The sequence below is a fragment of the Equus asinus genome, chromosome 2 (genome assembly GCF_041296235.1).
Source record: "Equus asinus isolate D_3611 breed Donkey chromosome 2, EquAss-T2T_v2, whole genome shotgun sequence".
NCBI lineage: Eukaryota > Metazoa > Chordata > Mammalia > Perissodactyla > Equidae > Equus > Equus asinus.
In genome coordinates, this window is record NC_091791.1 from 21733912 (window position 1) to 21878090 (window position 144179).

The 144179-nt window shown below is 40.4% G+C and overlaps 1 long non-coding RNA gene across 3 annotated transcripts; it reads right to left on the reverse strand.

Annotated features, from left to right (window-relative positions):
- Positions 1-49678: 49678 nt before the first annotated feature.
- On the reverse strand, positions 49679-113431 carry LOC139044590 (uncharacterized). 3 transcript variants are annotated; one of them, XR_011501655.1, is made up of 6 exons: positions 110736-113431; positions 110517-110640; positions 91747-91876; positions 90829-90908; positions 90015-90074; positions 49679-52662 (listed from the first exon to the last, which is right to left on the reverse strand). It is a non-coding gene; the product is annotated as an uncharacterized lncRNA (long non-coding RNA). The 3 variants fall into 3 exon arrangements; XR_011501657.1 differs by having other exon boundaries at positions 110517-113431; XR_011501656.1 differs by lacking the exons at positions 90829-90908; positions 91747-91876 and having other exon boundaries at positions 110517-113431.
- Positions 113432-144179: the final 30748 nt, after the last annotated feature.

The window sequence follows — 144179 nt, forward strand, 5'->3', positions numbered from 1 at the left end:
CCCTGTAAAAGTAAGTGTGAATCAACTCAGCTACATTTCTACATGGAGTCTGAAAAATTGGATATTGCAAAAGCCACTTCCACAAACCCCACAGGCCTTTCTTTCTCTGTGAACAATATTGAAGTGAACAAGAGCATTTGGAGTGAAACAGATTGAACATTTTTTCATGTTGGAAGTGCAGGAAGATTTATAAACACATGTCCAAGCCTCTCCACGGACACATTATGGTTTAATGTTTTGAATTTTACTTTCCCAATAGACTTCTTTGAACTTTTCATTGGGATGGGTGAAGATAACACATTTATTGATGGAATTTTAAGAGGATGGAGGTCAATGAGATGTGGCTTTGGAACCATATAGCGTCATGCAGATGCTCGCTATTTGTAAGACCAGGTCTGATGTCTTTACGGAGGTTACACTTTAATTGAAAAGATAGGACAAATATATATTTCAATATATATACACACATAAAATGACAACAATACAAGGCAATTTATGATGTGTTTGAAGACATTATTTATTCTTTAAGAAATAAGAAAGGCGCAATTCCTGTGAAATGAGGTATGCAGGGGAATCTACATGGAACAGGTGTGCCTTGAAGAACAGGTAGGACTCAAGCTGACGGAGAGGAGGCTGCCTGTGTTTGGTCGGGAGGCTCATCATATTGCAGTGCAATCCTAATTTACAGTGCACCTGGTTTACAGTCTCAAAAGGGGTCTTGACCAATTTATGTAAAGAGATGGAGATAGAAATGCAAAATAAAAACAGAGCTCCTTGCAGAAAATTATAGTTGATCTGTATCATTAAGGAAGCCAAAATGCAGTTGAGATCTTTTGCATGAAGATGGGAGATGGGAAGAGGTGAGGGCTGAGAAATGGAGATCTGAGATGGAACCAAGTTTGTCCACTGGGTACCAACCCCTGCACTCTGGCTGCAAGGAGCTCCCCTCCCCACCTACACTTTCACTTAAAGGCATTTCTGACTCTTCCACAGGGTGTGAAACAGTGATTCTGCTCTCTCTGCCTCTCTCAGGAGTGCCCCCACCCATTCCGAATAGTGATGGGTTTGCTGAACAATTCAGCCCACGTTTGCATGCACATAGCAAGCCAAAAATGCCTTGACAGAACTCTCAGTGTTGAAGTGAGTTTCCTTACCACCAAATGTAATAAAAATAAATTAGGGGCTAGAACCAGGTCTCATGACTAGGAACTGAGAGAGATTTTTGCTAGGTGGTTTTAATAAAAATGTGGACTTCCTCTTAGTCTCCTTCTGCAGCAACTGACTGATTCACATTAAGATTGAATTCACATCCCTCTGGTTCACCATTCTCCAATTACAGACATGAAGGTGCTTTTCTATTGCTGGTTTATTGGTGTTGACATCGCAATCTTTCACTTAGAAAATCCACGATCTGTATACCTAACAAGCATATCCAAAACTCCTTGGATTTTCCTTCCACGCACAGTAATGTTCTTCCTTGCAGAGCCCTTGGCCTTGGCAATCACCTGCTCAGAGGCCTGAATAAATGAGTAAATATGTATTTTAAAAAGAAAGCAGTATCTTGAAGAAAAACCACAAACTAAATCACTACTCAGAAATAGTTAGGATCATACATCATAAGTTTATATATTTCTCTTCTTGACGGAATTCAATAAAATTGGCATAAAACAAATTCACCAAAAAGTTAAACTCTAAACTCCAGGCAGTGGGCTTCTCAGGGACTGAGAGTCCAGAACTTGCACGGGTTGTACTTCTGAGAATCTTCAAGAGAGTGGCCATTCTTTCTGAACGTTGGTTGACAAGAGACTAAGATGTTATCTGTACATATCACAGCCAGGGATGGGACTGGCTTGACTAACTTTCCTGGGTGTCCTTTGTATGTAAATCAACTTTCTTTTCCCAGAATTCCTAATCTGTGTCTAGAAAGCCTGGACTTAAAACCAAATGATATATTCCATGCACTTAACTGATGACGTTCAAGGAAAAAAGTATATAAACAAGGGGGGCCGGCCCAGTGGTTGAGTTCGTGCTCCGCTTCAGCCACCCAGGCTTTCGCTGGTTCAGATCCTGGGCGCAGACATGTCACCGCTCATCAGGCCATGCTGAGGGAGCGTCCCACATGCCACAACCAGAGGCACTCACAACTAGAATATACAACTATGTATTGGGGAGCTTTGGGGAGGAGGAGGAGAAGAAGGAAGTGGAGGAAGAGGGGGAGGGGGAGGAGTAAAAGAAGACTGGTAACAGTTGTTAGCTCAGGTGCCGATCTTTAGGGGAAAAAAAGGACAAACAAGATATTAGCAAGCGCTCCTTGACTATGAATATCTAGGCCAATGACTCTAAACAAGTGCCCTCTCCTAAAAAGCACATATTATGAGAATAAGAAGACAAGCTGCAGACTGAGAGATGTTATTTGCAGAAGACACATCTGATGAAGGACGTTATTCAAAGTATACAAAGAACACTTAAAACTCAACAGTAAGAAAACAAACAACCTGATTAAAAAATGAGGCAAAGATTTTGACAGACACCTCAACAAAGAAGATATACAGATAGCAAACAAGTATATGAAAAGATGTCCCATATCATATGTCATAAAGGAAATGCAAATTAGAACATTGAGGTATCTCCACACACCTATTAGGGTGGCCAAAATCCAGAACACTGACAACAAAAATGCTGGTGAGGATGTGGAGCAACAGGAACTCTCATTCACTGCTGGTGGGAATGCAAAATGGTACAGCCACTTTGGAAGATGGTTTGGTGGTTTCTTAGAAAACTAACACACCCTTCCCATGTGATCCAGCAATCACACTCCTTGGTATTTGCCCAAAGTAGTTGAAAACTTATGTCCACACCAAAACCTGCACATGGGTGTTTGTAGCAGCTTTATCCATAATGGCTACAACTTGGTAGCAACCAAGATATTCTGCAGCAGGCGAACGGATAAATAAACTGTGGCGTATCTAGACAATGGACTACTATTCAGCACTAAAAAGAAATGATCTATAAAGCCATGAAAAGACGGGGGGGATCTTAAATGCATATTGCTAAGCGAAGGAAGCCAATCTTAAAAGGCTACATACTGCAGGGTTCCAAATATATGACATTCTGGAAAATGTCATACTGCAGACAGTAAAAAGATCAGTGGTAGTCAAGAGTTGGGGGAGAGGGAAGGATGAATAGGCAGAGAACAGAGGATGTTTGGGGCAGCGAAAATACTCTGCATGATACATAATGGTGGATACATGTCATTAAAAGTTTGTCCAAACCCATAGAATATACAGCACCAAGAATGAATACAATGTAAAGTACGGATTTTGAGTGATTATAATGTGTCAGTGAAGGTTCATCAACCGTAACAAATGCACCACTCTAGTGGGAGATGTTGATAATGGGGGAGGCTGTGCACCTGTCGGAGCAGGGAGTATATGGGAAATTTCTGGACCTTCCCCTCAGTTTTGCTGTGAACCTAAAATTGCTCTAAAAATAGTCTCAATAAAAAATAAACACCACATATAAAATTCCAAGGCTTGTGTGGGTCCAAAGCCATCCCCAATGTTTCCGTGAGTGTCTAGGGGACTGGTGTTCTTGAAGCTCCTGTGCCTCTTGGGCTCCTGATTTGTCACCTGAGATTCCTGTTGTTCTTCACACTGACCCAGACTTAAACTCAGTCCCTTCATTCATTTCTCATCAACTTCCCACCCACACTCCCAACTCACGTGAAACACGCATGACTTCACAGAGTGGGCGTCACATCACACACCACAGAGCAAACAAAGTGGTCTGTCCCTTCTCTCCAAAGCACTTTTCGTAACCGCAGCACACAGGACCCAGCCTCAAATCCACTTTCCCTTTAATCACTCCCAATTCTTCTGTTGTTCATCCTCTTCCTGCCTAGAACCACAAATTCCTCTCTGTGTTCAAGCAGAGGCATATAGACCTCTTCGCTGAAGTTCTTGAGTCGACCTTGCACCAAACAGTTGATTTTCCACCCAGGTGTTCTCTCCCTAAAAGGAATCCTGGTGCCTGCTGTTAGAATAAAACGTGTGCCCCAGTGTTTTTACACCAGTACTGCTGCAGAGAGGGGGCGAGGAGCTGCCTTACACGCCCTTGTGGTCATTCCAACCTGGATTTACCATCTTGCCTCACCCCTGATTGAAGGAAGGACCCGCCACAGCAGAAGCACAGCAAGTCCCCAGTTGCCTCGTCACACACCAGCGGGGACTTGATCTTAGTCCAGGATGAATCACAACGTCAGAGTCTCATAAGTCACTGACAGCACTATCCTTCGTTCAAAGAGTCACCAGCATGATTTGTGGTAAGTGGCCACACACTGCAGTAACTGGCTGCTTTTCTTCAAACACTGAGAGACAATGGGGATATGTGAACACAGGCGACCCACAGACAGAGTAGTACAGAGATTTCCTGGAGCAGACACAAATGAGTGGAAAGCCGTAGTCAAGCAATTGAAATCTGGAGATTTGATCACTCAAACACCCTACCAAGGTTTGGAGTCAAGGTCTAGTCGGTCACTTACTTGCCAGTTGATCTCAGGTAAATGGCTGAATTCTCCTTGTTTGTTCAATGATGCCAATTACCTGTCCCACCTTCATTGGAAGTCCTGTGCTTAGCACATAGTAAGTGCTCAATAAAAGGTGTTCACAAAGACAGTTCACACTGAAAAGGAGCCAGTGCAAAGCTGAGCCCCTGATTTTGCTAAAGTATTGTTAGTGGATGTTCCTTTTGTTCCTCATTGAAAGTACTGTGCTTAGCACATAGTAGTGCTCAATAAAAGGTGTTCACAAAGATAATTCACACTGAAAAGGAGCCAGGGCAAAGCTGAGCCCCTGATTTTGCTAAAGTATTGTTAGTGGATGTTAGAAGGCTTGTCTTTCACACGCAGCAGCCCATCCTTAAGCTCATTTACAAGCAAAGCAAATTTTAGTGCAACACCCCAACACCTATCATTCCATTCCACTAACCCTTTTTTCTGCTTTCTTCTTTGAAACGTGTTGAAAGCAAAACAGGACCAGCTCTGATTTTCTATTCTTAATTCGATATCTGTGGCCAGTCCCATTTTCTTTCCTTTTTGTTTTGCTCACAAATAGCACCTTCTTTTTTCTGGACTCTTTACCAGATGGCCAGCATGAAACCTTCTGAGAAGGGATCATGGCAACCACAATATCATCATGTCCCAACTGAAAATCCTGGATTTGGGAGTGTTGATGCAGGAAACTCTCCATCTACAGCAGACTGACAATTGTCCTCAAAAATCACAGAACGGTTGCTGAATTCCAAGATGCTGGTGTTCAAACCACATCCCCTAGATTGCTTCTTATTCCTAGAAATGACACCAAAATCCTTTTTCACACCGTAAGTCTTTATGCCTGGTGCAAAGAACACTGTCACCAAATTTGCCTATTACCTAATCCTACCAACACCGTTGTGAAAATTGATAAAGGGAAACCTTATTTAAAATGGATTTGGGAGGCCAGAAGGGGGAGCCCTCACTCACAACCAACACTAGACCTCAATTACATGGAGGATTGTCAATTACAGATGCAACAGAAAGAAGTCAACAGGAAAAATCCTCAATTACAGACCACCACAGCAAGAGATGTATATTGCATCACCAATAAGAAATCAATTACCCCAGCAACTCAGCCAATGAGAAACTGTAACCACTCTGAACTCTTGCTTTTCACCAATGGACTTTTGCTCAAAATTATCCCTCCCAGCTTCCTCCTTTTTCTCTGTGAAATAACGTTCCTCTCCTTTGTTTGACAGCCTTGCCTTTGGCTTTTGCTATAGCTTGCTTGTCCTGAATTGCTTTTTTTTTGTTACTTTATTCCAAATAACCCATTTTGCTGGTAAAGTAACTGGCTGTTTATTTTTAGGTGGACACCATTCATAGAAGCCTGAGTCCCCATAAAACAGTAACTGACATCTGTGCCTCCCTGTCATCAAGCCATGTAGGAATCTAAAGGAGCCGAACTCATGCTTCACTGGAGAAATGTGTGTCATGAACATGTTGGTCCTTTTCCCACACACAGAGCATGCGTGCAAATGGCCTGCTCTAAGGAAACCTTCTGCCCAAACTACCAAAACTATGGCACTGAGAAAATAGACAGTTTATTCAGGTGACATAAAATTTTTTCTCTCTAAAAAAGAATTTGCTGCTTATTCCTCAAAATAAAATTTTCTTACATTTATTAAAGATCATAATAATGTATAATACAACTATTTGATTTTATAGCCATGTAACATTAATATAACTTGAAAATAATAATGTGTTTCATTTACTATCACCATCCTATGTGATAGGGACTCTTATTAGCCTCATATTTCAGATGTAGAAACTGATTCCTGGGTAGTTTAGATTAATTGTCCAACACCAGGCAGATAAAGACCTGGGATTTGAACCTACATCTGTCTAAGGCCAGAATCCCAGTCCTTAGCAGTGCTTAAAATTCAGTTTACTATGGATTTTTCAAGGATAGAGTTTTTGAATAAAGGAGACCATTGGACAGATAGGGAGGCACGCAATAGCCTAGAGTATGGTGGTGGGGGGAGCAGACATGAGATATAGAGATGCTGTTTGTCCTCTCTATAAATCCTTGTCAGGACGGCTTACTTAAGATGGGATGGAAGGGCTGGTCCCGTGGCCGAGTGGTTAAGTTTGCGTGCTTTGCTTCGGCGGCCCAGGGTTTCGCCAGTTCGGATCCTGGGTGTGGACATGGCACCACTCATCAGGCCATGCTGAGGCGGCATCCCACATGCCACAACTAGAAGGACCTGCAACTAAGATATACAACTATGTACTGGGGGGATTTGGGGAGATAAAGCAGAAAAAAACAAAAAAGGTTGGCAACAGTTGTTAGCTGAGGTGCCAATCTTAAAAAAAGGATAGGATGGATTCTTAAGATTTAGCTGAGATAATAGTTGGCAGTCAACAAATATGTGCTATTTGATGAATTGATTCAGTCTGTCCCCCCCTCCCCTCACCCCGCCCCACTCTAACAGGGGGAACCAATGAGAATTTATAACAGTCCAGCTTTTACTTGAGAATAAAGACCACTTATAATTCAGTGAGGAAAGATTTTCAAACTTTAAACACACACAAGGACACACACACACACACACAAAGAAAAACTGGGGAAATCTGAGTAAGATCAGTCAATAAATAATTGAATAGCATCAATGTTAATATCCTGGTTGTGATATTACACTACAGTTTTGTACAATGTCACCATTGGGGAAACTAGACTGAGTATACACATATCTCAGGATTGTTCTTTACAACAGAGTGTGAATCTACAGTTATTTCAATAAAAATTTCAATTAAAAAAACTTTAATAACATTACTGGAGGTTGGCTCCGATCTCTCTCCTTCCGTTCTATGGCACTGTGAGTTGCACAGAAAGTCTAAAATGGGCATAATAAGCTTGATTATACATCAGCAACATGGATGATAGTTTACCATAGATATTTTTTTACAGGGAAACACACTGATTATCAAGCCTGGCTTCAACTATCTGAGAAAGAACACTTCCCAACCATTAACAGCCACTGTCTAAAGGCAACTGACTGCCAGTGGCTGTGCCCGCCTCCTGGTGCCTACAACCTCCCCCAACACAGGCCCACTCCACAGCTGCCCTCGGAGGGGCCAAGCTTCTTCTCTCCTGGGGTTCCATTCAGGGCACAAACGTTGTGTGTGGGTATGCCTTTATTGTTTGGTTGTTATAAAACACTGCCCTAATGAAACAATTCATTTATGATAAGAAACATAGCTGTAAAATGGACAGACGGATGACTTGCAGATTTTTGTACCCAATATGTCACCTGCAATTGAGAAATAATTATATGATCCATCTGCTTCCTGTCAGCCACGCCTCAATTTTCTTCTCTATCCATGGTATTTAAGAATAATTGGCATTTTTTTAATACTAATTACTCACTAACAAAAACTCTGTAGAGAAATTGATTGACCTTGCAATACAATCTTGCCAACACTGAATATCCTGTTGTTCTTTTTAATATAACTTGTCTGACTAGAATGAACTCTTTTCTTATTAACAGTTTTCATTTTATCATGCCAATACTATTGAGATTTCTCTTTATTTGTATTTTATAGGCAATGCCAAAAATAACATCCCAGAAAGGTGGAATAGTAATCTGACCTGTTATCCCTGTAGTAATTCTTGATAAAAAGACAAAAAGTCACTCAGGTTACATCTCGCTGCTGACATTATTCAGAGGTGAAGGTTGAAATAGAAAATAACCTTTGGAACCAATTAAATATAATTGTATCAATTTCCCCCCATGACTTGTTGTAGCTATCCCACCATAAGATAGCACATGTCATTGCAAAAAAAAAAGCTGGGTTTTTCTTCATTTTTCAAGAATTTTTATTTTAACCTTTTCCTGCTCAGGAATCTTCAGCTGTTCTTCAGTCCCTCAGTCCAGGACAATATTTGCACCTCTTTGGGAGGGGAAATGACATCTTTTAAAAATATTCTTGATTGCACTTTTTTTAAAAAAAAGGTTACACAAGAAACCTATTTTTACTGTTAAAAATATAAGATATAAACTAAAAAATGGAAATCACTACACTCATCACATAGAGATAAACATCACTAACACTTTGTTGTTTTCCAAACCAAGCTTTTAAAAATACACATTATAGGGGCTGGCCCAGTGGTGTAGCAGTTAAGTTCACATGCTCTGCTTCTGCAGCCTGGGGCTCACAGGTTTGGACCTGGGCATTGACCTACACACCACTTATGAAGTCATGCTATGGCAGCATCCCACATACGAAGCAGAGGAAGATTGCCACAGATGTTAGCTCAGGGCCAATCTTCCTCACCAAAAAAAAAAGCATTACATATTTCAAACCAATATGATGCCATAATACTGTTTTATTTTTTATCTATTGTTTTCTCAATTAGCAACAGGTGGAGTGAGCATCTCTCCATTTGGTAAACACAGATCATCATTTTCATTTCTCATTGCTGCATGTCCATTTGTTATTTAACCTCTCCATATTGTTGACATCTAAGTTATTCTAGCATTGCCAGAACATTTGATTCCTGTTGAGTTTATTTCTGATAGCTTTGCTGAAGCCTAGAGGGCACATATGTATGAGCAGGTCATCTTCACCTGTAATGGTGAGGTTCTAGAAGTTGCTTTATTTTATATATAAAAAGAAAGCCTGAGGTTTAGCTAAGGATTAAGATTTTCTAGCTTGAGCTCGTTCTCTTTCTTTGCCATGATTACATATGCAGACCTTGGTGCCCTGGCTGGTCCTGAGCCTCCCATCTCATAGGGGCCCTTGTGATGGCAGCAGCTAGTTCAGGAACTGAAGCAACTCTCCTTTCCTGGTACAGCTTCTGCTATTTGTGGCTGACTCAGCAGTTGGTGGAAAGTTTTATGTATTCTGTTGTTTCAAGGCTCAGGGGAAAAACAAATAAATAAACAAAACTTTATAACAAAATGAATTTGACTTTCTTTTTTTGTTGTTGTAGTAAGAACATTTAGCATGAGATCTACCCTCTTAAAACTTTAAGTGTACAACAGAGTGTTGTTAACTATAGGCAGCAGGCTGTACAGCAGATCTTTAGAATTTATTCACCTTGCATAAGTGAAACTTTACACCTGTGGATCAACAATTTCCCATTTCCCCCTCTCCCAAAGGATGAATTGATAAAGAAAATGTGATATATACACACAATGGCCTATTATTCAGCCTTGAAAAAGAAAGAAATTCTGCCATATGTGAGAATATGGATGCATCTTGAGGACATTATGCTGAGTGAGATAAGATAGTCACAGAAGGACAAACACTGCATGATTCCCCTTATATGAGGTATCTAAAATAGCTCACTAGTTTCTTGAGAATATGATAGAAAGCCACACTGAAAGTTTAAATCTCTCACCTCTGTCTTCTCTCTCTCTCTTTAAGAATTCTTGCAAAGGGAAAAAAAGGCACGACTAGGTAGTTGGATTAAATTTCCCCACATTGAATGGTCGTCTTGCAATTAAAGGGTTGAACAGACACCCCTGCTCCCCATTTCCCCCGCTGATGCCCTCAAAATCAGCCTGGAGCCTCCCCATCTGTAAGGATGTGATGGGCTCCCCACGGTTCCTCCACCCCTGCTGTCACTGCTTCATTGGTCCAGTATGGCAGCCGGCTTCCTGGACTAACACTGACCTTCCTCAGAAAGAATTTGAGAGTCTCAAATTCAATAGCTCACCTGGGAACGTGAACTTAGGTCTGACCTCCAACTTTGACAACGAACTTTCCTCCTGGAACTGGCAACTTGGCTGTGTTTTTAACCAGGCCCTTACCTTGTAGCTCAATTCTGAGAATATGCTTTCTTGAGACCTGGCAGTCACCACAGGTTCCCTAAGAGCGAGATTCTGTCTTCTTTTTGCTTGTCCAGCCTAGAATTTTCATCTTCTCCAGCCCGGGAGTACCCTGGCCTGTGTCTCTGACTCCTGATCCACACACCTGGACTTATGTCCGTCGCAAAACCCTTTAGACTTTCCCAATGGCAACTGAAATGCAGCCTCTTGCCTTTCTCAAACTTTCTGGACATCAGGCTTCGCTTGTCTCCTACCATGGAGTCCCTTCTTCTCTGAGGTCTCATCTACCAATAATGGAATAGAATAAACTGAGATTCCAGAGCCTTAGTGTGAACCACCAGGGGCTAAGCACCTCCGCTCTAATGGTGTCTGTCTGGAGTACATTTAACTCAACAACTCTCGTTTGTTGGCTCAATCCTGTTCTCCATGTCACTTTCCCGCCACCCTCCCACTGCCTCCCGGGGTTGCCTGCTAAACAAACTCTTTGGATTCAAATTCTCCTCTCAGTGTCCGCTTCTGGGGAAACCCAACCAAGACAACTCCCCAGCTCAAATACATTTTCCGGATCTCCATTGTCTGCAGAGTCAAGCCCAAACTTCTTATCTCTCACAACCCCGTTGTGAAGGGCCCTAACCTTCATTTCTAATGTCCCCTTTCACTACCTGCCTCAAGTGGCTATTGGTTACAGCCAGACAGAGCACCTGCCATTCTCCATTCGTGCCATCCATTGTTTCCGCCCTGCCCAAGCTCTCCTGTTTTACTTTGCCTGGAATGCCCTCTAGCAGGGCGTTAGGAGCACAGGAGTTGGAGGCAAAGAGAGCAATAGAAAACCCTGAGTTTAGAACCATATTTTACTTACAGGAAGTAAGACACAAGTTAGTGCAGTGGAAGTTAAATAATGGTTCCGTCCCATCTGCCCTCTCTAAAGGTCAGGATGCATTCCATGGTGGAGCTTCATAGAGAACACAAGAAAAATGAGACATAAACGAGAAGACAAGGCCTCACTTTGTACTTTAAGAAAAAAGCTTCCACAAATGCCTGAGTCAGAGTGTCTGCCAATTCTGTGTGATGTTTATAAAAAATGTAACAGCTCAAAGGAATTCAACCTCTCACAAAGAAGCATTTTTGTCATCCAAACACATGTTTCTCCCGAGTTCCTTCTCTGCTTCCAGACTTAAGAATCTGTTCAGGGAAGACATACAAAGAAAATAATAATCACCACGTTAAGATGGTAATTTGGAAGGAGTTCCATGAAACAGCTTTGGCTTTATAATTGAAGATGCTTCTCATCCATTCACATGGGGCCTCTGAACGCCAAGTGCAAGTCATTGCCAGTTTCTGAGATGAGGCCTGGTAATGTTTCAAAGCAAAAACTAGGATGAATTTTTCACAACAGAAATGAAGTGGGGTTACATTTTCCTCTCACTCCTGACGTTTCCCTTCTCGCCTCTACTTCTGGGGATTGTGTTCCCTGGAAGCACATTACTCAGAGTTACCTGATCAGTCAGTCAATACGTTTATGTTGCGTGAGGACCTACTGTGCACCCAGCACAGCTGAGATAAAGAACAGAATGGCCTGCTATGACATACAGTATCAGGCTGGCAGGTCACATCTCAGGGCTCTGGGCAGACTTAAATTTCCTTGAGCGGGTGAATGATGCTTTGAATCTTGTTCTATGCTGCACGGACTTCACGGAGAACAGTGTGCCCTCTGCAAGCTTTAAAATAAAGACAAAGACTGACCAGGCGACCAATGTGCTCTGTGAGCTTAGGTCAGACCAAAAACCTGTGACTCACTTTGCTCCAGGCAAAGGCTTTTCTCCCTAAGTGTCTGTGGTCTCTTGGAACGGCTTGGGGTTAGGGCTGCTCTTGGCTGCAAAAAAATTGCCTGGCTTTCGCAATGAGCCCATTTAATGTCTTACATAGCAAGAAGTGCAGAGGTGGCTGGATTGAAGGTTGTTAAGCCACAACTGCTCTCCATCATCCCAGCCAACATGCTTTCCTGCTTTCCATTGCCTGGCATGTTGGCCTTGTCCATCAGGCTCTTCCCCTCACAGTCACATACTGATGTGACAACATCTTTCCAAAGAAGTCAGATTCTCTCTTCTTATGTGTTTCTTTTTAACAGCAGTCTCATTTCTCAGGAGATCCCTCCTCACTATGCCTCTTTGGTCCACACATAAACCAGTTCCTGGAAAGAAGAATTATGGTTATGTATTGGGCTGAAGGTAACCGGTATGTGTTCCCTAAATCACGTGTGGAGGAGGTAAACACTCAGGACTGATTGATTCCTGGGTAAGCAAACACCCCAGGAGTGCTGATGATTCTTTTGGGGCTCAGTTTTCTTACTTTTTGTATTTAAAGGCATAATATTTTTCCTCTAAATATGGGTGGTTTGGAAATCTAGTTCAATAAGTACTTATTATGACCTTGCTGGTTATTGAGCACTGTGCTAGACCCCATAAAGTATCAAGAGATGACTAAGACACTCTCTTAGCCATTAAGTTGCTTAGACTCTCATGAGGAGGCTAAGACAATTCGTATTATATAAGACAAATCATATGTTTAAGCTACTCTGGGAACTGGACTGAGTCAGGGTTAGGACCTGTTCATCCTGGACCGGCCTTTTAAGTAAATCCTTGCTTCTCAGGGAAAGTTTAAATCTGGGCTGTAGTTGAGGGCCTGGAGCTGAGCTTAGGATAAAGAGGTTGGCTGATCACTGGTCTGGCCACCAGCTCTCCTCAGTGGATTATCCTAAGGCAGCTGTCTACTGGAGGCATAGCAGTACAGCTTCAAGAAGAGAAATGAACCAGGATTTATTGAGAACCAGTTATAGGCCAGAACTTTTTATATGCTTTACCTTATTTGATCAAATCAGTGAGTATCTAACAAGGTTTGAGGTAGTTATTATTATTCTCATATTTGCAAATAAGGCAACTGACATCCAGAACAATTAAGTAGTGCCCCCAAATTGCCATGAGACCATATCAGACTATCTGGAGCCAAGATCAGAATCTCTCTTTTGGAGGCCTTGAGTTTTTTAGCTCCTAGAGACAGAGTTTTCTAGGTCCCTACCAGGGTCCTAGAAATCTATAGACAAGAAGCATACTGGTGATCAGCAGGAATGTCCTAAAACAATCAGCCAGAATGCTGGAAAGAACAGAGTGCATATGCTGATGCCTGTGGATGTGAATCATTCTGCCTTAAGACAACTATTGGACCCCAAGAAGTGAATGAAGAACTGGTGAGAGGGGTTCTAATTTGTGCCCATTTCTCTGAAGAGTTTGTTCTTTAATTTTTACATTAAACCACTGCAATCTTTGTTCATTTTACTAGTCCCTTCCTTTAAAAAACTTACTTTCTAGTTGTGATTTCATAATAAAAGGAAGTGTCATGAGAGAGGAAGGCTATGTTGAAACCAGTACCTATACTGTAGTACACAGCTGCTATGTCTAAGCTAATTCAGGTGATTGTCAAAGAAGACTTCTTAAAAGAAAAGAATGAACACATTCCACCTTGGAGAAGCGGAGGGAAATGCCAGGGAAATAAGGATATGAAAGGAAAAAAGGAGACTTTGGGGAGCATCCACTGCTCTAAAGACTTCTCTGCTTTACCTGTCTTCTCTTTCTTTGCCTATGGAGGCTGGATGCCAAACCTGAAATTCTGAAAGACTGTATAATCCAGGACTGAAGTGTTCACACTCAGTGATCAGGAAAGCTGAGGGATACTGCAGATACAAAAGGAGAAGCCTAGTTAGCCCTCGGAAAAGCAATGTCTGAATCAACCACTTCCATTCCCTATTCATTTTCCATCTATTCTAGATAATTGATTTTTTTTTTTGAGGAAGATTAACCCTGAGCCAACATCTGCTGCCAATCCTCCTCTTTTTGCTGAGGAAGATTGGCCCTGAGCTAACATCTGTGCCCATCTTCCTCTATTTTATATGAGGGATGCCTGCCACAGCACGGCTTGATAAGCCATGTGTAGGTCCATACCTGGGATCCAAACCAGCCAATCCCAGGCCAAGGAGCGGAGTGCACAAACTTAACTCTTATGTCACTGGGCCAGCACCCTAGATAACTGATTTTTGTTGTTGTCTATAAGTTGTGCTTTTCACATTTACATTTGTTGTAAGCACCTTACTGAAAATATGAGAATCATGAAAATACAGAAAGAAAAGTTAAAAACAGAGAGTAATAGCTAACCTAGAAGTAATTGAAAAAACTATAAAGATTTTACCATGTAAACTTTAAAATCTTATTTCATTCAATAACCAAGAAGACTGGAAAAAATACTTCTAATAATATGCCAAAGATTACTATACTTTTTGTTATAATAAACAATCACAACAACCTTTGTAGGAGAGAAAGAAATATTTATCTACCCTTCTAGGTTCTTCTGATTGGTCTAAGAATTAAACTGACATGATAAAAAAATAACACGAGAATATCAAACAAGTCTAATAACATTATATATGGCAGAATCCCAGGAAAACTGAGTAACTTGCCAAAATGGCCAAAGCCACCACCTTAAATATCATCTTCAGCTAAAGACAAAAGAGGATGTTGGGGGTAGTGACTTGGGACTTCAAAAGGGAGGAACGAAATTCACATGGAGATGGAAAAATAAATGTTTGGTAAACAAATGTTTGCTATGCCTTGCAAAGACAATGGGATGTGAAGAAGACTTTGATCAAGTGGGCCTCGCTCGATTCCTCCCTGTCTACCACACCTAGTTCATATCATACTATAGTTATCTATGGTGATAGCTCCTTTCTGAAACAGGCCTTCTATCTTAATTTATTTTAGGCAGTTAGGAGACAGTTCAAAGTTTCCTCCTGAGTCTTTTGTTCTTAAAAATAATTCAGCCAAAGAGACACATTTTGGGGTAGCAAATTCTGCCCTCCTACACCTTGATAAGAGGACATAAAATTCTAAAACAAACATGTGAAAGAGTGTTCAATTTTTAAAGAAATGCTAATTAAAGCAATCAGGAGATATCATTTTTACCTGTCAAATTGGGCAAGATTTTTAAAAAATGAAAATAACTGATGTTGGCAAGGATGGTGCTCATACATTGCTGAGAGTGTACCCTTCTTTAGAGAAACTCTTAACAGATTTGGGGGCAGGCCTGGTGGCTCAGTGCTTAAGTGTGCACCTTCCCCTTTGGTGACCCGGGGTCCACTGATTCCGATCCCGGGTGTGCATGTATGCACCGCTTGTCAAGCCATGCTGTGGTAGGCATCCCACATATAAAGTAGAGGAAGATGGGCATGGATGTTAGCTCAGGGCCAGTCTTCCTCAGCAAAAAGAGGAGGATTGGCTGTGGATGTTAGCTCAGGGCTAATCTTCCTCAAAAAAAAAAAAGAAAGAAAAAAAAAAGATTTGGATCTTGGAGCTGGCCCTGTGGTCAAGTGGTTAAGCTTGTGCTCCACTTTGGCAGCTCAGGGTTTCACTGTTTTGGATCCTGGGCAAGGGCATGGCCCCGCTCGTCAGGCCATGCTGAGGTAGCATCCCACATAGCACAACCAGAAGGACCTGCAACTAGAATATACAACTATGTAGTGGGGGGCTTTGGGGAGAAGAAGAAGAAAGAAAAAATCAATTTAGATCCAAGTGTTAAAAGTGTCCAAAACCTTTGACGTGATAGTATGCTAAGTAAGGGATCTATCCTAAAAAAGAAGCCCTAAGTGTAGAATATAGTCTTTAAACACAAAGATATTTTCAGCCCAAATTTTCAAATTTAGAAATTGGTTTAAGTAAAGGAAATATAATAAATAATTCTAAAGATGTTCGTATGGAGCATATATTATTTTTGTAATGTTAAAATTGTAACAATTTAACAGGAGATATGAAGATATAAGCCATCATACTTTGTCTTCAAGGAGCTTGGCAATCAATTGACTGGGCCAGAATACACAGAGACGCGACAATGAGAATAACAAAAAGGCAAAGGATTAACTGGGGAGGTGTTATAGAGGGGAACATGTCACCTCTGGGGACAAGGCAGGGAGGCAAATTAGAATAATTGGGATTAATCATGCATCTTCCTTTCTTGATTTACTTATATTTTTAAATTGGAGACTAAAGCAAGTTTCTTGCAGAAAAATTGAAAAATACAAAGTAAAAGTTGCTTGAAATTCTCTAGATGACAATTAACTGCTCGAGAAGTTTCCTTGTTTTTGCCTTCAGCAAGGATGTCTAGGATTAGGAAGAATTGGAGCTGAGAAAGAACTGCTGCGTATTCATGGGAGTAGAAGCAAGCAGATCTTTAAAAATGCTGCCCTCACTGAGACATTGTCAGTGACATTGAAGGTCCTGTGAGCCCCAGTTTTCGCATCTGTGAAGGTGAATGATAACAGTAATGCTGCCCTCATCACAGTGATATTGTGGGGATTAAATGACATCATAACTTGTATTAATTCGCTAGGGTTCACATAATAAGATACCACAGATTGATGGCTTAAAAGACAGAAATTTATTTTCTCTCAGTTCTGGAGCCTAGAAGTCCAGGATCAAGGTGTCAGTAGATTTGTTTCTTCTGAGGCCTCTCTCCTTGGCTTGCATATGGCCACCTTCTTGCTGTGTCCTCACATGGTCATCCCTTGGTCTGTGTCTATGACCTAATCTGTTTTTAGGACATCAGTCATATTGGATTAAGGTCTACTTCATTTTACCTTTATGACCTCTTTACAGGCCCCATCTCCAAATGCAGTCACGTTTCAGGGTACTGGGGATGATGACTTCGACATACGAATTTTGAGGGGACATACCCAGCCCCTAACAGATGTATATGTGTTTAGCCCACTGGCTGGCTTACAATAGGACTTTTTAATTGGCTATTATTTTTATTAGATAGAACCATGCTTTTCCACCATATGACATTTTATAGCACTTGTAGAGGTTCATTTTTCTTTTTATAAGCAGCAGCATTCCTGCTGGGTGACACAGCCCTTTACGTTTGGGAGACCCTAGATCGAACAAATTTATTTAATGCTAGAAACCGCTTTTCAATTAACATCTAAAGAATTTGTACATGGCAGAAAATTCCTGAGAAGTGCTGAACTGTACTAATAATAAAGATTGAAAGCTTTAGATTAAAAAAATGCATCTGTACTTGGTTATGATGAATGTTTAATTTCAACTTGGTTGCAGTTGGAGAAAACTCGCTCTAACAGAAAGAAAGTATTTCCTACCCTATTCCACTCCACCCGCCCAGCTCATCTACTTCCTCCCTCCCCCTTCCATTTGAAGGAGCTGATCATCCATAAAATGGATGTTGAATGGACTCCCTAAAGAAGAGTTAGTGTCTCGCTCTAAATCTACTTGCATATACATTTCTTGCATAAAGTATAAATCTTCATTTTAATATCCTTCCTCTCTAGTGCCTGCTGATTGAGATTCCATCTCAGAGAGGTAGGAGGGGGCATTACTAATCAGACTGTTTGCAAATTTCAATCGTGTTTAAAAATCCAACTCATTTTATACACAAACAATAGAAATTACTGAATCCATCTCTTCAACCAATGCCCTCAGTGTCAGTTTATCAGAACGGTAAAGTGGAATCCTGATATTCTCTCTCTTTCAATATACAAGTAATCATAGGGACATAAGGTAATTCACTGTGGGCTGTGTTTAATAGCCATTAATTGTTAAAAGCTCAGTATTTAGTTGGTTTGAGTTTAAGGTCTAATTTTTTTGTTTTTCTCTATTGTTTTGGGCCACGTTAATTAGTTTGAGATTACATTGGCATTAGCTATCTAAAATGAGTTCAAGTCAGGTGGGACTGTAACAGGCACAAAGTCTATGACTTTGAGGAACACTGGGTCGCTGGTGGGGATGCACACTGGCCCGTGTGGGTGGTCCCTATTTTGATGACACCTACCCACTTGTCAGAGTAGTTTCTGTTTATAGTGTTTGAATGGTTGCCTGTTGCCTTCAGTGAATGTGTTGATATTTGTTCACTGTCTGTAATGCCTGATAAAAGAAATATAAGCCTTACTCTTATCCCTGGCACACTCCCCATTAAAGAGAGTTCAATTCTTGAAGTAGGCATGACCTTACTCTTGTTTGTAAGCATAGTTATTTTAAACACAGCTGATAGCCATGTCTCTCATATCACCATCATCTTTCATCCTAGTGAAGTCTTTCTCTCCACTTAAGTAAAGACAAACATCTTTTAACCTTACACCTGGCAGCTACCCAACATTAAAAACCAATTGCCTGTGGCTGATAAGCCAGTGGGGTGTTATCTTAGATGCTGAAATATTACATTAAAATTTATGGAAAGGAGAGAGAGAGACTGACCGATGCCACTTGCATCCCATATTGTAGCACAGACTAAGATTAAAGCCACCCCCCTAGTGAGGGCTTCTGGACTGAGTTGGGCAGAGACTGTGCCCTTAGCTAGTGGGATGCACGGGCCAAGGGAGGACAGAGCACTTGCAACATTAAGACAACTTTCTGCCCAAAGTGTTTGACACTATGGATTGTCAACCCTCACATCATTCATTCAGTGAATATATTTGAGAGTCTACATTGTGGCAGTGTTGGGGTAAGGCGGTAAATAAGCCAGATGAGAATGCCACTGCCATAAAGCTGATGTTCCAGAGAGACAGGCAGAAAACAGACACAAGGTAGACTAAACCTGAGGATCTCAAATCCAAAGAGGCTGAATGCACCTAAAATGACCATTCCTAACTCCTCCATCCCACCAAGCAAGGAGGGTGTTCTTCAGGAAAGAGCAGATCAGATTATTTTTTTAATTCTCTGTACTCCTGAGCACTTTCTTTCTCTCTCTGTCCTTCTTTCCCCTTATATACTACAACAATAATTCCTAGACATTTGCATTTCACATAGTAAAATTAAAAAATAATTTCAGGAGTCTATATAGAACTGCCAACTTTTTTGCCATGGTTTTATGTGTATGTGTATATATATTATATATATGTGTGTGTATTGCCATCTATTGTAGATAGTGATATATGTTACCATCTGCTCTTAATATTAGCTAACATTTGAGGGTTTACTATTTGGCTGACTCTTTACATTCAATCTGCACAGCACTTATGATGTAAGTACTGTTAATATCTCCATTTTACAGACAATGAATGAAGTGGAAGCTTAAAGAAGCTAAGTACCCTGCCCAATCTAACCCAACTAGGGGTGGTCAAGCCAGAGATTGGACTCCTGGGCCATTTAACTCTTAAACTTTCAACACCACCATTCCCTTTAAAACAGAAAAAAAAACCCTATGAAACTATTTATCACCAAAAATATGAGAAAGATATAATTTCAGAAATCCTAAAGTTACCTATATGAAAAACTCACTGGTTCTTATTTTTCTTATTGCACTGTGAACTGGAGAGAGCTTTGCCAAGGCCCTGCTCTGGCCCACCGACCTGCACTTCAGAATCCTGGGTCCAAGTCTTAGCAATAAATAGGCTTTTAATTGACACATTTTAGGTGACTTTCTAGAGAGTTCAGATCAACAGCATAAGCATGTTAGCCATTTTAAGGACATTCATGATTCAATTTGTGAATGACCTTCAAATGCATTTACAAAATAGCTCAATTTTAGTCCCCTCACTGGGTGCCAGAAATGACATGGACTTAGGAGACTGGGAAATGATTCTCAGGTGAGGAAAGGTCCTTACCACAGAGTCCAAGGCCTTCAGATGTCTGGGAATCTCTGGAAATTAATCACAAAATTTGCCTGCTTGGGCAATGCTACACCTTCTCCACGCCTTGGAGAGAAGACTTCCCAAGAATTCTTAATCACTTCCATAAGCCCAAAGAGCTTGAAAATCAATGTTGTAGGTTCACTTACTAGGTTCTGATATTGAGCAAGTTGCTCGACTACTTAGTACGTCAGTTTCTCCATTTGTCAAATCAGAATAATTTCATTCCTGTCTGACATATCTTTAAAAGTGTAAATACCAGAGGAGATGAAGTGCGTATATTCCCTTCCCTTTTTGCCCTTCGGAGAGAGCTTGTGCAAGTCAGTCTGCAGTTACATGAGCATTCGTTTCGACTAGCTCCGTTCCTACACCAAAATATTTCTACTTCTCAGAAATTCCAAATGGTGTGATTTTTGTCCCTCAAAGAGGAAGATCTGTGAAGCCAGCAGGCACTGAGGGTACTTGCTGTCTTTTTCTTCCTCTTGACTCTGCTGATCCATGCAAGGTGCAGCTCACACACTGCAGCATCATCCAGCACTCAGATGGCACTTAGGAGCAACACACAAGGAACACTCAACAACATGATCCTGTGGACTATGGCCCAATTTCCATGGTGAATTTCCTGTGGAAGCCGCATAATTAGGTATCATTTAGAAAGAATATTAACCCCCCAGGGAGTGAGGGTTCTTTCACTGGCTTCAGTAACCTGTACCTTCTGAAATACAGGTACCAGGGGAAGGTTTAGTCAAGAAGAAGGCAATGGGTGAAAGGAAGAAAGGAGAGAGTCATCAGTTTCTTGAAACACAAGAAAAAACACACAGCTCCCCATTCTCACTATGGGCTGTGGAATTACAACTCATTTCTCGATGAATGTTTTGTAGATGGGGAGGGAAATTTTGCTAAACACTGCGTAAAAAGGCACAGTTACACAGAGACAAAACAGACATGCTAAATCAATGGAATCCTGGGGGATCAGAATTAGATCAGGTGTCACGTGCTATTTAGTTCAACCCCTCCATCATACTTGCATTTCTGCTACAATCCCACGTGTCAGCAACGCTGGAGCATCCCTGGTGATGGAGAGCTCACTGCTTCCATGACTGGACAGCTCTCCCCATTGTTTATTATGCCTCTCTTAAACATTTATTAAAGCCTACGGTACTAGGCAGTAGATTCACAGCAGTGAATAAGAGACATGTGACCCCAACTTCAGGGACCTGAGAATTGAGTGGAGGATAAAATGAAACTAGCAACTGCAATATTGTATTTTTCCTTATTGAAGTCTCATGTCTGTAAATATCACTATTTAAACACACACAGTAATCCATCTCTCATAGGACAAATTCATCTGATATTTGAAGACAATGATATTTCCTTTTAAATCTAAAAATACTCATCTTCCTCCCTCTCTCCCTTTCTCCCTCCCTGATGTGAATTAGATGCACCTCGTCAGTTAGGATGAGAAACAAACTATTCCCTTCAATGTATGCACTGCCAGGATATCATAGATTGTATAAATAAAGACAAGCAAGCGAATACTTAGTTTCCCTTTCTGCCTTCTGGAAGTAAAACAAAACTGAATTCATGAAGAAAAGAGGGCAGTTACTTCTTGTAGAAAGATTTCTTACTTTACCTAGTCTTATTGGAAAATTTGGCTTCCTTTTCCACACCTCTGCTCAAATATTTATTATACTTTTTGTATCCTCAAACTTTTCAATAAGAAACATAAAAGCTAACAAAGGAAGAAATTAAACAAATTAAATGGAACCTATTTTTTTCCACATGCAAAATGGATTTCAGTTTTGCCTTATAGAGGTTTTATGCTTCATCCTTTGTAAAAATGTCATGGGTGTTTTGCCTGCTTGGAGTGTAGATTTTCCTCCTATTTTTCAGTCTTACTCAAAACCCCTTATTGTATATTTTATGAGTTATAGCAGCTTTTAATTGTTGCTTTTTAAAATTACAAACTGCAAAGCTCGTGTTGGCATTTTGCTAAATAGTTTTTGCACATGTAGTGTTGCTGAGCATTTACAGATGGAAATGTAATAAGAGAAATATTTGTGGGATGGATATATGCCATGAGAACTTTAGAAAAAGAAATAGGGATGTATTGAGGGAGCTAGCTGAGGTCCTCCACATACTAATTTCATGAGATTTTTGTTCCAGCTTGAGTGGCTTAGGTCATAGGTAATTTTGGGAAATCTGATTAGAACGACGTACAGAGCTGAAAGCTGGGTTGAGTGCTTTGAGGCCTCTTGTTTTCTCCTTTGCTTTGCCTGCTAGGGTACTGAGAGCTTCTTGAACTTACAAGGTGTGTCTGCAGAGTGAACTATTCCTCTTGCAGTTGGGAAGAACTCAGGGTGTTCATGGAAAATGGAGCAAAGTAGTTATGAGAAGTAGTGAGTTGGGAAGCAATGGGATTTTAGGAAAGTATTTTTAAAGAGTTGGGTTTTTTTCCCCAAAAAGATATTTCCAGAAAGACTGGAAAGTGTGATTGTGAAAATTAAATGGGATAAAGCCTGGGAAGTGCTTAGTATAGGGCCTGGCACCTGAAAAGTGCTTAGTAAATATTAATTATTATAATTAAGCTGCAGACACATTTATCTTGTAAATGATTTGCTGTAAACCCCTCAAAGGGATTTGGGAAACAACTTTTTAAAGAGCACCTTAATTGCATTAGGAAATTTTCAGGAAAGAACATCCTGTATGGCCTGTGTCTAGGATCTGGGACCAGTGACAAATATTTGTTTGCCCAAGAACAAATAATGGTGGCCCCACGTGAGCTGGTGACACTGTAGGTGGTAAAAAGGAACGTGGATTTGATGAGGATTTGGCCACTCTCCGTCTCTCATATTTTGAGACAGCCTTGCTCAAAAGTGAGCTTTGGTGGCCTGTAAATCTCAGGACCCCTCCAAATCAATTTGGATTTGGTCTCTCTCAAACAGATCACCATGGGGAAACTGATGCAGCCTTCTACGGGGTTCAGAATAGTGGACCTCCAGGGTCAAGAGAGAGAGCCACCACTTAGTTCCAACAGTGTCTATATCTTCTTTTTTCCTTACTCCTCAGGATGACATCCCAGTGCCATGCTCTGTCTGCAGAAAGGGGTTCCCTCTCTTACCTCCCCCACCACTCACCAAATTTGCATTCGTGTAGTGCTATATTCAACCGTATCCTGGCTCTTTCTAGCAAAGTTGATGGAGGAAGGATTCCTTTTGCTTTTACCCCTCACTCCTCCCATTGCCCTCTGCATTCCCCTGGGTGCCACTTTGTGAGAGCCTTAAACCTATTCTTTTACATTGCCTAGGACCCCTCACTAGGGAGAACCACTTGGGCAACTCAACTTAACCACTGTATATTTTACTCCATTAGGAACAATCCCTCAGCCAAGACAATGTAGCCTCAAATTCAGGAATTGAAGGTGATTTTATTTGATACAAAGATACACACCATAATAAAAGTAAGCATAAAAGCAAATATTCAATGAGAATTTCTTTAGAACCAGACATGGTTCTAGATGTTTTGTATGTGTTCATCTCATTTAATTTTCATACAAACCCTAACATTTTGATTCAAGGAGTTTATTTATTAATAGTCCACCTCATTGTAGGAAGGATTGACATAAAGGCTGTTCTTACTCATGAGAGGTGGGTTATAAGTTTAATTTTCAGCTTTCTTCTAACTAATGTAAAGAAGTACTGAGCCGCTTTATTGATGTAGGGTACTAAACCATTGTGATGTTGGCTCTCCTCTCTAACCTTTTTTCTGAAATGCCTACAGTGCATCGGTATGCTCTATGGTTGATGGACTCATTACATTTCTATATAAACAGCTGAAGGATGAGCAGTAATCAAAAGTATAGCAATGCCTTAAAGATATCCCCTTGCCTATAACATGGAGGCCATGCTGGAGATAAGTGGGAAATCAAAGCAATAACCAGGCCAGTATAATATGAAAATAGGAGGTATGGGGCAGCTGAGTCTGAACACGTGTCTGGTCCACCAGGAGTCCAAATACCAAAGTTGGTTACAACTAAGCCTCTTTAGCAGCAACTCTGGCTACAGAGAATTATATGAAAAGAACAGGTGAATGCCCACCAGACGTCACAGCTATATCTGCTGACACAGCTGGTAACACCATCAACACCATCATCCTCAAACATCAAGGGCAGCAACAAGTGCATCCCAAATGAGTATTACAACCAGAAACCAATGGTTTTCTTAAACCCAGAGCAGAGAAAAATAATGAGCAAATTCACTAGTCATAAGCTTATTGGCCAAAACCAATTTTTGTAATCAGTGATTATCCTTTAATTAAAGCTGTGTGTCTATTATTAAATTAAAATGTGAGGATGTTCCCACATTTGTGTATTAACATTATGCATTTTATCATTTCACAGCAGGAGTTGACTTAGGTTATGTTTGTATAATTAACCCAAACATAAGATGAATGAATTACCCTTCACAACACAAGGCAAAGCAGACCCATTCTTCATTAATTTACTCATTGTTTTCACTTCCTCAATTTATCAGTAATTTACTCACTGTTTTCTCTTGCTCAGTTTATCAGTTTACAGAACGTCCTACCCTTTTATAGATAGTAACCACTATTTCCTCTTTAGCTACAACATTTTTGTGATTTATCAGACCAATGTTGAACAGGATAATCTATCTTTGAATCAAACTATTGAAAGAAACTCAAATTGTTCAGCCCTAGAATATAAAAGCTAAGTAAATCTGGTGGAGATGCTTGGATCTATTCTATACTTTTATTAAGTAGCATTTTAAGCTCTTCAGGCAATATTCATGGCCAAGCACAGCTGGTGCTTCTCTTTGTATATTTTCAAAAGCAAAGGCTCCCGTCGCAATAGTGGCTGGATCTGCTTTGAAGCACAATCAGTGCATTTACCATCTCCTGTACAGTTGCTGTCCTCTCTGCTCTTTCCAGAGATGTGTTCCTTCTCAGGGGCAAAGAAAGGTAAATCTCCTTAGCTGAGTATTAGCAGTCCTCAAAGTGCAGAGGATCACAGAGATCTTGACAAGCGCAGAGCCTTGATCCTGAGGACCCTGTGGACTGGTCCCTCACCACGCTTTCCCATTAGCTTTGTTGGCACATCTGTGGGTGAATCTTCTCATCTTCTTTCATTCCCATCAGGCAAGCATTGTTTAGTTGTAGTGCTGATGATTGAATTCTGGCTTATATGCAAATGCAAGGAACCAATGTCATTGGATAGCGAGGCTGTGCTGAGGTTAACTTCACCCGTCATCCTTAAGGCCTCTTTACTCCTGCCCTCACTGAGTTCACCACCAGCAGAATCCCCAGTGCTTTGCATATAAATATAATACTGCACTATTTCTGTGAGATGGGAATCCCAGAGAGATATGGGGTAATTTGTGTATAACTTTCCCACTGGACGACCCAAAATTAAGTAAAATTATATTTCTATGTCTTCGCCCTTCCATTTTAGAGGTGAAATTTATATTCACCATCAGAGAGAAGAAAAACTTCCAGAACAAAAAAAAAATTGCCCTTTTCTTCTTTTATCTGTCTTTGGGGCATACATAAAAACTAAGCCCTAGGTTATAATATAACTTCCCTGCTTTCACTGTCCTTAAGATTTTTTCAGAATTTACACTTCTTAATACACTAAGATGGTAGCACTATCCCCTGATGGATACTAACCTGGCATACTGAGCCATTAGGAAGTTTGTTCTCCCCTCTAATTTTCTGAAATGCTACAGTTCATTTTCATGGCCATATTTGGCAGTGAATGAGAGTTTCAATTCCTCCAGATCCTTCCATATTGTTGTGGTCAGTCTTTTTAACTTTAGCCATTTTAATAAATATGAAATAAGATTGCACTGTCATTGTAATTTGCATTTCCCTGGTGGTTACTGATGTTGAGTATCGTTTCATGTGCATATTTGCCATCTGTTTGTCTTCTGCAGGAAAGCATCTGTTCAAAACTTTTGCCCATTTAAAATATTAGGTTGTTGGCTTTCTAAATATTGAATTTTGAAAGTTCTTTATAAATTCTAGATACAAATCCTTTATCAGACATAAACTTTGCAAATATTTTCTTCCTGTCTGTGGCTTGTCATTTCACGAATCAAAAGAAAGTTGGAACAGCTATGTTAATATCAGACAAAATAGATTTCAGAGCAAAGAATATTACCAGGATAAAGAAGTTCATTTCATAATGATAATAGGGCCAATTTATCAAGAGGACATAGCAATTCTAAACATTTATGTAGCTAATAACAGAGATTTAAAATACATGAGGCAAAAATTGTTAGAATAGCAAGGAGAAATAGCACAATGATGGTTGAAGATTTTAGCATCCCTCTCTCAATAATTCATAGAAAAAGTGGGCATAAAATCAGGAAGGATATAGTATCTACCAACTTCACCTGACTGGTAGTTATAGAACACTGCACTCAACAATGTGTAGCAGAGTACACATTTTTTTCAAGTATACTTAGAACATTTGCCAAGACAGACCATATTCTGGCCCGTAAAATAAATGTCAATAAATTTCAAAGTATTTGAATTATACAATGCCTTTTTCTTTGCCCGCATAAAGTGGTAAATCACAGAACATGACTTAGACTAATCACCTACTCTCAGAGCTTGTGTCCTCTGGGGACCTGGTCTACATAGGTCTCCTGTGTGCCCAACTCACGGGAGAATCATAGGCATGTAGCTGCATGTTCCCAGGTCATGTCCAGCTTAAACTACTCTCAGCAAATAATCACACTCAGAAACTTCCACAGCCCGAAGAGGTGCTACCTCACCTAATAGAATCATGCTTCTCAGAAGTTGAGGGAAGCCTATCCCCTCTCTCTTTTTTCTGTGCATACCAGTATATGAAAAAATATGGAGAAATTCCCAAGAGAGGTCAGAAGATTATAGCATATTTTAAATTTTCAAATTTTAAAAATTGATGTTTTTAAGATAAGTGGCTAATAAAAATAATATTTAATGTAGTATAGGCCATGTGGCTCATAAATGTAAAGTTATTTAACAAACACTTTCTTTCATTTATTTCAAGACATCTCTATAACTACATGCATTGGCTCATTCTGATTTTGCATCAGAAATAAATTTGAATCTTTCAGAATCTCTCTCCCCTTCATGATAGGCACTGGATCATGCCTTCTGATTTCTTGAAGAAACTTATGCTACTACCTTGACCAGTTGTTGCCCCAGCCCATCCCTGCCCCAGTACTGAGTCAATATGCTCATTATAAATCACTCATATCACTTTCATAAAGCAAGTCTGGTAATATGCAAAACAGTAATATTTTGCATGGAAAACCAGATTGTCTCACTGCTCCCATGATGAAATTGAGGCATATAGATTCTAGGTTGGGCCAGACAAGCTTGAATTCCCATTATGACCATGAAGGATCATGATTGGAGGGTAATCCTTTTATCTTCAACCTAAGGTATGTCATTAATGGAGGAAACATAGTATGCAGTAAAGGGTGTAGGCTCTGAAGACCAGCCGACCTGAATTAACTCCGACAATTATTAGGAAAGAGGCCTCGAGCAGTCACTACACCTCCCTGCACCTGAGCTTTCTCACTTGAAAGTAGTGATTAATAACCCCTGAATCATGATATTGCTCTAAAACTTGTATATAGTATAACGCATCAACCTGGAACACAATATACACTCAATAAATAGTGGTGATTACAGTCAAATCTTGATTATCTAAGGATATGTTAATAATGATAAATAATGAGGAGAGATATTGCATATTCAAAAAATATATACTATATGTATTTACATATATATTTTTCTCCAAAAAAAATTAAGTTCTTAATTTATAAATTAGTAGGCATCACTCATTTGAAAATGGGACTACTCAGCCTCCTGAATCGACTGCTTGCAACGTCAGCACATGCAGGCTGTTTTACTCTTGGAAACAAACGTGTTAATGGAAATCATATAGTCTAATAACTAAACCAGGAAATTTATAAACTAGAGTTTCAGATACTGGGTACTGAGACACTGTCATGTCCTTTGGAGAAGAGGAGGGAAACCATTGAGAGAGTGAGGGGGAAGCATTCATAGGCAAAATCAGGTGGTCCTGTGGCTGACTGCTGGTTGCTCAGCAAAGCCAGTGTCCTCTGCTTCCTGGGCACACAGCTAGGCATCATTTCTGGCTTCCTGGGTTGTTAGGCTTGGTTATGTGACTGAGTTCTTGCCCATGGACTCTGAGCAGTAGAGCAGTGTCTCAATTGTAGGCCTGGCCCATAAAATCCTTCAACATGGTCCTCATGTTCTTTTCCTTTTAAAAGGTGGGTCACAGCGGGACCATGGAGGTGGATGGCAGAAGCATAGGATGGAAGGGTTTTGAGTCCCTGCGTCATCAGTCATGAAAGTCACCCACCAACCATGAACACAGTCTTTGAGTTGTTACTTAAGCAAGAAATAGTCTGTTATTGTGTTTGACCATTTACACTTTGGGGTTTATTTATTTCGGCAGGTGGCTGCACTATGACAGCTTAGTATTGTGTTTGGTCACTTGGTCTGCCTAGTAGATCATGTAGAAAATGAAGATAAGTTGCTCTGTAATGGATAAATGTGTTTTTCTAGATAGCAGTTGCAATCACAACTAAATACATTTTCTTTAAATCCATTTTGTAATAGATTTTAGCAGTTTTGTTTGAGCCATATTTTGTGTTTATCCATGACCTCATCCAGCTTCATCCTCGGAGTAATTGAGAATTATCTGATTTAGAATTTTTGAGAAATACCTATGTAGATGGCTACATTCCTGTCACTTAGAGGATCCTTGGCCCTTCCCTAACTAACCCATCCTTCAAGGCCCAGTTCAAGTTTCCCCTTCATGCAGGAAGCTTTCCTGATGCTCGAGCACACACAGGTCTCTCCCTCTGAGCCTGCATAGCACTGAGTGCCTGGACTATCTGTTAAGCTTTAAGGCATACACTGCCCTTTCTTGATAGCTATCTTTTAAATATGGCTCACTTACCTGCTTCTTTTTCATCATCCATCCATCCATCCACACACCCATCTACCCATTCAACACATATTCAAGCACTTATGCTGTTCCTGGGATTGTGTAGGGCATGAAGTCTACAGAGATGAATACAACATGGGACCCTGCATTCACACAGATACGTGCCCACACAGAAACAGATCTGTGATCAAGTAGTCCTCTAAAATTTAATAAATATCTTGATAATGTTTATAAAGAGGGCTTTGGGAGCACAGAGAAAAGATCAAGGCTTTAATTTCAAGTTTGCTCACTTACTTGTATCAGATTCTGTGCTGAGTCCCTGTGCTAAGTTTAATCCTTATAACTATGCTGTAGGGGCATTGTTTTAGTCCGTTTGGGCAGCTCCAACAAAATAGAACAGACTAGATAGCTTATAAACAATAGAAATTTATTTCCCATGGTTCTAGAGGCTGGGCAGTCCGAGATCAAGGTGCTCGCAGATTCTGTGTCTGGTGAGGGTCTGCTTCCTTTTTCCCAGATGATGTCTTTTCACTGTGTCCTCATGTGGTGGAAGGGGAAAGGGAGCTCTCTGGGGCTACTTTTGTAAAGACACTAATCTTGTTTATAAGGGCTCCACCCTCATGACCTAATCACCTCCTAAAGGCTCCATCTCTTGACATGATCACCTTGGGGGTTAGGTTTCAACATATGAATTTGTGGGGGAGAAATTCAAACCATAGCAGGCATTAAGCTCACTTTACATATGAGGAAACCAAGGCACAGAAAATTAGCTTAGTTTACCTAAGATTACCTAGTGGATGAATATTAGAATCAAGATTAAAACTTTGGCCAGTCAATTCGCAAGACTTCTAACCACTAAACTCTCAAGGCCTCCTCTTGAAGGATAAGTAACTGATAACTGAGTGTAGAGGAGAAGGAGTTACAGACAGAGGGAGCAGTGTATGCAGGGCTCAGAGGAAAGAGAGTATGTGACAAGTTAAGGAAATGGAGTTCTGAGGGCCTGGTGAGAATCAGGGTGAGGATGGCAGGAGACGAGGGGGAGAAGGAGGCTGAATCCCGATTTTGAGGGGCCTTGGCATCACTGTCAGGAATTTGGACTAAACTGGTGAGCCAGTGGGAGGCCACTGGAGTGTTTTAACCCGGGGAATGACTTCATAATAACGTTTAGTAATTATTGATTGTTTACCAGGTGTCCGGCACCATTCTACATATACTACCTGCCCATACCACTGGAACTCCATGAGAGCATCGTTACCCAGAGGTCAGGAAAGGGAAACTCAAGTACAAAAAGTTAATCAGCATGCCCAAGGTCATCCTGTAAGAAAGTGACAGAGGCAGGATTTGAACCCTGGCAGCAGCAATCTAACTGTGAATCCAAGTTCTTAACCATCCTCCTCTAGAAGGCTTCTCATCGTCTGTAATTGAGAACAACGCCTCTGACTGGTAGAGCCCAGGAAGGCAAGATTAAGATCAAGGACACATTTAGGAGGCTATTGTAATACATAGGATAAGAAACAATGAAGATCAGAACAATGACTATGGGGATGCAAAGAGATGGCACTCAGTGGGGAGCAGGCCTGGTTTCTTAAATGTCTGCATTTCCTACCTCCTGACATAAAAATGGCCATTGACTGACTGAAGAATTCTCTCCTCCCAGTCCCGCCCCTCCACCGCCACCCCTTATGAGACTGGTTTCTATATCTTTAAATCTGAAAAGGACGGACAGCTTCTATTTTCCAGGAAAGCCTCTTCTTCCCCTCCCCGTGTTTCCAAGTGTAGCTTGCAGACCAGGTACCTCCTCTGTAAGTAAATGTATTCCTCCTTCCCTGGGCTGAACTCCGAATTATATTTTTCTTCTGGAAAGGCTTATCAAGATTTATAAGGTTTATAAAGATGGGCAATTATTTATGCTGAAGATCTTGCCCACCATCACTCCTCCTGGGAGAAAACGCCTGGCCTTTCTCCAAGTCTCAGAGAAAAACAGCTACTTAGTTTGGATAATTTTCTGGTCGTCTGGAGTGAGTTACAATTATCCTGTTTCGGGCTTCCAGAAACTATGCCTGGCCTTGGGGAGGCATCATCTATTTGTAGAGGCCCTGAAGCACCACCAGACCTGCCCAGGCATAACTTCCACGGCTGCTGTGGTCTGATTGCATTATGACTTCCTCGGTGTTCACAGTACCATGTGTAAATACCAATTTGCAGCACCTCTGGGAACATTACTTGGTGTCCAGTTGTAGGGTGGTCAAAAAATATATTCCTAATTCCGTCACCAATTCATTTTTTCTTGCTCTGATGATTTGAGTCACAGGACCAGAGATAAACAGGCAGCTTTCTCTTCTTAGCACATACTATTTTACTCCTACACACGCCCCACATCCACTGTCACCTCACCCCCTAAAAGTTCTGTATATTGTTATAGAGATCAGGAGGGGCGGCTTTTCTTGGTGAGCCTCCCAGGATGCATTGGGTAGTGACAAAGCCATAGTAAAATTATGATGTTTGGGAAATAGAAGGGAAGTGTTCAGCCAAAGTAGAGCTTATGCTTCAGGCTGAGGATCCAGCATCTCTGTAGGATGCCCATGTGTGCCTCTGCACATTTACTGTAAAGTGCACTTACCAGGGGCTGACATCCAGCCCTGTTCCTCTTACCAGCCCCTGAGACTAATGAGGCAGCATCAGGCTGGAACAGGAGCCTTTTTCTACTTTGCAAAAAGCGCCACATAGGCCAGCAAAGGCCTTAGATCCCTCTGTCCATGTTGTAGATGGGATATTTGTCTCCTTCCCAAGTTCATATGTTGAAGCCCTAACCCCCAATGCGACGGTATTTGGAGGTAGGGCCTTTGGGAGGTAAGTAGGTTTACATGAGGTCATGAGAGTGGGGCTTCCATGATGGGATCCATGTCCTTATAAAAGAAGGAAGAGAAGCCGGAGCACTTTCTCTCTCTCTGCCATGTAAGGACACAATAACAAGGCAGCGGTCTGCAAACCAGAAAGAAGACCCTCACCAGGAAGTGAATCTGCAAGCACCTTGATCTTGGTCTTCCCAGAACCGTGAGAAATAAATGTGTTTTGTTTAAGCCACCCAGTCTATGGTATTTTTTATAGCAGCCCAAGAAGACAAAGGCAGCCTAGTTCCCAATTCAGCTGTGAATTTGCTAAAGTATGACTACGACTCTCTTGCTTGTAGGTGGAAAAAAAAAGCCTTGAATTATCTTAAGAAGAAAGGGAAACACTTACAGAAAATACTAGTTATCTGAATAGAGACTTGAGTTGTACAGATGTATGCCTTTGTCAAAACTCATTGAATGCTACACTTAAAATCTATGCATCTTACTATGTGTAAATTTTACCTCAATAAAATTAAACAATAATTGCACTCTACTTAATGGTATGTCTGCTAAAGTGTTTAAGGGTTTAGTGTAGTGATGGTTACAACTTAAGTTAAAATGTATAAAAAATAAGATGACTTTATAGATAAGGGATGAATAGATAGATATGTGATAAGGCAAATGTAGCAAAATGTTAATTGTAGAATCTAGGTGGTGGATATGAATGTTCACTGTACCATTATTTCAACCTTTATATATATGTGAAAATTTTCATCAGAAAATGTTGGATCAAGAACCAGGAATGAGGCTAAGATTGGACCTCCATAATAATAGAAGCATCAGGAAGTTCTCATTCTCCCTTGTTTACTTCCCTCTATGTGTCATGTCAGCCTCCTTTCTCTCTACTGCAGAGTAGCTTTCTCCATGTGACCAAAAACATGACTGCTGAGATCTCCCCCGGTTTACAGCTTATGGCTTCAGCACCAGAGGGAGACTGGACTAATATTCTTCTTGCCTCCGAGTCCAAAAACGCAGGAAGAAAAATTCATTGGCCCAGCTTGGGTCAGGCACCCATTTTTGGACCAATCAAATGTGGCCAGGAGGGCAGGGCCATATGAACAAATGGTATCTGCTTAGAAAACGTTAAGATAAAGGACCAAGTTGGAGAGGTGTGAAGAGAGAAAGGCTTCAAGAACAGGAATGCTTTTCCCGGAAGAAGGTGACCCGGAATCAGACCCAACAATAAGTGCCTATTATAACTATGTAAAAAAGGGAAAGATCCACATCATTTACATAATAAATCCAAATCATTTACATAAAGCAAAGAAAATGTAAAAAAGAATAGCAGACTATACATACTCAGCCAAAGTCATCAACAAAATTTGTTCCTGTAGCTACATCTCTCAAGCCCAATCTGAATAGTGTTCTATGTTTTATTCTATTTAAACCCTACTCCTCCCATAGGGCTTAATTCATGTCTTCCAAAGGGTCATGTTCTTCACTCATCTATTTCTTTCTCCCACTGCATTTCCTGATCATACTCTGTTTTTTACTTATTAATGGTTTTGTATGTGGAGCTCACCTCAACTTCTAGAATCTAAGCTCTATAAATATCTTTATAATAATTGTTATGGTTAGCATGAATTTAACAATTATCTTTCTTCTATCCCCTGCAGCTTGTAGCCCAGTCCCACATGCACTCTAAATAATTACACGTTTGGGAAGCGATTTGGGGAAGATGAGATTTCACATTGCTTGTACAGAGTATGTTGAATATTGATACAACAAGCAGAGCAGAGAAGTGGCAGAGCTACCAATTTTTTCTTGACACATAAATGGGGTTCTAGGTATTGAGTAATGTGTTAATGAAATATCTCAAGATGAAAGCTCAAACCCAAAGTGTTTGTAAAATACATGACAGTGCTTTTTGCTGTGAGAAGCATGGAACCAATAATGAGGGAGGACACAATTACCCCACCTTCTCTACTTGGGAAAGTCTCAAAAAAAAAAAAGAAAAAATTCAGGGGATGTATAGAGAGGGGCATTCTTTCCAGAATGTGATGGAAGTATGTGCTCAACATAAATTTCCAAATCTGAGGCTTGAGAGCTAAGGCTTATTAGCATACAGCAACTGAATAATAATCAATTTGAATTTGTGAAAAGTAAGAATTATGCGGTATGTGAATTATGTGGTATAATCAAAGGGCAAAACACCAATTAACCAAGTGTTATCAGAAAATGTTCCACAGAGAACACCTTCTTTAGTGAATGAATCTTGAAACCTTTTTGTTTGAGGAGGTAAACAATGGTCCTGGACTGACTGAAAACAGCTTGTTTCAAGTAACTCTCCTTTTTCTATGTGTTTTCTATGTGTCTGTGTCATTGTTGAATCAAATCGTCATATGAGTTCCTAACATTTCAGCACTACTTTACAGTTTAAAAGTCCGTTCTCATGCAACCTGGGCTTGACCTCATGAGGTAAACAGGTTTTGAGGCTTGCCAGAGGTTGGGAGCCCACTGAGCGGTGGGAGGGACTAAAAGTCAACATACTCAATTTCTAACACATCAGGCAACAAATAAAAACTGATTTGAATTGGACCAGTTCTAAATCACTCAATTTTAAGGTGTTTCTGCTTTTTTGACAGAGATACTTGTGCCCATAGGACAAAAAATTACAAGAGGGAAAACCCTCCTAGAGTATTTAGACTCTTAAGGACAAGGTTTATGAGGGGTTAGGGACAGGGAACACAGCACCACCTGCTGATGTTGGCTGAATTCAACTCCATTGTAAAAATGTATGATTTCTTTATTTTTGACTGTTTCAATTGGAAAGGTGTATATCTGTCTATTTATCTTACAAACATATGCACATATACATACACAAATAGATATATTTAAACAAATTATTATTTTTTTCTTTGTTGGTCTAGCAAGAGCAAGGAACTAAATTGATGTTTTGAAGTTCCACCCAGGATCCTCCCTCCATCTGCACTGCTTCTGCAGAAGAATGTTTTCAGAGGAAATTTGAGTCACTCTTTCTTTAGACCAACATGTTTAGCTGGTGCCTACGCTGGTCCAATTAACTCCTCTAACATTTTGGTTGAAAAGAGGTTGTTATATTATGTTTCTGGCCAATTATGGTTGTTTTGGTTGAATACTCCCTTTTACAAACTTAGTTCAAGTGAGTAAAATGTGGGACTGAAATATATTTCATGGGAACAGATGTCTGGAGGGGAAATAGAAAAAAATATTGGGCACAAAGCATTTGGAGGGTATTTTACCATTACCTTTGCCAATATTATCATTATTACACACTGGAATGAAGTATCTTTAATGGGTCCTAATATGGTAAAGTTAAGGAATTGGGAACTTGCATTGGGAACACAGCTTTGGGAACTAGTAGGCTCAAGTCCTAATGTCAGTTCTGTGGCTGCTGAGTCACAAACTCTGGAACTTTCTTTTCCTAATCTGGAAAGTGGAAACAATAATTCTATTGCCCCAAGGATCCAATGATACAGTAAATATGATGTACTTTGAAAAGCATGACTCATAAGTTAGAGATTAAAAAATAGAGTTGGAATACTAGGTGGTCTTTCTGAAAGTATTTAAAAATACGCAAGGAAATTTACTCTTCTCAACACAAATGTTCCCAGGGAAGTATTTACAAGCAGAAATTTTGTAAACAAAACCTGAGTTTAATTGAGCTAAAGACATATAATCAGCCTTCTCCCTCTCCTGGTCTAATTATACTGCAAGAGAAAACCAGTTTATAAAAAGCAAAGGCAAAGCAAAATCATTTCTGCAGAAGCAAATGTCTCTTGTAGTGATCGAGCTGGATCGTCAGGACAACTAGAGAGGGCCCTTTGAGAAAACTGCAGCCAAATGAGACAGGTCTGCTTTAAGCCACTCTCTGCACAAGGTTCCGCGATCCAGTAACTTTGAGCACCAGGACCAATCAAGAAGCCCCAGACCTTGACCAACAGTCCCAGGGCCAATGATGGTGAAGGACAATCCTCCCAACAATACTTCAAAATAGATACTATGATTCACAACTCACAGATAAGGGGGCTGAGGCTCAGGAAGATTTCAGTACATGCCAAGGATGCCCAGCTGGTAAGTAAAGAAAACGAACTTTGAGCCAGGTTCTACCTGGGGAACCCATAGTCCATGTTCTTTTTAACCCAAAGGTGGGCGTTTTTCCTTTAGAGAAGAGTCAGCCCTCCTCTAGGGAGCTTGCTCTCCCTTTCCCACCCAGGCCTAACCCAAAGGCTGCTTCTTTGCCTGGCCTCTTGCTTTTGGAAAAGCATCCACAAGTTCTTGATCACACGCTGAGAAGATCAAAACGTTCCAGGAAGGCCCCTAGAAACCTAACAAAATAATAGAAGTCAAGATGTAAATCATTATGTAAATTACTATTATTATTTACTGAATCGTGATTTTTTTCCCCTAAAGTAATTACATGTTTACGAAGGAAATTCTTATGCTGTAATTTGGCACAAAGAAAATCCAAAGAGTGTAATCAGTGTACCAAATGCTTGACGACTCTTCAAGTGATCTAGGGACACTGCTCTAAATAATTCCCCAGATTGCGGTTGTCAAGAACACGTGCAAAACCCCCCTGATGATCTTTCCTAAATGCTCTCCTCATCAGCGCGGCCGTGGAACTCTGGCATTTGTGTGAGTCCCAGCTCGGGCTTCTTGCCGGGTAGTCTCTCAGTTAAAGATCCAGCAACAGATAAATCAAGTGTAACTTTCGTTTTTTAAAGAAGTTAGTCATTTCTATTACGTCTGCCTAGGGTGGGAGGATGTGGATTTCAACAACATTTGACAGCTGGCCATTTTTTCCTTTGCAGACGTTTCACCTGGATTTTCGTTTTCTCTTCTGGGGCTTAGGATGTCATCGCCTGGTGGTATGGCACCATGCTTTGGTGGAACCAAATAGAAAAGAGGTTCATTGTATTTTGTCGCTGTGAGTTTCCCTCTTCAGGTGAAATTAGTCCCGCCTTCCCTAAGGAAAGGCCTCAGAAACAAAAGTCGTTTCAACATGTTTCATGAAATTAGGGTGGTGGATGATGGGGATGTTGTTTGATCTCACAATTATGAATGAGCTGTTGATTGGAGGAAATCAGACGGGTCCTCTCTTAGAAGGTCAGCCAGGCAGTGTCTCTGCAGGAACAGGCTTTCTGAGTTATTTCATGATCAGATTTGCCTTGCTGCTCCAGGCTCTGATCCAATGCTGCCACAATCCCCTGGGCTCATTGAGAAGGAGAGCTCCCCACAGAGCAGGTCTTGACTCTGGGGAAATCTTGGCTAGATTTTGGTGGCTCTACTTAAATTAAGTTCAGCATCCAGGGAGAAAATAAGCAGGGCAAACAAGGGTCAGGATGGGAGCTAGCCAGCTATCCTGGACAGATACCTATTTTTAACTGTTTTAAATAACATTAAGTAATACTAATGGATTAGTAATAATGCTATATATTAGCCAGAGTTTGGGTTACATAGTCTGTGATAAGTGTGCTGTTTCTCATGTAATCCTCACAATAACCTTGTGAGGTAGATATTAATACCATCCTCATTTTCCTTTCTTTCTTTCTTTTTATTTTTTTGCATGAAGAAGCTGAGGGTTAGAATTGTTAAGTGATTTGACCAAAGCCATAGGACAAGGTGTTAAGATTTAAGCCCGTCTGTCTTATTCTAAGTAGACAGAGTTAGAAAACATATACACAAACCACTTACACTTATTTATGTCTCTGTCTGTCCCTCTCTCTGTTAAATATCACGACTTCATATTGATGCCACCAATTCCAACCCCCCAGAGAGGTACATCCTGCTCTTCCATCTTTCCATGTTCATAGCTTCACCTTGTACAGCATTTGTGCAGACTAATTATGATGGTGCATACAAACCACTCAGCATGTGTGCCTCATGTGAATGGGAAAAAGATGCCCCTTCCTCAAGGTGGACAACTTAGCAAGTGGAGTGTGATGGATTCTAGCACCTCTCACTTCCTCAGCTGGGCATCTTTTTTTTTTTTTTTTGATAGCTAACTGCTTTATTTATTTATTTATTTATTTATTTGAGGAAGATTAGCCCTGAGCTAACTGCTGCCAATCCTCCTCTTTTTGCTGAGGAAGACTGGCCCTGAGCTAACATCCATGCCCATCTTCCTCTATATGTGGGACGCCTACCACAGCATGGCTTGCCAAGCGGTGCCTTGTCCGCACCCGGGATCCGAACCTGTGAACCCCGGGCTGCTGAAGCGGAACATGTGCACTTAACTGCTGCGTCACCAGGCCAGCCCCTCAGCTGGGCATCTTTGTTGCATTGCACAACCAGAATAAGATGGCATGGAGGCCCTGCGGGGTCAGCATGCAATAAGTGGTAAATTATTTACACTCAAGGTCAAGTCTTTCAGGAAACAGCCCAGATACATACAAAGAACTTATAACTAATGTAATTTTTCCTTGAAGAATTTTTCGTAACTAATAGGGCAGTGGAATGAAAGAGACAATTGTCACCAAGGTTTTCTGCCAAGATGGAAAAATCAATGCCATCCAGTGTGTTGTCAATATCACCAATTACATCCTGTTGAGCATAACCGAAAGTAGGTTGACTGACCTATTACAGATTATTTTTTTAACCTGATGCCTGGCTATATGTCACCATAAACTCTAAATCAGAAGCAGATTGATATGAAAATAAAACCTATCCCTGTCTTCCAAGAGTCTGGCTAGCAGCTGAGAAGAAGCTGATCTATCCATAAGGCAGGGTACATAATTCAAAATGACATTGGAGGTAAGGAAAAAAAAAAAAAGCCTTGCCTAATTTCATGTACACGGTCAGTAAAGTTTGCTGACAGATTTATGAGCTTTAACCTGCTAAACACTCCTCTGCTGAATTTTTTCACTGACTTGTCTTTGAATAGAGAAAATGAGCTCATCTTCAGGCTCTTCGGATAATCTTTCCCCAGGACCTGATGGACTTTAAATCTGTCAGAGAGAAACCGATGAAATTTGACTCAATGCTGCAATGTCTGAGGCCCAGAGATGGAGGTTGTAAAAGGGACACAGACCTCCCCACTGGCACTTTCCATGGAGGACAGCAAGGTGATTATGATCATAACATTTGCATTAGGGATGGGTGGAGACCATGTGGGCAGCCCCCTCTCCTCTTCAAGGGGTCCACACTACACAATGTTAAAATGACACAAAACTCTATGCCACTGTGGCAACTCCTCAGCTGCACTGTGTTCTTTTTTAACCTTTGATGGGGGTAGAAATGGAGGAACTTAGAACCACGTGGTCTCTCATCTCCGGAGCTAGGTGACAGTGACACCTAAAAAGTGCCTTGTGGGATGCTGAGAGTTAAAGAATAACATCCAAGAGACAAAGCAGAGGCAACAGTGTTCCTCCCAGAGTTGGCAGCTCCCATCTGAGTGCTTTCAAGAGTTTCAAAGTTTTCAGGCTGAAACAAATGACACACTATAGATATAGATAGATTTATTTTTAAGGAATTGGCTCACGTTACTGCGGAGGCTGAAACTTGTAGGGCAGGCTGGAAACTCAGGCAGGGGTTGACATTGCAATCTTGAGGCAGAATTGCCTCTCTGGGAAATCTCAGTTTTTCTTTTTAAGACCTTTAATTGATTGGAGGAGGCCCACCCACATAATTGAGGGTAGTTTCCTTTATTTAAAATCAACTGATTGTAAATGTTAACCACATCTACAAAATACCTTCAGAGCAACACCTAATAGTGTGTGATTGAATAACTGGGTACTATGGCTCAGCCAAGTTGGCACATAAAACTAACCATCACACAGGCTTGATCTAATGCCCTGTCTTGTGTAGTAAAGACTATGCAAAAATCATGCCAAATGAGTTCTCTGTGACTTATTTTCTAGTCATCTGCTCTCAAAAAACAAGTTTAGTCAGCAGATCCCTATGAAGGAAAAGAGGAATGAGCCCTGCATGAGGTAAGTCTGAAAGAGCCTAGAACAGAGTATGCATCCAGTAGGTGCTCAATAAATAGGTCTTTGATCCTTCCCTGCATAAGATCCCCTACTCCTCTACTACTGAGGATGGAAGAAAGAAAGAGGTGAATTCTATCCGAAGAAGAGCTGGGTCTGAGGATTCCCTGGGTTGATCCCTCAGCCATAGCCAGGGTTCAGGAACCATCTTATTGTCACCCTCTGCTGGCTGGTAAATTCCCACCACAGATGAGAGGCAAACATCACCCTAGGAGTGAGAGGGGATCCCAACTAATGCTTTGTCAGCATCAGCCTGTGTGCAGGCAGAGTGTGTGGCACCTCTGGTTGACCATCATAGGGAAGGCTCTCTGAGTCACCACTGTGTCCTCCATCCAGGCAGATCACAGAGGTTAGGGGTGGTTTTAGAATGAAACAGAACAGGATTTGAACTCCCTTTCTCCATTTACCAGCTGTGACACATGGGGCAAATTACTTTCCATTTCTCTATTAGTGAAATGGGATCAATGTATCCATTGCATGAGGTTGATGTAAGGACAAAATGGGACAAAATGGGAAGAACTTGATGTAGTTCCTGGAACTAAGTAAGAACATGAGAACTGTTAACTGCTATTGCTCTGACAAAATTCTACCACTTGGGAAACACTCCTTTAGCTTAAATCCTCCCTCCACACACAGACATATATTTTAGTGCCACCCGACCAGAGGTACCACACCCAGTGTGGATCAATATCCCAGGTCACTTTCCTACAAGAGAGCAGTGATCTGGGGACCCAGGAGAGGCCAGAGGTGAGAGTACAGAGGAAGTAGAAGTAAACTTTGTTATATTTTGAAGAATTTCTCTAGCTTCAGAAATTCATATTTCCTAAGAGGAAAACTTGGGTGTCCTGACCAGATGCTGCTTCATTATCACCAACGTGTGGTCCAGGAGCAATGCCCACAGTCTACTGTACTGCCGTGAGGAGATAGAGGAGAAGGAGTTAGATTATAAAATGAAGAGAATTCAATCCTATTCTCAAAATGAGAACCACAAAGCTGAGACTCAGGCCATAATTCTAGAAGGGAAAAATAGACAAAGAAAAAGGAGAGGGAAGACAGAGGAGCATGAAGGGCTGAGAATGATTCTCTGACTTTTAGCTTGACAGCATCAAGTCAATTTGAGTACACAGAGGTTTCCTAAATAAACCATATATGAAACTAAACTGTAGGTAACAGTTTTAAACAACCAGCACAAAATTCCCTCAGCTCACAAGCCTCAAGAGATCTGGAGCAAATGAGGGTTGTATATTATTTGCAAGTGCCTGGGGTAAAGCCAGGTGACCTGGGTGTGAATATTATTAGGTGGAGCACTGGCTGACCTGGGCCTCAGCTCCTGCGTCTGTAAAAAGGGAATGATATCAATAATAATGGTAATAATAGTAACAGCTACCTCATAGGGTTCTTGTGAGGAGTAAACGTGAATGTGTAAGTAAAGGACTTAGCTAAGTCCTTGACATCTAAGTACTCAGTAAATTCTTCTTTGATAATCAGAATCACCACCTAACTCATAAAACAGGAACTAGCAGTTTCAGAAATGGACTTACAACGGAGAATGGTGGGAAAAAATATCATCTACAGAAAATCAGAATTGACTCTGCATCATCCCAGATCAACCTGCAGTCAGGAGTCAGTCAGTTAAAGCTCAGATATCTTAAGACTCAACCTATTTAAAGGTATTGAGCGACTATGGAAGTAGAACCAACAAAAGAATTTGCAGCTGAAAACAGAGAAACTGCGCCAAGTAGATCTTTCAACGAACCAACCAACATCAAGGCATCAATTAAGGCTCCACTATCAGAAGACAACTGGTTCTAGGGCTCATGACCCCAAACAGCCTGCAGAAGGCTTTGCTGGTCAAGGAGACTTGGGTTTATGGTCCTCAGCTGAGGAGGGAAGTGCTCTATGAATAAATGAAGCCCCAGACCACATGGGGCAGGCAGCGGCAGGCTTCTGTGAGCATTAATTTACTTAGTATCACAAATGTTTAAACGCTGCAAATGCATACAAGCATGACAAATGGGAGAGCACAAAATGACCATTAGGATTATAATATACATGCGAGAAACCCATCGAACACTCTCTGCAAATAAAGGGCCAAATAAGTACTAAATAATTCCACCCCTTATTACTATTAATAATGTGTCATCTGGACAAAGCAGTTCCTTAAGTACTTTATGTTCTCTGCTGGAATCTTCATTAATTCTATTTATGTAGTTAATGAAGAAGCCCTGAGTCCAAATTAGGTTCCTAAGAAGATGTATTAGAATTATAGGCAAAGGGAGATCTTTTATCCTTTTTTTTTTCCTATATAGATATAATGTTACTTTTCCATTGAACATTCTTTGACCCTGAACTCTACATTGAGTACTGAATAATCCCAGGAAAGAAGTGGCTATTATAGCTCCTAACGGTTTTGAGTTGGAAGACCCATGCATTGCCAGGACCTCAGAATAACCCTGGCCCATTAATGAGCCTCCTCCACATCATTCACATTCTACTTGGCCAAAGCAATCAGGTTTCTCTGGGTCGGTGAAATAGGACAGAGAGGGAGAATGCCCAGTGATGCGCCCCTCTCAAACTCTGCAAGACAATTAGCTCATGACCCTCTCTCAAAACGGGGAGCAGTAGAGCAAGGTGGCTGAGAGCACAGGCTCTAGAGTCACACTGATCTGCTCCACATCCCAGCTCACCATTATCCGAATCATCATTGGCTAAATTGTTCAACATCTTTCAGGCCAAGTTGTCTCATCTTTAAAAGAAAGATTAAGCTTTTAAAATGAGTATAGTAAAGTAAATGCTTTTAGGTTTATTAGGAGATTTCTTTATTTGTATTAGAAAAGGAAAGCAGGCAGGAAGGAAACATGGAAGAAAGGAAAGAATGAAGGGAGGCAAGCAGGCAGGCAAAGAGAGGAGACTCCCTGAAGAGTCACAGCTGTACTCAGGAGGCCTGTGAGAGGACAGGCTGGAGGAGCCCTGCCCAGAGCCCAGGGGTCTCTCCTGGAGTCTGTCCTTGTTCTCTGTCAGTGAAAACTTCAGGAGCAGCAAAGCTGTGAACCCCGATGTTGCAGCAGCCTCCTTCCAGGAGCCAGACCCAGGGAGCCCTGAGAGTAGCAGTGAGTTTTGCTTTTTGTTGAGGGTTGTGGGGTATGTGGCATGAGTGTGTATAAAGAACACAAAGAGAGGGCGATGCTGAGTCTGTCTTGTGGCTGTGCTCCAAGTAGGAAATCTCTTAGCTGAATCAATTTGTCCTTGCTTTGCAATTACAAGCCTAATTAGAGGAGGAAGTTACAGCAAAGAAGACTAATGCAGCTTCAATGACTGTCAGCCACTCTGGCTACATATTTAAGCAAATATATAGTTCAAACTGGGAACATATTCAGAAATACATGAAGGAAACATCACCACTTGGTTTCAGGTAGATTATTCCAGGAAAATGAAAGAAGTTTCCGTGGAACTCTTGGAGGAGATTCCACATCTCTTTACTGCAACTGACCTAAGCAAGCTGAAACAGGTTATTCAATACGTTTTCTATCAAAGGCTTCCAGATTATTCTATGTCAGAGGTTTCACAGCCAGGAGGTGAAGGTCATCATACAGCAACAACAACGCATTTATTGAGTCTTTTCTATGTGCCAGGTACAGGGCTAATGCTTTAAATATATTTTCTCTTTTATTTTGTAAAACAACCTCATTTTTTAGGTGAGGGAACTTGCTCAATATGTCAAGTAAGCTTTTTTAGGGCCATGCTGATAAGTGCCAAACTCGGACTTGAATCTATATTTATCCTATCCTAAATCCTGTATTTTTTATTCACTATGGTCTACTTTCTTTCACAAGCAAGAACACACACGCACACGCACACACTCCTCCACTGTGAGAAAGTTGAGAGGAAAAAAGAGATATTGGTGATATCTATAAGGGGTGAAGAAGGAGGCAACTCCTGAATTGCTGATAGTGACACTAATGATGATTGTCACCCTTTAGTTAGGCAAGATTTGACGTAACATGGAAGATTTGTTAGAAAGTGAGAGCTCTTTGCTCTGCAGGCAGGTGCCCACTTTGCTCTGGGAACTGGCCAGTGCTGGATTGTCTGCTCCTTTCCACCGGGAGGGTTGGACAGGCCATCATGGTGATGGTATCTCAGTGACTGAGCACATCCCAGCTCGTGCTCCCAAAGGCTCCCTGGAGGCACAAATTCTGTTGCGGGAGAACAAGCAGCTTTGCCCAATAGCAAAGATCACGTATTCAGTTCTGCCGAGGGGATTTGAGGCGGCCCTTTTACGTACTACAGAAGCTCCTGGTCCCCAGGCTCCTCCTTTAGGAGTCTCTGTTTTAAGCTGTGAAACAGAGTCCAGCCTCACGAACAATGAAAGCTCCTGCTGAATGCATTCTGTCCCCTGGCATTTGATAAAATACTTAATATGTTGACTCTCTAATGCCCTCACATATTTAAAATATAATTGAGGATTAGAATGAAAAGATTCATTCTCACTCCTGTCTCTCCTCCATTAATTTTACACTTTCCACTCCTGTCTCTCCTCCATTAAGTTTACACTTTCCTCTCTTAGATAACTACTTTTCAGTGGCTTTTTTTTTTTTTTAATGTATCCCTCTGGGTTTTTAAAAATGCAAACAAAACATGCATGGATATAGTTCTTTTTTCCTTGTTTATACGGAAAACAGCAGACTATTCTGCACCATTCCCCCCGCACCCCCAATTAGCAGCCTATCTTTTTTTTTAAGAACATGAAAAGATTTCTAATTATTTTTATAGGTGCATAATGACTCAATGCGTGGATATACAATAAGTGATTCCATCAATTTCCTCTTGGACACTCGGGTTGTTTCCAGTCTTTTGTTGTCTCAAAGGATGCTGCAGGGAACGCTCTGTGCATGCGCCATTTTATATCTGTACTCCTGGAGGTAAAATTTCCTGAAGTTGGTTGCTGTGTCGAGGGTAAGTGCACTTGTCATTGTGAAAAATATTGGCATGCAATGGATGTTCTGAAAATCAGAGACAAAATTTTAAAACTCATCTTTGAGAGGAGACTTGAACTGCATTGGTCACGTGTGATTTCTTCATTCTTTAGGGGAGGAATCTCCTCATTTGAAGATCCTTTTTAAGCCATGGGTATAGAGCCATCCCATTTCTTAGAAATTAAGAAATCACATGACTAGACTAATCCTTCTAGAACCTGGATCTGCCCATCACACTTCCCTGTCAGACCTCTTCAAGGGGCTCCTCGGTGGCCACTGTTTGGAAGGCAAGGCCTTTCAATATCAGACTGATGGGTAAGTCCGTGGTTCCCTGCCCCTCCACAAACAGGCCTGGGCTCTCCAGGTGCAAGTCCTCTCTCTGTCGTCTTCATTCTTGCACAGCACTTTACTTATCCTCCTCACTCATGTTGTGCTGTGTTCTGGGTACACGCCTTCTTTCTCCTTTCAGGCTACAAGATCTTCTGGTGCAGGAGTTTATCTGCCTTCTCTAGGTAACCTCTTCACACCAACAGGTTGTGACAACCTTGCACACCGTCAGTGCTCAGTGAATATTTGTGGTGATGCTCAGAAATGCTCTCTGCAGCTCTGAGCTGTGACTCCCCATTCTTCTCCCTGAGTGACTGCAGCAGCAACTTCCCTCCGTGGTAACTTCTTGTGATTATTTCTGTGGCATCCCAAGTATTTGTCACCTTCTCAGAAAGCTTCAAACAGCCACTCTGAACCTGGGCAGCTCCATTCTAATTCCATCTGGAAAACAGCTCACAGCGGGCCCTAGTGAGGCCCCACTGGCAATGGACATTGTGCTGCAATAGTCTTCAAAAACTGAGTCAAAGCCCCTTGCAACCTGCCCTCTTAGCTCCTTTCTTTTTAGACTTAAGAAGGATAAAGGGACTTGTCCCCATAGGGTGGGCTCTCATACCAACAAAAGGCTTTTCCTCTTCCTCTTTTCTGTTTTCAAACTCAGATGAAGGACTTAGTGACAGTCTTAAATTCAGCTTCAAGTTCCTATGTGCACAGAGGGACCTGGAAATCAAGTCTCGGAAGCCACTCTGTGGAGCCCGAGGTTTACTTTGTCAGAAATGCACACTAAATTCTAACAATGATTCCGCAGCTATGCAAAGAGGGGGCCATCCAATCCATTTGCTCCTACATCAATGTCCTCAAGATGTGGCCCAAGCTCCATCAAATCAGGATCATCTGGGTAATTTTGATGCAGATACAATTTTGAGAAACTTTCATCTGATTATTGGAGGTGATTGATGAAAATCCCAGGGAAGGGGGAGGGACTAGGATTCTTGATCTGCAAATCCCCGCCTCCTGGACAGCTACGCGGGATTGTTCTCATGGGAGCTACATTAATATTTTGGGCTGGAGAAACCGAACCCAGTGAATCTCCTCAATTCACAAACTATGTAAACCATGGCTGCTTAATCTGGGGTCTGCAGATGTATTAAAACATGGCTGTTAAAACTTCAGTTGTCTTGTATAGTGGGGTACCAGTCAGGACTCTTCCTGTTGGAAGTACCAGAAATCCCAACTAAATCTGATTTAGGCAAAAAAAAACCAAAACGATATTCTTTTACTTCCATAAATAAAATTTTCAAGATCTAGGCGCAGCTGCATGAAGAGGCTCTGTGGCTTTGCTTTCCTCTGCGTCCGCTCCAGGCTCAGGCAGGCTCTGTCCTTTCATGGTCTCGCAGCACCAGTCTTAGAATCTCCCCACTTCGCGTCCAGCAGGAGGAGCGGATTCCCCCTTCGCAGCAGCTTCAGATGGGCCAACTGGGTTCGAGTTCACTCATGAGCTGAACACTCCACCCAGGAAGAGTTTATGCTCTCCCTAAGCACACACACACACTCACACACACACACAGGAAGGGAGAAATAGACTTTGAACAGGAAATTCTTGTTACCATTACCAGAAATGGAAATAGATATTATGCAGGCAAAACAATAAATTTCACTATTGTTCATACAGTAAAAAAACCACACACACAACAAAGAAATTGATTAATAATCAATGGAAGGCAATGGTGCCTTGTATGCCTTAAAAGTCATTGTAATTTCATAAAGATCCTGAATTTGGAGTCAAAGGCCCAGATTCTTGCTCCCACATCTGTCTAAGTGTCTCTCAGGCCATTCCATTCTCTTGCTTAGAAAGCAGAAGCAATGCCTGCCCTGAACAGCGCCCCATTTCAAAGCAGACTCGTCATTTGTAATTACTCATTCAGTACCTGGCTTCCATTAGAGTGTGAAACCCATGAGAGCTGAGCCAGTGGCTCTCTCATTCAATGCTGTATTCCCAGCCCCTCACAGAACTTGGCATACAGTGATGCTCAATAAATATTTGAAATATAAATTAAATGAGTCAATGCACAGTACAAATAGAAATGGAGGAAAAGTCGATAAACCAAAACGTTATTGGTCTTGATCTGTGAGTTCATATTAATGGAAAATCAGCGTGTATGCAGAAGAGAATGTCAGGAAACTGGAATTCTAACCCAGCTCTGCTGTTAATTCTGGCTGTAACTTTAGAGGATCACAAACTCTCTGAACCTCCATTTTTTCCTCTGTAAAAAAATGGGAGCTAACGTGGATGATTCCTAAAATTCCTTCACCAAATTCTGTCAGTTAAGATATGTGGTAAACTAGAGCATTATCCTAAAATATAATCAATTCGTATATTAAAATCTAATCTAAAATTATTGCTCTAGACTAGAACCAGTCCATGGGTGTGAATCCTGACCATGGAGACCACCAATTTCATCCTTCCTTCCTTTTCTTTCCATTCTTCCATGTATTCAAATAATTATTAAACACTTGCTCTGTACGTTCTGGCTCTTTGGATGATTAAAAACTAATCATATCAATCTTCATCCTTTCCTAGATGAGGCACCCCCACTCAGGTCCTGTAGGTTCTGTCTTTGATGACAAAGTCCAGTCAACAAGGATCTACCATGTATAATTCCATGAGGTGCTTAAGAGACCTTGATGCATTATGGATTTGACAGAGGCTAATCTTCCTTGAAGTATAATCTTCTGAGAATAGCACTTTGGTCTCAAAAAGCTAGCCAAGACCACCCTGGAGAGGGGCTTCCTATGCTACCCTCTTCTACTTTGTGGCTTCCTTTTTCCAAAATGGATAAATTAGGTGTCATTTAGTTTCCCAATAGATTCCCTTGTCCTCAGCCATAAATGGATGCCATCCTTGCCAAATCAACTTCCCTGATGATACTTTGGGAAGGAAATAGCAAATCTCCAGACGATCTGCTTTATATCTCCCTTTTTCTTTAGATGTGCGGGTACTGTAGCTTTCACGTGCTTGTTTGTTAGTTCAATCCATTAAAAGAGCAATGATCCAATATGAATACCCCAGGCAGAAACATGGCAAGAGCAAGGCAATAGATGACTGCTGGCACTCATTTGTAATATAATAAATAGTATTCCAGCATGCTCTATGTTTTTGACCGCAAGCAAAAGGAAGTTGATGACTTTAATAGAGTTTTATTCATAAACCTTTTCCTTTCTGCTTCAAAATTGCTGATATATATATATATTTTAAATCTCTGGCTCTCTTAGAAATCCATAGATAGCTATTTTAATTTTTTGGGTTTTTTTTGCTTGCTATGATGACACCAGCAAATTCCACATTTTGTGGAGGGGGCTTAGGCTCAGTTCCATTAGCCAGCCGTGTCCTCCCTCCACCCCCCCACTCATGCTTTTTACGTGTCTGATTTTCACAAAGCAGGGCTTGGAGCACGTCCCCTGATCGTCACTAGAGTTAGTGTTCCCCCACCGCCTGCAAACTCAACAGCCCAGTGAGCTGGCCCCAGCTTCCCTTTCCATTTTCCTCTCCCCTCTTCCTCCCCCACAGGATCTCTACTCTCCAATCAAACTGGACTACTCCCTGCTGGAGAACGTTCCTCCCACCTTTGGAAAGATTTTTCACTGGATTCCCTTAGAAACCATCTCAAATACCACCTTCTCCTTGAATTGCTTCCTGTCTAACTCCCTCCCAAACACATGTGAATGTTTCTTCCTTTAACCTCTTACACGCTTCGTAAATTTTGGAGACATCATCTCTCTACTTTTTATTGTAGTTATTGGTCTACTTATTGTAGCCTTGTGCTAGACTGCAAGTGCCTTGAAAGAAAGGGGCTCTGTCTCAAATGTCTTTATATGTCTTGTAGTGTCAAGAAGGCAGAGCACCTTATACACACACATGCACACACACACACACACATACAGAAATATATTTAAAAATAGCAGCAAAAAGCTGCATTTCACTATGGATGCAATCACACATGAAAATTCAACATAAGTTTCTGTGGCCATTGAAAACAAATGATGAAAGAAACCCAAACTGACACATCTAGGCTGTTTTATGCAAATATTCAGAAGCAAAGCTTCAGAAATTCTACCCACTTGAATCTAGAGTCTCTCGGAATTTGGAGTGAATGACAAATCACGAAAGTACATCACAATTCTGGGGAGAAAGAGTCTACGAGAACAGGTAACATTCATAATCATTTGGCAAAGAGTAAACAACTGTAGAGCAGATTATTTTTAAAAAAGTGAATTTAGATTAGAACTACTGGGTTTCTATCTGGAGGAAAATAAAATTGGGTTCATTCCTCATGGCAGAGTATATTCTAAATGGGTCAAAGATTTAAATGTTAAAAAAAAAAAAGTAACAAAGCCATGAGATTACTAAAAGAAACCATGGGAGAACACACATATACATATGTGTGTATATATATATATATATATTTTTTTTTCTTCTGTGTATACACGCAAACACATGTAAAATCTTTTTTATAAGTGAAACAGGCCTTCTAAATATCAATTTTATTTTGTGTATAATCAAAATCAAAGGATAAATGACAAACTACAAAATAAATTGCAACTCATATCAGAAAGGGCTAATTTTTCTAACACATAAAGAACCCTACAAATCAATAATAATAATACCAACAATCTAGTAAAAATTTGGGGAAAGGTCTGAAAACAGTTAACAGAAAATGAATACAAATAGCCTTTATATATATCAAAAGATGCCCAGTCTCGCATATAAGAAGAAAATGCAATTTAAAATGATACTCAGTACTATTTTTCATATATCAATTTGGCAAAATATAAAAAAGTCATACAAACAGTTTGATCATGGTCTGGTGAAACAAGCAATCTTACATATTACAGGTAGAAGTTTTTAAAGGAGAAAAACTTGTAATACTAATCAAAAATTTATATGCATTTACCTTTTTGATGCGGGGTCGGCGAGCCGAGGAGTCAAAAGAAAGGTTTCTTGGACTCTCAAGATCTGGCAGTAGTGCTCTTTTATTTAGAGAATAGAATAGCATGGGGACAGGGCCCATGGGCAGTCAGAGCTTCTGCTGCCGCTGCTTCTGCTGCCCCCGCTGGCATGGGGACACAGCCCATGGGCAGGCAGAGCTGGTGCGTGGGGACAGGACCCACGGGCAGTCAGAGCTCCTGCTGCTGCCCCGAGTTGAGGGTTAGGGCTAAATTTAAGGCATAGGTATGTGAGTCATCTCTTTACGAAGACAAAGGAAAGAATTTGAAAAAAAGTTAAAATGGTATCAGTGCAGGTGGGGTCTGGTAGTTGGGTGATCGCATGACTTTTAGACAAGAATCAAATCGGATTAAGTAAAGGTCAGAAGCCACCACCCTAAATCAGTTACATGAGATTGCCAGACAGCAGCCAACTTAGGTTCTTGCCTTCCCCATTAAGAGTTTCTAGGGATAAGGTCATCTCTCTTCTTCCTGGTACAGAGAGGGAGGCACCTTTTACAGATAGAGATTTACCTTACAAATGTAAATGTGTCCCAACAAGGGCAAGTTCCATTCCTCAGAGCCTCCTTCCCTGTCCCAGTTTATCAAAAGCAACCAGCCCAAAACAATCCCAATGCCAAAGAGACATATCTTGGGGTGGCCAATTTCGGGTCCCTGAAAGGTCATCCCCCCTTCCTTCACAAATGCAAATATCTCTCAAAGAGCAAGCAAATTCCAATCCTAGGAGCTTGCTTCTCATCTGCAGTTTTTTAAAATTAACCAGCCTGAAAATCCTCATCATTTTGACCTAGTAATTTCATTTCTAGAACTTCAGCTTACAAATACTTTCCCACATGTGTGAAATGAAATAAGTACATGACTTCATCTTGTAGCACCATTTGTAACAATAAATTATGGAACCAAACCAAATGTCTACCAGTAGGGGATTGGTTAAATCATGGTATGTTCCTCAATAGAGTACATGTAATTCCAAAAAAGAGTGAGGAAACTCTCCATGACCTGATATGGAATGTTCTGTAAGGTGTAGAGAATGACCTCCAAGACATACTGTTAACTGAATAATGTAAGATACAAACCAAGCCTTATTTGTTTAAAAATGAATAAAAGGAAATATGCATTTACAATTTTTTTTGATTTTTCATAAAGATAATTTTATGAGGAAACAAAAGAAAATGATAAAGTTGTTTGCCTCTGGGGAGGAGATACGGTGCCTGGGTTACTGGGATTAGCAGGGAGATTTTTACCAAACTGTATATCTTTGCATACCTTTTGAAGTTTGCACTGTGTGATTGAAATACTATTTTTTAAAAATAAATATAATTATGATTAAATAAATCCTTCGCTTGCATCCCTCTTTTAGAACAATGCTTCTTTAAGTGGGGCCTACAGTGATGACAAATAGAAATGGCAAGCAATAGGATATATTGGAGTATGTGAGGAAGCCATTTGCTGTAAACCTAATTCGTCCTGATTTTGTGTTTTCCAAAAGGGCCTGACTGTGGCCGTTGAGCAGGCATTGCATATCTGCTTTAAAACATTTACTACAGTAAGAACAAATGGCCTTAAGATAAAGATGCAACTTCCCCCCACATTGGCATTTCCTTAAGGATAAGCATCTTTCCTTAGGCTAGGAACTGATTGCTGCGCTCACCTTTGACCACCCAGCTCACCTGTGATCACCCAGCTGCTCTGTGCCGACAGAGCAGTCTTGTGACTGTTGTAAAAGGGACATTTCAATCATATGTGAAACATCCTGTTTGGGGGTATATAACCACTCTGTGTACCTCACTTCTTTGGTGCCCTTTCTTCCTTCAGGAAGAAAGGCCCCAGGCCATGGTCCTCAGATTTTAGCTCAGAATAAACTCTCCCAAATTTTCATTTATAGATTGGTTATGGATTATTTTCGTCGACAGTGATGTCTCAGATGAGTCAGTCAAAATACAAGAGCAAAAGAATACTGCTGATATTTCCAGCCAGCCCAGGAAGGAGAGAGTAGGATTCACTCTTGGGAACTAGAAGAGTTCACTTCTGGAAACTTCTTCACTGCAACTCAGAGACCTGAAGCCAGCTGGGATGTAATGCCTTCCCAGAAAGCATCCCTAAAGGAGCTCACCTCTCCTAATTGCCCTGCATTCCCAGGTCCTTCCAACCTGTGCTCCCACCTCCGCCACAGATGGTCAGTGTTTGGCTTAATCAACAAGTGAGCCATTTTTTCTGTTTCTGTCATGAATGGAGTGATGGGTGAAATTGAGTTCTTATATTTGACGTCTTGGAAAGGTTGAGAAACCAGCATTCTTGCTTTTTGACTAGGTGTGGATTTGGAGAAATGCCCTTCAATGGTTCTTCCTGTTCTTAGAGAATCTTCCTTTACACCCCCAGCAGCCTGGATTTGCTATCGTGGAGGGTCAGATGTGAACATGCACAAATCAGTAGGTCCCCAGGTAAACAGAGAAGATCAGCAGAAAGCCTGAAGAAAAAAAGAAAAAATTCAGCATCAACCACCAGGGCTAATTAGATGGCCCCCACAATCCTTCTCCTTAAACCCATAGCAGGGTTCTAAAAAGGAGTAACTACAACAATGACCATTAACATACAATTTTAAAGATGCATTTTTTTAAGAATTGGAAGGAAGCTCATCTTTAGAATTCACCTGAATAAGCTGAATTATGCATTGGGAGCCATGAAAGAACGAATCAGGAAGTATATAGGTGTGTTTAGACACATTCCTGTTGATACACTTTCATAAGTTGTTTTGATTTAAATTGAGATCATGTTTTGACTCCAATTACAGCCTTGATCTTTGGCGATGTAGAATGAACAGAAATGGAGGGATGTGGAGAATAAAAAAAGTGAAAGTAAATGTTTTATGGCAAGGCCTTAAAAAATACAAATAAAACATCATCCGTCTTAATTGTGTCAGTAAATTGACAAAATTCAGATCTCTCTAAAAGCTGCCAGGATGGTCCCTGCCTGTTCTCCTGCTGGGAGATGTTTTCAGACTCATTAACTGCTTCCTTGCAGGTATGGAGGCCCTTGAAATTGTAAAGGACGTGGTACAGACATGATACTGTCTTGGCGACTAAGTACACGGCTTCAGAGTCTGTTCTAAATCCTCCTGACTGAATGTGAAGCACAGAACTGCTTGAAAGGAATGATTTTACTCCCACCCTGACATTTTCAGGGGAGCTGCCGCTATTTTGTCTCATTTAATCACAGCCAACTCGCTAGAGACCTATAGAGACTCTATCATATGCAGAGAGTTTAGATTTAAACCTGTATTTCAGAACATTCCAGGCATTTAGAGTGGTGACTGACCGTGGCTCATTGTAATATTCAAAGCAGATAACAAAGCACATAATAATAGAAATAATTACAGCTAACATTTGTTAAGTGTTCAATATATGCCAAGCACTGTGCACTGGGAGTTACTAAGAATATTTTGTTACATCATTCCCACTGCTCTTAGAAGTAAATATTAAGTTGATCACTAACAAAATCTTTATTTTGATGAGAACTGAATCTCTCAAATCTCTAGTCCTTCTCTTAAAAAATGTCTTCATCAAAAACACTGACAAATCCTTCCATAGGGCTACCCCCAGGCAATTGCCAGAAATAACCAACCCAAAACATTTCCTCCTTAGGCTAAAAAAGTCAAAAAGCACCACTTTGCCCCACAGGGGACCAGTCTTCATATGCCTGTCTGCCTGCCTCTTAGAGGTTTATGCGTGACGTTGGTAACAGGGTACATATCTGATCAGAGAGCTCCTAATCAGTGGAAGGAGGGTGGCAGATGAAGAAATAAAGTTTTCTGGGTTCTTAGGAATGGGTGGGTGTTGTCTGCTGAGTCCCAGGTCCTTTACCAATGGCTGACCTGTCCACAAACTGCACTACAACGACCAATAAGAGACAGATCCATGTATAAAATCCATTTCCAGGTAGGGACTCTGTATTACTTGCCAACATCACTGTGATCTTCTTTACATTCTGTATGGACTACTGCTTCTTGATATCCATAGTTGGTTAGAGGAGGATGCCAGACCTCGGAGTCGGTATCAATGGCTCCCAAGTTAGAACATCAAACTCTCCCTTCCCCCAGGTTTCCTTTAGAAACCATGTCACCCCTTTAAACTGTCACCATGGATTCCTGATACCCCAAAGAATAACTGAGAGGTTGTCTGCAGCTGCCTTTTATCTTGTAAAGGTGAGGAAAGGCTATTTGTACGGGAAAGAGAGAGAAAGAAAAAGAAGGAGAGAGACAGAGAGAGAGAGACAGAGAGAGGGAGATTGAGAGAAATTAGTCAATGCTGTCATTAAACTACATTCTCAGTTTTGCAGGAAAAACTGGATTGCTTTAAAGGACTTTGTAATATGTCATTACATCTTCGAGTTTTCTTTGATTACTACTATGCCTCTAATTCTACTCAACTTTTTTGAAAACAGGAGGAAAATAAAAAAGGAAAGATATAAACTTGGATGTGTTTTTGTTGGAGTACTGGTAGCTTTCAAAATTAATAAAACCGTGACATTTCAGGTCTCATTGCTAGTGATTCCAGGGCACAGAAAAAACGGAGGGGGAGAAAAGGAAAAAACGCAGAGGTCTAGTTTTTATTGTGACAAGTTTCTTAGCCCCCAACATTGAGTGTTACAAATGCCAATCTCCCCAGTGTTCTAACCTTCAAAAGCCCTATTAACAGCCAAATGACTATTTAACATCCTTTGTTAATTCATCACTACCTGGGGCTCAACTAAATGCATGCGGGAGGCTCAGCCACTGATCAGCAGGAGGGGAGGAGGCTTGACTTCACATAAAGAAACTAACCAGATTGAGGTCTGGGCCCCACTGTGTCCAACCCAACACACTGCAGGCATTCTAATCCATTATGTTTGAAGATTTGGTCACTTAGGTCAAAGTGCAGGCAGTTCTTTTGTATGAAGATCTAACAAAGAAATAGCAGCAGGAAACTAGGAAACAGAGCACCCTATTCAGGTGGGCAGAAGGGCCTTAGTTCTAGGTAATCAGTCCACTTGTAACAAGGTACCAGCTAGTAGCTGTTGAGTACAAGAACAATATTCATCTCTGAGAAAGTCATGTCAGTGGAAGGGTAGAATGTCAAGGATCCATCCAAGGAGGTCAGTTCAGGGTCTGGCTGTGTTATCAACAGGTAGCCTTGGTTCAGGGCAGGGAAACCAAAGGCAAAGGCCCATTTGTAAAGCCTAAATCATCATGGCAGGAAGCTGGAGTTGAGAGGGACACTCGGGTGTTTAGAGTCTAGATTTTGGACCACGATATGGGCACAACTGATGCCAAATCTAAAATAGTGATATGCATTCCACACCCTATAACCTGGTGCTCTAAAACTGCTGAAACAAAGTACTGTCCAGGCCAGGACTGAGTAAGGAGTAAGCGATCCTTGGGGAAGTAAGCCCCAGTTATTCCAGCTGAGAGAGGCTTGGGCAGGTAGGGGCTGAGAAGGTGTTTTGCCTTTTAGATGATAAAGGAATACCAACCAAGCTATCCCTACCAATTATGGGCTATATGGGTATAGGGCTACTACCCCTAGCCCATAATTACTGGGTGCTTATGCTCTCTCAGACACGTGAATTTTCTGATTTGATCTCTACCACCCAACGTCATGTGCTGTATGTGCTATTGTTACTAAGATGAGGAAACTGAGGCTTGGAGAAGGTAGATGGGTATAGGTGACACGACTAGGAAGTGACAGAAAATGCTGCAATGTTTAAAGCCAAGTGGCTTGACTCTAGAATGTGCACACCTAACTGCTATGCATATTGTCCCCTTTTATTTGTTAGGACACCCTTGAAGGGGCACAGAGCAAAGAACTGCCCACTTCTCTGGTGTTAATTAAGGAGCACCCCGTAACAACATTGTTATTAAAATATAATTCATATGCCATACAATTCATCTATTTAAAGTGCACAATTCAATGGTTTTTAGTGTAGTCACAGACATACAGAAGCAGCATCGCAGTCAATTTTAGAACATTTTCATCACCTCCAGAAGAAACCCTATATCCTTTAGCTGTCACCTTCCTAGCCTCCCTTTTCCTCCCCTGCCCTAAGCAACCACTAGTTTATATTCTGTGTCTATATATTTGCCTGTTCTGGACTTTCATATGAGTAGAACATAATATGTAGACTTTTATGACTGACTTATTTCACTTAGCATGTTTTCAAGGCTCATCCAAGTTGTAGCATCTATCAGTAACTTTATCCCTTTTTATGGCTGGATACCATTTTATGGCTATACCATATTTTGTTTATCTATTTGTCCATTGATGGACATTTGGGTTGTTTCTATCTTTTGGCTATCATGAATAACGCTGCTATAAATAACCATGTACAAGTTTTTTTGTGGACATATGTTTTCATTTCTCTTGGATTTATAACTAGGAGTAGAGTTGCTGGTAACTCTACGTTTAATCCTTTGTGAAAGTGCCAGACTGCTTTCCACAGTAGCTGCACCATTTTACTTACCCATAAGCAGTGTAGGAAGATTTCTCCAGTCGCTAACACTTGTTATAATCTGTCTTTTTGATCCTAGCCATCCTAGTGGGAGTGAAGTGGTATCTCATTGTGGTTTTGAAGTGGTATTTCATTTGTGGCATCTTTTCATGTGCTTGTTGGCCATTTGGAGAAATGTCTATTCAGATCCTTTGCCCATTTTAAAATTGGGTTTTCTTTCTTTTTATTATTGAGTTGCATATATATTCTGGATACAAGTTCCTTATCAAAAATCTGATTTGCAAATATTTTCTCCCATTCTGTGAGTTGTTTGCTCACTTTCTGGATGATTTTCTTTGTAGAACAAGTTTGCAGTTTTGATAAAGTCCAATTTATTTATTTTTTCTTTGTTGCTTATGATTTTGATATCATACTGAAGAGCCTTTTGCCAAGTCCCAGGTCATGAAGATTTACCCTTATGTTTTCTTCTAAGAGTTTTAAAGATTATTTTCCCTTCATCTTATGGTAGCAGAGAGTGAGTAGTAAGGATTATCAACCACTTTGAAATCATCAGCAATTTATTTAGCATCTATCTGTCTACCTTTCACACTCGTATTTGTATTTATTTTGAAAAACACTAGCAACAACTTCACTGCTGAATTTGGCATAATGGGTGTGTATGATATGGTGAAGAGCTATAATTATGTTTCTTCAATGTACAGTCTAAGATATAAGAACATTTAAAAATTTTATTATAAGATTTTGTTTATTGTTTTTCAAGCAAGTCAGAGTTTGATAAATCATTTAGTAAGAGCTGGATAACCAATCCAGCACACCATGCACCCAAACTGAATTTGATTCAAATAAATACATTTCTTTGACAAATGACTTCTACCTGCATGATTTATCAACTTAATGTGGAATAGCTCAACAATAGCAAGGTACTAGTCTCATTTCACATCTTTTCTTTAGATTTTACATTGTAAACTGAGAGAAGGATGGATGGGAATATGTTTCACTTCCAAGAGGAGGTTAAGAAAAAAGATTGATTTGTTTTAAGTCAATAGTATGTGATTTAAAAAATTGAATTATAAAATATAAAAGACAATAAAGACCCCAAAAGTTTACTTAAACCTATCATTGTGGAAATTAACTCTGTCCAGTGAAGAACTGAAAGGAAGTCTTTAGACTTAACTGAGCTCATTAAACTGCAAACCACAAAAGAACTTCTCGAGTCATAAACTCATTCCCAAGGGGCCAGAGTCAACTTAGAGTGTAAGGGCATCTCTAGGGATGAACTGATTTCAGTGGGGTTTGGAAAGTACGGAATATTATAACTGGAAACTATGCTGAGTTATATATCTGAAAACCACAAACAAGTGAAATTTAAGTGGTAAATGTAAATCCAGTGTGGGACTGGATATTAGGGGTAAGGGAGAGATAGATGTCAACGGTGACATATGGGTTTCTTGTTTGTCAGCTGGATTGTGGTGCCATTCCTCAAGATACGGAAGAGGACATGTTTAGGGGGAAATGGCTATGATTTTATTTCTCAGCTTTAATGGATTTGATAAGTATTTTGAATATTTAAGTAGAAATACTTAGCAGACGGATATGCCAATCTGGAACTTGGAAGAAGGTTTTGGGTAGGGAATATAAATCTAGGAATCTCATGAAGATAAAATTGCCTGCAAAAAAATATAGATTGAAAAGAAGGCTTAGGCTGAGCTCTGGAAAGCTGCAGTCGTTAAAATTCAGTTAGGAAAGGAGGAGCTGGAGTAGACTTAGAAGGAGCAGCCAGCAAAGTAGAAGAAAAACCAAGAGAGAGTGGGAGAACAGAAGCCAAGGGAGATGAGAGCTGCAAGAAAGAGGGAGTTCTCAATAGTGTTAAATGTTGTTGAGAAGTCAAGTCAAATGAAGACCTAGAAGAGCCCAAGAGATGTAAAGAGAAGGTCATTGCTGATCTCAGTAAGAGCAATTTTGGTGAAGCAAAACATGTCAGAGCCATACTGGAGTGAAGTGAGTAATGAACGATAGGCAAAGAAGTGGAAATAGTAGGTGTCTAGTTTGCCAAACTGGACGGCAATGCCATTACCTAAGATGAGGAAGAGGTATAGTTGGGTCCTCTTTTGAGATAATTGATTTGAAGAAAAGAACATGGAACAGTAGCTGGGGAGAATATGTGATTCAAATAACTTACTTTAAATTTATGTGTTTTAAAAATAGAAGTGATTTTAACATGTTCGATTGTGAAATATTGGGTAAAGAGAGAGGTTAAAGATGTGGGACAGGGGATACTTAACAGCTGAAGGTTTTAATAAGGCAAGAGGTGATAGGATGCAGAGTGTAAGGGAGGGGGATGAATATTTCCGAAAAGGACAACAGTTTTTTTATATATTCTTTTTAATTTTGTTTCATATGTGTCAAAATATAACAAAAATTAATAATATTAAAATATAAAATAATGATAAAGATCATCTCAATTTGTGTGACAATGAGCAAAAAGAGAAATCTTCAGGGCAAAGGTGACCAAATGAAAAATACATAAAGCAAGGGTTCTTAAAATATGGGAGCTCTGGGGCAACTTGCCTCTCTGATGAGATAGAACAGATGGGTCTCACCTTCCAAGGTCAGGAGATTCTGAAACTTCCAGATGGTGACTGAGCAAGATGGAGTATGTTATGTAGAGAATTACCTATCTGGTTCTAGAAGAATTGGAGAGTAGAACTCATGGAAACTTGTAGTGCAGTGGGCTGAAAGGGGAGGCATTGCTGTCCCATAGACCTGGGTGTTTAACTAAAGCATCTGAATTTGATCTAAAATAATACTCTGCTGGCCCAAAATTGTGGCTGTATGGATTCCCTCCCCTGAGTCGTGGACTGGACTTATTGACTCAATTCTAACTAATAAAATGTGGCAAAAATGATAGGATATCTCTTCTCAGATTTAGTCACAGGAAGACTCTGACTTCTCTTATGCTTGATACCTCCCTGCCTTCTCCCCCCTATTTCTCTCTTTCTATCTCTGTCTCTCTCTTTGTGCTTGCCCTGGGGAAGCCAGCAGCCATGTTGTGAGTACTCCTATGGAAAGGTCCACGTGGAAAGGATCTGATGTCTTGGCATCAACCAGCAAGGACCTGAGGCCTGCCAATAGCCATGGAGATGATCTTGGAAGAGGACAGAGCCTTTCCTGATTGAGCCTTGAGCCTTGAGGTGATTGCAGCCCTAGCTGACATCTGGATTGTTTGTGAGATATCTTGAACAAGAAGCACTCAGATTCTTGACCCACGGAAAGTGAGACAATAATTATTGTTTTAAAATGGCACGTTTTAAAGTAATTTGTCATGCAGCAATAGAAAAGGAGTATATTTAAGAAACTGTCGAATACGGAGTAATTGAAGGAATAAGGACTTGTTGATGATAGGGTAGTGCAGACAAGTCTACTGTTATCAAATGATAGCCATGAGGTGTAACACACGGGCTTTTGTGGTGCTGTTCTAGGACCAATGTAAGTGGTTATACATAAAGACACTACGAATGTCACAGGGAAGCTTAGCAAGCTGAATACTTGTTAGAGCAGTGTTTCTCAACTCTGCTTACACATTAAAGTCACCTCAGAAAACTTAAAGAATAATATCAATGTCAGGACTCTACCACAAACCCATAAGGTAAGAATTTCTACATATTAGTCCTGCACATTGGCCTTCATTAAAATCTCTCAAGAGATACTAACATGTAGCCTGTTTGAAAAGAACCACGGGGTAGCCAATTGCATCTCTTTACTGAGAATCTCAAATATACTTATCCATTTCCTTGATTTTATAAGAAACTGTGGCAATGCCTAATTTTTGACAACTAATTTGTGTTTATTATTATAATTCATTCTCATTATAGTCTCTAGTCCCCATGCTACCACTAATCAGGATGAGACCTTAAACAAGAAATTGAATTTCTTTGGCCTCAGTATCTTTATTAATGGAGTGAATGTGTAGACTGAATGATTTCTTAAATGCCTGCTGTATTGGTTTTCTATGATACCATAACAAGTAACCATAAATTTAAGGGCTTAAAACAACATAAACTTGTCATCTTACAGTTCTGGAAGTCAGAAGTCTGATACAGCTCCCACTGGCCTAAGATCAAGATGTTGGCGGGGCTGCATTCCTCTCTGCAGGCTCTAGGGAGAATCTAGTGTCTCATTCATTCAGGTGTTGGCAGAATTCAGTGCTATGCACTTGTAGGTCTGAGGTCTCTGTTTCCTTGCTGGCTGTCAGTGGGGCTGCCTTTAGTTCTTAGAGACTTCCCTTTGGTCCTTGTGCGTTGCCCCCTTTGTCTCGGAACCAGCAAGGAGATGTGGAATCCTTTTCACACTGCCATCTTCGATCCACTCTTCTGCCTTCCATCTTAGAATCTCTGACTGCAGGTGGGAAAAGTTCTCCACTTTTAATGACTCATGGGATTAGACTGGGTCCATTTGGGTAATCTAGGATAATCTTCCCATCTCAAGGTCTTTAAACTTTCTGCAAAGCGTCTTTTGCCATGTAAGGTAACATTCACAGGTTCTGCGGAATAGGCTATGCATATCTTTGGGGGCCATTAATCAGCCTTGTGCACCTTCTATATCTAACCTCAGATTAGTAGCACCATCTATGGCAGAGGGTAGGGTTTTTTTTCAATGCTACACCTTTGTTTATGCAAGCCAGCACATCTGGATTGTTTTTCCCTTCTCCTACTTCATCTTTCAAGACTCACCTAAAGTTCTAGTTCCTTCATAAAGCCTTCTCAAATTACAACAGCCTTTGTTAATCTTGCCTCTTCCAAATGGATTCTAAATGTTTCTCGAACAGGCTTTATGTGTGGCAGACATTTCACTCCCCACCACAGAAGGAGTACATATCTCAGTCCCCTTGCTGCTAATTGGGGCCACGTGACCAGATTTGGCTAATGGAATATATGTAAAAACCCTTTTATGATTTGATCCATACAAAATTTCCCATGTACGATATCCTGTTTCTTTATTTTTCACAGTGAACTTGAAAGCCACCTGTTGAAGATGTCAGTGTTTCATGGTGAAAAGACCCTCAATCCCTGAGGCATTGATTAGAGAAGAGCAGTCCAGGAGAACTTTCCAACCCGCAACATCACTTAGCACTTGATATGAATACAAAATAAACTTGTATTATGTTAGACCACCGAGATTTTGGAATTTTTATTACAGTAGCTGGTATTGATTAACCCAAAATTCTATGTATTCTATTTATTAAGTAGATTAATACACGAAAAGAATTTCAAACAAATATTGGCAAGTTGTATATGCTCTGTAAGTATTATTATTATCATTCCTGTTTGTATCAGTTAGCTATTGCTGTGCACAACCATTCTAAAACTAAGTGGCTTAAAATGATAGTCATATACTCGGTTCATGATTCCAAGGGTAGACAATTTAGGCTGGAGTCAGCTGGGTGGTTCTTTAGGTCTTAGCCAAGATCAATTATATGTCTGCAGTCAGTTGCGACTCCCCTTCTAGGATGCCTTCGTTCTGCTCCATGTGATATCACATCTTCCAGCATGACAGCCTGGGCTTGTCTTATGGCAAATGCAGGAGAGTAAGGGAGAGAGTGAAAGAGGCACAGTTTCTTCAGGCTTGGACTTAACACTGGCACAGTGTTATTTCTGCTACATTCTATTGGCCAAAGCAGACATAAGGGCATCCCAGATTCAAAGGGAGGTGAAACAGACCCAATTTCTTGAAATGAGATGCTGAAAAGTCACATTGCAAAGGGATAAAGGAACAGTAGAGTGCTGGAGCCAGTTTTTGCAATCAGTTGACTACATTATTATTATTTCCATTATTATGACCATTCATTCAACTCATATTGATCATCATTTATGGGCCAGGTGGTGTTTTAGGTCTTGGAGAAAATAAACCAATAAATTGTCACTATTTTTGTCCTTGAAGGGCTTACAGTCTATTAGTGATAATAATTATAATATTTATTCAATAATTACCTATCACCAGGCACTATGCTAAATGCTTCATATGTATTAATTTTTTAAGTATTCATAACAATACATTATCTCCATTTTATGGTTGATGAAACCGAGAAAGAGAGGAGTTAAATTACATGCCCAAGGTCACACAGCTGTGAGTAGCAGCTAGATTTAATTCTAGGCAAACTTAACTCAAAAAGTTATGCAGTAATTCACTACACTACACGGCCAAACAGAACTCAAAGAATTAAAAGAATCAGGCACCAGGTGTAATGGGAAGATTTCATAGAAGAGGTGATACTGAGACAAAGTTTGACAGAAGAGTGGAAGTTTACCAGACAAAGGACAGTAGATACCTATGATATTTGCCAAAAGATGCAGCAATAGAATTAGTGATTAACTAATGAAGCTACCTTCAGCAAGCACGTGGCTCTGGTTGGTGGTGACTCTTGGTTATAAGCGGCAGAGATCCAACTCAAGCTGAATTAAGGAACACACAGAAAGTGGGCATTATTTTTTGGCTCACAGTGATGGCAGGATCCACAGACTTTAACAATGTGATGGATAAAAGCTCTCTGTCTCTCCTTTGTTTTCTTCTGTGATAGTTTTGCTCTTAGCCAGGTTCTTGCCACATTTGTGAAAAAACGGACCTGGGTGCCCTGGGAGCTCATCCTATGAGAGTAGCTACCCCATAGAGAGATCACTGTGGCAGAGACAATGGTAGGCAATCCCCACATCATTTTCTCTTCCTGGGCACCTAGGAAGGCTACATTTCCCAGCCTCTCTTGTAGTTGGGTTAAAGTCAAATGGTTGAATTCTGGCCAAGAAAATACAGGTAGGAGGGATTTAAGGCACTTAAAGACCTAGTTCTTGTAAACAACTCTCTGTGTCTTTTAGCTTTCTCTCTTCCCTTTGTCATGGTGCCTTAGAGGTCCCATGTTTCAGATGGAGAAGCTAGAACATAGCGGAGGGCTGCCCAACTTGGATTGAATGTTTTGTGAACAAGAAATCAAACTTTGTTATCTTAAACCACTGATATGTCAGGTTTTATTTGTTCTAGCTTATCCAGATGAATACAAACACTGCTTTCCCAATTTCCCAATTTTCACTCTCAGTCTACTCATTTGGTTCTTGTATCCATCTTTAGAAAAGCTCTAGCAAAGCTAATCAAGTGTGAGGAAGAGTCATTCCTTATATGACCTGAAATGGGAAAAAAACAAAGTTGTGCTGCATTTTTCCATGGCCATTTACTGATCTTTTGGGAGATAAATTACTATATGTCATAGCCAATTTCCTGGATCATTGATACAACACATGTTCACATGTCCACCAACAGCTGCAAGAATAATCATTCTGAAAATAGGAATTTGGTCGCTTTTGCCAACACAGTTTCACTGGAAATGGTTTAGTTTGATATCCAAATACCTTATCCGCCTGCAAATTTTCCTCTTATTCACACCCTTTTCATGTCTGGGATTTTATGCTACTGAATTTAGTGTATTTGTTCAAATATAAAAGGGCTTTACATAAATTCCTTATTTTTCACTAACACTGTAATATGGCTTTATTTTTATTAAATATTAATACATTTATCTTGGGGGAAATTTAATTTTTTCCTTTGCAAATCCTTCAGAATTGGAAAGTCAAATTCTGGAGATTATGATTAGTATTGTATTTGGGCAATCTCATCTACAGTAATCCCATCCTGGGACCAATTTTCGTTTCAGAACATCTTTCCTGTGCTGAGGAAGTAGGACGGGGAATGTCAGCACACTGAGATCAGAGGAAAACCCATTCATTCTCCACACTACAGTTTTAACGGTGCAAACAGGGAGATCTTTAATGACATGTGTTTTCTCTACCTGTGATTTTCAGATCTCTCTGGAACATTCTACTTCCATAACTGGACAAAATCTAAAGGCAGTCTCTGTCAAGATTATTGCTTTTCTTGGCAATTACATATTTTTATACTTCAAATGTAACATCATGGGAACTTTATTAGTGCTGCAAGGAATTAAAAAAAAATATGAGCTGCAAAAAAGCTGATGTGCAGAATTAAATGCCAAGATTAGTAATACGAGCAATAAGCAAATACCGAAAACATCAAACTACAGGAATTTGAAAGGAGAATATAACAGATACCTGTACATCCCTTACATGGATTTACTACCCTTAACAGTTTACCATAATAGCTCCATTTCTCTCTGTCTCTCCAAGTGGGGATATATATATGTATATACATGTACTTCTGGGCATATATATAAACTCATACATCTCTTTTCCCAAATCTGCAAGTAGCATGAAGACATCTAGACGTTTCTCCACTAAATACTTCAGTATGCATAACCCAAGAATAAGAACATTTTTTTTCCTACAGAGACACAATGCCATTGCCACACCTAGCAAAATCAACGTTAACTCAACAATATCATCCAACACGCTGTCCATATACAAATTTTCAATCTTGTCTCCAAGAAGTCCTTTATTGTTTTATTTATTTTTAAAATAAGGATCCTATTAAGATATATACATAGCATTTGCTGTTGAGTCTCTTTAGCCTCCCATAACCTAGAATTTTCTCTCATCTTTCTGTTTTTTCATGATATTGCATCCTTTGACAATTCCTGGCCACATGTCCTGCAGGACATTCTACCTTCTGGATTTGTCTGACTATTTAGATCTTGGTTAAATTCAGATCACGCATTTCTGGCAAAAACTCCACCAAGGTGATGTGTATCTCACACCATTCATGTCACAAGACACAGAATACCAGGACATCCTATTAAAGGTGATGGCAAGTTGGACCACTTTGTAAGGTGGTGACTGTCTGATCACTGCATTTTACAATTTACCTTTGTAATTAGTCAGTAATCTGTTGGGTGATAATTGAGATAATGTGAATGTGTTTCCCAGCGCCCTTCATTCAGTGGTTTTTACATTTACTGACATTTTTTGCTTGAAACATTGCTATAATGGGGGTTACAGAATGTTGATTTTCTAATTCCATCATTCCTTCTACTTTTATTATCTGACGTTCTTTTATAAAGAAGAGGTATTTTTAAATTTATCTTTTCTTTCTATGCATTATATATATTTATGTAGTATTCGTTTTTAATATCACTATGTATTCAAGAACTATTTAAATACTGTTTTTCCTATACAGTATGATTTTATTTTTGTTGCTCAAACTATTTCAGATTTGTCCAGTGGGCACCCCTTCACAAATCCTGCATTTATTTGACATGAGCATATTAATATTTGGGCACACACTTGCTTTCTGGTCCAACAAAATATTCAATGCTTATAGTATTCTCCTTGCTCCAGCCCTGAACTCAACAATATCTCCAAATAGATTCTTATTTATTTATTTATTCATTGGTGAGGAAGATTGGCCCTAAGCTAATATCTGTTGCCAATCTTCCTCTTTTTGCTTGAGGAAAATTGTCACTAAGCTAACACCTGTGGCAATCTTCCTCTATTTTGTACGTGGGACACTGCCCCAGCATGGCTTGATGAGCGGTGTGTAGATCCTCTCCTTGGATCCAAACCAGGAAACCCCAGGCCACCACAGCGGGCATGTGAACGTAACCACTATGTCACTGGGGTGGCCCTTCTCCAAAGAGATTTAAAAAAAAATCCAAAAAAACGAAAGCTTTATTGAGGTATAACTCCTATATCATACAATTCACCCATTTAAAGTATACAATTCCCAGGATATATTCACAGGGTTGTGTAATCATCACCACAGTCTAATTTTATAATATTTTTGTCTTCTTCCAAAGAACCCAGTAGCCATCAACAATAATCCCCATTCCACCTCAGTCCCTATTTCCCCTCAGCTCCAGGCAATCACTAATCTACTTTCTCTCTGTACAGATTTAGCCTATTTTGGACATTTCGTGTAAATGGAAAGATACAAAACATGGTCTTTTGTGACTGGCATCTTTCACTTAGCATAATGTTTTCAAGGTTCATCTATGTTGTATCATGTACCAATACTTCAATATCTTTTGTTGTTGAATAATATCCATTAAATGGATATACTACATTTTGCTTACCCATTCATCAGTTTATAGACATTTTATTCTCTTAATATGGTGTATTAAATTAGTTGATTTTGAGATGTTAAACCAACCTTGCTCTGTTGTTAGGTGCATAAATGATAATCAGTGCCTAAGGCATCTCAGTTTTTCCTCTGTGACTGCCTTTCCTGTGGAAGGAAGGAGCTCCTTCAACCCTCCATCTCCGTCCCTCACTCTCTGTACACAATGCACACTGCTCAGAATTCGGCACAACCAGCATATCCTACCACCTGTAGATTTCTCTCTCTTCACCACCTAGACATTCCTGCAAACACCCCATTACACGATTATCTCCATATCACTAAGTTTCAAGTTTCTTTTGATAGATGGGGAGAAAATACCATACTCTGAGAAGCACAAGTCTCCTTGCTCTTTAACTAATATGCAAGGTCTTCATTTTTATTTTTGAATTCTTTTCTTATTTGACTTAAAAAACTTTCAGGCTCACAATGGAAAATTCATATTTAGAAACAATGTACAGCTGTAATTCAAACATTTTATTTATCAGATTTCTCTTTTCATTTTCATTTCTCTTGTTCTTTACAGCAAAAGAAATCCCTGCCTCCCACCAGAGGCAGCTTCCTCTAAAGAAACAATTTATTTTGCTCCTTAAGAGCCCAACTCCAGGAATGCCATGTGTACACAACATGGTTCATCTAAATGTACCAGCTCATGATATTTGCAGATTCTCACTTCTTCTCTTACACCTTTCTAGAATGAACTAAGGATGGCACCAGGCAAACTTACTCTTACATTTTGACAATGTGATATAAATTCCTGAGAGAATGGACTGCAATGATTTATAAATATCTTTAAGAACTAGAAGTTAGGGTGAAGCTAATGGGAGCTGGAGCTGGGAAGAACAAGAATTTATTTTCTATAGGTTCCATTATATTTTCATTGCTAACCCTCACTAGTTGTTTGTTTAAATTGAAGTCTTTTTTCTTTGTGGTAATCTGAGAGAACAGTGAATGGTAATGGCTCTGGATTGTCCTGTTATCTGACACAATCCAACAAAATACTAGCATAAGCTAGTAATCACACTTACATTTCTGAGGTTAACTAGGAAGAGAAATTCTTACTCAAAAGTTTACTAGTAGTGTTTACTGGCTGTGAACAGTAGCCTCTCTGTCTCTTGCCTTAAAATATAGTATAATTCTTTCATTATGATTGCAGGCTATGTGATTTTTAGCAAGCCATTTATACCACTAAACACCAATTTCCTCATCTGTAGAAATAGGATAATAATACAATTCAATTTTCAGAAGGATTAATTAAATCTGACACATATCAGAGCTCATTATATGTTAGTTAAAATTATCATTATAATCAATATATGAATAGTTATTGGGCATCCACTTCATGTTTAACACCAGGCTAAGCCCATTGGTGATTATCAAAGAAGTAAGAAACGTGTTTCCAACCTTCAAGAAGTTAAACCCTTTGTGAAGGAATGAAGACTAACTGTTAAGAGAACAATATTAGATCAGGTTTACTAAAGTCCAGAACTCTCTAGAGGTGCTGTAGGAGTTGAGAGAAAGCACAGGTCAGAGTGAGATGGAGAGAGTGAAGGATGGAGACCTCTATGGACCTCCCATAGAGTGTAAGGCTCTAGAACTCTTAATCTTTTTCATGAATTTAAGTAAGTTCTATTATATACAGCAGAGAAGACAGAGTTAGCATTGCTGCCAAGACAAGAGAGAAGGAAATATTTAACATGAGCTGGTACTCTTGCCACTGATGCCTCACTGACAGCACTGCCTAGTGTCTTTGCAAGCCCAGTCCTTTCCAACTTTGCTATGAAATTTACAGGTAGCACTAAATTTTAGAACAATAGTAGTGGATCTTCATTTGTCTAGGGAATATTAAGCCAGATGTTTGGATGAATGCAACTATTTACCATGAAAAAGTTCAAACCAAATTAGAGGGCTTAAGTCAAATTTATAAATGTAATACAGGCATAATATGACAGCTTATGGTGAAAGCATTAAGGAAAGCTGCTATTGCAGTTTCTCATCATATATATATATATAAAAAAATCATTTGCCACTCTATTAGAGCTATTTTAGTGTTCTAAGCATATCATTTGCACATTGATTGTAAGCCATCAATAAGAGATTTGCAGAAAGATTTTTCTCAGCAAGAAGAAAAGAGGCAGGAAAATATTTGTTATTATGGACTCATGCACTGTTATTACGCACTCACACTGAAGAGATGCATGTTTCCATACCATGTAGTAAGGGAAATGTGGGCATAATCATCTACTTATTAATAATGACTATTTTTATAAGAAAGATGGATGAACCAACTTAGCTGGAAGCTAAACTTCTAAATAGCTAGATTAAAAGCAGTTGCGAAATTACTTTTGCAGTCTGGATGCAATTGAAGCTTTTGGCCAGGCTTTTTCTATCATAACAAGATTTTAGAAGCGAATGCAGAGGAATAATAAGTCCCATTACACAAAGGTCACCTGATCCAGTCCAAGAGACAATGTGGAATTGTTCCCTAGAATAATGCCTGCAGTACTTTGTTCAGACCAATCTGAAATGAATACTCAGGAAAATGCACAGAACTGCCTGTCTTCGTTTTAGCTTGAAAACCCGTTTTATAATAATAGTAATGTCCAGCCCATTAATCTTCCATTAAGATGGAAAAGAAAGCAGTATTTTGAGACTACTATGTGCAGAGGACAGCTGGCTCACTGGTCTTAGGTGATAGCAAGATGGGAGCTGAGGTTGCACAAATGCTTTGGAGCCTCTCTTCAATGATCTGCGGTGCAAGAAGCACTATTCTAAAGGAAGGACTGGGAATATAAATTGGACCCTGAGAATCCTGGACAATGAGTTTTATGGACAGTTTTGTGGGTGATGAAGGTATCCTAGAGTTGCAAATGTATGTATCTCTTCCTGAGTCTTACTTGTGAAGAAGACAACCGGTCTTGGAGCAGGAAATGAAATTTATTTGCTGTATTATCCATTACGACTTACAGAAGTCAAGCAAATTAGCGCTGAGAATCAGTCATAAATCAGATCACAATGGCATAATGATATACAAAAAGATTAATGGAACAAAAGGGTGTATAAATAATCACATATAAATTTAATGGAGAAATAAAAGTCTTTTTGACAAATAGTTCTCGAGTATCTAGATATCTGTGCAGAAAAGAACGAACCTTGTCTCCTATCTAACTCAAAAATTTAATTTGAGATGGATCACTTAATTATTATTGCAAGAACCATAAGACTTCCAGAGTAGTAGAAGAATATTTTCATGACTTTAGAATAGGAAAATATTTCTTAGAACACAAAAGGCATTAACAGAAGAAAGGCAACAATAAATTAGATTTCACCAAAATTAAAAAGGTTTGGTCATCAAAAGATGAAAATGTGTCACACTCTGGTTGAGAATATTTGGGAAACAGATCTGACAAAGAACTTGTACCAAGAAAATACACAGAAAGATTTTTAACTGTGGAGTGATATGGTCACTTTTTCATTTTAATATATCACTTTGGAAGCCGTTATAGATGAATTTTAAGGAAACAGGGTTAGAAACAGAGGAAAAGTAGGACAACGGGGTGACAGTCTAGGTTAGAGTGATGAGGGCCTGGTATGTAAGAGGCAGTTTCATGTGGAAAATTCTCTGAAGTCTTTGAGTGTAAGAAGAACCAGGAGAGAATCCAGTAATTGTTTTTAGTTCCTTCTTATGAACAAGAAACTGGTACATACTGGTATTTGGGATCCTGGATTAAGACCTCCACAAACAGATGAGAGAAAAGGAAGCTTTATTTCTACCATAGTAAGAAAGACTGTCCAAAAATCTGAGTGGTCTAGACTTCTGGCAGTTATAAAGATTTTTATTCATTAAAGACAGTAGAAAGGGGAAATATGAAGAATGGGAATGATAAACAGGGAATGTGAGGTGAGGGTAAGGAAGATATTCCACTAAAAGACGATGTAAGGTCCAGGAAAGTGCATTTAAGAGACTAACCATTCTCGGTCATCAAAGCTGGACTAATAAATAAGTCCAGGAAAAGTAAACGGCAGTTTTGAATTTATCAGGAAAACTATCAGTGTAGGTCAGTCAATGAAAAGCATATTCTCTTGTGTCTTCGCTACACAAAGGCAAAAATGTCTCAACTCTTTTCACTCTCATCAATTTTAGTTTTTGCCCCTTGTTTCTTCGATTTTTTCTATACCAGTGTTTTTCTTCTTTCCTTCCTCATATCCTCAAAGGAGAAGAATATTCTATCATTTTGATGTTGTTCCACAAATTCATAAGCTCTGTTCAATCTTTTTTTCTCTCTGTTTTCAGATTGGATAATTCCTATTGCTCTATCTTAAAGTTCAATAATTCATCCCTCTGTCATCTTCATTACTCAATTGAGCCCATCTGGAGAATATTTTAGATCAGATACTGTAGTTTCAGCTCTGAAATTCCAATTTAGTTCTTTTTTAGTTTCGATTTCTCTTCAGAGAACACATAGACGTTTCCATAAATTTGAAGTGTTTTGACCTTTATTCCCAGAGCTGATTATAATAGCTGTTCTAAAGGTTGAACCTGGGAAGGTTGAACCTGGGACTGGCGTTGATTCGAACCAGCATTAAAGAATCCCCTTTTCCAGGTCTCTCCTCTGGGATTTCCCTCACATTCTCCTGCTCCCAATGTTTCGTTTCCTAGTCGTCTTACTAGAAATGCAAGATTCCTCTTAGAATTTCATCCGCCCCTATTTCTGCACAGTTCCACATGCATGGGGCCACTCGAATCAAAGCAGAGAGAGAAAAGGGACAGAAAAATAGTGAGATTTCTCCACACTCTTTGGACCACAGGGTTCCCCTTTCTCATTTCCTCCGGAGAGAGAGACTAGTTTTCTCTTGGGGTTCTAGATGACTGTTCTACTGCTGCCACTGCCACTGTAGCTAGGACCACAGAGGGGAGAAAAAAAGAGAAAAACAAAGCAAAACAAAAGCAATAATTCCCCCTACATGCTCAGCCTCACAGGGGCTCCTTTTCCTGGTCCTCAGGACAGAAAGACAGGCTTTCTCTCAGAGATTTTGCTGTGCCCACTCTCCTTGAAGTTAAGCCCTGAGGTTGTCCTTGGGTCAGCCCAGGGGGATAAAAGAGGAAAAACTTGAGAAACTTATCGCCTACCAATTGTTATTCAAGTTTTGTCTCCTCTTGCCAATCTGCCTGCTATTATTAACCCCCCACAGCTCTCAGGGAGTTGCTTTTTGTATTGTCTCAGTACTTTTAGTTGCAATTAACATGAGACAGGCTATCAGTGGGCTTGCTCCATCTCTATTGGCACTTGGAGTCTCTGCGCTTTTGTGACCTACACTTTTAAATAGTCTATTCACAAAATGCTATCTTTGAAGGAAATAGTTAACTTAATACCCAGACAACGTGCATACCTTTGCCCTTGATCCCAACAGAGTAACATAAAATGACTTTGTTCTTTTATTCAAAGTCTGTTCACCTTCATGGAGTTTTAGGATTATTATGCTTATTTTATTGTTTATAATATTATGGGTTTATTTGGTAAAAATCACAGTAAAGACTTGAACAGTCTCTAGCAAATCTAGACAGTTAAGATGAAGTACTATGAAGCCTTTTGTGACAAAGTATCTTCTCCAAGTCATTTCCAGATCAGTGCACATTACACGTGATCTCATTCTCATCCACTCTTAGGCAGTTAGAGAGCAGAGTAGCAAATGTCCACACAGAGCAAGTTTTGATAGGAAATCGCAATGGAGTTGTGTTGCTGGAGGGAGAGTGATGTGTAATGAGCATCTAATTTTAACACAGGCTTACAGGAAGCTTATGGGGTACAGTCAAGGGAGGAAAGTTCCAGAGCAAACTTGGTTCTTATTCTCTGAAATTATTTCTCTCATATGACAAATTTCTCCAGGATGTGGAGCAAAGGCATTTCCTATATACCAAGTAGAGTGCACATTGCGTGTGTAGGTAAACATTCCACTGGTTTGATAGACACCAACAGATACCAAGAATACCACCTGATCTGAGTCTATTTGTGCGTGTGTGTGTGTGTGTGTGTGTGTGTGTGTGTGTGTGAAGATTGGCCCTGAGCTAATATCTGTTGCCAATCCTCCACGTTTTGCTTGAGGAAGATTGTCCCTGAGCTAACATCCGTGCTAATCTTCCTCTATTTTATGCGGGATGCGGCCACAGTGTGACTTAACTAGTGGTGCTAGGTTCCTGCCTGAGATCCAAACCTGCAAACCCCTGGCCGCTGAAGCAGAGTGCGAGAATTTAACTGCTACACCACTGGCTGGCCCCTGAATCTATTTTTAACTAATCGTCCAGAGGCAAAGTTTGGAGCTTCTCTCTCTCACCTTTAGTCTCCAGTGACTCAGACGTATTCAGCAGAAACATTGGGAAGAGAGAGTCTGCAGCAGCTTTTAGTCTTAAGAAACCAGAGAGGGAAGAGAAGAAATCCTGAAATAACGTTCCCCTACAACAGATATCAGTTAAAAGAACAAAATGGTAGGAGGAAGCCAGAGAGATGAGATCACTCTTAACTAATATCAGCCGAGTGTCTGTGAGACCTTTTGGAAATAAAAGGAGAAAGGAGAGAGATACAATTATCATTGGGGGTGTAAAGACTCCTGAGACAGCAGAGATGCTCAGGGAGTTGTTCATCACACCCTTCAGCCAATACTCAGTGAGTATCTTCTACATACCAGGCGCTGGGCTGAGATCTGAAGATTTAAAGACGGGAAAACACAATTACTTCTCTCAAGAGCTTGTAGTTCTTGTTATACGCTGGAGAGGAATGGTCCAGAGTCTACATGGTTGCAACTACTCATGGAAAAGAGGCAGGAAAGCTGTTCTAAATGGTTGATGAGCTGATATTTAAAGGCAAACTCTGAACCTGAGAAATCTCAGATTTCCTCTCATTTCTGTGATTGATGATTTAAGAGGAAGAGAAAATGGAATAAAACCCATTATATATAATACAGTGTATGTGAATTATGTTATATATAAGTAAAATTTATGCCTTATTCTTTTTCACTTAATTCAAATTTCCAACCTACTTTGATGTCTTTATCAAGTAAACAGGCAAAATTGATGTTATTTTAAGTATACAGTAGACATTTATTTTAACCTGGATTTGGTATGGCATATAGCAGAGGGGTCCACGTTTTGGAAAGGGACAGACGTGGGATTTAACCCAAGTTCTGCTATTTTCTTCTGCTTTTTGCTATTTGTGAGAGTTATTTAGCTTCTCTGAATCTTCGATCTCCTCATCTGTATAATGAGAGTAATAGCACACACTGTGATGTGAGGAGGATTAAATAAGGTGTCACAGGGAAGAGTGGTGTACTATCTGCCACAGAGTAGCCGCTCAAAAATATCGATGAGATTAGCTAAATGTTATTAAGCAATTATGATATTCCAGGTAAAACTTTTTCACATTCCCCACCTCCTTTCCTCTTCAGAATAACCCTGCGAGCCTGGGCTGTAATTATCCTGATTTTATAGCTAGGGGGACCCAGACTCACTGAGGTTAAGTATCTTGCCCAAGGATCACACGGCAAAAAGAAAGCAACAGAATGTGGGTTTGAATAAGTGTCTCAGACTCCAGAGGTGGGACTTGCGACCACAATTTGTGCCTCAGATACGACTCCATTAGTTCCCTTCTCCCGTCATGCTCTCCCATGAGTTTTAGAAGGAACTCATTGTCCAGAATCTGCTCCAAAGCAGATTGGGTTCTTGAAGGATCCCAATATATTATCTATAATTTTCCACACTCTTTGGCTTATTCTTGCTAAGCAAGTCCTCTTGTCTTTAGACTTTATTTCTGATGTTGAGAGAGGTTTTTCTCTCTCTTTTCCCGCCTTCATCCTTTTTTCATGCCATCAATATTTAGCCCCTTACCCATGAGTCAGAACCCCATCCTACTTCCTCATTTTTTTTCTCCCAATCCTCAGGTTCTCCCCTCCTCATCTGTTGATATCTTCCAGTTCCAGCCATGCCTGCAGAACAGGCTGTGTTCTAACCAGAGGCTTGGGGCTACCTCTCTCTCCACCCGAAGAGAGAGAGCTTCTGGCTGCTGAATTCACACACAGGTGCTCTAAAGTCAGGAAAGAAAGCTGTCTGAGAACCCAGTTTGAGGCTGCTGAGTTTATGGGGAGGATCACGGAAGTTTGCTTTCGTTAAATCCAAACAGAGGAGATTAAAAACAGGGCCTGAAGCATCTTCTAGAATAAGAAACAAAAGAACACACAAATTGGAGAAATTGCAGAATGTAGAAACGCTGTCCTGCTTGTCTGCAAAATGAAAATGTTTTAATACCAATTGCTTGAGGGAAACACACAAACACATCACACACACACACGTACGTTGAAAATACTGTCTGTGTAAACTAACCCAACTCAAGTGAGCTATCAAAAAAAAGCATGAGATGAATAGGAAAGCAGGTAGGCTGTCTTGGAGTCCAATGTAAAAGCCTACCTTTTTTCTATGTTCTATAAATGCTTTGAAGTTACAAACAGCAGAAGAATACTAAACTCTCCCATGGAACGCCAGTTTTGGGCAAAAATAGCAAAGATAAAAAGAAGAGAGCATGAGAGATAACAAAGATCTGCAGCTTCAAGTTGCAGAGTGGCCTTCAATATACCATTTATTAAGCTAGTTTCAAGTTTCAGGTGCAGTTTGTCACCTTTTTTTCATTATCCCACTTAATCCTCAGCATCACCTACGAAGAGAGGAATTATTATCCACGTTTTACAAATGTGGAAACTGAGGCTCTGACTACTAGATAACAGGGCCATGAGCACACACCTAATTATTTCCACAATCAGGAGTCACTCCCAGCTCTGCAAAATCCCAGAGCAGAGATGTGCTCTGCTCTCCTCTTAAGAAGCCACGTTTTGTTGTCACTGCTCCCTTGTGGAATTAGTGTCTAGCTCTAGTGGGAGAAAGTGAGAGCTCCCATTCTAGGGAGGGGAAGCCACACTTACACCTGAAAAGCTGTGGTCCAATCTGTTGTTTTCAGCCATTCTCCTGTTTGTGGTCACATGGCTTGTTAAATACATATGGTATCTTTCTGTGGCAGAAATGGGAATCCACTCAAACATGCAATTGAACATTATTTTCATTTTATGTATGCCAATCTCTCTATCTCTCATTTTAAAGCAAAAAAAAAAGGCCAGTATTATAGTAGCAAGCTTCAGAATACATGAAAATGTCCATGCCAAACAGGCAGGAGGATTTATTTATAGTGAGCAGGCATGAAATCATTGTCTTCTTTGTTGGTCAGATATCTTCCTGGGATTGTATTCTTGAAGCTGGGTACCTGAGGGTTACTGTAAATGTTTAATAAGAACGTGATTACCTTTCGACCTTGTTCCTAACACAGACATAGATGAAAAGAAGTTAATTTTGTCAATTTGCTGTTATCTCATTTAACCCGAGAGATGACTTGAGGGTCACAGGATTTATGAGCTTGTTTTACAGAAGAAAAAGAATGCCTTCAAAGAAGTTATGAGCACCAGATAACCAGCCTCCAGCTGATGCTCAGAAGTCAGATTGTCCAAGGGCTTATCTGGAGTGAAAGAAATACAGATTACCCCTTTGTTTCTACAAAACTCTTCCTGCCAAGCCCCTTAGCTCTATAAAACTCCCTGCTTTCTTCTCTTGTTAAGGCAGATTTGAGAGAACCTATCCTACTGCTTTCTCATTTTGGCCAATAAGAATAAAACTTTCTCCATCTTCAAGCACCAATGTCTCAGTGATTGGCTTACGGTGCACTGGGCACATGAACTTGAGATTAAGAGGTTTGGTATCATTCTGACACCAATTGTATACTGCAATTCAGTTTGGTGCTATTCACCTGGAATTAGTGAAGACCCCATAAGTTAAGGGCTCAGTTCTCCACAAGACTGTCCTCATTTCAGAAGCTAGCTGCATTCCCAGGATCCACAGGTCACTTATACTTCTGACCAACAGGCTACAAATTTAGGGGTTCCCACAACCCTTCAGGTTCAATAACTTACTAGAATGACTCACAGAACTCAGGAAAGTGCTTTGCTTGTGATTATAGTTTTAGAAAAAGGATACAGATGAGGACCAGCCAAATGAAGAGACACATGGAACAAGCTTTAGGAGAGCCCCAAAGGGAGAGCTACTATGCCCTCTCCTCATAGAATCAGGGCCCATCTTCCTCCAGGCACATTAACATCGATGTGTTCACCAACCAAAAGATCCACTGAGCTTCATATCCAGAGGTTTTTATTGGGGTTTCATTGCAAAGGCATGAACATTGGCTACATGATTGAACTCAATCTCCAGCCTCCCTCCCCTTTCTGGAGGTTGGGGTAGCTCAAAGCTCCAACCTTCTAATCATGTGGTTTGTCTTTCTGGTGACTAGCCCCCATTTGAGTCATCTAATCTCATTAATATAAGCTCAGGTGTGATCCAAGGGGCTAATGAATAACAAAGACACTCCCATCACTTGGGAAAGTCCAAGGGTTTCAGAAGATCCATGCCAGGAACCTGAGGCAAAGATCATATAAATTCTTTATCATACAACAGATAAGTTGGAGCACTTTGTTTGCTTTGGGATCTTTGGAACTGAACAGCTGTGTGCAAAGGTCTTTTGGTTAAATGTAGGATGATCATATAATTTATTATTCCAATGAAGATTGTTTTTTGAAAGAAAAACAGGTTGCTAATTGGATGGTGATGCCAGACAACAGGTTTAAACAGAGCATGTTCTGAGTGAACTGGATCTTTTGATCATCCTAGTCAGTTTTTATGTCACTCTTAAGAAAGTGTGGAGGGGGCTGACCTGGTCGCACAGCAGTTAAGTTTGTGCACTCTGCTTCAGTGGCCTAGCGTTCACCAGTTCAGATCCTGGGCTAAGACCTATGTACCACTTATCAAGCCATGCTGTGTCAGGTGTCCCACATATAAAATAGAAGAAGACGGGCATGGACGTTAGCTCAGGGCCAATCTTCCTCAGCAAAAAGAGGAGGATTGGTGGCAGATGTTAGCTCAGGGCTTATCTGCCTCAAAAAAAAAAAAAAAAAAAAAAGAAGAAGAAGAAGAAAGTATGAATGGCTTAGGACCAATTTGCAAATTTATGAAGTCTTCCTTGGCAAGACAAGAACTGATCTTGCATTTGCTAGTTACATATTTGAAACTGAGGGAGACTGTTTGCTCAAAAGGGATGATAGTATGTCCAAAATTGGGGCAAACTTGACATTGGTAGACTGTGTCCCTATTTGAAGAGGAAAATAATTCCATAGCAGATGATTCAAGTTATTCTTGCTCTACACACATGACAACATATGCAACAGTCTCTTCTTTACCTATTGCTCATTCTGAAATTTCAGGGTCTGACAAGTTGTTCCAAACCCAAAGGGAGTAACACCCTTCCCTTCCCTATCATCACTTCATCTATGGAGGTGTCAATATGCCCTTTCCCCACAAAGCTAGTCACTTTCATATTCTTCGAAATTTGTTGGGTGCCAAAAACAAATATTTCATGACTGCATCTCCATTCTTTTCTATACGTGAGTGCCTGAAACATCCAGATTTCTTGGCATTACTTTTTCATACCAAAAATCATCTAAAATGTTCAACACCACTCTAGTCCTATGATCTTGTGTCTGAAAAATTAGGTGTGTTCTCTGAAGGCAAGGCCCTTATTTTAATCAGTTTCTGTATTCCCAAGGTCCAGTGTGGTGCCTAACACATCATAAGCAATCACATATTATTATCAGGTAAGTGAATTAATGATTGAGAGGAGAACTGGCAAATCAAGAGAGGCTTGAATTATCTGCTGACACATTTTCTGCAGAAGTGTTAGAGAGCAAATCCACACCCAGAGTCCTTTCATGTCAGTTCTAGTATTGCCCAATTTTTTTTCTATAAGGGGCAGGAAATACTCAAGTGTGAAACTCCCAAAGGAGAGAACACAGAGTAAAGACTCAACCAAAGTCTTTTGGAACCCAGATGGGTAAACTGCTTTATTTCATGACAACTGCTGAAGAACTCTCCACAATAATTTCCAAGGGCTGCATGTAATTCTTATACATGAGTTCCTGAGTCCAGTGTGTTGGTCCCATCTCTGACAATGGTAGAGAGCCTGCAAGTAAGATGGCAGGCCATGAGCAGTCAGGCTCATGTAGGAGGATGTAGCTTGGAGGAGTACAGTTGACATAAACACTGCAGTGGAAAGCCACCAAGTCATTTTGCAGCAGCCAGACCTTGCATTCATGGCCTTTAATAACAATAATAATACCCCAAACAATAATTACTGGAAAAGGAAACCTAATTAAAGACATGAAGAGGCTTATTGGTAGTTTGCACTGGAAGCAGGAAATGTAAACATACATAAACTGGTTTCAAATTTCAAGGATATAGTGGTTTGGGACCTTTATATCAAACTTAGAGGGCAAAATCCTCATGTTATGGTTGCAAAAATTAAGGTCCAAAAAGGGAAGTAATTTTTCTATTTCTCACTGAGGAGTATACGGCTAAGTGATTAAGATTTCATACAAACCTATAAGAACACTCCTCTCTTTATCTTCTCTAGAAGGTAAGCTCCATGAAGACACAGCTTTTGTCTCATTCATTCACTAAATTTTCCGAATTACCTAGAACAGTGTCTGGTACACAATAGGCAGGCACTCAATTTGTTGAATGAGTTTCAAAGTATACTCAAGTCAAGATCTTGAGTTTTGAGTCAAACAGATGTGAATTGAAATACTGACTACCAGTATTAGATGTGTTACTTTTGGCAAGTTACTAAACTTTTATACACCTTAAATAAGATATCAAACAAAACAATGTCCATAAGTCAACTTGACCAGCCTGGTACATAGTAGGCACTCCGTGAATGTGGAACATTTACAACAGTAATATCCATATTTTACTTAACTGTTAATTACATTATATTCTCAGGGATTTGATTTCATCCAACTTTCCTCCCAAGTTCAGGGTCTTGTTTTCATTAAAGAAATCTATGGCCATTCCCCCATGTAGTCATCCTTAGAAAGCTTTATTTTAATTTTCTTCATGAAAATACATTAAAGAAATGTGTTGATAATTAGCATTCATATTATGACCTCATTTTACTTGCTGAGTAGCCTGTCAATTGCTGTTTTATTTTTTAAATCTTAATTACTCCCCAATTGTTCATACATTTAAATGAGCAATGCCATTAAATCAGAGAACATCCTCTGTCAAGGGTATCAAAATAAAAATTATCTGATGGGAGAAGAAATGTTGAGTACTATCTCCAGTTGTATAATGGGTGTGCAGCAATTTAAAATAGTGTCCCCCTGTGTTTATGTTTATTAACTGCAAGAAAAATAAGAAAACTCCAGGGTTCTATTTGCCTAGAAATTAATACAGCACACATAAACAAGGGAAAACAATTCTAGGCCAGGATTGCCAGATACTACATATGAAATGAGCAATGAAAAGGCCTGCTGGAGTAATTAATGAAAACAGTTAAGTCCTCGTAATGCCAAGAGTTGTTCTCCATTCAGCAGCTTTGGCACCAACTGGGAGCACATTAAAAATATAGACTTTCTGGCCCCACCCCAGACCATGGACAATCAGTAGAATCAGAACCTGCGTTTTAACAAGATTCTCCAGGTGGCTAAAGTTTGAGAAGCACTGGTTTACATCGTTTAAAAAGGTACACAAAATAAGAGCTACTTTCTTGTTTTAAAGCATTGTTTTATCCAACAAATTCTTATAGGCAATTTAAATAATATTAAACCAAGGACACAGACAAAAGTAAAAAACATCATCGTAATCCCATCGCCTAGCAAAACCCATATCACCTATAGGTGTAAGTGTGCAATTTCATATGTAGCAGGCCATGCTACACATGCTGTTTTGTCATATGCTTTTTTTTCCCCTCAAACAATACTACATCATGCTCATATATCCAGGACAACAAACAGAGCTCTATATCATCATTTTGAATGGTTGGGTAGGATTCATGGTTTTTGTGTGCTCTTGTTTATCTAATACCCTATTGATTGAGATTAAGATTATTTTCAGTTTTATGCTATTGTGATCTTTGAATGGAACATCTTTGTGACATGTCTCCTTGCCCTTGTGTAGTTGTCTCCTGACTCCCAGAAAGTTCACCATTTGTCACAAGTTGCAAAATGTTTTAGCAGAAAAAGCACTGGATCAGAAATCAAAGACCTAGATTCTGCTCCTAGGTTTGGTTTCTATTAATTCCCCCTTCACTCTGTAAGTTTGCATATTCATAAATGAGAAGTTTGAAAATTATCTTTAAGGCACTCCACAGTTTCAAACTTTCAACAAAAATGGTGATTAGTCAAAAGCCTATCATATTTGATATTACGATGCATTTTGCAGAGAATTTCTATTTTTGTTTTTTGGTCATTGATAAACTCTGCTAATTACATTAATTTAGTCTAGTATCAAATGTTATTTGCATTTTGTGAGTTCACATCAACTCGATAGTGAGAAAAGATGGCCTAGGGAGATCCTGGGTGTGAGAAGAACTTAACCTGGCACTAGATATGTATTGTGAGTATTTGAGGAGTTGTGGTGCATTGCTTTTAAATCAGGTTTTGATTCTAAGATACTCAGAGCAAGTATTTGTCAGTGTCAGACAACAAGCTTGAGGCCCAATTCTATTATTTACTAACTGTATAAATTTGAGCAAGTTACGAAAAAGTCTTTTAGCCTCATTTTCTTCATCTAAAAAATGACGGTCTTTGGAGGGTATGGGACATTGTGTGTGTTACTGAAGTCCTTAGTGCAATGCTTAGCTGTAGAAAGTGCTCAGAAATTTTTCAGCATTTATTTATATTTCTCTAGAGTTGTAAACTTCTCCCCGTTTTGGAAGCTTTCAGGACCATGAGAGGACAAATAAAAATGCCCAGTTACCACCATTGAATGACATGATGAGGACTTGAAAGTAGCTGAAGCTTAAGAGGATCTGGATCACACACTCATTTATTCTAAATTCATCTTGTAGATGTAAAACATAGGATTTAGATTAGGGTAGGATTATCCTATCCCATAATATACAATTATGTAGAATATAGGACTTAGATTCTTCTTATGCAGATGGGGAAAATAGGCTACAAGGAAGAATTAATTTGCCCAAATGATATAGCAAGCCACTATTAGAGCTGAGATTGACTTCCTAGTCCTGGTCCAAGCTTTGGCCACCAGCCTCACTGCTAACTAAAGAGGAACATTGGAGTCAGAGATAGCTGGCTGCTCTAGTCCAGTGACAAATTATTACTGTTCTATGGAACATGAATGAGCAGCTTAGGAAATGTCCAAATGGACAAATTACATAATCACCCTCATTGGTAATCAGAGAAAAACTGTACAAAATGTATTTGACCCATCAAATTTCCATTTTTAAAAATGCTAATATCCTGTCTTGGCAATAGACCATGGATGTAGCCATTTGACAGTAAGTATTGAAAGCTAAAAATGTTCATCTTCTTTTATCTAGTATTTCCCCATATTGAGATTTATCCTAAAAAAATAGTCATAGGCACACAAATATTTATGAACAAGTATAATGTGAACAGTAGGAAACAACGTAAAATCCAATAACAGGATGTTGACTAAACAAATTGCAGAAATTATGCAGCCATGCAAAATCAAATTTTAAAAGAATACTTAATGGTGTGAAAAATGTTCATCATGTAGTAAGTGAGAAAGTAGGTTAAAAAACAGTAGATGCAGTATACCCCCGATTTTGCAAAATATGGCTGAAAAAAATACACGCAGATATGAAAAAACCAGAAGGGTTTACAGCAAAATTATCAGTTTTCGTCTTTGGGATAAGGAATGACTAAATAATTTTTTATGCTTTAGTTTTCCTTTTCTGCAATTTAAAAATATCTCCACTGGATTATCCTAACACTCTCACTCTGTACCAAGCAGTCAGTTGCTTCTTCTCAGTAAGCAATTCCAAACCCAAGTTTTGTTAACATTAGTAGTAATAAAAGAAATTGCCCTTCTTAGTGCCCTCTACAAACCTTCAAATTTAAAAGGCTGCTCCACTTGGGGAGTTTTGCCAGGCAGCGGCAGTATCAGACAACATGAGAAGAAAAGTGGATCACAAGGCATTTGGAATTTTATCTGTGCTGACCATGAGGAAAATCTGCAAGGGATCCAACAGGTCTGCAATATCCAAGAAGTTCCCTAACAAGGCTCATTATAACTCTGGTTTTACTAAAACAATCTAGTTTGATGTAGTCCCATTTGTTTATTTTTTTCTTTTATTTCCCTTGCCTGAGGAGACATGATATCCTATAACAAACTAAAATGCTCCTTTATGGCAGAGGAAACCATCAACAGAATGAAAGAACAACTCACCAAGTGGGAGAAAATGTTTGCAAATCATATATCTAATAAGGGGTTAACTTCCTAAATATATAAAGAACTCATACAACTCAACAACAATAAAAAGAACAACCCAATAAAAAAATGGGCAAGGGACATGAATAGACATTTTTCCAAAGAAGATATACAGATGGCCAACAAGCACATGAAAAGATGTTCAACATCATTAATTCTTAGGGAAATGCAAATCAAAACCACAATGAGATATCACCTCATACCATCAGAATGGCCATTATTAAAAAGACAAGAAATAACAAGTGTTGGAGAGGATGTGGAGAAAGGGAACACTCATACACTGCTGGTGGGAATGCAAACTGGTGCAGCCACTATGGAAAACAGTATAAAGGCTTCTCAAAAAATTAAAAATAGAAATACCATATGATCCAGCTATTCCACTTCTATTTACCCAAAGAACATGAAAACACTAATTTGAAAAGATATATGCACCACTATGTTTATTGCGGCAACCTGAGTGCCCATTAATGGATGAGTAGACAAAGAAGATGTGGTATATATACACCATGGAATACTACTAAGTCATAAAAAAGATGAAATTGTGCCATTTGCAGCAACATAGATGGGCCTTGAAGGTATTATGCTAAGTGAAATAAGTCAGACAGAGAAAGACAAATACTGTCTGATTTCACTCATATGTGGAAGATAAAAAACAAACACATAGATATGGAGAACAGATTGGTGGTTACCAGAGGGGAAGGGGGTGGGGGAGGGCAAGAGGAGTAAAAGGGCACTTAGATATGGTGACAGATGGAAACTAGACTTTTGTTTGTGAACACAATGTAGTCTACACGGAAGCCAAAATATAATGATGTGCACCTGAAATTTTCATAATGTTATAAACCAATGTTACCCTAATTAAAAACAAGAACAAAAACATAATCTAACCCCTGGTTATGTCTTCCTTTTTCTGCTCCAGGAATCCTTCCCACACATTTCTCCAAGGGAACAAACTCGGATTTACTGTTGTACATATTCAAATGGCTTTTATCATTATACTATTGTTTTCAGAAGTAAGGCAGTCTCCGAGAGTCATTGAGAATGAAATTTAGCTGATTATAAATCAGAACATAAGTGTACTTGGTTTGTAGCACTCTTTTGGTACTCAAAATGCAGAAATTCTGCACCTTTTTCCTCCTATAACGTATGTTTTCCCACAGTATCCTGACCTGTACAGATTTTTTTCTACACTTACTAAATTCACGTGTTTCTACCAACTAACCTTGAAATCTTTGACTTTTTAAAGTATAGCAATTCCTTTATTTACTGATACTGCCCAATTTTCTTTGCCAAAGAGCATAGTTCTCAATTGTACTCATCACATATTTCACGTTTGACCAATTTTTCTTTCTCTCTCCATGAAATAAATCACTGTGATCATTAAACAAGGGGAAACATGATGCTCTCAGGACCATCTCCCAAAGGGCCACCTGAAATAATTCTTTCTCCTCTCACTACTGTAAGTTTCACGACTGCTCTCCCCACTAACAGAAGACATGCTGGATGGAGTTGGGATTTGGCACGTCTTTAAGAATTTTAAGGTTCTTCACCTTATTGACTAATTAAGTGACAAACTAAAACTGTCCAGTTTAATAAGGAACCTGGAGCCCATGTCATACAGTTATCCTTTGGAGTCTTCAGGAAAAAGCATTTAGATGTACTTAGGAAAAAAATCTGTAGCAGGAATTAGATCAGAGAATACCAATATCTGAAGAGTTTTCAGGTAGAATTTTTGAGGCGGAGCGAATGTTGAAACCACTTAATCCATCACTCTTTCTGCTATACTACAAGTAGATCTTTGTGTAACTGCAGATGGAAGTCCTAAATTGAGGTAGAAGACCATTTTGACTTACATTAAAAAAAATGTCTTAGACTCACAATTTCCCAAAGATATCATAAAACAATTCACTTCCAGAAATATTCAGTAAGAGACTGCTGAGAATTTGTCAAAGATATTTTAGGAGATATTGGGTAGGAGTTGGATTAATGATATCCAAGGTTCATCTCAAATCACAAATTTGGGAATATTTCAATGAAAAGTTATCCCTTGCCTACTTTCTTGAAGCCAATGGGTGGAGGATAAATAAAGAAAAAAATTCAATGACAAGCATGTCTGTTCTCTTAAAGATCATTGCTTTGGCACTTGAATGTCTATTTCATGCACTGTAAATGTATTTCTTGTATCTAGAGACACAATACGGTACTGGTAGAATGGAAAAGGAAATATACTTCACATCAGAAAGTCTGAGTTCTGCCACTGGAGAGCTATATGACCTTGAGTAGTAACATCATGTCTCTAAGAACTGTATTTCAAGGATTATATCTATAAACTTTTGAAAGCTGTAAAATGTTTTACAAATAGCAAGTAATTTTACTTATACAAATTTTATGGATGTTATTTCAAAGGGAATGCTCATTTGTGGTTATTAAATTCATTTCCAAAGTCCTAGTCTTCCAGGAAACAACAAGAGTAACTCCTCATCTTATGTAATTGACAGGTAGTTCCTAAACCCCCAGAAATTCTGGGCTCTTTCTTTTTTGCCTGCAGTTGACACATTAATATATTTGTTTTCACATTGTAACTAATTGACTGAAATAGCTCCCTTTTGTTAGTTGCTACTATTCATTGTTGGCTTAAATCCTAATATTTCTCTACTTCTGCAAAAGTAATAAACCAATTTTATGTAAGTCATCTAGAATAAGAGCGGAGTAGAATAATTATGCTAAGAAAATCTCTTGAATAACTGGCACTGTCACAGATGGCATGCATGAAGAATAACAATATTAACAAGTCCACTATCCTTGAGGGGGTGGAGAATGATTTACATAAAAGAAATTATGGTGTTCAATACTAGATACAACAGTGGAATGACACGACATTTCACTGCTGAAGCCAACTGAGCATCCATCTCCATTGTTTACTTGAGTCACAAGCCCCAGGCTCAGCTCATTCATCTTGGGAAGCAGTGGGGCCTAATGCACTGAGTAAGCTCTATGGGCTGTTGGCTGATTTGGTCACCTTGGGCAAGATACTGGGAACACATGACTCATTCATAAAGGGGAAACTGTTTTCTGTTTTTACCATCAACCTGCCTCAAAGGGTCATAGTGCGACTGGTGAAGATAGCCAGATAGTTTCCACGTTGAGTCTTCTCACCCCCTTGAGGTTGGGAAAATAAAGCAAAATCAAAATCCACAACCTGGAATCTGTCTCCAGTCATCTCAGAATATTCTCTAGCCATCTGCATGGTTTTGGCTCAACAGGAAACAGTAATGTTTGGCGGTTAAATGTTAATTTTTGGAATCAGATTGCATGGGTTAGATTCCAGATTTGCTACTTAATAGCTGCTTAACACCAGGAAATAGTTTAACCTCCCCAGGCCCCAGTTTTTTCACTGTGAATGAGGATTATTACCATAAAATAGGCTTGTTTAGACCCATTAAATGAAATAAGTCATTTCATGTGGGTTGCCAATAAATGTTTAGCAACCAGCTCTTGGGCTGGTGTGGGAGGGAGGTCAGCATTTGCTGATTTCCATGCTGTAAGTGCTCCCACCTGAGCCATTTCGAGTTGGGAAGATGTGCACACAATCCACTTGTCGGCCCCAGCACACACCAGTGACGTGAATCACTTAGCACAGTGCCTGGAGTGTTGAGGGGTTCAATTATTATAGTCAGGTATTATTATAAATTTTATCATTATTTTGTTTTAGATTTTATTATTATTGAAATTCACTGAACAAAATTTGTCCTCTTTCCTCCCTTGATAGCCTTCCTCCAAAATAAAAGTAGAAAAATTATAAATTTGCGAAACTATAATGACAATTTAAAAATAAAGCCAAACAACAACTCTCCTTAATGTCTCTTCTCTAGAAGGAAAAGCCAAGAACTAGAAGACTTTAATTTTAGGTCTTATTCTGCTCATGCTTCACCGGGCTTGGGAAAATCACTTCACCTCTTAGGCTCAGATTTTCTGCCTGTAATATGGGTGAAATAATTAGTGCTTTGCCCATGTTATTGGAAAGTTTGAGTATTAAAATCGAAAACTTACAAGTCTTGTTTTATATTCAGAATCATTGATTTAGTAATCCAATTCATGGGACTTATCCTAAGGAAATAATTATAAAGAAGTAAGAAGCCTTTTAAAAACACCAAACAATTGGAAACAAGTGAAATATGCATTAATGTACTTAATCTGTTCTAGGAATTTATCTTAGGTAAATGCAATGTGAATGTCATGTTACTGTAAATGAATATTATGCTAAGGTATATGAATATTATGCTAATGTAATTTTAATGTTAATAAACGATAACTTTGCCACAGTAAAATATTGTCTTCATGAATATAAAAAATGGTATTTTTCTAAGAGAAAAATTTTATGACTGATTTTGTGGCAAAAAGTCACAGAACTGTATTACATCATATACAATAATGTAATATACGGTATACTTGGAAAAAATAGGAAAGGAATGCAAAAAGGACAAAACTGAGGTGTTACAATTATGGATTTTGTGCTATAAAAGTCATGAGTAAAAATCAAAATGTTAAAATCCCATTATGAAAATAGTTACAGGTATTTATGGAAATCCAATAAGTAGAGACATCCGTCCAGAGAGTTACCTCTTTCAAAATGACTCTCCATATTTTTTCCCATATCAGACCTGCTTATTTGACTACTCCAACAAAGATGATTTTTCTGAGACTTGAGAAAAAAGTGAAAACGACAGAAACTTTTTAAAACTAGAAATATATTTGAAATTTGAGCTGGTGACAGCCTTTCTCTTCCAGGGAAAACACATATCAATGTGCCACTAATGCTGTCTCATGCCCAGGGTCAACCCTACACTGGTGGAAAGAAGTGTACATAAGAGACTTCTGATGGAGGCAGACCTTTCCTCCCATCCTGGTCTACATCCTGGTGCTCAGATGACTTGAGTTTTGACTTGATTTGTTGTAAGTCATTACTTTGTAGTCTTAGCCTTCCTTGACCTCCAATTTGGGTTGCCCAACTTCTTAGAACCATACGCTTCTGTACAACACCCCAGATCCCCAAATCCAGTGCACACCTTGTGGTACATACTCCAAGGCTCTCTGGGTGCCATGTAACTAAGGATGATTGAGGATAAGAACAAAATCTATATTCTTTCATTGATCTGAATTACCATTACCTCTGGAGGGGAATCTTAAAGAATACTGGACTGAAGCTTGGGACATGCAATAAAATGAAGAGCATTTTATTGCCCATGCTTGGCAGAGAACAACAGCTGTCTTCTGTGGCTATCAACAGTCTTTAACTCAAGTTTGCAAACCCAAAATCATACAGAGGCAGGCAAATGACATAGAAGGTGGTGAAGTTGCTGAATTCTGTTAAGATCTAGAGTAACACCTCTTTAGTTGCTCTATGCTTTAAAACACTCTGTGAACTAAATACACTGACCACACAGAACATGCCTGCAGGCTGCTAGTCTGTTCTAACTCATGCCTGCTGCCCAACATAGGGTAGAGGGTAGCAAGGATGCTCATGTGGTGAGGCAGCATGTCCAGTTGAGAGAGAATGCAGCCCCTCTGCCTGACCTCCCTTGCTCTTTCTCTCTCCCCTTGCCACAGCTGGCCCCACGGATTTCCCTGTTCCACTTCTAAGGCCGCTCTGGATTTGAGCCAGAAAGGATGTAAATAGTAGCTCCTTGCTGCTTTAACACAGTAATGAATACCCTCTGGTTCCCTACATTGTTCCCAGAGTCCCCATCCATTCCTCCTTCACAAGTCTATTTCTCCTTCACAAGCCCACTCAATTCCCGGGTTCATGCACCCAAGCACTTGGCTATGCTGACTGCCATCCAACCACTCCTGTTTCTAGAACATGACACCTACATCATTTCTTTCAGAAATGAAAGCCAGGTCCTGCCATCACAAATGACGCAGCTTCCTACCTGCAGCCCTGTATCAAACGAAATGCCTTGGGGCAAACATGACCCCTTTTCAAACACAACATCTGAGCTAAGAGGCTCGCAGTCGGATTATAGAAAAGGTTTTTTGTGACTTAGACTCAGAGATCAAATGCTTTTTTGAGTTTTACCAAAAGCTCTGGTGAGTCTACTAGAAGGCAATTTTGACGTTTTCCAATACCCTTGACAGAGCTGAAGATGATTTTGAACTTCCTTTCTGTCAATAAATTGATCAAAAATAGTTGTCACAGCTGTTATGTACCCCCTACTATATGCTCAGTGCTGTGCTGGGAGCTGGAGGGGATTTAGAGGAAAAGTAAACTACAGTCTCTGTCCTCAAAGAGCTCATACTCCAGCTTTGGGGACACACACACACACACATGCGCGCGAGCACACGCACACTCAGGAAAAGAGACTACACAATAAAAGTCAGTGCATAAATGAGAATAGTTGACATCTACTGGGTTTCTACTGGGTTGGGCAATTTACTTAAGTGATCCTGTACCCTCACAACAACACTGAAAGTTGTCGATTCCCCCTTCCCATTTTACACAGGATAACTCAGTCTCCGAGACCTCAGCCCAGGGTCACACAGTCAGCAGAACAGTGAAGCTAGTGCTCGTTCCTCTGAATGAGTGGTTCTCTTTCCTCACCGTGTGTTTGAATCAACTGAAGCACTTTAAAAAATACAGGTGCCTGGCCCCTGCCATCAGAGACTCTGTTCATTTGAGGCCTAAGTATTGGCATATTTAAAGAATCCTAGGTGACTCTAACGTGGCATCAGGATGAAGAACCACTGTGGTAAATCATACTGCTGTTGTGCAGCCAAATGCTGGAAAAAAATGTATATTCTGAACAGAGAGTTCAGTGTGTAAAAATTTAGAGCAAGTGAGCAGACATGAAACAATTTGCCCCTAAATCATACTTACTTACAGGTTAAGCATCTTGCTCCAGAGTTGCAGCAATGAGTACCCAACTTTATCAGATTCTGGTCTGTAAAGAAAAGATAAATGGGTGAAATTTTAATACGTACATATTGCTCGTTACTAATTGCACCATGTCTTGATACCCTTATCTCATTTGAGCATCTCAACAACCTGGAGTGTGTTGGGTCGGTAATTTATTTACAATGAGAAAACTGAGACCCAGAGCAACCAAGTGACTTACTGAACATCACTCAGTTAGCTAGCTACCCCCTCCAGTGCTCATTTCATTGCATCACACAGACAGCTTCTCCCCCAGCACTAGAACTTCGTGGTACTGCTGCAAATTGAACTGTGCGATCAGTAATTGAAGAAGCTGCTAATTGAATGGGTGAAGGGCATAGCTATCTTAAAAACCATCACCACTCCAGGAAGCACTCTTTAAGCTCCTATGACAGATCTAGCTCAGCCTGTATTATCATAATCACCCCTCTAAATATATTATTTAGATTAGGCCATGCATGCTCATGAGCTGGTGAAATGCAGATAAACACATTTTTTTCCGAAGTTCCTTACTCACGGCGTTAGCATACATTCCTCCCCTGCCCCTCACTCCTTTAAATATAACGGCTTGAAACACTTAGACCATGATGAGGGGAAGGCACAGGAATACCCATTCCAGCACGAGCAAAGCACTGAATTAGTAGTTTTCAGCAAAACTGCCCTATTTGGCCTGTGCTTCCAGAAAACAAGTTGTTATAGAATAATTAATTTGGGGAGGCAGCTACATGAAGCTTCTACAACAAAGGAAGGAGTTGAAATACCAGATGGTGCTATCAATGAACAGCAGATGTCTGCCAGCGAGCTAGGATCGTGGTTTGAATTCCCAGAGCAAAATGCTTTTCTGAAAAAGAGAAGAGTCCAGTGTTATGGCTCCCCTTTGTGGAATCTCTGCACACTGTGGAACTTTCTGGAATGGGAGAACGAGTTCATTCTGTGCAAGGTGGCAGAAAACGGTCAGTGCATTCATCATTTTAGCCCATTGTGGGTCATTTTACTTTTCTAGAACACCTAAGGAAAATGGGGACTTCTGGTCCTAGGACACTGAAGACATCTATTGATTGGTAACTGGAGAATAAGGAAGAGGAGAAATTTCCTTAATGATTAAGATGTATCATCTATTAAATAAAATAACAATATGAAGGACAATTACAAAGAGATATAAATCAAGCAACATGAAGCAGTAAAATTTACATGTACATTTAATTTTTCAAAAAATGTGCCTACTGCAAATATTTTCTGAAGAACCATTATCATTAATATTATCTATACATGAGAACACAGAGTTCCCATCTTGAGGTCACCAGATCTGGGTTTAAATTGTAGCAGCCACTCAAGGATGTATGTTATGCTATTTTGCTTTCAAATAACAAATGCTTAGTTAACTAAATAGGAAATGACTGAGCGGGGAGCTGAAATGCCAGATGTTGCTCTCTGTCTCCTCGTCTTCCCTTGTCTGCGTGTTGAGGCTGGGCTGCCTGTTAGACATCCCTCACACTCATAGGTGGCAGCACTCATCAAGGTGGATGATAACTAGAGAGAACAGAGGTCACAAACCAGGAAGGGTTCTGAAGCACATAAACCCGCATGCTTCTCCGCTCTTTGAGAAATGAGGGGCCGTGGGAATCTCTCCGGACACACGCTGTGCAGTAGGTGCATGAGGCTGGCTGGCCTCTTCCTACCTGAGTTTCACAGGGCTTCTGTCTTAATAGGGTTTTCCAAGCTGCCCTCTAGTCATTTTCAATTCCCTGGGAGAAGAGGGATTGTCTTGTCTGCTTTCCAAGGCCCTTGGATTCTGTCCAACATTTTTCTCTGTTGATATAAATAAAGTGGTTTCATGAGCCAGAGGGAAGAGAAAAACTGAGGACACGCCTTTCTCTACTTCTAACATACCTTTCCAAAGTGGCAATCACTGATTGCATTGGCAAATGTTGGAGGAAATATAATTAAAAACAAAACTCCCCCCAACCCAAAAATCCTCTCCACAAATAGTAGAGAAAGAAACCAGTTTTCTAACTGAATAAGCATTAACCCAGAATGTGATGTGCGTTACAGGCAATCATAAACCTTCAGTAAAGACTGACAAGCACGAGAGGCTGGCACCTCCCATCCTGGGACAGGTCAAAGTCATCACATTTGCCAAATAAAAAAAAAATCAATACCATGTCCTGGGCCAGTATTTAGTGAGGGTTTGATTGACATTGTCCTTCTCTCCCCCTGGGGATCTGAGTCCTCAGGAGAAAATAATTCTCTCAATTCCACTATCCAGGTGTCTCCTTTCTCCTCCCTCCTTCAACCTATAGCTGTTTGCCCAGATGCAGACTGTAAGGGCCAGAAAATCCTTGCCTTTCCAGAGGTGGTAATCCTTAACCAACTGGTTGATGTCATGTTGGTAAATATTAAATAGTTTGAAAATAGCAAATGTTGGTGAGGATGATGGGAAATGAGTTCCATCATGCATGTCTGAACTCAATCTAAATTTGACAGTTTCTCTTTCATTCATGTCTTTGAACCTTTAGTGGAAAGGTACAAGAAAATATGTGCATTTAACTCCTGTTTTGTGAATAACATAATTTCCTGGTGTCTAGGCTGGGATGAGACATGGATATCCAATGCTCTTCTGTATAAACATGTATGATGATGCCAGTATTACAATAATTACCACACGTGGATTGCTAATTACCAAAGACTGGGATTACAGAAATTATACGTAGTACTCATAATGGCAATGCACAGTGGCCCATTAGCTCAGAAATGCAAGAAATATTACTTTTGTTCATTTAAAGCAACATAATTTAGTCCTACATATCATCTAGCTGGACTAGATAGTAATTCAGTTTCAGTCATTATGGGGCCCCTTCCATCCATAGAGCTCTTCTAGCATCTTGAAAAGGGAGGCAGAACCTCTCACTTCCTTGCATGCTAGCTGCTGACATCCTCATTGTGTGGTAGGGGGTGCTCACCCTATTGATTCCTGCTGTTCGATGTGAGACTGGAGTGAGGCTGGGTCCCTGGTGCAGGTGGTCTCATCGTCGTGCCCCTCACATCTATTCTTCTCTAGAGTCTGCCTAGGAGCTATCTCAGCACCCTTCCCTTCACTTGCCCCTGGACGTGGAGTTCTCTCTCCTCCACCAGGCTGGGGGCATTGCTTTCTTGCCTTCAGAAAAGTCCATCCTTGCACCCTTCTCTTCTCCAAGCCACTCTCCACCTTCCTATAAAACCCTTTATCTCTAATGGACTTGGATTTTCATTTTTAAAAAGGGAGTGAGAGAAATGGACTAAAGAACCAGATCCCATGATAGTAGCCCCGTCAGAATTGCATGGTGTGGTGGAAGGGGCAAACAAACAAACATTAGCCATCCACTACAAGTAAGTCTTATTATTTAATCATTTTACAATGAAGATACTGAAGCTTAGAGAGACTGCCCATTTATAAGCAGCAAACAGGATTTGATTCTAGATTTGACACACTGAAAGCCCATGCTCTGAACTACTGTGCTATGCAGGCTTGTAATTCTTATCTTGGAGATATTTACTACACTTTGCAATGACTATTTGTATTATACACAAATCTAGATGATTGGCACAGGGTAATATATTCGTTGATATAGGAGAACCAGACTCTTCACCTGAATTCTGTAAGTAAATAAAGTAGGGGACATGAGAGAGGGATAAGATGAGCTATGCAAGTGTTTTTGGAGGAAAGAAGATTTAATTACATAGATTTGAAGAAGGGCATATGACTGGCTAAATAGAAAGGAGGGACAAACACTGCTTTGCTTAATTATGATTAAAAGTGGCTAGAACTTTTTTCTAGTCAAAATATTCGGACAACTTAAGGAGACGTAGTTCTAGCCCAGGTTCAGCTGCTGCCTCCGTGTGACTTCGGCACATCGTTCACACTCTGGCCTCAGTTTCCTTTAGAAAATATGGGCACCCACTCCTGCCCCACCATTGCACAGAGTTCTCGTGAAATTCAAATGGGAGAACAAACAGCAAGTGTCTTGAAAAGCTAAAAATACTATCGGAATGGATGATAACATCATTCGTTCTTATTATGTGCTTCCTCATGGGCATAAATGGGCTGTTTTTTTCTGACAGCCTTTCTGAAATTCAAGAGAAAGAGACCATATCACAATAGCAGTTTTATAAACGCATTTGGTAAGCAGAGGTGTCTTACTGGATGCCTCCTGCCTAGTAATTAATTCATAGTCTTCTGCGTCTTACCTGAATCTTTTCTGCTGCAACCTGAGCAGAAATTCCTCCCGGAAAACACTTCAAATCATCCTCAGATATCTCGTTTTAGTAACTCCAAATGAGAATGGGGCATCAGTTTAAACCAAATTGTCATTCCTTGCTATAAGGAAGCAAGGTGAAATGTTGCATTTTGTGAATGCAAAGAACAAATCCCAAATGCGGCAGGTTAAAGCAATGGAATTCATGCTTCTTCTCATTTAACAGGCTCAGTTATGCATGTTCATGTCAATAAATCAACTTGCAGGCAGAATGTTGGTAAAGAGGAAAGACATGTTACTGTCAAAGAAATTCTTACTGCAGCTCAAGACCATTAAATTTTGCCTGAGATGGGCACCAAGCTACTTTGTGTGCTCTCACAAATTTTTTTGTCATGCAGAGCACTGTGAATGTTTTCCAGATCTTATCCTACAATGAGATAAGTGAACACACCTCTAAAAGCAGTCACACACGGGGTCCCAGGTTTGGGCCCTGCTGTTGAGGGCTGAGAGGCTGACTTTGGCCTCAGGGAGATGCTCTCTCTCTCGGGGAGGACACTAGTCCTGTGGAGCCCTGGGTCTTGAGAAGGTGGGGCAGAAAGATCCTCCGTTTCCGCTCCCTGTGTCCCTTCTTTGGCTACAAGGCTAGGATACAATTACAACTAGAAGAATTCTGAAAAGACGAGGTGCAAAAAATATAGAAAACAAAGCTAATGTATATATAAATGGGACAAATGAGGATACAGTGGTATGAATTTAATACTTAAGAACTGTAGCGATAACCACCAGAAAACTGAAAATAGGAAAATGACTAAAACTGATTATTTCCAGGAAGTGAGATTTCAGGAGAGAAGCTATGGGATGGAAAGCTATTGCTTTTTACGATAAACTCAACTTGAATTTTTACTTAACCATGAGCAGGTAGTACTTTGATATAAATAATAATGAGGAATGAGGAATAACATCAATATGGCATAGACTAAAAGGACATATGTTGAGATGGAATTGAACTAAATCCCAGAACACTGGTTTGGGATCCATGAGTCTACATTTAACAAAGTTCCCCAGAAAATAATGAGAGCTAGCAGGTATCGAATTCTTACGATACATCAGGCATCATTTTTAGAGCTATATATCAACTTCTTTAATTTTCAAGAAATCCTTTGAGGTATATACTGTTATCCCCATTTTACAGAGGAGGAGACTGAGTAACAGAGTTAAGGGAGCCAGGATTCGAATCCAGGCGCTTCACCACCATGCACTGCACTTGGCCCCTCTGCTACAACCAGGTGGTCCCCATGCACAGGAATGTGTGAGAATGCTGAGTTACAGGACGGATTTGTGGAGGCTTCTGTTGGAGAAGGTCCAAGGTACAACTTGGGAAACACTGCAGTAAATATTTAATGCTCCTCACTTTACGCCAAAACTTAGACGTCTGGCCTAGGTGTTTCCACAGAACTCCAGATCCCTGTATCCTACAACCTGTTCTGCGCGTTTCAAACGCACTTCCTCGTGTCTTAGAATAAACTAACAAAATTCTCCTCTTAGTACCTCTTCCTTTGGTACTCCTTGTCTAACAAAGACAATTACCTTCCACACAGTTGAGCAAGTCTGAAGACTTGGGGATCACCCCCACATCTTCCTTTTGAAGCTTTTTGGAGTTTTCTCCGAAGCACCTCCTGCCCAGCCCCTTAGCTCCATAAACCCCGCTGCTTTCTGTTCTTGGGGAGGTGGATTTGAGCGAACCCAGGCTCCTCCCTTCTCGTTTTGGCCAGTTTGAATAAACCTTTCTGCATCTCCAAGCACTGATGTCTCAGTGTTTGGCTGACTGTGCAACAGGCACTCGAACTTGAGATTAACAGGTTCAGTATCACTGTCTCTCACCACTCGCCATCACCCAGCAATCAATAAGTAATGCCTGTCAATCTCACCTACCAACTTCCTCACAAAACCATATGCTTTCCCCTTTGCTGGCCACCCTTGGCCCTCAATTCATGTTACCATCATCTTCCAGGGACTATTGTGATTGTCACTCCCATCCATTCCTCACACTGCAGTGAGTTTGAGGAAGACATGACGAAGTCCCAAATCCTTAACATTTGTTGTTAAACCCTCCCTGAGCCACACTGCCTGGCTCCTGGCCTCAGCTCAGCCCACCCTCCCCTATCCCACACTCCAGCCCTGAGGCCTTCCTTTGATTCCTTCAACTCCCTGTCTTCCTTTGGCTTCAGCTCCACATACCACATGCTGGTTCCTCTGCCTGGAATGCTCCCTTCTACCTGGCTTATGAAAGTTACTTAGCCACTCGAAGCGTCGGTCATCTCATCTGTCAAATAGAAATTAAAGTGCCATAAATAAGACTTGTTAAAAATATGAAATAAAATAAACACATAATGTTCTTGGCACAAAATGGGTGCTCAATAAATTTATTTCCCTAAATATATCCCAGAATCTTAAATTTTTTCCAGTAATCTTCATATAAAGATAAATCCATTTGCACCTGTTCTTATGGGGAGCAGAATTGGTCACTTCAAGAAGCGTCTGTTTGGCATAAAGATTATTTTGGGCTGGTTATTTTTAAAAAACTTCAGACAGGGGAGAATCTCTGAAAACCCAGTAGAAGTTTGTAAGAGACATTTACATCTGTAAGGAAAATCTCCATTTGCAAAGGTCTCTCCTTTGCACCAGGAAGAGGAGGATGACCTTATCTCTAGAAACTTTTGTCAATGTGGAAGGCAAGGACCTAACTCTGCATAATAACCTTACTCTTGTTTCCTGTGCCTTTTCTGGCAAGCTCCCATAACTGACTCCCCCCACCCCCAATATCCTCCTTTATCTTTAGCTGAAGATAGTATTTAAGGTTGCCAGCTTCAGCCATTCTGGCGAGTTGCTCAGTTTTCCTGGGTTTCTCCCATGTATACATGTTACAAGACTTGTTTGATTTTCTTCTGCTATTCTGTCTCATGTCAGTTTAATTCTTAGACCAGCCAGAAGGATCTAGAGGGTAGAGGAACTGTCTTCCTCCCCTACATTTTCCATTGTGATTTATAAAACTTCAAAGTAGGAAAGAAACTTTAAAGATTTATCTCATTTCAGAAATTTGTTAAAATAATAACGCATCTTGCAGTGAAGCATTTGTGCCGGAGTTTTTAACTGCTGTCAAGTTAATAGTATCTCTTAGCGTGTGGAGTCTTTGTTAAATGTAGGGGTTAGATGGCTATAATTTTCAAAATTATTGCTTTGTTCTACAACCCATTTAAACAGTCAGCAAAAATAATTAATGAGATGTATGCACTTTTAGAGGTGACATGAAAAAGGACTTCAAAAAATGAGCAAATAAGGAAAATAAATCAGCATCTGATTTGTAACTAGATACTGTAATCCACAGTAATTTGAAAATGAGTTGAAATTTTATGTTAATGTATAAGGTGGTAACACAGTGGTAATTCCCATTGAGATTAAAATGACTTTAATACAATTACTATCAAGTAGGGAGTGGGAAGGGATGAATAGGTGGAGTACAGAGGATTTTTAGGGCAGTGAAACTGCTCTGCTTGCTACCATGATGATGGAAACATGTCATTATACATTTGTACAAACCCACAGAATGTACAACACCAAGAGTAAAACCAAATGCAAACTCCGGACTTTGGGTGATTATGAGGTGTTAATGTAGATTCATCACTTGTAACAAATGTACCACTTGATGGGGGATGTTGATAATAGATGATAATGGATGCTTGGGTGGGGGCAGGGAGTATATGGGAAATCTCTGTACCTTCCATTCAATTTCATGGTGAACCCAAACTGCTCTAAAAAATAAAGTCTGTTTGGGGTGGATCCAAGATGGCGCCGTGAGTAGTCCTCTTTGTTTCTCCCCCTTCGAGTCTACAACTATTTGGACACTTATCGCTTGACAAAGGATATCCAGACAGCATCTCAGGACGTCTGAGATACCCACGCGACTATACATCGGAAGGCGGACAGACTTTCCTCCGGGAGGATGTGGAAATAGGTGAAAACTCTCCGACCCCGACGAGCAGCCTAGTACCCGCAAGAGGCTTTCTTCCAACGGACGCCTCCAGAGGATCTACACACATCTAGGGCAGGAGCGAGCACACAACAGAGGAGCGACGGTGGAAACAGGTGACCAGAACCCTACCTAAACCCCCCGCAGTTACTCCTAAACGCAGAGGGAAACTTTGGAGTTGCACACCTGAGCCCGCAGGGAGAGTCTCTCCCCGCCATTGGCGGGGAGACCCTGCCTGGTGTTCGCGGCGCCCGGAGGGTCCCAGAGAGAGTCGCTGGGGGTACGGAGGGCTCCCAGCTGCCGCTGCCCGCCCTGAGGGAGTAGGGATTGCCGGAGATCTCGGAGAGGACCGGGGCTGGGGGAAGTTTCAAAGGCCGGCTTTGCGACCCGGAGGGGAAGCGCCAGAGTTCCGCCCGGGCAGCAGACAAAAACTCTCTATCTGCCATTAGCAGAGGGGACACGCACAGCATTCACGGCTCCGGGAGAGGCCTAGAGAGAATCCCAGAGGGCGGGGCGACCCGTGGGACTAGGGATAGCCGGAGATCTCGGAGAGGACTGGGGCTGGGGGGAGTTCCAGAGACCCAGCTTCGTAGCCTAGGGGAAACCCTACAGGCTCACAGCAGCCTTAGGAAAAGCCTCTGCACAGCACCAGTAGAAGGCACCCAGCCACCAGCCATAAGGCTGGAAGACCCCAGGGCAAAAGCAGCATAGCTAGGTGAACTAACCACAGACTGTAGAAGATGCCAATAGCTCTCCTGCGACCCATAGAGGACAAGTGAGATTTTGTGGGTGCCGTCAGCAACGGACAGACAAATATAAGTGATCCCACCCCTGTCCGCTGGAAAAGCCCATAACACCGTTGCAGACCCCAAGGAGAGAGCACATCTAGGTGGGCTGCAACAGTAGGCACCAGCAGCCTGAAGCCCCCCTGTGACGGCCCCCACGGCAGAGGAGGGAATCCAAAGGGCCACTGTGGCTACGAGGAGGGGCCCAGGCCCAGTTAGCAACTGCAGACAGAGTTCCTGGTTGGTGCAGTATAAACAGCTGCTCCCCTACCGCAGCAGCTGAAACAAGTGAAAGGAGCAACTAAACTCTATCTCCATGTGGAGGCACAAATCAACAACATCAAGCAATATGAAAAAATACATTAAATCTCCAGAACAGAAAGAAAGTAACAAATACACAGAAAACAATCCCAAAGAAAATGAGATATATAACCTAAATGATGATGACTTCAAAACAGCCATCATTAAGATTCTCAATGAGTTAAGAGAGAATTCTGACCGACAACTCAACGAGTTCAGAAGCTATGTCACAAAAGAGTTTGATACGATAAAGAAGAACCAAACAGAAATATTGGAAATGAAGAACACAATAGAGGAGATTAAGAAAAATCTAGATGCTCTGAACAGTAGGGCCGATAATATGGAGGAAAGAATTAGCAATTTGGAAGATGGCAATATAGAATTGTTGCAGGCAGAGGAGGAGAGAGAAGCAAGACTAAAAAGAAATGAAGAAACTCTCCGAGAATTATCAGACACAATTAGGAGATGCAACGTAAGGATTATAGGTATACCAGAGGGAGAAGAGAAGGAGAAAGGGGCAGAAAGCCTATTCAAAGAAATAATGGCTGAGAACTTCCCAAATCTGGTGAGGGAGATGGATCTTCAGGTGACAGAAGCCAATAGATCTCCAAACTTTATCAATGCAAGAAGACCAACTCCACGGCATATAGTAGTGAAGCTAGCAAAAGTCAACGATAAGGAGAAAATACTAAGGACAGCCAGGCAAAAGAAACTAACCTACAAAGGAACCCCCATCAGGCTATCAGCAGATTTCTCAGCAGAAACTTTACAGGCTAGAAGAGAGTGGAATGATATATTCAAAAATCTGAAGGACAAAAATCTACAGCTGAGAATTCTCTACCCAGCGAAAATATCCTTCAAATACGATGGAGAAATAAAAACTTTCCCAGATAAACAAAAATTAGGGGAGTTCATTGCCACAAAACCTCCTCTTCAGGAAATCCTCAGGAAAACCCTCATTCCTGAAAAATCCAAAAAAGGAAAGGGGCTACAAAACCAAGAGCAGAGGAGATAAGTAGAAGGACAACAACAGAGAGTAGCAGCTCTACATCAGAACAGATTAAACCATGGGACGAGAAACAAAGGAAACTGAAGAAAACCGGAAAACAAGACACAAAATGGTGGTGGTAGGCCCCCACATCTCAATAATCACTCTAAATGTAAATGGATTGAACTCCCCAATCAAAAGACACAGAGTGGCAGGATGGATCAAAGAACAAGATCCAACAATATGCTGCCTCCAGAAAACATACCTCAGCCCCAAAGACAAACACAGACTCAGAGTGAAGGGATGGAGAACAATACTCCAAGCTAATAATGAACAAAAGAAAGCAGGTGTCGCTATACTAATATCAGACAAGGTAGATTTCAAAGCAAAACAGATAAAGAAAGATAAAGAGGGACAGTATATAATGATAAAAGGGACTCTCCACCAAGAAGACATAACACTTATAAATATATATGCACCCAACACAGGAGCACCAAAATTTGTAAAGCAACTCTTAACAGAACTAAAAGAAGACATCAACAACAATACAATAATAGTAGGGGACCTCAACACACCATTAACACCAATGGACAGAACATCCAGACAGAAAATCAACAAGGAAATAATAGAATTAAATGAAAAATTAGACCAGATGGACTTAATAGATATATATAGAACACTTCATCCAAAAACAGCAGGATACACATTCTTCTCAAGTGCGCATGGAACATTCTCAAGGATTGATCATATTTTGGGAACCAAAGCAAACATCAATAAATACAAGAGAGTTGAAATAATATCAAGCATCTTTTCTGATCATAATGCTATTAAACTAGAAATCAACTACAAGAAAAAAGCAGATGAAGGTGCAAAAATGTGGAGACTAAACAACACGCTTCTCAACAAACAATGGATCATTGAAGAAATTAAAGAAGAAATCAAATTTTATCTGGAGACTAATGAAAATGAGAACACGACATACCAAATCATTTGGGATGCAGCAAAAGCAGTCCTAAGAGGGAAATTCATCGCAATACAGGCTCACCTCACTAAACAAGAAAAAGCTCACATAAGCAACCTCAAACGACGCCTAACAGAACTAGAAAAAGAAGAACAAACAAAGCCCAGAGTCAGTAGAAGGAGGGAAATAATAAAAATAAGAGCAGAAATAAACGATATTGAAACAAAAAAGACAATAGAATGGATCAATGAAACAAAGAGTTAGTTCTTCGAAAGAATTAACAAAATCGACAAACCCCTAGCCAGACTCACCAAGAAAAGAAGAGAGAAATCGCAAATTAATAAAATTAGGAATGACAGGGGAGAAATCACAACAGATACCAATGAAATACAAGAGATCATAAGAGAATACTATGAAAAACTATATGCCAACAAATTGAACAACCTGGAAGAAATGGACAAATTCCTAGACTCCTACAATCTCCCCAAACTGAATCAGGAAGAAATGGAGAATCTGAATAGGCCAATCACAAGTAAGGAAATAGAAACGGTAATCAAAAACCTCCCCAAAAATAAGAGTCCAGGACCAGATGGCTTCTCTGGAGAATTCTACCAAACATTCAAAGAAGACTTAATACCTATTCTCCTCAAACTGTTCCAGAAAATTGAGAAAGATGGAGAACTCCCTAACACATTCTATGAAGCCAACATCACTCTGATCCCCAAACCTGACAAGGACAACACAAAGAAGGAGAACTACAGGCCGATATCACTGATGAACATAGATGCAAAAATCCTCAACAAAATTCTGGCAAACCGAATGCAGCAATACATCAAAAAGATTATACACCATGATCAAGTGGGATTTATACCAGGGACACAGGGATGGTTCAACATCCGCAAGTCAATCAACGTGATACACTACATCAACAAAATGAAAAACAAAAACCACATGATCATCTCAATAGATGCTGAGAAAGCATTCGACAAGACCCAACACCCATTTATGATAAAAACCCTCAGTAAAATGGGTATAGAAGGAAAGTACCTCAACATAATAAAGGCCATATATGATAGACCCACAGCCAACATCATACTCAATGGACAAAAACTGAAAGCCATCCCACTGAGGACAGGAACAAGACAAGGGTGCCCACTTTCACCACTCCTATTCAACATAGTACTGGAGGTGCTGGCCAGAGCAATTCGGCAGGAAAAAGAAATAAAAGGAATTCAAATAGGTAACGAAGAAGTAAAACTCTCGTTGTTTGCAGACGACATGATCTTATATATAGAAAACCCCAAAGAATCCACAGAAAAACTATTAGAAATAATCAACAACTACAGCAAAGTAGCAGGGTATAAAATTAACATGCATAAATCAGTAGCATTTCTATACATTAACAATGAACTAACAGAAAAAGAACTCAAGAACTCAATCCCATTGACAATCACAACGAAAAGAATAAAATACCTTGGGATAAACTTAACCAAGGAAGTGAAGGATCTATACAATGAAAACTACAAGACTTTCTTGAAAGAAATTGACGATGACATAAAGAGATGGAAAGACATTCCTTGCACATGGATTGGAAGAATAAACATAGTTAAAATGTCCGTTCTACCTAAAGCAATATACAGATTCAATGCTATCCCAATCAGAATCCCAAGAACATTCTTCACAGAAATTGAACAAAGAATCCTAAAATTCATATGGGGCAACAAAAGACCGCGAATTGCTAAAGCAACCCTGAGCAAGAAAAACAAAGCCGGCAGAATCACAATCCCCGATTTCAAAACATACTACAAAGCTACAGTGATCAAAACAGCATGGTACTGGTACAAAAACAGGCCCACAGATCAATGGAACAGAATTGAAAGCCCAGAGATAAAACCACACATCTATGGACAGCTAATCTTCGATAAAGGAGCAGAGGGCCTACAATGGAGAAAAGAAAGTCTCTTCAACAAATGGTGCTGGGAAAACTGGACAGCCACATGCAAAAGATTGAAAATTGACCAGTCTTTTTCACCACACACCAAAATAAACTCAAAATGGATCAAAGACCTAAAGATTAGGCCTGAGACAATAAGTCTTTTGGAAGAAAATATAGGCAGTACACTCTTTGACATCAGTTTCAAAAGAATCTTTTCGGACGCTGTAACTCCTCAGTTGAGGGAAACAATAGAAAGAATAAACAAATGGGACTTCATCAGACTAAAGAGCTTCTTCAAGGCAAGGGAAAACAGGATTGAAACAAAAAAACAGCTCACTAATTGGGAAAAAATATTTACAAGCCACTTATCCGACAAAGGGTTAATCTCCATAATATACAAAGAACTCACACTGCTTAACAACAAAAAAACAAACAACCCGATCAAAAAATGGGCAGAGGACATGAACAGACATTTCTCAAAAGAAGATATGAATATGGCCAATAAACACATGAAAAGATGTTCATCATCGCTAATCATCAGGGAAATGCAAATCAAAACTACACTAAGATATCACCTTACACACGTTAGATTGGCAAAAACATCCAAAACCAAGAGTGACAAATGTTGGAGAGGTTGTGGAGAAAAAGGAACCCTCATACACTGTTGGTGGGAATGCAAACTGGTACAGCCACTATGGAAAACAGTATGGAGACTTCTCAAAAAGTTAAAAATAGAAATAACCTATGACCCAGCCATCCCATTACTGGGTATCTATCCTAAGAACCTGATATCAGAAATCTCAAGAGTCCGTTGCACCCCTATGTTCATCGCAGCATTATTTACAATAGCCAAGACGTGGAACCAGCCTACATGCCCAGAAACTGATGATTGGATAAAGAAGATGTGGTATATATACACAATGGAATACTACTCAGCCATAAAAAAAGACAAAATTGGCCCATTCACAACAACGTGGATGGACCTCGAGGGTATTATGTTAAGTGAAATAAGCCAGTCAGAGAAAGACGAACTCTATATGACTCCACTCATAGGTGGAAATTAGTATATTGATAAGGAGATCTGATCGGTGGTTACCAGGGAAAAGGGGGGGTGGGGGGAGGGCACAGAGGGGGAAGTGGTGTACCCACAACATGACTAACAAAAATGTACAACTGAAATCTCACAAGGTTGTAATCTATCATAACATTAATAAAAAAAATAAATAAATAAATAAAGTCTGTTAAAAAAATAGTATCAAAGGGCCAGCCCAATGGTGTAGTGGTTAAGTTGACATGCTCTGCTTTGGCAGCCCAGGGTTTGCCCATTTGGATCCTGGGCGCAGACCTACACACTGCTTATCAAGCCATGGGGTGGCAGGCGTCTCACAAATAAAGTAGAGGAAGATTGGCATGGATGTTAGCTCAGGGCCAATCTTCCTCAAAAAAAAAAAAAAGTATCAAGAAAACTAAAGTATTGAAATAACAAAGGTATAATTATACAAGGAATATCAATAAGAAGATAGACTCCATCTGTTATAGCCAGAAAGGGGGCATTTAAAGTATGGTATGTACATGTGAAAAGTGGACATAGAGAGAAATGCTGGAGAAAACAGTCATAACAATTCAGCTTATTTATACTGTTAAAATTATTAGAAATTCCCAGTAAAACTTACATTCGATTCAAAAGTGTATATTCTTGGCAGTATATCGAATTGGTTTGTGGCTGTTTGGTAATTCTCATTTGTGCTCATTATTAAAAGTTCCAGCTAGCAAATTTTCTAGAGTTTAGGGAGAAGGTTGTCATGCTCAGAGGAGACACAAAAAACAAATGAATGTGAGTCATTGCACAGGCTGGCCTCCATGGGATTGTTTGTATTTATGCTGAAAGTCCACGTGAATGACACTATCAGTCGTCAGTACCTGAGTCAAGCAGTTGTGGAAGTGTCTGTAAACTATACAAAGACAAACTCCACGGTAACTAAAAACAATGGAGCAGCGTTGGTAAAAGTACCGTATAGAGTAGGACTCAGCGTAACCACTGGTTACCAAGATGGCCACGTGCTGACCCCTCTGCCTTGGAAGACCAGATGAACGCCAATACAGTCATCAGCTACACTTTCACTGTTCCCACAAAGCCTACCAAATGTAAGGTTATTGGAAGACACAGTTTTAATTACTGGAAAATTAGCTGGTCACCTCCATTCCTGCCTCTGGTGTCGATCTTGCTGCCTATGTGCGAAAGACCCAAGATAGTTAAGTATCTGCTTGGCAGACCTGATCTGCCCCACTTGTGTATCCCCAAGGGGAAGAATACAGGAAGCCTTACTTTGGGTCCAATTCAAGCTGTGTCCTCCGCTTCTGCTTTACTGACCGTGAAGATGATAGTTTCATCCTTACCTCACCTCATCACCTCTCTTAACTAGTTCCTGGAGGAAACACCAACATTTTGTGACCTTTCACTGCATGCTGTGTAAAACCTCTATAAATGACAACAACAACAACAACAACAACAACAACAGATGTGTCAGACGTCATTTGTGCTTCACCCCTTGCTGTCTGTGCAAATTTGGGAGGCTACTTAAACTTCATAAGCCTCAGTTTCCATATCTGTGAAATGAAGATAATAATATCCTACTCACAGGATTGTTGTGATGGCAAATAAAATATGTAAGGGAAGAGGCAGTGCCAGGATTCAAACCCAAGAAGTCTGACTCAAGTCCCTATACTTTTTAATTTTTAAAATTAACATCGAATAAAATTCCCTTTCATTTTGGTGTACTACAGTTCTGTGAGTTTCATCACATGTAGGGAGACTTGTAATCAGAAGCACAGTAAGGATACATGATAGTCCATCATTCCAGACAGCTCCCCTGTGTCATCCCTTTGGAGTCAGACCATCTCCCCTTCCCTAATGTCTGGCAACAACTGATGGGTTGTCTGCTATTATAGTTTTGTCCTTTTAAGACGTAATGAAATCATGCAGTATGTCATCATTTAGGATTGACTTTCTTCAGTCAGTGTAATGCCTTTGAGAGTCATCCAAACTGTTGCATGTAACAATAGTACCCTCCTTTTTTTTGGGTGAGAAACAGTCCCTTGAATATGTATACTACAGTTTGTTGGTCTAGTCACCCACTGAAGAACTCTCAGGTTGTTTCCAGTTTGGGGTGATTATGAATAGAGCTTCTATAACTGTTCACGTACAGGTTTCTGTGTGAGCATAAGTTTTCATTTCTCCAGGGTAAATACCTAAGAATAGGATTTCTGGGTCTTATGGTACTTTTACCCTTAAATATTTAACTTTGTATAACTTTATATGTTTAACTTTGTAAGAAACTACCAAACGATTTTCCAGAACGGACACTGTTTTGCAATTCCAACATCAATGTACGAGAATTTTAATTGTCGCACATCCTTGCTAGTACTTGGTACTGTAAATACTTTCAAGAAACAAGGCAAGGTCAATGCTTCCCACTTCCATCCATGGAGTATCTTAACTCATGTTAGTAAGGACTCCTCTGTCTCTAGAGATTAATTCATCTGGTTGTATTTGCTTTCTACAAAGTTCTACAATGTCTTTTAAAATATGATTTTTGTATAATTTACCCACTTTTTTTTTTTCTAGTTGCGGTAGCAGGAGCAATAGTCCACCAGTTCTTACTTTACCTTTCTGGAAGATGAAACTGGCAATGATATTATTTCCTACTTCCCTATTTAAGTTTGATTATACCAGCTATTCTTTCAAGTCCAAAATGACTGTGCAAATAGCGTGCAATAGCTCAGAAATAATATGTGATTTTAATACACAGACACACAAAGACAAAGTGGGGAAGCAATTGGACCAATTGTGGTTAAAAAATAGTAAAATTCTGTTTGAAGATTTTTGTCTTTAAATCTGTGATTATGGGTCAGTTTTATTGTATTCCATAGCAATAAGAAATACTTGCCCTCTATGAATCTTTTGGAGCAGCTACAAAATTTATCAGTTTAAAAATAAATATCTAGAAACTATTTAGCAATCTGATGTGACGTGTATCATAAACACCCTGCAGTATCATTGATACTGATAAGAGGTTTTAATGAATGAACTTTTATGGTATTTTGTGGGGGAGGAAGATTGGCCCGAAGCCAACATATGTTCCAATCCTCCTCTATTCTTTGTGGGATGCTGCCACAGTGTGGCTTGACAAGTGGCGCTAGGTCCACACCTGGGATCCAAAACTATGAACCCTGGGCCACTGAAGCGGAGCATGTGAACTCAACCACTACGTCACCGGGCCAGCCCCTTATGGTATTTTTCAATCAGGTAGATGACCTTTCCTGATTTTACAGAAGTAAGTTCTTAAGTCCTTCATCCACTCAGAGAAGGTGAATAAGCTGATACCTAAGAGATGAGATGAAGCCAGTCCCAGAAAGAGCGGGGATGAGCATTCCAAGCAGGTAGACCTGTACTCACAAAGGCTACCAGTTGGGAATAAACATGACACATGAAGGGTTTGAGATCCCAGCGTGGCTGGAGCATAATGAGTGAGCTGGGAGACCCATGACAAATGAGCTTGAGACATAGGCAGGGGCCAGCTCACTCAGGCCTCATGATCCCTGTTTGATTTTATTCTGAGTACAATGAGGAACTGTCAAAGGTTTGAAGCAAAAGGAGTTACACGACATTTTTATGTGTTTAAAATATTATCTGATGCTGCTTTAGAGGGTAGGGGTTTCTCTACTGTTTTGATTATATATCTAGTTGAATAGAAAGAATTTTGAGCACGTGCTCCCCAAATATTCATATTTGTTCATGAACTGTTTCTGTTGCTACCCTTCAGTAATTAAACATTGGTAAAAATAATTGCTAGCTTTTAAATATAAAAATTAAGGATATAAAAAATGAATTATTTTCCTTCTTCTCCCCCTGCTATGCTGTTGTCTGGTCCTGCTAGGTATATAAACCCCACCTTGAATATGAATTTTGAAGAGAAGAGGTAAAGAAAGAGTACCTGAGAAGCAGGGACAGTAATGTGGAAGCTGCTGGGGTAGACAAGATGGGATGTGGAAAGAGCTGGGATATATTTGTCATGTCTTCAGACTTCTTGTAGGAACCACCCATCTATTGCCTGGCTCCTGACATCAACCCCCCTCCCCCACCCACTGAATAGTTCATCCTTTTAGCATCTCATCAATGAAATCCGTTGGAAGATTTTAAAGGGATTCTGGAATGGGACCTCTTAATTAGATTAGTCTATTTCTCTACCTGGTGAGGCTATTTCTATGGCAGTTTTGTTAAAGGGGATAGGTTTGGGGAATTAGTAGTGTTTTTAAACTTCTGCCTGGTGACAGAGACCAATGGGGAGCAGAGCTCAATGAATTAAAAGGTAATAACCATAAAACAAAGAAAGAAACATACTAACCAACCCACCTTGGAACCAATTTAATCTAGATCTTCCTGATTAAACCCTTCCTCAAGTGGAAAACTAAAATTGAACATTAAAAAAAAAGATGAGGCCTCAGCGAATTCATCTCAAATGAATCTGAAACATCCTCTTTCCAAGGGGATGGTTGGGGTAAGTTAGTTCAGGAAGAAAGGCCATATAGCCTCACGGGAGAATAATCAGCTGTATTTTCACCAAGTTTCTTCATGTTGGAGAAATGATTTAAGGCAGTAATAGTTCTAGGTTGAAATGCAAGTGTATTAAGGCAAAATCAATATTGGCTCATAGCCTTCAAATCTTCTGATTTCTTCTCTCCTATTCCCTTTTTATTTGCTTTTCCAGCCCTATATTTGGATAGGGATCTATTTGGCTTCTGACTTTTTAATCTGCTTTTCCACTCCAGAAGGAACTTTGGCATACTTATCCAGGTGGGAAAGGAGGTTAGTAGGGCGGGAAGAGAAGGCATTAAGCAAATGATCCTGCAAAGCTCTGAAAACTTTCTGCGGAGAGGGGAATGGCTGGCCTGGATTTCACAAAGAACCTTTGCAATCTGGAGTGAGGAAGAATCTTCACTCTCCTCTCACCTATCTAGAGGCCACAGCCCACCAGATGCTGTTACCTTTATGGAAGGGACAGAGCTAGGTTCCAAGGATGACCCATTAGTCAAGGGCCATAAAAGGGAGTTTCTGGAATGACATTCCAGGTTCCTTTCATGTCAGACATCACTCTATTCAACTTCGGTGATTGAGGAGGCTGCTCTCCTTCTGTTCCTACTTGTCTTGGAGTGGCTTTAAGACTATGACTCAGAGAAGTTTGTTATAATTTCGCCTTGAGAAGAGTTTGTGTAAGAGATGTTTTCTTGAACCCCGTTAGAAACATTGATGGGGCATTATTTCTATATTTTCAAGGTAGACCTATTATAGATATTGGGTCAAATTTTCAGTGATGTTACCATGGTAATAGCAATGAAGAAAATATATATGTTGAAATTAGTACTATTTTTTTTTGTAACAGGCATTAACTATCTGAGTGTTCATTTATTTAGTCATGAACATCTGTTGTCTAATTACATGTATGACCAACAGTGTTACTAAGTCTGAGAGGACTTAGAAATTTGATGAAATTTTAGCTCTAGTTTTAAAGCAATTTTTTAAAAGAAAAACAGTAATTTAAAACATTTTAAAATTCACCTATTACAGATCTTCAATTGAACTTTTAAAATAGCAGCAGAGGTGCTGTGCTGATGTGCTCGAACAATTCAGAATATTAGATACTGGAGGAGACTTTGTGGTCTAACCAACCCATTCATTTTATTTTTTATTTATTTATTTATTTTGAGGAAGATTAACCTTGAGCTAACTACTGCCAATCCTCCTCCTTTTGCTGAGGAAGATAGCTCCTGAGCTAACATCCACGCCCAACTTCCTCTACTTTATATGTGGGATGCCTACCACGGCATGGTGTGCTAAGCAGTGCCATGTCCACACCAGGGATCAGAACCAGCAAACCCCAGGCTGTGGAGAAGCAGAACATGGGAACTTTACAGCTGCACCACCGTGTGGCCCCAACCCGTTCATTCTAAAGCTGAGTTCGTTGAGAGCTGGCTTGAGCAAGTATCCTCTACAAACTAATGGGAGAGTATCCAGTACTGGAGTTGAGGCTGGCTAACTTCATTTAGGTTCATTCCAAGACGTTACAAGGCACATACCGAAACCCGAGGCCAATTTGCTTTAACTATACTTCATTAGCTGTCTGTTTGCAAAAGTGGTTAGACAGTGTATTACTAAAACTCACCCTGTAGACAATATCGCTGAGGCTTGGGTCACCATGGTAACAGGTAGATTGCTTGAGTTTTTCAGGAACTGAGCGTCCACTCCTTGTCCAGTTCAGGCTGAGACCACCAACTCATCAGCTGAGCCTGCACACAAATGCTCCATAAGTGACCTGTTTGAGGTCAAGGAGCTAAAAACTCCACCCTCAGATCACAGTAATGCTGCCATTTTGTGAACATACCTTCCACGAAGAGCCCTGAAGCTGGACTACGCTTGCCCAGATCATCAATTATCTCACTTCAGACCTCCAGTCATCTATTCCCACACTTCAGACCACCTTGCTCCCTACCCTGTAAACATCCCTGAGTCCCCATTTCCGAGGAGGCAGATCTGAGATTGATTCTCCCTCCTCCTCGCTAGGCTGCCTTGTGATTCAATCTTTTCTCTTTGTAAACTGCTTGTCTTGGTGATTGGCATAATCATGGGCGGGCAGAACCAACGTGGTTGGGTAGCAACATCAGTGGCTCTGAGCTTGGCAGGTAGGTGAGGACAAGACCAGTGCTGACAGCTACCTCTCCGGGAGATAGCTATGTTTCACACTCCGTGTCAGGCACGTTTCTAAGACCCGTGAGCAAAATCCAACCCTGTGCTTCTTCCCAGGGAGCTCCCAGGTTTGTCCTCCAGTCTGCAGGAAGTTTGCCGTGTTTGGGGAGACCCAAAATACATGTCCACAAAACATGCAGAAGGCAGCCAATAGGAAAGTGCTCTTTCAAGGAGGGTGAAGCGCGGCATGAGAGAGGAGTGCTTTAGGAAGTCAGGAAAGGGAACATGTATACACCATCAATCAATGATTAACATTATTTTCTGCCCAGGCGGGGACACGCAATCTATGCTCTGGGTCAGGTCAATGTCTCAACGTGCAGAGAGCGCAGGAAACCTGCACCCCAGCGTGTAGTCTCAGGTTTGATTCCACAGTCGGCAGGACTGGAGGAGACCGCCGGCGGAGGCTCCAGCTTGTGCTTGGGTTGGGGCCGGGAGGAGCAGAGGCGGTGGCGGCAGTGCATCCAATGTGTCCGCAGCCCGCGGGGGCGCGGCGGGAAGGGGGGGCCGCGGAACCCGAGCCCCGCCGCCCCAGCCCCGTGCTGGGCTCCGCAGGCGGCCCCACCGGGACCCTGAGACGCCTTTGCTCTGTGCAAAGCAAGAGGCCGTCTCTGCCCACCGCCTCCGCGGCCCAACTTGGATAGAGTTGGGGTCTCGAGCGCCTGTCCCCCACGACCGGCCCACGGAGAGCCCCCCGCCGCCACCTCGGGTCCGGGACTGTCCTCCGCTCCTGCGATGGGAAAAGTTGGCGCTGCCGGCGTCTCCCCGGTCCGGCTGACCGCGCTACTCGCCCGCGTGGGTCTCGGTCCATCGCGCCCCGGGCGCCCGCGGCGGCGGCTCCTGCTGTATCCCGCGGTCCCAGGGCTCCGACCCCGTGTGGCTTCCCTCACCAAAGGCCGCGGGGCCGGGCTTCTGCCACTCCTTTGCCTGTCTTCGGGCGCTGCCTGTAGTGAGGACGCCAAGGCGGGGACGAGAACTGCGGGTCCCTGAGTGCCTGGCGCTCAACAGCGGAACCCGGGCAAAGCCACCCGCCTGGAGCTGGGGGAGCTAAGGCCAATCAAGGTAGCGTTTGCTTTTGACAAGAGTCTCCTTACACATCTAAGTCTTGGTGCGCGGTTCTGGCCCCAACCGCAGCGTGAGAGAAGAGGTGATGGGGTTGGAGCCAGAAGAGTTAAAAGAGAGGAAAGAGTTAAAGCCAGCTGAAGGATCACATGGAGAATGTGAGTCGATGGAGCTTCTGGACGCGGGAGGTGCTGTGAACTGGAGCTTTTGTCCATCTTCCACGGAAGTGATATTTCCTTCAGCAAGACACACCTCCATCCCACCCGAAGCCCATCTTCTTTTCTAAACCCCAACCGTGTAAAAACTTCGTAGTGCACGGACGGTGTGACCTGTCCCTCTGCTCACAGGGGCAGGTGTGTTGCTGAGGGCCAGGCAAAGACTTGGGAGCAACAGTGTCAGGACTGTGGAGATGAAAGAGTTAATTTCAGCAGGCTGACTTTCCTTCCAGGGACTTTCCCTTCTCTTGCTAGACTTTGAAGTGGGCTCAAGTTAGACAAAAATCGTTTGTGTTTTTAGGTATTTTAGATGGGGAGTCGCTCCCTCATCCCTTCCTTCTCCCGAGGGGAGGAGAGTGCCAACAGACACTCTGGCCTTGGGTATTCCCTGCTTCTGGGCACTCACCACTTACCTTACAGGGAACGAATTCTGCAGCATCTTCTCATAGCGCTGGAGAAAGTGGTCAGACGTGGAGCTTTCCAGCCCGTGGATGAGCCATTGTTTCTGATAGATCAGTCCTAGGAAGATAGGATATCCCAGTGACAACTCCCTGTTGTCCCCTTTGCCTGGCCTCCTCCAGCGAAGAGCACAAATACAGACATGATCCTCCTCCCCTCTCTATGGAGGGAGGCTGAGTACACACAGAGCACTGGAAGGAAGTCAGTGATCCGTGGCCTTTTCAGGGGAGTTTGTAGATTTTTGAGAAAATTCTGTATATTTTATTATTATTATTATTTTTGTTGAAGAAGATTTGCCCTGAGCTAACATCTGTGCCAGTCTTCCTCTATTTTGTATGTGGTTCACTGCCACAGCGTGGCTGCCTACGAGTGGTGTGTGTCCATGCCCAGGAACCAAACCCAGAGCTGCCGAGGAGGAGCATGACAAACTTAACAACTAGGCCACCTGCTGGCTCCAATTCTGCATATTTTAAATCTGAAAGAACTGTTACAATTTAAGCTGGTCCCGGAAACTTTAACTTCCCGAAAGACAAACATCTTGGATGCAATAGCTAAAGACCATCTAAAAATGTTCTCCAGGCTATGAGAACATTAACACCAAATAAAGGTACCTTTCAATGTGTGTTCGATTGTCATGTAATTTCCTGAAACATTCTCCCAGAGGTGTCACTTTTAGTTGTGGCTCATTGTCAGCTGATAATGAATTTGTGAGCATTTAAAAATAATTTCCTTTTTCAGAATCCCTTTGGTGTCCAGGCATAGATTGCATTAAGACAAATCATGATAATAGTAGTTCTTACACTATCAGTTAATTTTGCCTATTTTTGAACTTCAAGTAAATTTGTACTATTTTGAGTACATATAATTTCAAGTAAATATGCAGTCTTTTGCTCAACATTATGTTTGTGGGACTCATCTTCAGCTGTCCTTGTAGCCAGCAAATACTTGCTTACACAATCTTATGAATATCTTAGTTTTGTTTTAACTTATTGGTGTGGTATAACAGAAACAAATGTCAAACATATTTTATCAAACTCTCACTGTGCACCCAGGCTCTGTGCTGAGAACTGGGGAGCCATAGATGACAAAGTCAGGGAAGGTGTTCCCTTGGGGTTATCAGTCGAACGGGGGAGTCTTATTAACCAAAGACCATTACATTGTGATAAATGTTGCAGAACGTATGTGCAAGAGTGATAGGTACACAGAGCATGCTGGGGCTCACATTTTCCAGGGCATTGTCACAGCGGAAGTGAACATCTGCTAGTTCTTGAGGACGATTAACAGTTCAAGTAGAAACTTAGTGGAAACTTGGAGGTCGTTGTAGGGAAACCTGCGTTCAGGTCGGCCGTGTCAACCAGCCTTGAGGTGTGGTCTCTGAATTCAGATTCCTTCTCTGTCATGTTGAGATGTCCTGCACTACCCGCCCTCACAGGGGTCTGGTGAGATCCAAGGAGATGTTATGATACACTTTTCATGCTAACAGCGCTGTATAGAGGTAGCTGTCATCCTTAACTGTGAGTGAGTTCATCAATACTTATTAAACACAACTGATGTGCCAGGCACTGCTCTGATGATAGCACCAGGAATGGAAGACGTGGCTCTCCCACTATGGATATATTCTTATCTTATGCTTTTTACAAGATCCCTTGAGAGCCTGGTGGTTTGTGTGAGGAGTAGCTGCAAGAATGAAGAAATCCCCAAGGAAGGGAGATGAATATATAGAACTCAAATATCTCTAATAACACTAATTTGCTGATGTCTGGTTGGAGATGGAGATGACGGAAGCAAACACAGACAAATGCTCAAACAGCAAGGCAGTGTGGTTTGGAGGAAAGAGAATGGGCTTGGTAGTCAAATAGTGAGGGGGCTGAATCCCGACTTCAAGTTCTGCAGCCATTGAATAAATTAATATTTTGGAGCAGGTCATTGAATCCCTTTGAGCTTCAGAATTCACATCCTGAAATGGAGCTTGTAGTTACTAAACAATTTTTGAAAATCACTTGATATGGTCTTTTACTAGCTTATTTAACAAACAGACACTGAGCGCATCCCTTGTGCTAAGTGTCGTGCTGCCGTGATAAGCAAGGACAAGGCTGCTGCTTTCATGGAGTGTCTTTTGTAGGGACAGAAAATAAGTTAAAGATGAACTTGGGGCTCCTTAGTTATTATACAGGTTAATCAGTAGATGTGTTAATAGTGAAGAAAGATGTTGAGAAGATGAAATGAGCTGATGCTGGGTTGATGAGGATAAATAAAAAAGCATGCCAAGGAATTTCTTGCTCATTCATGTTGTATGACACAATGGTAATAATATCAAATCCCTGATGATACTTTTGAGGAAGATTTTTAAATTCCCACTTTAGCTATTTTAATGTTTAGATACAGAATGAGCAGCCCTTGAAAGTGCACACAGCTGAGAATGGTCTCTGTAGCTTGTGGCTGAAAATGTGGCCTTGTCCTGGCTTAACACTGGCACCCTGGTTCCAGTTGCTTTTGGTACTGGTATCAGGAAAGGAATTGGGTTATTGCATGGGAAGTCATCCTTCTATCATCTGGTGCCTTCCAGGAAATAACTGGCTTTGTAAAGAAGCTGTCCTGGTCAGGGAAAAATGCAAGAAGAGCTGTTTCTCTGATGAATTTGTCCTACAAAGATGTCTCAGCAAAGAAAAGGTACCAGTTTTCTGAGGGTAGAATTGTGTCCCATAAATTTGATTAGCCTTTTCATTTTTTAAAAAACTTAAGGTGTAATTGACATATTGTATTAGTTTCAGGTGTACAACTTACTGATCTGATATTTGTATGTATCGCAAAATGATCACCATTGTAAGTCTGGTTAACATCTGTCACCATACAGTTATAATTTTTTTTCTTGCAAAGAGAACTTTTAAGATTTTCTCTCTTACCAGCTTTTAAATATGCAGTGCAGTATTAACTATAGTTGCCATGCTGTACATTACATCCCCATGACTTATTTACTTTATAAGTGGAAATTTGTACTTTTGGACCCCTTTCACCCATTTCGCCCATCTCCCTCCCCCCACCTCTGGCAACCACCAATCTGTTCTTTGTATCTATGAGCTCTTTTTTATAGATTCTACGTATAAGTGAGATTATATGCTATTTGTTTTATTCTGTCTGATTTATTTCTCTTAGCATAAGGCCCTCAAGGTCTGTCCATGTTGTCACAAATGACAAGATTCCATTCTTTTCTATGACTGAAGAATATTCCATTTTATGTATATACCACAACTTCTTTATCCATTCATCCATCAGTGAACAGAGTTTCTTTCCATGTTTTGGCTATTGTGAATAATACATACTGCAATGAACATAGGGGTGAATATATCTCCTTGAGTTACTGGTATCATTTTTTTCAGGTAAATACCCAGAAGTGGAGTTGCTGGATCTATTTTTCATTCTTTGAAGAACCTCCATACTGTTTTCCATAGTGGCTGCTCTAATTTACATTCCCACCAGCAGTGCACAAGAGTTCCCTTTTCTCAACATCCTCACCAATACCTGTTATTTATTATATTTTTGATAATATGCATTGTAACAGGTGTGAGGTGATATCTCATTGTGGTTTTGATTTGCATTTCCCTGATTAGTGATGTTGAGCATGTTTTCATGGACTTGTTGGCCATCTGTATGTCTTCTGTGGAAAAACATCTATTTAGATCCTCTGCCCATTTTTTAATCAAATTGGTTATTTTTTTATATTTAGTTGTACGAGTTCTTTATATATTTTGGGTATTAACCCTTTATTAGATATAGATTTGCACATATTTTCTCCCATTCGGTAGGTTGCCTTTTCATTTTGTTGATGGTTTCTTTTGCTGTGCAGAAGCTTTTTAGTTTGATCTAATCCCACTAGTTTATTTTCACTTTTGTTGCCTTTGGTTTTGGTGTCAAATCCAAAAAATCATCACCAAGATTAATGTCAATTTGCTTACTGCCCATGTTTTCTTCTAGGAATTTTACGGCTTCAGGTCTTATATTTAAGTCTTGAACCCATTTTGAGCTAATTTTTGTGTACGGGGTGTGTTTCAGTCTGCTGTCTGTGCAGTGCCCTGGGGTGGTAGCCTGCCAAGAACTCTGTCTCCAAGTGTTACAGTCCCTGGGACCCCGGAACACAAGCCCGCCTAACCACCAGAGTCAGGCGATCAAGGAGCATCTTTGGGCAGCAGCCACAAAAATTAGGGCACCAGACACGTGTCAAAGCTCCGCTTGGGAGATACTGGCACTCCGGAGCAGGACAGAGGGAAGCACAAAGACAGCACCCTTTCTCTGAGGTCTCTGGAAAGGATTATAATCAGCCCTTATATATGTGTTTAATTAGAAGCGTGCCACTGAGGCTGCAGCTAGGATGATAAGTTGATAGGCCTTTTTCACAGAAAGACTGAGCTCCTGGGTCTGTTGCCTCTTGTTGGGCCCTGGATGTGGTAACCAATTAAGAACTCTTTCTCCATTGGTTATAGGCCTGTGGGGCCCCTGAGCATAAGCCCCGCTGGCCTTCAGAGCCAGGAGATGTAGACGTATCCTATGGCGGCAGCTGTGAATGCTGGGGTGCCAGACACTTGTAAAAGTGTCCCTGCGAGCTCTGGAGGGTGGCCAAGGGAGAGCTTGGAAATGGTGCCCACTGGCTGGAGAGAGAAGAAGAGCATAGAGATGGCGCCGGCAAGGAGAGAGTAAAGAAAGTGTGAATGAAAAACCAAAAGAAAAAAGATGGCGCACACCTGTGAGGCAGGAGAGCATAGAGATGATGCCCTCTGGGAAAGAAAAAATAATGATTTAAAAAAAAAAAACCTAGAATGTTTTTTTGAAAAGGATGGCCCCCACTGGCTGGAGCATAGAGAGAGAGAGAGAGCACAAAGATGGCATCCCCCAGTCTCAGCCCTGACAATATGACAATATGACAAATGTGTGTCATATTGGATGCCTGCCCCTCAGGCCGAGGCTCCAAGTCAAGCAGATGAGCTGCTCCCACACAAAGTCTGGCGCCTCCATTGCCAGCTCCATGCTGGGTCCTCGGGCGATGAGCTCTAGCCCCTAAGAGTAGTTTTTGTCAGATTGCGCCTGTGGGTCTTGGGATGTGAGCCCGTTGGTTTTCAAAGCTAGATGTTTTGAGGGCCTTCTCTCAGCAGCAGGTCGTAAATGTTGGAGGTGCCAGATGTCGGGGCTAAAACTCTCTCTTTCAGGGAGAAGCTCCGGGTTTTGAGTTCCCTCCAGACTGTGGGTCCCTGCTCTGGGATGGGGTTTATGGCAGGATTGTGTCCCAGCCTCTCCACCTGCTTCCAGGTGGGCCTTCTCTTGTTTGCCCGATGTGTAGGAGTGGCTCAGCCAGTTTTTAGTTTTTTTTCCAGAGGAAGCTGTTCCATATGTAACTGTAGATTCGGTGTGTTCATGGCGTGAGGTGAGTTCAGGATCCTCTTACTTTCCCATCTTGAGCTGGAGCTGATTGGGCTTAATTTAGCTTTATATTGATTCCTTGCTTAAAGCTTGTTAGAAATTTGAATTTGATACTGCCAAGGGAGCCATGGTTTTGGCTGCTCTTGATGGTTGTTTTTCAGGGTCTCCCTCCTTTCCAGTCAGGGCCATCTCCTCCCTTCACCAGCATTTTGATGATTAGCATCTGAAATGGAGAGACAGTGTGAGAATGTGGGACTTCACTAAGTGGGCTTTGATCGAGATCCCAGTGTATTCTCTGGCAGTGTCAGCCGTGAGGGGATTGAGGGTGTGGCCTCTGAGCTCCAACCATCTGGGTTAGTATCACACCCCCATCTTTCGCTGGGGCAGGCCCAGGTAAGGCCGGAGGAGCATGGATGGGATCTGGAGTCGGTCAGACAGACCCATGTTCACATCCCAGCCCACTGACAAGCCCAGCTTCCTTGGATAAGCCTTTTTGACTCCCGTGAAGTACGAGGTAGAAGGGCCAGGGGAGGCTTTGTGCAAAAGTTGGGTGTTGACAAAGATGAATACAAGTGAGCAGAAAGGAAAGAGGAAATTCCAAGAAAAGGTAGATTTTCAAATGCCGTGTTGGTGGGCTGTGGTGGGATGGATCCAGTCGGCATGAATGCTCTGAGAGGGAGAAAAACAGGCGGGTAAGTTGGTCACTTTAATGGTGAGAATTGAAGTCTAATTTTTGTCTTATTTGCCTTTCTGACATCTGTCTACTGGACTTCTCCCAGGTTCCAGGGGGCATCGGTCATGTGTAGCTTTCTAGTTGGTCCACAGAGCTCAATGCCAGGCAGAGGGAGATGACCCTAGGGAGGCAAAGGAGGAAGACAAGGAAAGTATTTCAGCATGATGACTTGGAATTAGAAGTCTGTGTAATTTTCCATACCTGGAGTTTGAACACTAAAACTCAGACCTGCTAGTTTGCTTAGCTGATAGGATCTACAGAAAAATGTGACTAGACCCAAAGTGGAGGTCTTTTGACTGACATGGTCCAGAGTTTGTTGTCTGGTGGGAAAACTTACCAGCCTTGGTGAAGACTCTGGTGCCTCAGTGTGCATGGAATTGTTTCTGTTCAAAGAACATCGAAGTTTGCCTCCTACAGAATCATTACGGTGTGAGGGCATTTCTGTAGGTCTTGTGTTGAGAAAACCCTTAGGGACTTGGAAGTTCTGTAGTAATCACTTCCAAACCCAACTTCTACCCCTGGATCTACCGTGATTTGGGTCTCTCTTGCTATGTCAGCAAATGACAGCAGCGATGTTTTGAAAAGTGAAGGTGGTATATTCAGAAAAGAGTAAAGTTTCTGTCCAGTAGCATGCCAGGCCACCCAGGTTGGGATCAGTATTACTGAGCCCTCTGACATTGTGTCTACCTAATTGTAGTTTCATACACCAGCTTTGCTGGGACACTGGATGGTGAGATCAAGGAGAAAGGGAGAAGAGGCTGGAAGACTGAAAAAGACAACTTCCCTCTCTTCTAACTCCGTGATTTTTCTCTTCTTCTTGAAAACCATTTTCACAACCAGGATTTGGACAAGAGCTCTGTTTAAAATCACTTTAGTGGAAACTTTCATTGAAATAATAAAACTTGAATTGGCTGTCTCCACTTATAGTCTCTCTAAATGTCACCAAGTAATGTTATTGTTGCTACATTATGATTTATGGTGCCCATGGCTTTATTTTTAGTTTTGCCTCTGCATGGTTAAATTCTTCATTCTCGTTAAATGGCTAGGTTTAATTGCTCTCTCTCTCCAGCCTGGTTCACACCTTGGTTGGTCTTAAAGAAAGAGACGAGAGGGGGCTGGCCCCGTGGCCGAGTGGTTGAGTTCGCGTGCTCCGCTGCAGGCGGCCCAGTGTTTCGTTGGTTCGAATCCTGGGCGCGGACATGGCACTGCTCATCGGACCACGCTGGGGCGGCGTCCCACATGCCACAACTGGAGGAACCCACAACGGAGAATGCACAGCTATGTACCGGGGGGCTTTGGGGAGAAAAAGGAAAAAATAAAATCTTTAAAAAAAAAAAAAAAAGAAAGAGACGAGAAAAAAACATTAGTCCTTTAATAAGCAGCACTGTTACCTGTGAGCCGAACTATTGGTAGTATAATCAGGAGATCTCTTCTTGGAAAACAAGTAATAAGTAGACAGCTAGAATCTTGTCCATCTCCCAGAGTAACAGAGATAAGAAAAATGACTTGACAACCATTACCCAAGTGCATTCTGTGGAATATTAGTAGGTCTTACGTAAAACAATATATGTATAGTTTTGGTGGTGGTGGTTTGGACTACACTGGGTTAAACTGCTTGTTTACTGCATTACTTATCATAGTCTTTAGTATTCTACACTCATTGAAAATTCTCAGATTTGTGTGAAAATATGAACTTTTTTCCCCCCTGGACCATCTTGCCAGACCAGTCTTCTGTGAAATGCAGTTGGAAAGGGATGGATCAGTGGCCTCTTATCATGTGGATTTTAAATTAATGAGAGATGTGGGAAACAGTTCTTACCTTTTTGAGGAAGACATCATGGAGGGCTATCGCTCAGTCTTAAAAATGTCACTTTTGCATCTCTGTCAGAGACATTTTTTGTATGTCTGGATTAATGGACAGACCAAAGGGTGAATGTCCTGTTGAGACATTGTCAGTTGCTGTTCCAGGAGGCAGTCTTTGTTTCTGTTCCCCTTTTCCTTGCTGACACACCATGGTTTTTGTTTTTTATTTTCCTGAGGGGGGAGTGAGGAGTGAGGAGTGGAGTGATGGTAACAACTTTGTTGTCCTTTGCCAAATACAGTCACACACTGCATAATGATGTTTCGGTCAATGAGGGACTGCATATACGACGGTGTTCCCATAAGATTATAATGGAGCTGAAAAATTCCTATCATCTAGCGACATCATGGCTGTTGTAATTTCAGAGCACAATGCATTACTCACATGTTTGTGGTGATGCTAATGTAAACAAACCTACTGTGATGCCAATTGTATAAAAGTATAGCACATACAATTACCTACAGTATATAGTACTTGATAATGATAATAAATGACTATGTTACTGCTTTATGTATTGTACTATACTTTTAATCATTATTTTAGAGTAAAAAAGTTACAGTAAGTTCAGATTAATTTATTATTGAAGAAAGAAAAATATTTTTTATCAATTTAGTGTCGCTCAAGTGTACAGTCTTTATAAAGTCTACAGCAGTGTCCAGTATTGTCCTAGGACTTCACATTCACCCACCACTCACTCGCTGACTCACCCAGAACAACTTCTTGTAAGCTCCATTCATGGTAAGTACCCTCTACAGGTGTACCATTTTTTTTTTTAAGATTTTATCTTTTTCCTTTTTCTCCCCAAAGCCCCCCAGTACATAGTTGTATATTCTTCGTTGTGGGTCCTTCTAGTTGTGGCATGTGGGATGCCGCCTCAGCGTGGTTTGGTGAGCGGTGCCATGTCCACGTCCAGGATACGAACCAACGAAACACTGGGCCGCCTGCAGCGGAGCGCGTGAACTTAACCGCTCGGCCACGGGGCCAGCCCCTAGGTGTACCATTTTTAAAAAATCTTTTAGACTATATTTTTACCGTGTAAGGTAATTACACAAGTATTTACCGTTGTGTTACAATTGCATACAGTATTCAGTACAGTAACACGCTATTCTGGCTTGTAGCCTAGGAGCAGTAGGCTATAGTGTGTAACCTAGGTGTGTAGTAGGTTGTACCATCTAGGTTTGTGTAAGTAATCTCTAGGATGTTTGCACAATGACAAAATTGCCTAATGATGCATGTCTCAGAATATGTTTCTGTTGTTAAGCAATACATGACTGTATTTACTTTCCCGGCTTCCTTGTAGCTAAAGGAGGCCTGGTACCCTAGTGGCTAATGAGACAAAGAAGAGACCTACTAGGAGCGGGGGATGGGTGGAGGGGAGACTGGCATTTTCTGGGATATTTGGAAGTCCACAGTCCCTTGTAGTCCACAGATGTAGAGGAGCCACCCTTGACTTGACCTTAAGACTGGAGACATTTGCTTAGGTTGAAAGCTGGTTTTAATTGTTGATTTCCTTTGAATGAGTTTGGAGCATTGGATGGTGAAGGCACAAACTAAGAGTGAAAAGTCAATACTCTGAGGATGACAGAACAGAAGGACACAAAGAACTTAGACTTCTGGAGATGGGACTGAGCTACTGCACTGAATCGCCTATCTTCAAATTTCTTGTTAAGTAAACAATGAATGTCTTTATTATTTAAGTCCCTGTTAAGTTTTATTATTATTATTAACTTGCTGTCGAACACGTCCTAAGTGATACATGTTTTGTTCCCGGTATGTGCCTTCCTATTATTTTCTTTCTCCCGTGTCTGCTCTTGAGACTTTGGGTAGCTCGACGGAAGCAAGCACCTTTCTTTGAGTGTTTTGAACAGGATCTGAGCATGTTGATAACCTTTTACTGGTTGCAAAACTAATATGTTGGCCTGTTTTAAATGACTTTTTTCTTCTCCTGACTTAGTCAAGTAGGGCAGGGGCTTCATGGAAACATCCCCATGTTCCTCAGTGGCTTGAGAGCTGGGCTTGTGTTTATATATTAAAAAAAGACATACTGTCATGTACAGGTAATAAGTCAGGCCTGTTATTGATTGTACAAAAGTAATTGCTGTTGGATTAACCTGTAAGCTTTCTGGGAGTATTTCAAAGAGGATTTTAGTAGCCAAAGTGAGGGTTGTCAGAGCCTTTGAGGAGCTTGTCACTCGAATTGATAGAGGTCTGTCCTTTTGTCTCTTTGTTGCTGACTTCTGTTCCCAAACAGCTGGGCGGCTTGACTGGCAAGAGGGCTCCCAGGAGCTGGATTCCAGGCCCCCTGGGACAGGGGATAAGGGAATGACTATGAGGAATCAAAGGGCCTACCCGGTGATGTAATTAAGGATTCTGAGAATAAAGAACTGCAATGTGCTGGGTGATAAGTGCTTTCAGTTTCTAGACTGCTAGTGCACAGTGTCTGGTGTTCTCCTTTCTGCCTTCTAATAAATTTAAACTGTGCTCAGATTCCCAAACCTCAACCTGTCACAGTGTAGCCCTTTATGATTTTGTGTTTTTCTCAGGGTATTGTCGTCTGGGAGTTTAAGAAATTTGGAAAGTGAGAAACATAGACAGATCACAGGTAAATTTTATCTACCTACCTAACCATTCTACTTATCTACCCTCATACCTTTGTTGCTGTTAATGCCAGCCGGTTGACTCCTAGCGACGCTGTGTACAGCAGAGCAGAACCCCTCAATGTCTTTTTGTGCAACCTTCTCACCTTCAGGTGCTGTATCAGCCAGCACTCTGCTGCTATTCATTGGGTTTCCATGGGTAATTTTTTCCAAGTGGGTGGCCAGGTCCTTCTTCCTAATCTGTCTTAGTTTGAAAGCTCTGCGAAACCTGTCCACCACGGGTGACCTGCTGGTATTTGAAATACCAGTGGCATAACTTTCAGCATCACGGCAACATAGCAACACGCAGCCACCACTGTATGACAACCGACGGATGGGTGGTGTGGTTCCCTGACCAGGAAATGAACCTGGGCTGTGGTGGTGAGAGCACTGAATCTTAACCACTAGACCACCAGGGCTGGCTATCTATTTCTCTACATACATACTTACATATCTGCCCAACCTGCTTAACACTCTTAAACTACTTATTTTGCCTAATCTGCTTTCTTACCATATACGTACCAGCTTACCCATCTACCTATCTTTTTGAATCATAAAGAGGACCTGTGAATGAAACTCTTTCCTGGGGCCGGCCCAGTGGTGCAGCTGTTGGGTTCACACGTTCCACTTCAGTGGCCCGGAGTTAGCAGGTTCAGATCCCAGGTGTGAACCTATGTATCGCTTGTCAAGCCATATTGTGGCAGCCATCCCACATATAAAGTAGAGGAAGATGGGCACGGATGTTAGCTCCGGGCCAGTCTTCCTCAGCAAAAAGAGGAGGATTGGTGGCAGATACTAGCTCAGGGCTACTCTGCCTCAAAGAAGAAAAAAAGAAAAAAAATTCTTTCCTCGTTTTATGATTTTGCTTACTGTTACTTTGAACTTGAATTGAATGGCGTTAGGCATGTTCGTGGACTGTTTTTGTTGTTGTTGTTGTTATGGTTCTATTTAGGAAGCAGCTTTTATGTGATACTCATGGGGACGATAAGCAGATGTGGCTTTGCTAAATTCTTTAATAGATGATGGTGATACTGGAACTGATTATGAAGACATTGAAGGAATTAGGTCTGAGTTTGTGGGAGATTTTTAAGTTAGCTCCATACAGAATGATTCGTTTATTTATTTCTCTTAAATTTATGCATTTTCCCTCCATCCCTGATGTTTTCCTTCTATTACTCATCAAGTTCATTAAGTGCCAATATGCACTTTAACTTATGCCAGGTGAAATAATAAAAGGCATTTGGATTCAGAGAAATGAAGTTACAGTTCCTGATGATAGAAACTTGATTTTTGTCTCAACAAAAGGAAGAAATTTCTAACATATTGTACTGGGTTGAAGAGTGTGCCCCAAACTTCATATCTACTTAGAACCTGTGAATGTGACCTCATTTGGAAATAGAGTCTTTGCAGATGTAATCAAGTTAAGATGACGCCATCCACATTAGAGGGTAATTTGGACACGGACACAGAGGGAAGAAGGCTGTGTGACAACAGAACAGAGATTGGAGTGGTCCAGCTGCAAGCCAAGGAGTGCTGACGACTGCCAGCAGCTGCTAGAAGCTAGGAAGACGCGAGAGAGGAGTCTTCCCTGGAACCTGGAGAGGGAGCACGGCCCTGCCTGCAGCTGAATTTCCAGCTTCAGTGCCACAGACTGTGAGAGAATAAATTTCTACTGTTTGCAGCCATCCAGTTTGTGGTAGTTAGTTATGGTTGCCCTAGGAAACTAGTACAAATATTTGGAGTTTTAATAGGACATTTAATTCAGGAACATAGAACATTAGGAAAAAAGAGACAAAAATCACCCAAGCTTCTATGTGTGAATCCAATCTCTTTCAATCCTTCCCTAATGTAAATATTTACTGGTTGTAGATAGAGTGTAATATTTTTTGTTTGTTTCTGTTAGACATTTATCATTATTATTATTATTTTTTTTTTGAGGAAGATTAGCCCTGAGCTAACTGCTGCCAATCCTCCTCTTTTTGCTGAGGAAGGCTGGCCCTGAGCTAACATCTGTGTCCAACTTCCTCTACTTTATACGTGGGACGCCTACCACAGCTTGGCTTGCCAAGCGGTGCCATGTCGGCACTCGGGATCCGAACCAGCGAACCTCGGGCCGCTGAGAAGCAGAATGTGCGAACTTAACCACTGTGCCACTGGGCTGGCCCTATCATTATCTTTTGACCATTTAGCATTTGTATCTTTTTTGGCAAAAGTATTTGGGGGATCTTCCAAGCACACTTGCAAATGCCAGGGCCTCACTTTCCCAACATCCCCTAAAGCTCATGAATAGTCAGACACAACCCCCTTTACACCTGAATGAAAAGCTGCTCACAGGAAGGTGCCGGGACTGCACACGAGACAGTGATGTTTGGGGCCAGCTACACCCAAGTTCAGAGGTGGTGGGGTTGGTGACTCCAGGCCCAAATGCCTCAGCCTGCAGGACTGGCAGCCTCAGCGCCAGAGCCTGGTTTTCTGGGTCGCAGTGAATTACCTAATGTTGTTTTAATATAACTTTTGGGGTAAAACTAACAAGAGTGAATTCTGAATGCTTATGAGAAAAATTCTGGCTGATACAGCATCCTGCTTTTTTAATTTAACATTGTATCATAAGCAAACTCTATAATGTTACATATCTCTGACCATCCTTTAAAATTGCTGGATAACATTCAATTGTACTGGTGTATAATGATAGATGTAGCAATTCTCCTGCTAGAAAAGTGGGTCATTTCAAAGGAAACCTGCAATGGATGTATTTGTGTGTATAATTTGCTTTTCCCTTGTATTATTTTTTAATGAAAATTTCAAGAAATACGTACACTGGGTCAAAGAGTGTGAACTCTGTATATCACTGTGCTTTCCTGAAAAGTAGTCGCGATTTGTACTGCTGCCAGCAGTGTAGGAAAGTGCTAATTTTACTGCATCTTTGTTTACACAGGGGGGTATTTCTACAATCTTGCTGGGTGGAAAACAGTAACTAGATGTTTTAATTTTCCCTGATCTGATTACTAGTGAGAACAACACATAGTTCCCTTCTTTTATTTACTGATTGGGTAAAATGATGTTTCTATTTTTCTATTTTTTTTTTTATTTTTTATTAACCAGGCAGGAACCTAAAATAGACACGTAGAAGCATGGGATAAGCAGGGTAAGCATGTTAACAAGGTTACAAGTCCAAAATCACTACACCCATTTGAGCAGACTGGGCAACTTGATGAGGTGGTGATGAGGGTGGGGGATTCAAGAGGTACAGATGCAGTAAAGTCTTTCAATCCTGAGATTTTTTTATTCTTCTTGGGGAAAAAGAAATGCAGAAGCATGCTGTGCCTGCAAGTGCCAAGTTCACAGTGACAGAATCACCAAGGAAAAATTCTTTCTCTTTCTGGTTTTGCTCCAGTGTTCTCATTTCTTTTCTTGTATATTTTATATTTCCCATCCTAGGAAATGAAATCTTAGTGACATTTCTTTAGTGGTCACTTTCTGATTAGCACCTTTTAAGAACTGCTGAGTTTTCACCTGTCGTTTTCTTTCCTTCATCTCCAGGGTTTTAAGGTACAATCTTGTATCTTGTGGTTTCTTGAAGCTGATTTCTCACCAGTGGGTGGCAGCCTATTGCTTTCAAGAGGGGCAGCTGCAAGGATTTGCGTGTAGAGGACGGGGTGGGGGGCGTGTGGTGTGTAAGAGATAACTGGAGCTCTCCGGCAGGGAAACGGCTGTTGAACGCACTTGATAGCAGCGTCGGTTTGGCAGTTTGCTTGACCAATTTCAGATAAAGACTGATTTAAAAAACTCCTGGTGCATAAGCTTTAGCATTATTCCTGGGAAGTTTTGGGATGCACCCTACAGAGAAAAAAAATGTACGTTTGACGTATATTTTTTTTCTGCTTCCAGACTCTCATAGAGAGATTTGATTTCATCAGAGAATACGGGCACCTGCCTCTCCCCCCACCCCCAGGAGTCCATCGCCCTGAGTCAGAGGATAATAAACCGATAATCTCAAACTCCTCTTGTCAAGGATAAGGTTTACATAATGCTTGTGACCGTTTCACTCATGTTCTAAATTTTGGGGCTGAGAGAAATGAAAGGGAGGAGTTTGTCTTAATTTCCAGAAGAAAAGAAATTCTGATCATTTTATAGAAGTTTGGGTGATTTGGGGAAGCAGAAACCCCATACACCGGTTAGTGAGGTCAAGAAGTTTGTCTTTGCATCTCCAAACAGCTTGGCTCAAGCCATTCTAGAGGGAGGCCAGGAGCCTGAGAGCATGGAAAGAGCAGCAGATGATGAGTAAATAAGCCGGGGTTCTTGATCCCGGTATCACCAGTTAGCCGAGGGACTGGATGCATTCCTTCCTGTCTCTGGGCAAGAGCTTTTCAACTACAGAATGAGAGGGCTGCACTAGACAGTCTCCAGGGCCAATCCCAGCTCTAAAATTCTGTGAGGCTTCCCTCGTTCCTGTCTTAAACTTCTCTAGGCAATCCAGTCTCTTGACTTTTAAAATTAATCTTTCCTTAAACTGGGCTCAGGCTACATAATGTGTTGCATATTTTCTTCACATTTCTCTCACTGGGAACTTCAGCACATCCCTTACCTTGATCCTTTTCCATGAGCATCTTGCTGGACAGGAGCGTTCTTCTGGTGAGAAAGTCAGTGGCCTCAGAGAGTGTTCTCATCGACTTTTTGTGCTTCCTTTAATTGGCTGAGAGTCCTCTGAATTGCCTGCTTAGGTCCATTGGATCACTAAAGAGTGATTCATTCATTCAATCACTCATTCAACAAATATTCACTGATCGCCTACTGAGTTCCTAGTACTCTGCTGGGTGCAGTAGTGCTGCCCAGGGACTATTTGAGAATCTCCCTTTCTTTTGCCTAACTACAAGTCTGTCTACTCACCTCAATGATCTCCATGGGGGGAAGATCCTCGGATTCTCAGAACTTCTCCAGAGGCAGCAGTTTCAAGTAGGGGAAGAGCCTGTCCCTCCATTGAACCTTCCCTGTGGGGCTCACAACTTAGTTAAGCAGGACATAACATCAGCAGGCACCCTGCTCTGAAGGTGAGTGGGCTGAATCCTGGGCAAGGGGAGCCTTTTTCTAATTTGTACAAAAGCATCTTATGGGATGTGGTGGCTCCGCTTCCCAGGGTCTCAGCATCTGAGATTTTATTTCCTTCTCTCTCTTTCTTAGATTCTTTCTCATTTTCATCTTTCGATGCCCACTCCCACAGATGAGAGATTTTGTCCCATTCTGGACCCCTCCACTTTCAAATTTTTTCCTTGGTAAAGAATGCTCAAAATGTATTTAAATTTTTATGAAGCTCTTGGTTTATTATACTAATAAATCCTCTTTTGGTTTGTGAAACATTTGCAGTAAATGTGATGCGTTTATATGGAAATCAAGGTAGCACTACATCTTTTTAATTAGACAGACATATATGTACAAGGAGACAAATGTCTGCGGGATGGAGGAAGGATCGGGCTTGGAGGAGAGAGTTTCTCCTCTGTCTTCATAGGTTACTGTGGACAGTGTTGATGTACAAGGTCCACTGTGGCGGAGTGCCTCCCTCCACAGAAAGAAAGGGGAGGGGTTCGTCCTTTTCTGTACCTGGTAATTTATTCAAAATTTGCGGCCTCTCCCGCTGATATTATTGATGTCACAGGCAAGGAAAGCAGTTTGCAGCTTCCTATGGAGCAAGGCAGAGGCCCATCATTTGCCTGATACAGTCGTTCTCAGCCATGGCTGCATATTAGAACTGCCTGGGTGCTTTACAAAGCTCTTGTATTTAGTCTCACTACAGAGTAATACGTGATAATTGTAATCTTTGAAAATGGGGTTTGGGCATCAGTATTTCTTCAAAAGCTCTCCAGAGTCTGTGCGGAGACATCGAGACTCAGTGGCCTTATTTTGCAAGGGTTAGTGTGACAACAACGCAGAGTAACTTAAGAGCATTGATGGGCCAAATTGGAGTCATTCAGTTCTGTCCTTTGTCACACAAATACACATACATATGGCTTATTTGGTATGGGATACAAAAGAGGAATTTCACTGACAGACACAGCACAGAGAGAACATAGACATACACACAACCCCCAAGGAGAGACTCACACATCACAGACAGAGGCATATGTACACACACACACACACACACACACACCCGCATGGTTAAGAGACTATGGCTCCTGACACACATTTAGACACATATCCCAGTTCAGATGCATTACCCTAGGACTTCATTGTAAAACGTACCCAGACTCAGACAAACACACACATTTCACAATACAGACACAGAGACACATGCACACAGGCACAGACAGACATATAGTTTCATGGTGGACACACAGTTACACGTAGAAAGAGACACACATACAAAGAGCTCACGTTTATAGACGTAGATCCAGATACACGGAGATGCACAGACGTTGACACACAGAGACCTATATCAGAGATGTGGAGGGGCACATGGAGCACGTTCAGACACCCTGCACGAAGAGACACATGCTCAGAAATGCACTCGGTAACTTTTAGGACTTTGTGTGCAAGATCTTGAAGCACATTGAGGAATCACTGGCTTCTTTTCCATAGAGAGAATTTGCCTATGTCTATTTCCAGGTGGATGTGGGGAAAGATGATAAAGTTGTGTAGCTTCAGAGAAGGGAACACACTAGTTTTCCACAGAAATAGATCGTATTGAGAGGTTTTCCTTCATGTGAGCCTGCAATCTTGGGGAAGGAACAACAACATAATGATGAAACTGTCACTTTATTTGGGGTGCTGACAGCCCTGGAGATTAGAACAAAAGATCCTTAGGGTCTACTGATTTCTCTTATACCTATGAACTCAAGCATACCATTTGTAGTGAGCTTTACAGGTATAATGTCGTTTTATCTTCAGAACAACCTAGTGGGCTAAGTTCTATTACTTTTCCTCATTTCGTAGGTGTGGAAACTCAGGAACAGAGAGGTTAGGGAAGTAACCTTCTCTGGGTCACCCAGCAGTAGATTCGGATTCATATCTGACTTGAGTCTGTGCTCTTCACCACCCCGACACTGCTCCTTCTCTCACTGAGAGGGAGTTGCATTCCTACTGTTCTTTCAGATGAGGAGACAGAGGGTCAGAGAGGCTAAGCACCTCAGCCAGGCTCCTCAAGGATAAACTCAAACCTTGAATCTGAGTGTCTGGTTCCTGGTCCAAGCCTGCCTCCACTACAGAGATGGACCTTCGGTTTACTCCTTAGGCTGTAGGTGAACTTGATAATGTGGAGTGGTGATTCTGAGGGTCAGGACACAAAGCTACGAATAAACAACAGTGGCCATGCCATGACTTTCCTCAGAGTCAGGATTTTATTCTCCTAAAAGACAAAGAAGTTGGAGGCTTTTTCTACTTCCATCTACTCTTTTTTGCCTCTGAGAACTGGGCATCTGCTCTTTGTAATACATAGACCACTGGTACTTAAAAACTCTTGAATTTGATTGTGCCCTGGCAGAGTGTCCAGAATGTGTGTCCTGGCAGTTCATCCCTGGGGAGGGATGACCTCGACTTTGGGAGGATCTATTTTCTGTGCATGTGTGTCTCACTGCAATGACAAATGCTCACTGGATGGCAGCCATCTGGGTCATAGTGCCTCACTGTGTGATCTGCTCCAGTCCTCTCCGTAGCACTTACTATGGAGAGGACTGTGGCTCAGGGTGTGCATGTGATGTCTCCTGTCAGTCAACAGTCAATCTAGGGTTTATGGAGCATTTATCATAGGCTTCTCCCTGTGACGGTTTCTATGGTGGTTACAAAGTAGGTTGCTGTACTTAGGGGGTTTATGATTTAACTGAAGAGACAATTAAACTGATCAACAAATTAGAAACAATTAAACCAGAGGTTAGAGATTGGAAGTGGGATGACAGACCAGGAGATAGCCCCTTTCCCCTGCAAAAATCAAATTCCCATAATGCTTTAAAAGTATCTTTAAATGAGTTGGAAATATTTAAATACCATAATATTTCACATAAGAAATTTGGATTCCTAGGTTCTCTTGGAAAAAAAAAAGTAGATCTGGCAACTCTGAACTTGTGTATTATTACAGAAATAATTGACTAGAGCTGAGTAGCTACTGCTTTTGAGATAAGACACGTGCTAGTCCATTCGCCACTCTCTTTCTAGTCTTCCGTTCTGCCCTCTTTTTGCACTGAGATTACCTGTCTGGATGCTGCAGCTGCCTACTTCACTCCCACCCTAGGCATAAATTAATATCAAAGCTCGGTGATACATGTCATAGGAAGGTGAGGGGGGAAACTCACTGAGGGCTGGAATAGTCAAGGGAAGCTTCGTGAAGGAAGTGGTAACTGAGCTGAACTATAAAAAGTCAAGATTCAGGTAAGGGGATGGAGTGTTGAATGTACGTGTGTGGAGGGTACTCGAAAGAGGGGCAAAAGCTGAGTGCAAAGTTCAATTCTGAGTGGAGTAAAGCCCTAAATGCAAAAAGCAAAATCATCGAACATTTAGAAGAAAATGAAGAGACTATTTATTTTATCAGAACTGGGAAGAATTTATTTTAATGACCTAAAAAGCCCAAACTATAATTGAAAATATTCAGAAGTTTGACTTCACTAAGTTATAAAAAAACCTTTATATCTAAAAATGTAGAAAATAAAGTCAAAAGGCAAGCTGAAGACAGGGAGAATATCTGTAATGTATAAAATAGAGGATACATATTCAGAATTCATTCAATAAAAACTCCCACAGATCAACAAGGAAAAGACAAACAACTCAATGGAAAAATGTATAAAATACGTGAACATTCCACTGACAGAAAGGAAACACAATGGCCAATAAATAATGAAAAGATGCTCAGCCTCAAAAATTTCATCTGGGAATTGCAGAGTAAAACAAATATGATATTTCATAAATACATTGGCACAAATTTTAAAATGTGACAAAGGGTTGATAAGGATGCTGAAGTTGGCGCTTTCACATACGGCCTATGGGAGAGGACTTGGTACAAAACCTGAGGAGAATATGCCTTGTATTAAGTTCTTCTTAAAATGTATAACAACAACATGAAGGAGTAAGGAAGGAACAGAAGGATAGCGTTCTAACGTTCTTATGTTATACATGAAGGGGTATAATATTATTTGAAGATAGACTGTGATAAGCTAAAGATGCATATTTTAACCACAGAGCAACCACTAACAAAACAAAACAAGGAAGTATAATTAAGGAACCAAAGTGGAGCTACAATGAAATGTAATAACATTCTATTAATCCAAAAGTAGGCAGGACAAGAGAGGCAAGGAAAAGGTTAGATGTATGGAAAATACAAAGCAAGATAGTAGAATTAAACATAATATTGATAACTAAGTGATCTAAATGCACAATTAAAAGTGGAGATGTAAAACTGGTTTTAAAAAGATCTAGTTATATTGAATTTACAAGATACACATTATAAATAAAAATATACGTTTAATGAAAAGGACTGAAAATATATTTAGTACAGTGAGTAATCATGAGAGAACTAGAGTAGCTGTGTAATATCAGAGAAATAGTCTTCATAACTAAGGATTAGGAGGATTTCCAGGGATAAGGAGGAAAATTTTGTAGTGAAGAAAGGGTCAATTCATCAACAAAACGTAGCAGTCCTAAACACGTACGCACAATAACATAATTTCAAAATGCCTAAAGGAAAGTTTGGCATTGCTGAAAGGAGGAATAGATAAACCTATAATTATGATTGGAGATTTCAAAACATTACTCTAAAATTCAATTTAATAATTGGTACAGAAAAGCAGTAATAAGATAGAAGACTTGAACGGCGCTATTAACCAACTCGAACTAATTGATGTTTATAGAATACGGCAGTCAATAAGAGCAGAAAACAATCCTTTCAGGTGCACGTGGAACACTTACGAGGGCCACATGCTGAGCCATAAAACAAATTTCAGTAAATTATGAAGACTGAAGTCACACAGAGTATGTTCTGTGGCCACAACAGAGGTAAATTAGAAACCGATAATAGGAAGATATCTTGGAAATCCCTGAAACTTGGAATTAAGTAACACACTTCTAAATAATGGATCTAGGAAGAAATCACCAGGGAAAATAGTTTTAACTGAATGAAAACGAAACAAACTTCAAAATTTGTGGGATGCAGCTAATGTGGTGATTGTGGGGAATATATATATATTCATAGGTGCATAGACTGAAAACTTACAAGAATTATATTACAATGTTAACCATCAGGTCCAGGGGATGAGATTAGAGGGCAATTACAATGTATGCCTTGAAACTTTCTATAATTCTTAGTTCTCCGCAAAGAACTCACATTATCTTAATATTCCGAGAAAAATGCTATTAATAAAAAACTGAGATTCATAGCTATTGTGTAACTTTCCCAGTCTCAAACAGCTGGCCAAGGATTTGAACTCAGCTGTGTTTCAGTTAGGAGACACTTGGCTTTACCACTATGCTCTGCTGTTTCCCTGTCATAATCTCTGGAGAAACACCTGTCTTAGTTAAGCACACCACTTGTACCCAAGTTCTGTCTTCAAGCACTCAAATTTCTTATCTCTTGTCCATCCACTATGGGCAGGGAACCTGAGAGTAACGTTCTCCTATCTTAGAACTAGTGTTCATGTTCCACGTCTTTTGGGCATTCACGAACGTTTTAATACTTCTGGATGTGGGAGCCTCGAGTGATTCTTACTAACAAAACTCGTTCAACGTAACGTAACTGTGTTAGAAGAGTTCAGAGGGTGGATCCATTCTCTACATGAACTCCACTGAATCTTTCAGCAGAAACCAAGTTGCTGTGATGGCAAAGACCAAGGGGGAGGATCCATCAAATCCATCTGAAGAGATCCTTGGAGCTGTCCTGATTCCAATTCTTCCTATGACCTGGTTACTCAACTATTTCTTGAATTTGGTGAGATACCCTGGTATCTTTTCCCTGTTAGTTTTTGTTACTCTAGATGAAAGGAACCTAATATCCTTAATCCAGCTTACCCACGTATGAAGTAGCTATTGGGGATTCAAACAGAGATTGCTTGAACTCCAGGACAAGCAACTGTTTATATTCATGTTCAAATAGCAAAGATAATAATCGCTGCCCAAGAAGAAACTGTAATCTGTAGACACTTGTTTTGAAGAATGAAATGGACATTTGGGTAACTTTTCCTCGTTCACGTTTGATTGATTTAAATTGCTTTTGCTTTTTTTCTAGATCACATTTGGCTTATTTTTAATGGATAAAAGAGATATCTTACTCATTTAGGAACTTTTCCTTCTCCCTCCTCCACTTCCCAATTGCTCATTTCCTGGTTCAAGAGCTTTCTGGAGTTTCCTTGACAAGAATTCCAGTTTTCAGAGTTTTTCTAGTAAGATCAAAATACAAATAACAGGTTGAGAAGGGGAATGTGCTTGTTCCTCCCTGTTCCCTCATAAGGTATGGAGCTGGCTCTCAAACCCAATGAGTTTCATGGCGTTCAGGGATTATACGGAGATGACTGACAACAGTGGGCTTTTTTCTATTCCAGAAGATCGTGTTACTCTGGGAATTCAAACCGCGGATCCAAGCTCCCCTGCAAACATCTGCTGTTCATTGATAGCACCGTCAGCTGCTTATTTCAGCTCTTTGCTCTGTTGTGAAAGCATCTGTGTAGCTGCCTTCCTGAAGCTGATTATTTTGAAATGACAGGTTGGAAGCATAGGCCAAATAAAGTAGGTTTGTTGAAAGCTACAAGGTAATTTGATGATTTTCCCGCTCTTGAATGAACTTTCTGATGCCTTCACCTTTTTACAGTCTGAAGCATATCAGTTCATTACATTTGGTAAAAATACATATTAATACGTTCAGTAAGTAACTTGGGAAGAAATGTGTTTATCTTATTTCACGAAAAGCTGATCGGCGTGCATTTCCTAATCTGAAGAATTTACTTAGAGGAGGGTGATTATGATCATACAGCTTGGATTGCCTCTGTCAGAGGTACATTTGCAGTGCTTCCTGGAGAAGTGATTATTTTTAATATATCCATATCCTTTGCCTTGTTCACTTAGTAGCTCCTTGAGTTATTGATTTCATCATTTAATCTGAAGTGGTGTCATCAGGGCCAGCTTCATGGGCATGCCACCTGTGCAGTTACTCAGGAGGGCCCCACACTTGGTTTAATACTCTGCAATTTCTTTCTTGAAATCCTTAACACATTATGAACAAGGAGCTCTGAATTTTCATTTTGCATTGGTCCCCACAGATGTGTAGCTGATCCTGGGTGTCAATGAGCTGCAAGGACATTGGAGTGGGCCAGAGTCGAGTAATGAAATGAGCATGGAGCTTGGTCACTGGGTAGCTGTGTGACCTGCAATAAGTTTGGTCCTTGGTTTTCTCAACAGGAAATAAATAAAATAACTACCCCTACTTACTCCCAAATTCTCGTGATGCTCTAATGACATGATGCTTATGAGGATACAGTGTAAGTTCTTATGAATAGTATGTATGTATGAGTATTACTCATTCGCTTACTTTTTCTTAGACCTGAAGTCAAGTCATGACTTTGGAACAAGTTGGTTAACATTAAAGTCTTTGTGGCTGGGAAACATCCATTGTAGGGCAAATTGTTTCATCCTACCTTGCATGCTAAAAATTTCAGTTACTGAACTATCTTAATATGTACATTCTTTAGCATTTGGGCCATATAATGGCTACTGTTTTAGTTCATATCTCCTCCTTGGCTGTACAATACATCACCTGACATCCTAAAAAAAGTATTAAAGGCCAGACCTCAATAGATAGTGACTGTCACTATTTATTTTTCATCTTTTATTGTGTACTCTTACTTCATGAATGTTGTATGCCTAGGTGCATGTGTATGTGTGTGTATGTATCCACAACTGGATTGTAATGGCTTTGAGGTCGTATACTGTGGTTTAGTTTTCTTTTTAATCCCCTACAGCTTCCAGTACAGTGCTGACCATTTAACAAATAGGTTCATAAAAACTAGTTTTTGATTGATTTTTTTGACAGAACTGAATTAAAAATCAACTCAGCTCTGTCAAATGCATTTAAAAACACCAAAATTGCATTCTGGAAGACTCACCACAGATTTCAATAAAATCCTAAGAGCATTTGCTCGTCTGTGTCTTGACTACAGAGGTATTTTTTAATAATCAGCCAGTGGAGCCCATCAGTTTAGCAGTTCCGTTTGGAGGACTGATACATTTGTCCTGTGTCTTTCCATGCTATATAGGACTGTCAGAAGAAAGCTGTGCATAAGTTTCAAGGACAGTGCCTGGATATCATTTCTGAAGGGACTCATGGAGGTCCTATGTTTTATAAACTGGAGATACGAGGGGTGTGTGTGGTGTTAAGTATCGCTCAGGAGAGTGGTACCTGAACACAGAGACAAGACTGGGGCACTGTTGAGGAACCAGAAATCACTCAATAGTATCAGAATAACAAGGAATGTGCCTGGAGAGTAAAGATGACTAATCGTCAGCACTGAATCTTACCTTTTTGGAAATCCCAACAAAAAGAATGGTCTGGTCTTAGTTAAAGTTCACTGGATTTGGGGAGGACAGTAAAGGGAAAGGATGAAAAACACAAGTCTTTTCTGCTTCAAGCCTGGATTTATCCTAGAATTAGAGCAGAGTGAACCTACAGACAGGGGGCCAGTGGGCTCAATGGTGGTGGACTGTGGAGATGAAGAGTAAGGGAGGTCAGGCAGAGGGGCTGGACTTCTCTCTCCAATGAGCATTCTGCATCACTGTGTGAGCTCCCCTGCTATGATCTACACTGAGTGGGGAAGCAGGCAGAAGTTACCGCAGACTGGAGCCTCAGGCACGTTTTACGTGGGTTTTTTTCGTATACACACACACAGTGTTTGTACCAGACAGATCCTAGGGTGCTCCATGATTCTCACCCCCTAATATTCGCTCACTGTGTGCTCCCCTGCCCTGAAGGTGGGCAAGAATTGTGATTTGCTTCTAGCCAATAGAATATGTCAAGGGAAAAGGGATTTTGCAGCTGTAGTTAAGGCTTCAAGTCAGTTTATTTTTATTTAAACAGAGTGATTTATCCTGGGTTGACCTGGCTTAATCAGGTGAAAGCCCTTAAAAAAGGGCCTGGGCCCTTCCTGAGGGGAGAGAGTCTCTTCAGGGGCTCAAGAAAGTAAGTGCTCATGGTGGAGGAGCCCATGTGGCAGGGAAGTATGGTGGCCTTTGAGTTCAGAGGTCAGCTTCCAGCCCACAGCCAGCAAAAAGGTGGCTCAAACAGTTGTGAGGAAGTGAATCTGAATGAGCAGATTCTTCCCCTGTCAGTCCTCTCCCTGAGAATTCAGCCTAGCTGGCATCTGTATTGCAGCATTAGGAGACTGAGCATTGCACGTAGATGAGCCATGCTTAGCCTCCTGACCCACAGAAACTGTGGGATGATACGTGTGTGTTGTTTTAAGATGCTAAATTTGTAGTAATTAGTTATGCAGCAATAGAAAACTAATGCAGTATTTTAAAAAGTAATGTTACTAGGCAAGAATTACTCCAGGATTTTATTTTTTTCCAGCTTAATTGAAGTTTAGTTGACCAATAAAAACTGTGTATATTTAAGGTGTACAATGTGATGATTTGATCGCATATACATTGTGAAATAATTACCACAATCAAATTAGTTAACACATCCGTCACCTCACATAGTTACCTTTTTTTTGTGATGAGAACACAAGGTTTACTCTCTTAGGAAATTTCAAGTATACAATGCAGTATTACTAACTACAGTTACCATGCTGTACATTAGATTCCCAGAACTTACTCATCTTATAACTGAAAGTTTCAACCCTTTGGCCAAGGTTTCCTCATTTTCCCCACTTCCTAGACCCAAGAAACCATCATTCTATTCTGTAGTTCTGAATTTGACTACTTTAGATTCCACATATAAGTCAGATCATACAGTATTTGTCTTTCTCTAGCTTGCTTTTTTCACTTAGCATAGTTTCCTCCAGATTCAAACATGCTGTTGCAAATAGCAGGATTTCCTTCTTGTTTATGGCTGAATAATATGCCATTATTATATATATAATGGATATATATATCTCTCTATATCTCTATCTATCACATTTTCTATATCCATTCATCCATCATTGGGCATTTAGATTGTGTCTATATCTTGGTTATTGTAAATAATGCTGCAGTAGACAAGAGAGTGCAGGTATCTTTCTGAGATATTGATTTCATTTCCTTTGGATGTATACCCAGAAGTGGGACTGCTGGATCATATGGTAGTTCTGCTTTTAATTTTTTGAGGAATCTCCACACTGTTTTCCATAATGGCTGTACCAATTTAGACTCCCACTAACAGTGCACAAGGGTTCCGTTTTCTCTACATCTTCACCAATACTTGTTGTTTCTTGTCTTTTTGATAATAGTCTTCATAACATGTGTGAGGTAACATCACATTGTAGCTTTGATTTACAGTTCCCTGATGATTGGTGGTGTTGAACACCTTTTCATGTACCTGTTGGCCATTAGTATGTCTTCTTTGAAAAAATGTTTATTCAGGTCTTTTGCTAATTTTTAAATCAGGTTGTTTGTTTGTTTGCTATTGAGTTGTCTGAGTTTCTTTTATATTTTGATATTAACTTCCTATCAAATATATGGTATCAAAATATTTTGTTTCCATTCTATAGGTTGTCTTTCATTTTGTTAATTATTCTCTGTACTATGCAGAAGCTTTTTAGTTTGGTATAGTTCTACTTGTTTATTTCTATTTTTGTTGCCTATGTTTTTGGTGTCATATTTAAAAAGTTGTTGCCAAGACCAATGTCAAGGAACTTTTTCCCTATGGTTTCTTCTAGGAGTTTTATTGTTTCATGTCTTCCATTTAAGTCTTTAATCCATTTTGAGTTAATTTTTGTGTATAGTGTAAGATTAGGATCCAATTTCATTCTTTTGCATGTGGATATCTAGTTTTTCCACCACCATTTATTGAGGAGACTGTTGTCTCCCTATAATGTATTCTTGGTGTCCTTGTCAAAGATTAGTTGACCAGATATGCATGGGTTTATTTCTGGGCTCTCTATTTTGTTCCACTGGTTTTTGTGTCTGTTTTTATGACTACCATACTGTTTGGATTACTATAGCTTTGTAATATAGTTTGAAATCAGGCAGTGAGATGCCTCCAGCTTTGCTCTTCTTACTTAATACTGATTTGGCGTTCGGGGTCTTTGCTGAGTCCATATGAATTTTGGAATTGTCTTTTCTATTTCTGGGAAAAATGCCTTTGGAATTTTCATGGGAATTGTATTGAACCCATCAATTGCTTTGGGTAGTATGGGCATTTTAACAATATTAACACTTCCAACCCGTGAACTTGAGATACCATTCTATTTATTTGTGCCTTCTTCAATTTCTTTCTTCAAAGTCTTATAGTTTTCAGTGTACAGATTGTTCATTTCCTTGGTTAAAATGAGTCCTAACTATTTTATTCTTTTTGAAGCTATCGCAGATACAATTGTTTTAATACCAGGATCTCAGGAGCTTCACCCCTTTCCCTGCTGATATTTACATGCCTTCTAGGCATGTACATTTGCAAAGTCTTAGTTGAAGACCTTGGATGGCCACAAGGGCTCACTGTGTCTCTTTCAGACATTGGAGCTGGGCTCCCCTATTGCATATTCTATGATTCAGACCTATGTATCTTTGAGCTTTTTTCTGCAGAGACAGTGGGAAGTCAGACCAAGAAGAGAACAAAGATTCCATTTGTATTCTGAACCACCATTCAGAAGGCTATAACACTTCCAGATAATTTTGACTTGTGTGTCTTAGGTATGCAAGAAATTTGGGGAACCAGGGAGTTGTATGAAAGTTTATAGTCATAAGAGGTCAAGGCAAAAGTGGTCCAGTGCTCAGGCAAGCAAGGCAGGCTGAATTTTTGGGCAGTCCAAATCAGAGGTCAAGGAAGACAAAGGCTCCAAAATCTTGGCAGACAATAAATCAAGCCTAGACATCAGTCACCTGAGCTCCATGATGAACTCAATTTAGAAGAAAGGTCTCTCCTGACCAGGAAGGCCTGATACACAGTGCACGTTCCGACCAGACTAGCAGTGATCCCAAGCACAATACTGCTTGAGCCAGAGCTCTGATATGGGTTTGTTCTTGGCTGAGCAGGCCAGCCAGCAGTTCGTGTTTCAGTATACTTCTAGCTTAGGGAAGTTGCCTCCCTTTCCTGCTTACCAGGCTCAGAAAAATTACCTTGTCAAGTAAATAATAGAATAACTAGATCTGATACGGGTACAAGTAGAGAGTCATTGTGAAAAGGACGACCGCATGAGCAGATAGCTTCTTACTTATTGGAATTCAGTGTAGCTGAATTTCCATGAATACTTGACTACCACATAACAATTTACCATTTTCAAAATATATTTTGAACATTTAGTTTTTATTTATTATTATTTTTATAGAAAAAATTTCACTGACTAACACAATTGGCTCAGATTTGTTTTTGCATTTCTTTACCATTTTTTGTTCAAAAGCATCATAATTTTTACATTATTATACTTGTAATATAATAAAATTCTTTGCTTTTTTCCACTTATTATTTCATCATAAATATTTCTGACAGATAAACATAATCTCCATGAAATAATCTTTAATGGTAACATTGAATTGCATATGCCTACCATAAGTTACTTTAAAAATATTAAATAAAACAAAGGACACTTCAGTGATTTTTATCGTTTGATGTTATTTATCGTATGATATTATATTATATTATAAATAAGTTTCTTTCTTCTTTTGAATTATTTCTTTATTAATTGTATTACTAGATTAATGGTTCAAAATATGAAATGTCTTGTTAAATTCTAGACTTTAAGACTCACAACTTAAATGATGTGAGCAAAGTTCATATTATTTTCCCCATTTACAGGCTGAGAAACAGTCTAAGAGAGTTAAGTAATTTTTCGGTTTTACATGGTCAGTACCTGGTAGAACCAGTCTTTTTTTTTTTTTTTTAAATTATTAAAGATGCCAGTTTTTTTTGTTTTTGTTTTTTTTCTGCTTTATCTCCCCAAACGCCCCCTCCCCGCCCCACACATAGTTGTATATCCTAGTTGCAGGTCCTTCTAGTTGTGGGATGTGGCACACTGCCTCAACGTGTCCTGACCAGCGGTGCCATGTTTGCGCCGAGGATCCGAACCCTGGGCCGCCGCAGTGGAGCGCGCGAACTTAACCATTCGGCCACGGAGCCGGCCCCACAGAACCTGTCTTAAGACAAATGTCCTTTGATTCTTGGCTTTTCCTTTTAAACGAGAGATGTCAAAAGCTTTTGCTCATTTGTTTGGTTTTATTTTGTTGTGAGTTTAAAATTGTATTTATAATTTCCCAAATTTGTAGTTTTTTCATATTTGATTATGAGATTTTGGAGGAAGGGTTTCAAGGGAAGAGATAAGAAAAATTTGGTGCATTTAATATATTTATTTAGATGGCTGTCATATGAGTGAAATAAAATAATAATAAAAATTACTAATGACTACCACTTATTAAGTACTTCAATATGATAGGCATTGTGCTAATGGCTTTAAATCAATTATCATATTTAATCCTTTCTGCAAGCTTATGAGGTTTTTGGTACAGAAATTCCTATTTACACATGAAGAAACTAAGGCCCAGAAAGGTTAAACAATTTTTGCCTAATATGTGTAAGGCATCAGCAATCGCTTTGTGCTGTTTTGGTTTTATTTCTTACATAAGTGAATTTACCAGTGAAACCATGTGGGCTCAGGGTTTCTTAGTGGAAAGGTTTTGAACTATGAATTAAAATTCTTTAATAGTTACAGGGCTATTAATATTTTCTATTTTGTTTTGTATTTGTTTTTGTAATTTGTGTAGTCCAAGAAATTTTCCATTTTGCCTAAGTTGTCAAATTGATAGGAAAAGTTATTCATATCATCTGTAGCATCTGTAGCGATGTCTCCCTTTCATTCCTGATATTGATAATTTGTTTCTTCCCTCTCATTTTCTTTTTGATCAGTCTAGCTAGAAATTTATCAATTTCACTAATATTTTCCCAGAACCAACTTTTGTTTTCATTGATTTGCTATCTATTTTTTATTGTATTGATTTTCACTCTTTATTGCCTTCTTTTTACTTACTTTTGACTTAATTTACTCTTCTTTTTCTTAGCTTCTTAAGGTGAGATATTAGAACATTACCTTTAAAATTTTCTTCTTTTCTAATATAAACATTACAGATGTAAATTTTTTTTAAACCATGCCATTGGTTGCACAAATTTTGATGCTTTGGTTTTTTATTATCATTCTATTCAAAATATTTTCTAATTTCCTTTGTGATTTCTTTGACTTGTGGGTTATTTAGAAGAAGTATTGTTTTATTTTGGTTACTTATAATTTAGTTTTGTTGTGATCAGAGAACATCCTTCTTTCACAGTTTTTTTGGATTAGAAGTTAAAAATAACTACTCACACGTCCCTTCTCACCAAGGACACTTCATGTTTATGCTCTCCTGGCATTTTATCCAGTTAGCATCCTTTTCCTGACTCAGAAGTGTCCTTGTTTGGATGATAAAATGTAAGGCTATACTATACATAACCCACAGACTGTCTGAGCATTCTCCCCCACAATTCCAAAGAACCCAAAGCAAACATGATGCTTCAGTCCTTCCAGAAAGACAGTAGGCTGATAAGGGAAAGCCATCAAACATTTGCAAAACTTTGGTTTCCTTATTAGAAAACAGGGAATAATAAATTCCCCTGCTTCACAACATTTTCTGAGTAATAAAGGAGAAAATGCTTGGAGTATAGTAATTTCTTATTAAAATGTGGCCAATATCATCAATATTTGAGTGCATTTTTCTGTCCCAGAAACTAAGCCAACACTTGACTCTGCTTCCTTATGTAATCCTCCTGACATCATAGTGCCTAATTATCTCCATTTTATAGATGAGGCAACTGAAGATTCACAGAAGTTGTACTTGTTCAAGGCCACACACTGAGTAAATAACAGAAATTAATAAGATGATCTGTTTCATTACAAAACCTATTTTGTTTTTTTGCATCATATGTTATACTGCATTGAAAATAAAATGTCTATATCATATTTATAATAACTCAAATTATGCTTGTTTTATAAACAGAATCTGGTATGTTGTAGAAATTTGAATTAACAGGAAGAATAAGGCAAGAATGTGGCAGTTGAATAGATTTAACTTAAAGTCTCCAAATATGACATCACACACACACACACACACACACACACACAAATTCAAGAAGACTGAACTTTCCAACAGGTTTTATAGAGGAAGAGTCTGATAGTCCCTTCTCTTCCAATTGTCCTTCCTTTTAAGATGCCGTAGAGATGCTGATGCTTCTTGGATTCTGCTTTTGTCTTAACTTTGACTATCTAAACCATTGGGATAGTTTTCCCACCTTTTTGTGATAGGTCGCCATATTCCTCTAGAGGCTGGACCATTCCTCTCCAAATTTTTTAAACTCTTGAGAGCAGGGATGGTGACTTTTCATTTTTATATGTTTAGTACTTGGCTTAGCACTTGAGAAGATAGGTGTTCAATACTGGATGAAAGTGCATTGCTTGAGGATTTTTGCTGACTCAGGAGTCTTTAAATGCCAATGATAATCCTCTCCTTTTCTTCTTTACTATCCAAAAGGCCCCACAAACATTTGGCTGGTGTTAAAGATAACCCTCACTTTCTTTCCTGTAATATTTGCTAACTA